Below are 144179 nucleotides of genomic sequence, written 5' to 3'. Positions count from 1 at the left end.
TGGGTGTGACATTGTGCTTTGTTGTTCCATCTCTCCCTCCTTATGAGGATTGATGATGAATTGGGTGATGGCAAATTTTGGACAGAGGGATTGTGGAGACGAATTTGGTATAGGGGAAATATGGGGAAGACGTGACATTAGCGACGAATTTGTAAATGTGTAGATTTTGTAAATATGGGGTAAGGGCAAGGGTAGTGTAGGTGACAGGGGGGGGTGACGTACGGTAGGGATGAGCTTTCTCATTTCGCTCTCCATACGCACTTCACCTTGCATTGCCTTATTGATGTGTACCCTTGTGACCTTACCCCTCGCTCATCTGTCTTTTCCCCCTTTTGTCTCCCACATGAGGACCTGTGCACCACTGGGCGCCGAGGGGAGCGTGCTTGATTCCGCCATTGTGTGCCCGGAACTCCCAGAACCAGCTGTCTGCATCGATGCACCACCTTATGGACCACATGTCTGTGGCCGAGCACCACTGATGAACCCCATGGGTTGGGGCATGGCCCCTCTGCTGGCACCGGCCATGAAGGCCCGAGATCTTGCTGGCGGACCTTGGCCACAGGGCACCGATGCCGCCCACAGGTGAACCACACTAGTCGGCCCCCTGTGGGCAATAAATAAAATAAAAATGGACACGTTTGGGCAAGTTTTATTGCAAATAGGCCGCCAGCAAAGAAAATGACAACCTTTGGAAGACAGCAATAGCCAGCAGAGGGAGCCGAAGAGCAAGAGACCACCAGCAGGGTTAGGGGTTGTTTGGTTATTTTTATTCATGAACAGTGATGACTGTGCACCGATTGGTGCTTGAGGGTGTGTTGGTGCGTTTTGGGTGCTTTCAGGGTGCATTGATGCAGAGCAGACTGTCTCTCCCCCCCAAAAATAACAATCACAGGTCCTGGGTTACGTTTTGTAAATAAAGTAACGTCATTGTAAATAATGCTCCCCACCGTCAATGTATAGTTTGAAGACCATTCCGCAATTCGGTTAGCTGTGGGCTTGAATCTGTTAGGCAGGGTGCAATGGAGCAGCGGGACATATTTATTTATGTTTTAAAACTGTCGCACTCAGGGTCAGGTTAAAAGTAGAGGGAACTACACCTACGTGTCACACTAAGTTAAAGTTATAGGCCCGGGACGTGCCTAAAAGGAGGAGGGTGCAGTGTTGTGGATATGAGGATTGTGTTTTTTTTATTGTGTTTTTTATTATTATTGCTTTATTCTGGACCCTCCTTACTCCAGTTATGTATAAAGGTCAAAGGGCGTCCCATAATTAGGTCATAAACAATCACGTCAGCCAATCATAGATTTCCCCCTTGTTGATAGTTATATCTTTTTTATGTGTATGAGGTTAAGGCCTTGTCTTCCATTAAGATGACACTCCATTGCACCAAGTGAAACAAGATAGATCCCCTTTCATTCCCATTCCCAAAATCTCCATTTCCAGCTACATCCCCTCCAAGTCTCCATTGCCAACCGCACTGGGCAGTTTGCCAGGTTTGTTGCAGCAGTGGGTTGCTGATTTCGCCACAAAGCCGGCATTAAGCATGTGCTCAGCTCGGGGAAGAAGGGCGTGCCCGGCCATCGTCATCAAGGGCGGAGCCAGAGGGCCGTGCCGACCAATCAGGGCCGAGGCGAGCTGACCGATGGGCGTGTCCTGAAGGCCGGCGGCTTGATCGCCTGAGGCGCTATAAAAGCGCATGCGCAAGAAGAAAGGGAGACGTTGTTGAGTTGAGTGGTTGGACCAGATGAGCTTTTACAGAAGCAGATGAGCTTTGACAAGACGAGAGAGATGAGTCCTGAAAAGAGCATGCGACGTCCACACAGCCGCATCAGCAGCAGCCACAGCAGCAACAACAGCAGCTTGGGGCCTGGACGGCAGCTTTGAGCAGGGCCGCGAAGGAACGGCGGCTGCTAAATGCGCCGATCGTGCTGCAGTACCCGTTGGACCTTCCTCTCCCTCCAGCCATCCACCTCCTGCCTTTCCATCCTTTTGTGTACGTGAGTTTGTTCTGTGTGTCTTGTCCCTGGGTTAATTAAGACTGTAGGTAAGCTAGCGTTGCACTGTGTCTCTGAATTCTTCTGTAAAATATTTTCTTATCTTTCCTTCTTCCTTGGTTACTTTTGGTTGTAAATAGTAAATAAATTATATTCGTATTCTTTACCCTTTGTCTTTCTTCTTCTTCACATCCTTCGCTTTAGTCTTTTCCCCATTGAATATCTGTGGCGCGATCCAGCCAACGTTCATGAATCGGGTTAGTCGGGGTAACTGTTCGGCCGCGGTGCCATCCGCTCGGCAAACCAACATCTTATCCGCGGTCCGTAACAATATATATATATATATATATATATATATATATATATATATATATATATATATATTTATATATATATATATATATATATATATATATATATATATATATATATATATATATATATATATATATATTGTTACGGACCCCAGACGTCGGCCTTTCCCGCTTACCAAGGGGGGATTAAGCCCCTCGTTTATTACTGACCGACGCGGTCCCGGGGGTATGACGCCGCGGTCGGTCGACGCTGGGGAGGGTATTAGGCCCAAACCATCCTATGACCTAAATACCAGCACTTCCCGGCACGCGAGGAAATACTCCCCGCTCACGGTCGCAGCATAATGGATTAGTTGCGCCGAGCGAAGTGGACTGCACCGTGAGCCGTTTACCAAGACTGACCCGATTTATATTCGTGGGCCGAATCGCGCCCACGGACCCTCAATATGGAAACCTCTAAAGCGACCGAATGTGAAGAAGCAAAAGGAGTATAGAAGAACAAATATTATTTATTACTACTATTTACAGGACCAAAATAACCAAGGAGAATTGAAAGATAAGAAAATAACCACAGAAGAAGAAGAGGACACAGTGCAATTCTAGCTTACCAATTACAAGCTTAATTAATTACAAGCTTATTTGCTTATCAACAAGGTGGTTGGGGGGTGGGGGAAGGGGGGTTGAAGAGTTTACAAAATGGCCAAAGATGCACTTTCAGCTCAAATATTGGGGTTATAACATCCAAATAATGAAATAAACTATTTGATTCACAACTTAAACAGCATGGCTTAACAAACGTTTATACTTCAACCAGATGATGAATCAATAATTGTTGATGGAGTAAGGGAGGAGCACAGAGGGTAGTGGAGTGGCAGCCGAACCCGAATTCTATCCAGGTTCTTCCTGATGACTCCCATGTTGTATTTGTTTTTTTAATTGAATATGAATGAGGTTTGTTAAATAATTTAATTTGTAAAGCTGACTCAATTATAATTAATTAGTTTATGCAAATGATAGGAGCAGATGGTGTAAACAGAAAAGGTCAGTGATTATTAAATTTATAGAGGAGTTAGTACATGGAAAAGCTTTTCAGGTTGGAGAGTCCTAAATCTCAATTAAGAGTTTAGAACCATCTCCTTGGACACATCTCGGGCATTACGCAGCCCAGCATCCTGCTTTGCTTGCCATGCTCCCTGCCTGTGGCATACCACGCCGCCTTCATTCTTGGATTCCTGACTTGCTCCATTCACCCAAACAACATGGTTTTATCAATGGAACCTCTTCTTCCCTCTCCTGGTGGATTTTGGAATTCACCAAGGCAGTGTTTTTAGCTCGGTCTTGTTCTTAGTCATACTAAAATATGCAATTTGGTGTCTGTCTGACGATTTCTGACCGCGATACATTCGATCGTTACTTATCCAATCGCAACCAAACTTGACAGGGAGAGTAAGGGTCAGACGATGGAGGTTGTAGCGACTTAACACCCCCTCCGCCCCCCACCCCAAGGGCATTTTTGCCGCCAAAGGGGTTGCGTGTTGACTGTTGAGGCATATATCCATGTTAAGATAGCTTTATCGTGGCGTTTTTCCAAGGCATCTTCGAATAACAAAAGTAACAAGAAAGAGCAATCTGATTGCATACCCTCGCCAGAACGTGTTTGTGCGGTTTATTCTGTGTGGTGTTTATTAGCTGCTGTATTTGTGTGGTTTGATGACGACGTAGAATTATGTTCAATACAATATGGCTGCGGAAACACGTGACCAATGACGTCATCAATTTAATTCTCCTACACAATGTTTGTGTAGATCATGCTCAATAAATTTCAAACTGATCGGATCAAGTGTTCTACTCGTTTAATGATGACGCCATAATAAAGGCACCGATTACATCATCATGAATATATGTTGTTCCCCATTGGGAGTACTTGATAAATGAGCCGTGTTTCTATTTTTTCTATGGAGCAGTTTCGAAGATAGAGGAGCAAAGTTGTTTTTTTGTTAGAAAAAGTTATTCAAATAACGCATTTTGGTATGATCTGGCGTTGGTGTAGCACAGGCATGATGGCCCAAAATGCCTCCTCCTGTGTAAAAATTTCCTTCTTATCCTGTGTCCTCCACTCATAATTTAAAAAAACAAAACTAGAACAATGCGACTGTGTCGCCAATATGCCTCCCCATAGTCCCACAATGGGTAGATGCCTTCACTCTGCATATGTATGCGTAGGGGATCACATTTGTGAAGTTTCATGTGATTGGATAAGGTTCTTTTTCTATCCAAGATGGCTGCCAAACCACGTGACCTATGACGTCATCATTTTCAAACCATATGCAACAGTGCTGTTAGATTATATTTGTAAAATTTGCATCGATAGGGTGAGTGGTTTCAGAGATATAATTATTTAATATTCTCCTTCAATCCAATATGGCTGCCAAACCATGTGACCGATGATGTCATAAATTTAATATTCCAATACAAATGGGTCATAGATCATGTGCGTGCAATTTCAGATTTTTAGGATAAGGAAGTCGATGAAAACATTTTTGGCTGGTATACCACTTCACCGATGTCATCATTATCATGGTTTTGTTCGCCATTGGGAATACTTGACAATGTGCCAAGTTAAAAAAAATTCCATTCAGCGGCTTCCGAGAAATAATTTTTTAATTATTCGCTTTTAATCCAAGATGGCTGCCATACCATGTGACCTATGACATCACAATTAACATAAAAAACATTCTGCATGGGTGTCACTCCTACCCTGAAAGTTTCGTCTCAATCGGACATATGGTTGCTGAGAAAAACGAGGTTTAGCCCGTACGGATGGACAACCCGAAAACATAATGCCTCCGGCGACTTTGTCCGCGGAGACATAAAAAAAATATTGTCTGATTCCATCCTATAAATTGGACAACAATTTCACCCTGTGGAAAAGTGGGGATTTCTCAATATCAAATTGCATCGTTCATATATTGTGGCGGGCACAAGGGGCAATAATTCCGCGCACCAGTGGGTGGCGCGAGCGTCCAGGCGGGGAACTAAAATGCATGCCCCGCCTTTCGACCGATCGGCCACGCAAGGCGTGGCCTCGGGACATATATGCGGGCTCTAAGCTCGAGCCCGCCTAGTGCTGAAGTGCGAGCTCTGAATAAAGACTCTTGTTGTATCAATGCTTTGTGGCCTACCTCTCTGGCAATCGAGTCGTGTGTGCGCAGCACCACACTGGTAGCCCCTTGTGTTAGCGATGGCCAAGGTCGCTGAGCCATGGTCGGCACGGCAGCAGCGTCACCTCTCTGCCGTGTCCGAGTACACGACGGACAGCCGTCACGTCGCGGGTAAAGACAACCCGGTGGTGGATTGCCTTTCCTGGTCCGTCGCGCACGCGGTCCACCTCGGGATCGACTATGCCCGGATGGCAGAGGACCAGACCGCCGACCCCGGCGTCCAGGCCTTGCGGACCACCGTCACGGGCCTCCGCGTCACCGAGGTGCCGTTCGACGTCGCGGGCGCGGCCCTCCTGTGCGACGTCTCCCTCGGCCGGCCTCGCCCCATCGTGCCCGCTGGCTGGCAGCGCACGGTTTTCGACGCCATCCACGGCCTGTCCCTCCCGGGCACGAAGGCCTCCCAGGAGCTCGTCACGGCGAAGTTCGTCTGGCATGGCCTCAGGAAGGACGTCCGCGACTGGGCCAGGACGTGCCTCGCATGCCAGCGCGCAAAGGTCCACCGCCACACCCAGGCCCCGTTGGCCCCGTTTACGGTGCCCGAGCGTCGGTTCGACCATGTCCACGTCGACTTGGTGGGACCTCTGCCCCCCTCGCGGGGGTTCACCCACCTCCTCTCCATGGTGGACCACACCACACGATGGCCGGAGGTCGTGCCATTGGCGGCGACGTCTGCGGCTGATGTGGCGCAAGCCTTCATCGCCACTTGGGTTGCCCGGTTCGGTGCCCCCTCGGACATCTCGTCCGACCGCGGCCCCCAGTTCACCTCGGAGCTCTGGGGCGCAGTGGCGCAAGGGCTGAGCGTCTAACTGCACCGCACGACGGCCTACCACCCCCAGGCCAATGGCCTGTGCGAGCGCTTTCATCGCTCGATGAAGGCCGCGCTCCGGGCCAGCCGCCGCGACGGCAGCTGGGTCGACAGGCTCCCCTGGGTCCTGCTGAGCCTCAGGACGGCGCCCAAGGAAGACCTGCACGCGTCCTCGGCGGAGCTGGTGTTCGGGCAACCACTGCGGGTACGGGGCGAATTTATCCCCGACTCCATGGCTCCTTGGTCCGCGGCGCAACAGCGCACCACAGTGCAGGAGACTGCCCGGAGGTTCGCCCCGGCAACCGATGGCACACCACGGTTGCCCGTCCTCCCACGTCGCCCCGGAGCTTCGCACGGCGGAGTACGTCTTCGTCCGGCACGACGCCCACCGGGCACCGCTACGGCCCCCGTACGACGGGCCCTTCCGCGTGCTGGAGACCGGGGACAAAAATTTCACCGTCGCCATCGACGGTGCCCCGGATTGTATCTCAGTGGACCGCCTCAAGCCGGCCCACATCGATCTGGACCACCCCCCGCAAGCAGCTCTGCCTCCGCGTCGAGGCCGCCCCCCGGCGGTGAGAACCCCGGAACCCCCCAGCCCTGCACGCATCGCCAGGGGGCGTTTCGGCCAGGTCATCCGGCTTCCCCACAAGCTCACCCTTCAGGTGCGCAGGAATTCTGGGGGGGGGGGGGGGGGGCGTGTGGCGGGCACAAGGGGCAATAATTCCGCGCACCAGTGGGTGGCTCGAGCGTCCAGGCAGGGAACTAAAATGCATGCCCCGCCTTTCGACCGATCGGCCACGCCCGGGGGCAAGGCGTGGCCTCGGGACATATATGAGGCTCTAAGCTCGAGCCCGCCCGGTGCTGAAGTGCGAGCTCTGAATAAAGACTCTTGTTGTATCAACGCGTTGTGGCCTACCTCTCTGGCAATTGAGTCATGTGTGCGCAGCACCACAATATAGTCTTTCATATATAAGCCTGGTGTTGGGCTAGCGGCTAGGGTGCCAGCTTAGGATACCTAGGATCCTGGGTTCGTAATCCCGGTCGATCGCTGAATTAACACCAGGGGGGTTGACTCAGCCTGATCATCCTTCCAAGGTCGGCTAATTGAGTACCAGTTCACTGGTAATTCCCTGCTTGTCGTAAAAGGCAACAAAAACGGTTGGATGGCAGGAAGGGCATCCGGCCGTAAAACATTGCTTCAAAAAGGGGACCAACAAAAACAACAACAACCACGGTGCCCGAAAAAGGCCAACCCCCGCTTTGCGGGGAAAAATGGGCTCTAAAGGTGTATTTTATATATATATATATATATATATACTCTTTCAAAGCAGTTAATTGTTTTGTGAATGAACCTGAAAATCCTTTAAATTTCTATTTAGATTTGCAAGTTTATGAAACATGAACACATAACTTTTTGAGATATTGTGCGATGTCGTATGTATCGCTTTAGCACTATCACTCAATGGTGAAGAATCACGTAGGAATTAAATAATTATCATATCCGAATCTATATTCAGATTTTCAAAAAAATTGAATTGATTAATCCTCGTCACACACACAACCGGTCCACCAAGTTTTGTCCAAATCCATGTATAATTTTTTGAGATATCCCGCTATGTATTGCTTTTAGCCCGATCACTCAATGGTGAAGAATCCCACAACAAAATTAAATAATTCTCATATCCGAATCCATATTCAGATCTCCACCAGAATTGAATCGATTCATCCTTGTCACACAAAACCGGTCCACCCAGTTTCGTCCAAATCCATGTATATTTTTTTGAGATATCCTGCTATGTATCAGGTTTTAGCCCGATCACTCAATGGTGAAGAAACCCATTAAAAAAAAAATGCTCATATCCGAATCCACAATTCAGATCTTCACCAAAATGGAATCGATTAATCCTTCTGAAACACATAACCGGTCCACCAAGTTTCGTCCAAATACATGTATAACTTTTTGAGATATCCCGCTATGTATCGGTTTTAGCCCTATTTCCCAATGGGGAAGAATCCCACAACAAAATTAAATAATTCTCATATCCGAATCCATATTCAGATCTTCACCAAAATTGAATCGATTCTTCCTTGTCACATGCACAACCGGTCCAAAAAGTTTCGTCCAAATCAGGCCACAACTTTTTGAGATATCCCGCTATGTATCGCTTTTAGCCCGATCACTCAATGATGAAAAATCACTTTTTTAATTCTCTGATCCGGATCCAGATTTGGATCTACAACAAAATCGAATCGATTAGTTATTGTCACCTACACTACCTCTCTGCCAAATTCCGTCCAAATGCATGCACAACTTTTTGAGATATCTTGTTCACAAACAAACAGACAGACAGGAGTGAAAACATAACCTCCATCCACCTTTTGGTAGCGGAGGTAATGAGCAGAAGTGCAAGAATTAATTTAATGATTGACCTAAACTGTGGATCGAACAAACCCCACTAATATCCCCCGGCCACATGAAGTATCAGGAATCCCCATTACATGCAAGATCGTCCATCTCGCAATCAGATACAACACGACGAGTGTCGGAGTCATGCACAATGAATGGTGACCTGTGATTGCTTACAAGTTTTGAGTATTTGTCATGAATGAAGATATTGTTACGGTCCGCGGTTAAGGATGGTATGTTTGCCGAGCGGAGGCACCGCGACCTAACAGTTTCCCCGATTCACCCAAATGTTGGCCGTATCGCGCCACAGATATTCAATGTGGAAAACTCTAAAGCGACCGAATGTAAAGAGGAAGAAGAAGGCGTACAGAAGAGTAACGGGATTTATTATTTACACACACAAGCAAAAGGAGCAGTCACGGTTATGTACAGGGGACATGAAAAAGCAGGTGACACAGTGAAAATTACTAGCTTATCCTATGCAGTCTTAATTGATTCCCCGGGACAAAACAAACAGAACAAACTCACGTACACGAATGGGGAAGTTCCAGGCAGGATTGGCTGGAAGGAGAGGGAGGTCCAACAGGTCCTGCAGCACGATCGGCGCGTTGGGCATCCGCCGTTCCTTCGCGGTCCTGCTCCAAACTGCCGTCCAGGCCCCACGCTGCTGTGGCTGCAGTTTCGGTGGCTCAAGCTGCTGTGGATGCAGTTTCGGTGGCTCAAGCTGCTGTGGATGCAACCGCCACTCTTGTCATGGACCTCTCTTCGTCATGGACCTCTCTTTGTCCTGGACCTCTCTTGTCATGGACCTCTCTACGCAGCTCTCCTTGACGACTCCCTCTTTTCATGGACCTCTCTTCACAGCTCTCTTTGACGACTCCCTCCTTATCACTCTTGCGCCCGCGCTTTTATAACGCCTCCAGCGATTAAGCCGCCGGCCTTCAGGACACGCCCATCGGTGTGCTCACCTCGGCCCTGGTTGGTCGTGTGACCCTCTGGCTCCGCCCTTGATGACGACGGGCGGGCACGCCTTTCTTCCCCAACCCGAGCACATGTTCAATGGCGGCTTTGGAGGGGATGTAATTGCCAAATTGAGGCTTGGCCATGACGAAAGGGGAAATGGAGGTTTTGGGAATGGGAATGAAGGGAATCTATCTATTTCACTTGGTGCAATGGAGTGTCATTTTAATGGAAGACAAGGCCTTACCCTAAAACACATAATAAAGATATAAGCTACTGAACAAGGGTTTTATAATGTCCTTCAATGTGGTGCTTTATGGAATTAACTACCGGAATGCCCTTTGACCTTTACACAACACTGGAGGCAGGGGGGGCCAGACTCAAGCAATAATAACAAGTGAATCCACTTGGATTCCGCCCAGGTTGGCACATGGAAATTATGATGTAGCATAATTATCATCTCGGGTCAAGATTTGAAATTATGCCATGGTTTTTGTAAAATTGCTACTGGTATTCACATTACTAGGGCATGCCCGTACTATATCTATATCTAAAATTATATCCCCCCCCCTCTATTTACATGAAATGGTTTGGTCCAAAGCGAACGGCTTGCGAGTACGGTGACAATCCCCCCCCTCTATTTACATGAAATGGTTTGGTCCAAAGCGAACGGCTTCCGGAGTTTGGTAAAGAAATCGCCATCGCGTGCACAAACGCGCAGGAAAGCGAAAGAATCGCAAATTAGTTTTAATTAGTTTTAAAACATAGTTTAACGCCAACATAGCGGCAACATAGTTTGCCATTTCACGAAATGTATTCACATTATGTACTAGCGAGCGGCCTCGTACCAGCCAAAGGGGTAGCCCATGGTTAGCCTAAATATAGATTTGATGACGTCATGTTTACACATCTGAGCGACAGAAACTGTCTACACTGTTGGAGCTTCACTTTTGGAGCTTCACGTCATGTTTACACATCTGAGCGACAGAAACTGTCTACACTGTTGGAGCTTCACTTTTGGAGAGACAGAAATTCCCAGGCGAACTCTATAACGCACCAGGTTTACAACCTGTGCGTTAATAATAAAGCACACAATAAAAAAAATACAATCCTCATATCTGCAACAATATCATTAGGTTTTTGACACCATTTTTTGAGATTATATTAAAGCAATCATTCCAACAATTCTCATTATTTTGTCTGTAATTCTCCTGCATCTATCTTCCTGCAAAAATGGCGTGAACTCACCTGCAGGAATGGTGGCGCCTTCTTGGGAGTGTTTCCGTTATTAACTCCAAGGTCCTGATCCCCACTCTCAGTCCTATATTCGCTTTGATTAAATCCTCAGAAGTGAAATCCTTTTGACTTGTAGAATATGATGCCCGTCTTGCAGTCCCTTCATCTGGAGTTGGAGAGAGAAGTGACATTTGGATAAGCTGGATGAAATTAGTAGGTTAAAATAAAATTACTTTGGGCATTTTCACAATCATTAGCAATAATTTTACAACACGAAGAACAAACTAAAACGGCACTCGGAAGAGCGTATACCTCCCCGAGGCTGAAAAGTTTGTTTTGTATCCCACTGATAGGCCGGATCTGGATTCGGACCTGAACCAAAATCTAATCGGTTTGTTCTTCTCACCTAAACAACTCGTCCACCAAGTTTCATCCAAATCCATCCATAACTTTTTGAGATATCCTGCTATGTATGGCATTTGGTCCTATCTCCCAATGGTGAAGAATCACTTAAAAAATTAAATAATTATCGTATCCGTATCCACATTCAGATCTTCACCAAAATTGCATCGATTCGTCCTTGTCACACACACAACCTGTCCACCAAGTTTCATCCAAATCCGTCCATAACTTTGAGATATCCTGCTATATATTGTTTTTGGCCCGATCTCCCAACGGTGAAGAATCACTTTTAAAATTCAACTAGCTGGACCCGAATTTTGATCTTCACCAAATTATAATCTATTCTTCTTTGTCGCACACGCAACCGGTCCACCAAGTTTAGTCCAAATCCGTCCACAACCTTTTTTAGATATCTTGTTCACAAACAAACAAACAAACAGGCATGAGTAAAAACATAACCTCCATCCACCTTCGGTCGTAGAGGTAACAATATCAAGGATTCAAGTGAATTTATTGGTCTTACTAAACATGACATGCTCTGAGACCTTCATCATCATCGTCATCCTAATCATTGGATTCAGGGAAGAAGTTGATCCTATTATACCACAGTCTTTTCATCGTAATATTGACCCTTAGTGTGTTCACATGCTTCAGAAGAGCAGACGTATGGAAGGTGGAAGCGCATATTCCACCAGTGTTTGTCTAATTAGACTTAAATTAATTTGTCATCCTTGCTTCAACTAATTCCTGTTGAAGACTGTTACAGTCATTCACCAATCTAATGCTAAAAATCACTTCCTGATTTCTCATCTTCTCTCGCCTTAAATAACATACATGAGTGACCTCTTGTGAAAGTATGTCTTGAGGAAATGACTGTGATCGATCCTGATCAGCCCATGAAGAATCTGATGTACAATAATCACTCCTCCTCCTGGAGTAGAGGGAGTGTAGATTCAAGATCCTCAGCCTATCCGGGGAGAGTAGATCCTTGATTTCTGGAACCATTTTAGTGGCCCTCCTCTGCACTTTCTCAACTTTAACTGCTCTGTCTTCAAATGGAAGTGCCAGAGGATATTTCCATATTCGAGGAGAGGTCTGACCAATGTTGAGAACAAAAGTGGCAATGAAGTCCTGTTCAGGTGACCAACGTCTTCCTTATGATGCGAATTAATTGGGAGCCCCCATGAGAGGGGATTCCTGTATGTTTGTTAACAGCTGCAGTAACATAGACTTGAACTCCCAGGTCTATCTCCTCATTGCCTTTCTGTACTGAAACTCGATTCATACTGTACTCCTTTTTGAGGTGGTTTCTGCCAATGTGGACCACCTTGCATTTATCTTGGTCAAAGGGCAGTTGCTACATGTCTGACCATACAGTTACACAATCCAGGTCCTTTTGTAGTACTATCGGACCCCGCTATTCGCTGTTCTGTGAATTTTAGGGTGATAAAATGCGACTTGTTTCTCGATTCTTCGAAAAGTGTCCCACAAATTCGCGTTTTTTTTCCTTTTCGCAGCCGTGTTCCGCAAATTCGCGGTTTTTCAGGGGCATTGAAACAATGCCACGGCATACATTCGCAGGACTTTATCTCCTATGTTCACGCTGGATGGGATCATCAGGTCATATATGAGCATTATGTTGTCTTTAATGGTGTCCTTTGGTTCATGTTTCCATGAGTTTTTGTGGAACTGGGATATTGAAATTTCTGCACATGTGCCAGTGGATTACTCTACATACCTTGTTGTGCCTTTGGGTGTCAGCTGTTCTGTCATGAGCTTTTTACATCCCGATAGGAGGTGAATCGTACTTTCTGTCGTCCGATTGACTCAGTCCTCCCATCTTTTTAAAGCCACTGGTGTAGTGTCCTTGATCTTTGGCATTTATTATGATTCGTTCACCGTCCCAGTTGAGCTGACTTCTTAGCCATTCCAGTGATCTTTGTTTGTCTTTCCCTAATCTGTCCAACTTTTTTTTTTCTTTTTTTTATCCTTGTTTTTCTCTGCCTTTTTGTCTTTCTCCCAGTTGTCATTATACATCTACTGTTGTGCGTGTGTGTGTAGGATTTTGAAGAGTTCAATAGGAACAAATCCAACAATCGTGTGAACATTATCCTGGATCTTATCATGTAGGAAGGAGCAGAGAGCTTCCGCTCTTTCTGTGAAATATTATTACACGATGAAAGGATGAAGGTCCCGATGTTAAAAAGTATCAACAAACTGAAAAGCGGTGAGAATACAAGTCATCATGTGGCATTTTGTAAACAGAGTGGTATTCATTCAAGTTTCTGTTTTACTACCATTCTCCACCGACATGTGGTGCATGAATCACATCCAGGTGGTTTGTTTGTACGATTAGGAGGATTAATTTGTGGTGCAGTTGATTCAATGGATCTGTTTTTAAGGATAGGCAGTCCATGATATGTGAGGCGTTAGTCAAGAATATTCTAACTGACTGAGCTCAAGATTGCTCAAATACCTTTGGTAATCTTAATTGTGATGCAGTACAATTACATTTCTGTTTTATACAGGCATCGAAGCTCATGGAAAGAATGGTAGGGTGAAAAGGATCAACAGATATACAATTGGGGAAATGGAAAACAGGAAAATAGGCACATGTGAATGCATCACAGCACACAAGGAGGAATTGTATGGAATGTTGTCATAGAGACTCAACTGTTACAGTAAAGGTAGAGGTGGAAGTGGGACATACATTGAGGTTGCAGTTGGCACTTGTTATGAAATCTTCGAGGGAATAATTTGAGATTACAGACTAAGGAAGACAGTTCCATGGGCATAAGGAGAAAATAATGAATGATGAAAAGTACTATTGTGTTTAGGAGGGCAACAAGGAAAAGGCTTCTGAAAGGAATGTGTACTGGACGGATGGGCAAGGGTCGGTGGAGAGGTGAAAGGGCACGAACAGGAAAAATAGAGTCAATCTCTTTAAAAGAAAACAAATGCAGGATCAGAAAACAGGATCAGTTTACAGAGGAGAGCAATATTCTCTGTCTTTCCCTATGCAGGCCTTGAATACCATGATAAGTTTATAAGCGTGGAACGACAAAGGAAAGACAAATCCATCAGGTCCATGAGGAAGATGTCCATGAGGAGGTCGATCAAGGTCAAGGCAGCTGGATTTGGAGGCCAGTTTGGAGATGTCTTCTCAAAATAGGTTGTAGCTAGTTATGAGGTTCTGGAGCTTCAGAGATTGTTCCTCCTCCCTGACGCTGAATACAGAAATACATTTGGGGATTTGCCAGCTGGTCTTGACAGAGAGAAGGTGAGAATACCTGTCTTTGTTTAATTGCAATTTATGTTCTAGATGCTAGATGATGATGAGTTGTTTATTTCATTGAGATTACCTGTGATAGATGCTGTGCAACCTGCCAGATGGAGGAGTGAGGAACAATTTGGCACAGCGTGTAGTCTTTTGCGCATAGTAGTTCAATCACTTTTGGTGACTATGGGTCATTGATCAGAACAGGATGGTACAAGTGCACGACCTGTGGAACAACAGACTCTTGAAGTCGATCATTGAAATCAAAGCCTGTCGAAGTGTGAACTCTGGTTACCATTTGCTCGGAGTTTCAAAATAATTGCAGGATGTTAAACAGAGTAAAAATCATGGCAGAAGTCCATGGGGTAATCCTGGTCATTTATTTGCAATTGAGGTTGTGTTTCTCAGGTGGACAAAGAAATGTCAGCAAGTCTAAGGTGTGATGATTAGGGTGCAAGTCATATTCGTGATCGGAGATCTGAAGGTTTGAGAAGAGACGAGTCATGAAGTTTGCTGCAGTTACTAATTCCATTGCTTTGCTTATAATTGGCAAAAGGCTGACTCGTCTATCATTGAGGGAGTCTGTTTGGATACCATTCTGATGAATATTAATGATTCTAAAGGGTCCCAGAAAGAATCACATAGGAATCTTCTTCTTCCTTTCTTCTCGATAACATTCCCAATAAATTCACAGTTCCAGGGCCCGATTGTTGGGATGACATGATAACTTCAAACTATCTGGTTACTTGTAGATGATACAAAAGCTTATTTTATAAACTGTGTGGAGAAGTTGTTTTATGTACAAAACTCTGAGCTCATGGAAGAGTGACGTGGCAAAGGGGAAAAAGGCAACTTGTCAAGAGTGGAGCAGTGGTGAAACAGGTGGACAAACAGGAAAAGAGGAGAAAGAAAGAGAGAGGCAGGGAGGAAACACTGTAACCTGGAAGCAAAAAGTTTTTATGAGATGGGGTTAACATGGGTCTAAACTCTAAAGGATCATGGGTAGAATGTCAGATGATTGCAGTGTAACACCAGCTTGAAGCCCTGTAGGGAAGAGTGTGATTGAATTGCCTCTCAAATGCAGTTCCACCAAGAGAAGAAAAGAGATGTACAAAGAGTGGTGTACAGTGGGCCTGGACTTCGGGAATTTAACAAGGATGGGGTAACGAGATGAATGTGTGCACCCTGATGGGGTTGGTGTGGGTCGGAGGCCTGTGAGGGTCGCGGGGTCCTAGACAGAAGGAGAGGCGGCTACAAAAAAGGTCATTGACTTGTCTGTGATGTGAGGGTAACGAGCTGTGCGTTTAATCTTCTTCATGAGAAATTTCAATAACGAGAAGAGCTTCAGATTCCACAGAATTCATGGAGGGACAGATATTCATTTATTTCCAATACATTCACATTCTCATTCTTCACAATAATTTTAGCAATCGATCTGCTTCATCCTTTCGTACTGTGTCAACATACTAAAACGTGTGTGTTTGTTTTCCAGACGAGATGAAAAAAGAATTGAGAGTTTGGGGTAAGTCCTCCAGATTTCACTCAAATAGAAGAAACACCTTTAGAGGCCATTTTTCCCTGCAGAGCAGGGGTTAGCCTTTTTGGGGCACCATCGTCCCCTTTTTGAAGCAATGTTTTGCAGCGGATGCCCTTCCTGCCGCCAACCCTGTTAGTCGCCTCTTGCGACACACAGGGAATTACCAGTGAGCTGGTACTCAATTTGCCGACCTCGGAAGGATGACAGGCTGAGTCAACTCTCCTGGCGTTAATTCAGCGATCGACCGGGATTCGAACTCAGGATCCTCGAGTCCCAAGCCGGCACCCTAACCACTATGCCAACACCAGGCTCCAGATTTCACTCAAATGATGATCAGTTTTGTTTTGTTGCACTGAAAAAGGAAGAGAACGTCATTGATGAATACAGTAATATTGATTTAAAAGGAAGTAATTGAAGAATCATCATCAAGTTGCCAAAAGCCTCATTGAAAACCCTCGCAGGTCTCCTGGAGCTCTGCATGGTTGTTGTGGTTCTTGGTGGGGTTCGATTTTTGAAATGTGCACCCATTGGTCAGACAGCTGCCGTACCCCACCCATATTTGTCAGTTGACTCCACCCAACATGGCACCCAGATTAAATAATATGGCCTCCATCTTGGTTTTATGGCAGGCCTAAGACATCAGGCCTGTAGGCTTCTGCTGACTATACACTGTCCGGGTTTGTTGCATCAGATTTACATTGGCTTTGCTTGGGTCGAATGTTATTCACAATGATGGGCCCTGAAAAAGCTAATCGATGCCCAATAGAAAAATTATTAGTTCGGTTTAATAAAGCCTGACAGCACGCACGGTACGCGCCTCCCTAAAATAATAGTGCAACTTAATTTTTGAATCGCCCCATATTGGGGTTAAACAATCCGTGACCGTGTGACGAACCAGCTCGTTAAGGACTATTCTACCACTCTGTCAAGTCAAAATTTAGATGTAGCGGGTGCTGAACAAAGGCAAAATTTTCTGGTCCATTCTCCTGGACTATTACATGTGGTGAAATGTTCTACACCTGACTATGCATGGTCCCTGATCTCTATGGTCGAGGTGGAGCAACTCTATAAGAGTGTTGGTAAAAGATAACCTCATGATTACAATTGTCAGCATGGCATTGACTCATTGAAACAGAACATTTCCCACAAGGCTGTTGGGTTCGGTTCGAGGAGTCCCTTCCGGTTCTGTTGTACAGTCACGTGAAAAAGTAAGTACACCCCATGTAAAGTTTTGACTTTTTCATCATATTTCAACATATGCTATTTGATCTTCATTTCAACAATATTGACAGATAAAGGTGATATAATACAACAAATATCATGAAACATTCACATTTTGTAGTCCATTGTATAATTTAAATAAAAATAAATGCAAATTTCGCATGTGGAAAAAGTAAGTATACCCCTACATTTATCACTACTTCAAATACCTAAAATTAGAATCAGGTGCACCAGCTCAGGTGCAAATGATTAGAACATCGTTAGAGAGGATCTTGGAGGAACCTGTCTTATTTAAACCTCAGACATTTCGTTTGGTTTGCTCTTTTTTGTTGAAGTGTGCGGCGTCACCATGCCTAGATCAAAATAGCTCTCTGAGGCCTTCAGAAAGAAGGTTATATATGCCTACGAGTCTGAGAATGAATTTAAAAAGATCTCCAAACAATTTGAAATCAATCATTCGACTGTCCGGAAGATCATCTACAAGTGGAGAAGATTCCAAACAACTGCCAACTTGTTCAGGCCAGGCCGCCCCAGCAAGTTCAGCCCGAGAGCAGACCGCAAGATGCTGAAAGAAGTCTCGAAGAACCCCAGAATGTCATCACGGGACCTACAGGTAGCTCTTGCCACTGTTGATGTCAAAGTGCACGAGTCTACCATTAGAAAGAGGCTGCACAAAAATGATCTACATGGAAGGTGTGCCAGGAGGAAGCCTTTGCTGTCCAGAAAGAACATCAGGGCAAGACTAAAGTTTGCCAATGAACACCTAGGCAAAGACCAGCACTTCTGGAACAATGTGCTCTGGACAGAGGAGTCAAAGGTAAAGCTATTTGGTCACAGTACCAGAAGATATGTTTGGTGAAAACCAAAGACAGCATTTGACCACAAGAACCTGATACCAACTGTAAAGCATGGTGGTGGAAATATTATGGTTTGGGGCAGCTTTGCTGCATCAGGGCCTGGGCAGCTCACCATCATAGAATCCACTATGAATTCTTCATTGTACCAGAGGGTGCTTTAGGATAATGTGAGGCCATCTGTCGGAGGGTTAGAGCTCAACCGAATGTGGACCTTGCAACATGACAATGACCCTAAACATAGCAGTAAATCCTCCAAGGAATGGCTGAAAAGAAAGAAATGGAGGGTTTTGGAATGGCCAAGTCAAAGCCCGGATCTAAATCCCATCGAGATGTTGTGGGGGGATTTGAAATGAGCTGTGCATGCAAGAAACCCCTCAAACATCGCACAGCTGAAAGAATTCTGCATGCAGGAGTGGGCAAAAATTTCTCCCAGTCGATGTCAGAGTCTGTTAGACAGTTATAAGAAACGCCTACTTGAGGTTGTTTCTGCCAAAGCGGGCAATACCACCTATTAGAGCCAAGGGTGTACTTACTTTTTCCACATGCGAAATTTGCATTTATGTTTATTTATATTATACAATGGACCACAAAATGTAAAGGTTTCATGATATTTGTTATATTAGATCACCTTTATCAATCAATATTGTTGAAATGAAGATCAAATAGCTGTATGTTGAAATATGTTGAAAAAGTCAAAACTTTACATGGGGTATACTTACTTTTTCACGTGACTGTACCTAATTGTGAGTTTTGTGTATGTCCATTTCTCTAAATGTGTTTCACGATGGTTCAACATCTGGGGCGACTAATTCTGATTTCGACATCCAACTAATTCTGACATTGTTTATATTTTCTTTCTGAACAGGGAAAGCTCAAGAAGAATTGAAGGAAGAGTTGTTGAAAAACTTCAGGATAATCAGAGACTACAACGTCACACTAGGAGGGTGTATGAGACTTGAAGATCGGTTTGTGGAACCCGTAATTGTGAAGAGCGAACCAGAAATTGAATCACAAGAGCACGAGATGATGAAACCAAGTAAAGAGTACAATCTGAAAAAGACTAATGAAGATCGAGTCTCCATGGAGGACCTGTTTAAGCAAAACGAGTCTTGGGTTAAGCACGTGACCAAGGTGCTGATGTTTGGTAGTCCTGGAATAGGAAAAAGCATGCTTTGTAAAAAGTTAGTTGTTGATTGGGCAGAAGATGATGAAAAGATCAAAAACAAGTTTGATTTTGTGATTCTTTTGAAATGTAGGAACTTGAACCGGATATCAAATGAAACCACTCTGAAGAAGATTCTCCTGAATGAATATCCATCCCTGAAGGAGGTTGTTGATGATTTGATGGAAAATGCTTCCCGGGTCCTCTTGGTTCTTGATGCTCTGGATGAGATGAAACATCCTCTAGATTTTGACAACGTTTGTAAATCTCCACAAGAAGCAAACAAGGTCGGATCGATCATCGCAGGACTTTTACAGGATGCTCTTCTTCGTCATGGAACTCTACTGGTGACCACAAGACTTGTGGGTCTGCAATGGCTGCAACATGTATGTTATGATCCCAGATCTACTTGTAAGGTTGAGATTGTGGGATTCTCTCATGAGAAAACCGAGGAATTTTTTCAGAAGTTATACGGAAATGAGGATAAAGCAAAGCAGGTTCTACAACATGTATCAGAAAATGAGGTGTTATCATCTCTTTGCTTTAATCCAGTTTTCTGCTGGATCACTGCAACCTGTCTCGGCAGGTACTTTGATTCCCATGAGGGGAGCACACGTGACCCTGTACCCAAAACAATGACTGAACTTTTCTCTCTTTACCTCCACTTGCATTTGGAGCACCATGGAGGGAAATCCATCACCGGCTCACCAGATTTACTTCTTAGTCTCTGCCGTTTGGCATTTCATGGAGTGAAGGAAAGAAAAATTTTGTTCAGTGATGAAGATTTGAAGAGTGACGGCATCACAAGCATCCCTCCAGCATTTCTCTCTGAGGTTTTCCTGAAGACGGAAGTTGAAAGTGTTTGCCATTATGAATTCTTCCACCTGACAGTGCAGGAGTTTTTCGCAGCACTCTTCTTCCTCTTGCCTGAATGTGAAGAGTCTGTGGATGAAGTGTTTGTGAAGTCCAATAACAGAGATGATGATCGGTTTCGGATTGTTCAGCAGTTCCTTTCTGGTTTGTTTGCTGATAAACAGAGAGATACCCTTGGGAGACATTTTGAATTTTCAACAAAACCAAAAGAGGAAATCCATTCCTGGCTCCAAGAACACAAACAGAAAGACCTGAATTGCTTCCACTGTGTGTTCGAGCTCCAGGATGTGGAATTTACCAAAACCATGATGGAGGATGTGAAGCTTGAAAGACTCACACACAACATGACCTCTCCTTTGGACTGCACCGTGGTGGTTTACGCTCTTCAAACCGCAAACAAACCCGTGAATTCGTGGAGGGTCAAACTCGGCTCCACGGATCGCACACAAAGGATGAAGATTCTCGCTCCAGCCTTCCCTCTGTGTAAAAGGCTTGGGTGAGTCATTTTTTTTATTTCTGCCAAACTGTCCCTTCTCCCAATCTCTGTATGAGTTTCACTCTTTAAAACCCACACTTCCATCACTTGATTTGTAAAAAGATTTGTATTTTTTTTTCTCCATCAGTTATCCAAACTTCTTTCCATGTATCCAAACAGCCCAGGTCCATTTAAGTTTTCTTCATTGTGAACAAAATGTTATTGAATTAAGTTTTCTCTTTTCTCCATTGCATGAAGCTGCTGCAAACCACCGTCTGAGACCAACAGCTACAGATTTGATATGGTGGAAGTTATATCCTGTAATTATCAAATGCTCTTTAATTACCCTCGCCAGAGGAGAAGGTATTGCATTAGGGTCTTTTGGATCCTCAGGGCCTTTAAGGGTATTTTGGGTCTTTGGGGGTATTGTGGGTCTTCGAGGTCTTCAGGGTCTTTGGGGGTCTTCAGGGTATTTGGGGGTATTCAGGGTCTTTTGGGTCTTCAGGGGCTTTTGGGTCTTTGGGGTGTTTTGAGTGTTTTGAATGTTTTGGGTCTTCAGGGTATTTTGGGTCGTTAAGGGTAGTTTGGGTCTTCAGGGGTCTTGGTGGTCTTGAGGATCTTGGGGGACTTAACGGGTCATAAAAGGTTTGAGGGGTCTCAGCAATCTAAACGTAATTAAGAGTTCACGGACTGTGTTTTGGGTGTTAATTTTATTTGAAGAAGAAGAAGTCGTTTTGGTTGCATATAAACATAACCATATACGTTTGCTCTATTATAAGATTTTACCCTTTAGACCCTTTACAACCCAGATACCCATTAAGACCACGAAGACCTCTAAAATCCCTTACAGCCCTAACACCCTTAAATATCCCAAAGAATCAGAAGACCCAATAGACCCTGAAGATCCAAGAGACTCTTAGACCCTGAAGACCCAGAGGAACCAAAGGCCAAAATTCCCAGAGGACCCAAAATTTCATGAGGACCCAAAATTTCATGAGGACCCAAAATTTCATGAGGACCCAAAATTTCATGAGGACCCAAAATTTCACGAGGACCCAAAATTTCATGAGGACCCAAAATTTCATGAGGACCCAAAATTTCATGAGGACCCAAAATTTCACGAGGACCCAAAATTTCACGGGGACCCAAAATTTCACGGGGACCCAAAATTTCACGGGGACCCAAAATTTCACGGGGACCCAACATTTCACGGGGACCCAACATTTCACGGGGACCCAACATTTCACGGGGACCCAACATTTCACGGGGACCCAACATTTCACGGGGACCCAACATTTCACGGGGACCCAACATTTCACGGGGACCCAACATTTCACGGGGACCCAACATTTCACGGGACCCAACATTTCACGGGGACCCAACATTTCACGGGGACCCAACATTTCACGGGGACCCAACATTTCACGGGGACCCAACATTTCACGGGGACCCAACATTTCACGGGGACCCAACATTTCACGGGGACCCAACATTTCACGGGGACCCAACATTTCACGGGGACCCAACATTTCACGGGGACCCAACATTTCACGGGGACCCAACATTTCACGGGGACCCAACATTTCACGGGGACCCAACATTTCACGGGGATCCAACATTTCACTGGGGACCCAAAATTCCATTGGGTACCCAAAATTCCATGGGGACCCAAAATTCCATGACCAAAAAGACCCTAAGAACCCAAAAGACCCTGAGGACCCAAAATACATTAATCACACAAGCATGTGCTGGCGAGGGTCTACAATCTCTGAATTTTCTTCATTAACTGGTAATACTGGCTTCAACCAGGTGCTGCTATATGATACATTCATGTAGACAAAATAGGGGTCCTACTCCATCCAACCTTGAACCACCCGGACTATGAATCTTTTTTTTTCAACCCCCTAAAGCCTTCCTGTGCATCCCACGAGAACAGAAAATCAGTTTTCAATTCATTCCTTCCAGCCGTTTAGGAATGACATGAAGTTAAACAACCAAACCAACTTACCTATAGACCGTTTTATTTCATTTTTGTTGTTGTTGAATTCATTATTGAGGCTCATGGAGGACCGAGGACACTGAAGGTATGAGGACTTCATAGAACGAAAATCACAGTAGAAAAGGTGGTGGGAAGGGGTTTGGGGAAGTGAAACGTACCAGCAGCAGGGTTGATGGACAAAATAAAGGGAGACGTTTGCACAAAGATCATGGCTGATAGTGAGACCCAAAAGTTTGAGTGACTGAACTTCAAGAGGATTGTTAATAAGATAGATGGGAGAGGAATCTGCATATCCGAGTTTGCCTGTTAACGTTAGACTCTGACTGGAAATCCTCCGTTGTGCAAAGTCCTTCCTTGGCACACCTGAATTCTTATCCAACTACAAGGCCTTCATCTGCAGCTTAATGGAGTACTGTTCTCCCTTCTGGGCTGGTGCTCCTACCTCCCACCATGCTCATCTTGATGTTGAGGAAACCAATCCCTTCACCCTTTGCTCTTTCCGAATTTCCTCGTATTTTGTACACAAGACTTTTTGTAGGCCTGCGAGGATAGCCTGGAGGTTTGGGCACTGCAATCACCTCTAAACTGATTATCCTGGGTTTGAATCTGCATTGGCACAGCTGCGCCCCCAGCAAATGATGATACCTGCAACCACCTGTTGCATACAAAAGATGAACAATCCTTTTGTGCACATTTGAAATCTGTCTCAATCAACGGGTCCACCTCATTCTCTGCCTTCTCTCTCTCTACAGGTTTAATGGCCAGTCTATTGGTGTTGAAGGTTTGGAGATTCTGATGAAGTCCCTGGTGAGCAAACCAAACCGACTGAAAGAACTCTGGTGAGTACCTGTGTATCATTTAGACGAGTGCCTGTGTATGGATCGTTGGGATGTTTGAACATAAAGGTTTTCCCTTTTTTATAAATGATGTGATTTTAATAATTACTTTGTGTTGAGGTTCTGTGAAGGTCAATGTATCAATGGGATATTATATAACCTTAAATTAATTATACTAGGACGTGCCCGTATGTGGGTGCCCGTTCGGAAAAACATTCCAAACCGCGTGGCAGTAACGACCACAGAACCCCCCCCTCTATTTACATGAAATGGTTTGGTCCATTCACAAAGCCAAAGCGAACGACCACAGAACCCCCCCCCCCCCCCTCTATTTACATGAATGGTTTGGTCCATTCGCAAAGCCAAAGCGAACGGCGAACGGCTAAATCGCCATAGCTCGGTAACTACTTCTCCGATTAATATGAAACCTTGAAAAGGCACATCCTCAGGTCCCCAGCAATATAACTGGCAAGTTTCAAGTATATCGGACCCGTGGTTGTCGAGAAACAGCGGTCACAGACAAACACACACACACACACACACACACACAGACACACACACACACAGAGATTACTGGAATTATAGATAGACTAGGGCATGCCCGTACTATATATATATCTAAAATTATATCCCCCCCCCTCTATTTACATGAAATGGTTTGGTCCAAAGCGAACGGCTTGCGAGTACGGTGACAATCCCCCCCCTCTATTTACATGAAATGGTTTGGTCCAAAGCGAACGGCTTGCGAGTACGGTGACAATCCCCCCCCCCCCCCCCTCTATTTACATGAAATGGTTTGGTCCAAAGCGAACGGCTTGCGGAGTTTGGTAAAGAAATCGCCATAGCGTGCACAAACGCGCAGGAAAGCGAAAGAATCGCAAATTAGTTTTAATTAGTTTTAAAACATAGTTTAACGCCAACATAGTTTGCCAACGGGAAATAAATGAATACGCTCTCAAATGTGCCGTCCGAGGCAGAGTCTGTTCGCCACGTTCGGCACACGTGATAGCTCGCTGCTCTCTGATTGGTTGAATCGTTTTTTGGACATAGCTCGGTAACTACTTGTCCGATTAATATGAAACCTTGAAAAGGCACATCCTCGGGTCCCCAGCAATATACCTGGCAAGTTTAAAGTATATCGGACCCGTGGTTGTCGAGAAACAGCGGTCACAGACATACAGACATACAAACATACAAACATACAAACATACACACAGAGATTACTGGAATTATAGATAGATAAATAAATGTTTCACTTATTGATCCCAATAATTAAGGAAAATCCTCGTGTTTTGTGTTTGTTGTGCTCAAAGGACGAGTCCTTCATACTGAGTACAAAGTCCATAAAATGTTCTCAGTTTCGGTTTCTCAAAGTTGAATAAAACAAATAATTTATCAAATCAACATGGAATCTTTAACATGTCAGAAAGTATCTGTTTTCTTATTCTACTAAAACATGAACCTTCATTGAGAGCTTTCTGTACTGATTATTAAATTAAGTCTTTATCTTCATTATAAATCTCATAATCTTCATCATGTTCCTATTCCACTCCAAGTTTTAGAACTTGTATAAACTATAGACACACTCACCTCCAGTACAGATACATGACATGTCCAAAAGTATACGGACACCCCTTCTAATTAGTGGAATCAGCTGTTTCAGCCACACCTATTGCTGACATGTATATATAATCAAGCACACAGCCATGCAATCTCCATAGACAAACATTGGCAGTAGAATGGGCTGTACTGAAGAGCTCAGTGACTTTCAATTTGGCACAGTCATAGGATGCCACCTTTCCCAACAAGTCAGTTCGTCAAATTTCTGCCCTGCTTGAGCTGCCCCAGTCAACTGGAAGTGCTGTTATTGTGAAGTGGAAACGTCTAGGAGCAACAACAGCTCAGCCGTGAAGTGGTAGGCCACACAAGCTCGCAGAACGGGACCGCCGAGTGCTGAAGTGCATAGTGCATAAAAATCACCTGTCCTCAGTTGAAACACTCACTGCGGAGTTCCAAACTGCCTCTGGAAGCAACGGCAGCACAACAACTGTTTGTCGGGAACTTCATGAAATGGGTTTCCATGGCCGAGCAGTTGCACACAAGCCTAAGGTCACAATGCGCCATGCCAAGCGTCGGCTGGAGTGGTGTAAAGCTCGCCGCCATTGGACTCTGGAACAGTGGAAATGCGTTCTCTGGAATGATGAGTCACGCTTCACCATCTGGCAGTCCAATGGACAAATCTGGGTTTGGCGGATGCCAGGAGAATGCCACCTGCCCAAATTCATATTGCCAACTGTGAAGTTTGGTGGAGGAGGAATAATGGTCTGGGGCTGGTTTTCATGGTTCGTGCTTGGCCCCTTAGTTGCAGTGAAGGGAAATCTTAACACAACAGCATACAATGAAATTCCAGATGATTGTGTGCTTCCAACTTTGTGGCAACAGTTTGGGGAAGGCCCTTTCCTGTTTCAGCGTGACAATGTCCCCGTGCAAAAAGCGAGGTCCATACATAAATGGTTTGTCGAGATCGGTGTGGAAGAACTTGACTGGCCTGCACAGGGCCCTGAGCGCAACCCCATCGAACATCTTTGGGATGAATTGGAACGCCGACTGCGACGATTAGGCCAGGCCTAATCGGCCAACATCAGTGGCCGTCTGTAGTTTATATGTGCGTGCAATTATGCGGTGTAAGTTTCAATCCGATATCTTGAAAAAAATTCTGAGGGTTGTCAATAATAAAATCACAAAAAATATATTCCAATTTCATCATTATATCTCTTTTGAATTATTCATTCTTTTGAAAAAAATATTTTGAATTTTAATCATTACTATCATAGCTCTTTTGTACAAATTTCTGTTTCCACAATCCATGAGACGATACACAACAACAACAACAACAACAACATACCTTTTAAGGCCATTTTTCCTGCTAGAGCAGGGGTTAGCCTTGCGGTCCCCATGACAATCTTCTCCATTTTGCCCTATTTTCTGCATCTGCCCTTGTTAACCCCCTTGCCCGCATTTCTTCTTCCACCATCTTCAGCCAAGTCTTTCTCGGTCTTCCCCGTCCTCTACTTCCTTCTACATTAATTTCCATCACTCTTCTCAACCAGTCACTTTCATCCTTCCTCAACACATGACAAACCATCTCAACCAGTTCCTCTTCACAGCATCAATCACAGGCTCTATTCCCATCATCTTTCGCAATTCATCATTTGTCTTCCTCTCTCTCAACGATACTCCACACATCCACCGAAACATTCGCATTTCCTCCCTTTCCAGCCTTCGTTGCTCCTCTACATTCATGACCCATGTCTCGCTCCCATAAATCATAACACTTCTCACACATGCAGCATACACCTTTCCCTTCAGCTTCAATGGCAATCCCCTCCTCATCAGCATGCCACTCAGTTGCCGAAACTTCTTCCATGCACATCTCACTCCAGCAACCGTTGCCGAGTCTGATCCACCTTCTCCATTCAGCACATCTCCGAGGTAGCAAAATGTTTTCACACCTTCCAGTTTCACGCCATCTCCAAGATCCAACTCAACATTTCCTCCATCTGCAGCTCCCTCTGTGCACACCTTACATTTGAATGTAGCTGCCACACTGGTTAATGACCCTCTCAGACCACTACATTTTTGATGAACCCACTCAGCACACATTGCACATTGAATGGAGTTCACTCCGACACCCTTCCTGCACACAGCACACAGCCACTTCCCAGTTCTTTCCACCTCCCCACATGCTTTACCACTTGCCATTACCTTCGTCTTTTCGATATTCACCTTCAGACCTTTTGTCTCCATACATTCCTTCCACTTGTTCATCTTTTCCTTCAGTCCATCCATACTTTCCGTAATCAACACCAGATCATCTGCATACAACAACTCCCACGGTAAACCCTCCTTTACGTTCTGAGCCAGCACCTCCAACACAGCTACAAATAGTAGTGGACTTAGTACCGACCCCTGATGCACTCCCACCTTCACCTCAAACTCACCACTGTTCCCGTCCTTCGTCCTTACAGCTGTGCATGCTCTTTTGTACATTGCCATCACTACTCTGATCAACCATTCCTCCACTTCTAACTTCCTCAATGCCCATGTCACTACTTCGGGTGGAACCCTATCGAATGCTTTCTCCAGATCAACAAACCCAAGAAACAACTTCTTCCTCTTCTCCATGTACTTCTCCTGCAACTGCCTCACAATAAAAAGCGCGTCTGTCGTTCCTCTTCCTGGCATAAATCCAAACTGCATTTCGTCAATCTTCACTTTCTTCCTTATCCTTCTCTCCAACACACTTTCCAATACCTTCATTCCATGCTCCAATAACTTTATCGCTCGATACGAGCCACAGTCCAGAGGGTCACCTTTCCCCTTGTATAGAGGGACGAGGGTACTCAGTTCCCAATTCACTAGAATGCGGCCTTCTTTCACCACCAGAATCCATGAGACGATACCACATGGAAAAGGAATATATACTATTATCAGTCATGTGACCTTCAACCTGTTGATTTTCAGGTTATTTAATCTTTCTGTAATAAACGACCTTTTAAGAGAACTAGTTTATCTACATCTTTCTACTGATGGTTTGTAGTTTCATTTCTTGGAGTTTTTATCTCTTCACAGGTTGATGGGATGTCAACTGGGTCCCAAGTCTGGGCCTATCCTGAGGGAGCTGAGTAACATCAACAATTTGGAAGTGCTTAAGTGAGTCCTGAAATGTTATTGAGGATTTTGTTGTTCTTCTCTTTCACAACAGATTTGTGAATTGCCATCACAGGGTTTATCAAAAAAAACTCAATTTTTAACATGATTAGAGATTTCATGGAAGGAAAAAAAAATCCAACACTTCCTGTGTTCATACAATTATATAATTGTTTAAGGAGAGGAACTGGGTTATAATCTCATAATTATTTGGTGTTGATCTGATTTATAAACATAACTATTGAAATGGTGAAAGTATTCCCAAAGTAGTCCATGTTGTGATTGGAATGATAACCTCAGGGTTTTTCCCTTTCCCTCCTTTACCATCAGTTTGAGTCGGAATCCCATCGGTGATGAGGGATTGGAGGGGTTGATGGAAGGCTTGAAATCCAAAACAATGTTACGAATCCTCTGGTGAGTTTAAAGCGGATTTGTTTTGGGGAATAAAAACGTGTTGATGTCACAATCTCTGATTCTGGTGAGGTTGAAGTGAGTTTTAAGTGTTGATGTCACAATCACGTGTTGATGTCACAATCTCTGATTCTGGTGAGTTTGAAGTGAGTTTGAAGTGAACCTAATGTTCTCCAGGTGAACCTTCTGTTGAATTTGGTACTTTGCTTGTGTTCAGGAATGGGAATGGAAGGGACAGCCTGTCCTGTACAGGGGATTTTTTTTTTGTTGTATACTTCATCTAGTCTCGTATGACAGCTAACACGTATAACATGAGATAGATATATATATATATATATATATATATATATATATATATATATATATATATATGTAATGGTATCTGTAATCTGGTTCTCCAACCTAATGAGCGGACAGCATGACGTCATCGCCATGCATGTCCGCATTGCCTGCAAAGCTCCAGAGGAACCATCTAGCAGTGCGTCATTACGGATTATAAATCCAGATACTGTCACAAGTGCATGCAAAACTCACAGTTACCGACCTGGTTTCGCCCTTGTTGGGGCTTCATCAGGGCAACGCAGTGAGGCTTTCCATACACTTGTAACTCTGTGAACCTTTCGGTTTTTATATCAGTCACTATGCACTTGTGACAGTATCTGGATTTATAATCCGTAATGACGCACTGCTAGATGGTTCCTCTGGAGCTTTGCAGGCAATGCGGACATGCATGGCGATGACGTCATGCTGTCCGCTCATTAGGTTGGAGAACCAGATTACAGATACCATTATTAGTAACTCCCAACCGCAACCAGGTCGACTCCATATGATGAGTGGATACCAGAGATAACGTTACCGTGTGGCAGGCGGTGCTTATCGCTCCCAGCAAGGTGCAGCAGCAGCTGTATGGGACACCTTGCTGGCGGTTCTCCACTGATGATATGGGGGTCGCATAGTGACTGATATATATATAAATAAATATACAACAACAGGAGAGATCAGGGAGAGTTTTGGGGTGGGATATAAAGGATAAACAAGATGGGCACTGCAGAGGATTTCAGGAAAGAAAACCGAATTTGAAGGAGGTGGATTTGGAGTATAGTAACGGGGGTAGAAAAGATCAAGGTTTTGGATGGGGGAAGAGAAGCGATGGTGATGAACAGTTGTTTTAAAGACCTAGAGGGAGGAGAGGGATTGAAGAGAGTTTGGGAGTTTGTTCCAGAGGTGGGAAAAAGAGGAATGAAAGAGTGAAGGTGAGAAGAGAGTTTTGATTTTGGCAGTTTCACCAGAAGTGGGTTACGGGCAGATATTGTGTGTCCTGTAGGAATATTTGGGGGACAGAGCACAGACAGAGCTGGGGGAGCTAGGCCGGAGAGGAGTCGGTAGAAGAAATAAAGACCATCAAACCTGCCTGTGGTGAGCGAGTGAAAGGCCCTCACAATCGGCTTCATCACGGGAGATTCCAATGATTCTGAAAGCTTTGGTTTATACATCGTGAAGCCAAGCTAGGTGTGAGGCAGGAGCACCAGCTCAGAGGGGAGAGCAGTATTCCATCAAGCTGCAGATGAAATCTTTGTATGTGGAGAGGAGCTCAGAGGTGCCAAGGAAGGACTTCGCACAATGGAGGATGTCGGCGACTGACTTTGGAGGCCAGCTTGGAAATGTGTTTTTCCCAGGAAAGATCATGGCAAAGAGTCAGACCCCAAAGCTTGAGTGACAGAACTTCTTCGAGAGGATTGCTGAGAAAGTAGATTGGAGGGTTTTCCAGATGGTCTTTTGGAGAGACATGGTGAGAGTGTGAGATTTGTCAGGATTGAAAGACATGTTCCACTTGTTTGAACAGTTTGTGATTTTATCCAGGTCTACAGAGTGAAGAGGCTGCTGCCTGCTGATCTGAGGGTTGAGATGTGGAGCGGCAGAGAGTGGAGTCATCAGCAAAAAGATAGAGAGGATTTTCCAGAGAGTCGGAGAGATCATTGATGGAGAGAATTCCATTCAGAGCCACACGTTGACTGCGACCGGAGAGGAAGTCCACAAACCATGTGTGGAGGTTTCCATGGATATACCATAAGGCATAAGAGGAGAGTTTGGTGAGCAGGGCGGGGTGCCAGACAGTATCGAAGGCACAATATATGTCAAGGGAGATGGCTCTGATTTCCTTTTTGGCATTGAGGACCTCCATCTATTTGACAGCATTATTGCATTTTGCTAAATATTTTTGTAGTTTTGCAACCCACAAGACAGTTTTGATTCATGTGTTGTTGTTGTTGTTGTTGTTATTGTTGTATAGCCCCAGACAGCTCTCTCGATCAAGCCCGCGTGCGACACAGAGACAGCCAATTGATCTCGCAGGAACGATCCAGAAATCCCCAACATTCAGGATGGTGTTCCCCTGCCTTCAAAAAGTCAGGGCCATGACAGATTGGTAGAGAGAGAGAAAGAGAAAGAGAAAGAGAAAGAAAAAGAGAAAGAGAAAGAAAGGGTGGAGAGAGGGAGAGAGAAAGAGGGAGGGAGAGCAAGAGAGAAAGAGTGAGAGAAAGACAAGAAGGAAAGGGCTGGTCCATGTGGACTGATCGGCACACTGACCATGCTGTCCTGAAGAATCTGGGCAGCAGGGAAGAATGGGGGAATATTTGGCCCTCGACTCAAGTTGGAGGGGGAGCGGGAAGGGTACAACCCCCGTGAAAAGGCGTCCCCGATAGTTGTCTATTTCTGTGTAAACTGTTTTGGTAACGGAGGATATTGTTTCAGGAAATGTGTTTCGGTGATGAAGAAAAACTGTAATTATCTCTTAACCTTGAACAAAGAACCTACTAATATAACTTATCTAGAACTTTCTACTGATGGTTTCTTTGTTTCACTCCTTGAAGTTTTTTTTTATCTCTTCACAGGTTAATGGTGTGTAGCCTGAGCACTAAGTCTGGGTCGATCCTAAGGGAACTGAATAACATCATCAACTTGGAGGAGCTTCAGTAAGTTCTGCACTGTTATTGAGGTTGTTTTTTTTCTTCTTCTCTTTTACTGGACACGGATTTGTGAATTTCCATCATAAGGTTGATAAATGAACTCCATTTTAAATATAAATAGTGAGAAATGACATCCAGCACTCCTTTTGTTCATATAATTATATAATTGTTCATAGAGATGGACTGGGTTGTAATTCAGGAATTATATAATTGATTTATAGAGAGGTACTGAGTTATAATCCCATAATTATATAATTGATTATAGAGAGGGACTGGGTTATAATACCATAATTATATAATTGTTTATAGAGAGGGACTTGGTTATAATCCCATAATTATGCAATTGGTTATGGAGAGCGACTGTGTTATAATCCCATAATTATATAATTGTTTATAGAGAGGGACTGGGTTATAATCCCATAATTATGCAATTGGTTATGGAGAGGTACTGGGTTATAATCCCATAATTATATAATTGTTTATCGAGAAGGATTGGGTTATAATCCCAAAATTATATAATTGTTCAATTTATTGATATAATTCCATAAATATATAATTGTTTATCGAGAAGGATTGGGTTGTAATCCCAAAATTATATAATTGTTTATCAATTTATTGATATAATTATATAATTTATATGATAAAAATTATATAATTTATTTTGGTTATAATCCCAAAATTATATAAATTATATAATTATATAATTTATGATATAATTGTTTTCCCTCCGCTTCCGGTCTTGCCGGCGAGGTTACGTTTTTTCGCAGCTGTCCATGCTCTCCACGCTATCGAAGTTAAGTAATTGTTCCCATTTGTATTTTCGTCAAAATTGTATTTATTTTATTGTGTGTGTACCTACAGTGGGTCCCGAGGAAAATTATCGGTGTAAATCTTTCACACCTGTAGAGAAAATCGTGTTAATTTGTGTCGTGTCTTTTGAGGCCTTGTACCGTGTCCTACCTTGAGGCTTTGTTTTTCTCTCAGCGGTCCGTCGATTGTGCTCCAATAACTTTCGTTCTCTGTTTTTCCCAGTCTTTTCACCCCCATAGCCTACTTCCTTGTTCAAACTCTCAAATAAAAAAAAATAAAAAAAATAAACACATTTCCTTCTCTGTTCTTATTCGTTGTTCTTATTTGTTTATTCATTGTTCTTATTCGTTCGTTCGTTCTTCGACCACGTGTTTCTCCCCCATTTCCCCAGATAGTTTTCACTGTTAAACTTTTAAATGTTTAAACTTTCCCCTGAAGTACTGTATTCTGTCGTGTATTATAACACCTATTTTTTCTTCTTCTTCTTTAAAAGGTTGCTTTCGACTTGCTCACCAAATCTATTCATCGCAAAAAAAAATTCCATCTCTTACAGTGCCTCTTCCATACATAACCTAAACTCACCTGCACTCCACCCCACCCCCCCCCCCCCACCCCCTCCAGCATCCTTAAACGTATTTTTAACTCAAAGGTCACAAGAAACTCATTTTGCAATAAATGTTCATTTCCCATTAATCGTACACTTTCCAAATATCCACTCTCACCCCTCCCCTCCAAATCTTCCCCATCACCCCTCCCCTCCAAAACTTCCCCATCACCCCTCCCCTCCAAATCTTCCCCATCACCCATCCCTTTCAAATCTTCCCCCTTGCCCCTCCCCTCCAAATCCTCCCCATCACCCATCCCTTTCAAATCTCCCCCCTTGCCCCTTCCCTCCTAAACTCCCCCCACACCCCTCCCCTCCGAGACTCCCCCTCGCCCCTCCCCTGCCAGACTGCCCCCTCACCCCTCCCCTCCAAATCTCCCCCATTTCCCATCCCTTTCAAATACCTCCCCTTGTCCCTTCCCTCCTAAACTCCCCCCTAACCCCTCCCCTCATAAACTCCCCCCTCACCCCTCCCCTTCAAATCTCCCCACGTTAATTCCTTCTCCATTTCCCCCTTCTCACCCCTCCTCCTCAAAGCGTCCTCCCCGCTTCTTCCCCCTTCCAACTCTCATCTCCATCTCCCCCAACCTTCTGCTTCGCTCTTCCCCCTCCTCAAATAAGACCTCATTGTGCCTCACCCAATCACCATCAAACCTTTTGTCCGCCCCATCCTTCCCTTTCTCCGAGCTATTCTGAAATCTCTGACACCTTCAACAGCTCTCCCTACCTCTTCCTCCTCTTCCACATCTTACCCTATCCCTCCTCCCCCCTGTTCTGTATCCGACGCCACCCCCCCCCCCTTCCTCTTCATTAACGGTATGGACCTCAAACATCCGGGGCCTTCGTTCAAACTTAACTGATCTCTCCATACAGGTTGCCTCTGACAAACCAGACGTGATTTTCTTAACAGAAACTTTCCTCCTTCAAGATGTCTCTGATTCCTTAATATCTCTTCCTGGTTACTCCCTCCTCCGGTATGATAGACCTGAGCCTCGTCCTGGAGGTGGGGTTGCTATCTTTATCAAAAACTCTCTTTCTCACTCGCCCTGCACTGCCCTCTCCACCTCACCCCAGGAATACCTCTGGCTATGGCTTCCCCTTCGCTCCCACCTCTTGTTCATATGTGTGCTGTACCGTCCACCAAACAGTGATGACTCCATCTACATCTCGCTGTCTGATAATATGGACCAACTTCTATCTACTCATCCCAACTCTCTCTTCCTCATATGTGGTGATTTCAATTGTCACCATGCCAGTTGGCTGGGTGCGGGTACCTCTCTCACCAGCCATGGCTCCTCAGCAAAGGACTTCTGCGACTCACTGGGACTGACACAATCTGTCAATTTCCCGACCCAGATCTCAGTCAATGGAGCATCTTCTCTTCTGGACTTGGTTATGACTCATATGACGAACTTCCCTAAAAATGTCTGCTGCTCTTCTTCTGCTCCAATCAGCTCATCTGATCATGTGCTTCTTAAAGTGGACATCTCTCTGACCATTCTCAGGGAGCCTCATCAGCGTCGACGAGTCTGGCATTTCAATCAGGCCAACTGGCACGGTCTTCAAGCAGCCATCAATCATATGGACTGGTCTCACATCTCTACCACCTCTGACATCAACTCATCCTGGGAATTCTTCCAAAGTAAATTGCTCTCTCTCATGCACAGATTTAGCCCATTTCGTCTTCAGTTGTCATACCCTTCCTCCCGTCCATGGTAAACAGAATCTTGTGGTGAGGCTGTTGCCCAGAAACAACTTGCCTTCATCTCCTGGAAAGCAAATCCAACAGAAGGAAATCTCATTTCCTTTCACAAAGCCCAAAACAAGCGTGTGTCCACCCTCAGGAGAGCCAGGAAACAATATCTCTCCGTTCTCAAGACCGAACTCTCTTATCTGTCTCCCTCTTCCAAATCCCGGTGGCGTCTGGTCAAATCTGTTTCTGGTGTTTGTTCCCCCTCCATCCCCTCCCTTACCTCAAACGGCAACACAGCTGACTCCGCACGTGAAAAAGCTCAATGCTTCAACTCTGTGTTTGCCTCTAAATCTTGTGTCCCAAACCCATCCCTCTATGTACCCACCGTACCCAGTCGTACCCAGCTGCTCCTGGACTCTGTGTCCTTTCCTCCTGACAAGGTGGAAAAGTTTCTGTCAACCCTCGACTCTGATTCTGCAACTGGACCTGACGGCATCAGCCCACGGGTCCTAAAATCCTGTTCTCCCACTCTTTCACTCCCTCTCTTTGTTCTTTTCACCCTCTCTTTTGCTCAAGGTCATCTGCCATCTTCTTGGAAATCAGCCAATATCACCGCTTTACACAAAAAATGTGGAAAAACAGATCCGAGAAACTACAGACCAATCAGCGTTCTCCCAATTATCAGCAAAGTCATGGAATCCATCATTGCTTCGGATATGCAATCTTTCCTCTTCTCCAACGGTTTTGATCTCTGATCATCAATTTGGTTTCAGACCAGGTCACTCTACTGACCCCCTTGTCACTCTACTGACTTTCTGCCATGATCTTTCCTGGGAAGAACATGCTGCTTCTGCTGTCTCAACAATGGATTGAGGTCCTCGATGCCAAACAGGAAATTAGAGCTGTCTCCCTTGACATATCACGTGCCTTCGATACGGTCTGGCACCCCGCTTTGCTCACCAAACTCTCCTCCTTTGGTATCCATGGAAATCTCTACGCATGGCTTGTGGACTTCCTCTCTAGTTGTCGTCAACGTGTGGCCCTGAATGGGTTTCTCTCATCTCCTCTTCCTGTTCAGGCTGGAGTTCCCCAAGGCAGTGTTCTGGGCCCTGTGCTTTTTCTGGTCTTCATCAATGATCTCTCCGACTCTCTTGAAAATCCTCTCTATCTCTTTGCTGATGACTCCACTCTCTGCCGCTCCATTCCTCATCCCTCAGATCGGCAGTCTGCATCCTCCTCACTCTCTGCAGACCTGGACAAAATCACAGACGGGGCAAACAAGTGGAACATGTCTTTCAATCCTGACAAATCTCACACTCTTACGATGTCTCTCCGAAAAGACCGACTGGACAACCCTCCCATCCACTTTCTGAATAATCTTCTCCAAGAAGTTCTGTCACTCAAGCTTTTGGGTCTCACTTTCTGCCATGATCTTTCCTGGGAAAACCACATTTCAAATCTGGCCTCCAAAGCCAGTCGCCGACTGGGCATCCACTGTCGTGCGAAGTCCATCCTTGGCACACCTGAGCTCCTCACCACATACAAGGCTTTCATCCACAGCTCAATGGAATACTGCTCTCCCCTCCGGGCTGGTGCTCCTGCCTCTCACCTTGCTCGTCTTCACGCTGTTGAAACCAAAGCATTCAACATCATTGGAATCTCCCGTGATGAAGCTACCTCCGAGGGCCTTTCACTTACTCACCGCAGGCACGTTGGTGGTCTTTCTTTCTTCTACCGACTCCTCTCCGGCCTTGCTCCTCCAGCTCTCTCTGGGCTCTGCCCCCCAAATATTCCTTCAGGTCACACAAGATCTGTCTGCAACCCTCTTATGGTTAAACAGCCAAAATCAAGACTCTCTGCTCACCTTCACTCTTTCATTCCTCTTTTCTCCCACCTCTGGAACAAACTCCCTCACTCTCTCCAATCCCACTCCTCCCTCCAGGTCTTTAAAACAGCTGTTCACCACCATCTCTTCTCTTCCCCCATCCAAAACATTGATCTTTTCTACCCCCGCTAATTTAACCCCAAATCCACTTTTTTGAAATACCAACTTCTTTCCTGGAAGTCCTTGGTGTCCTTGTTTTTATACTTCTCGCACCCCCCCCCCCCCAAGCCCTCTCCCTCCCACACATTCCCGATGTCCCTGCTCTCAAATGTTGTGTTTATGTGCTTCCCCTTCTCTCCCCATCTTGTCTACCGCTCCCCTTTTTATATATTTTGTTTGTTTGTCTGTTTGATTCGTTTGTGTGATAAATGTTAGCTCTTTCACGAGCCTCGATTATGCACACAAAAAAAAAATCAAAGAAAAATCGAGATGGACTTGGTTATCATCCCAAAATGATATAATTGTTTATGGAAAGGGACTGGGTTATAATCCCAAAATTATATGATTGTATAGTTGTTTATGGAGAGGGACTGGGTTATAATCCCAAAATTATATAGTTGTTTATGGAGAGGGACTGGGTTATAATCCGATAATTATATAGTTGTTTATGGAGAGGGACTGGGTTATAATCCCAAAATTATATAGTTGTTTATGGAGAGGGACTGGGTTATAATCCCATAATTATATAATTGTTTATGGAGAGGGACTGGGTTATAATCCCATAATTATATGGTGTTGAAGTGATTTATAAACATAACTATTGAAATGGTGAAAGTATTCCCAAAGTTCTTCATGTTGTTAATGGAATGATAACCTCAGGGTTTTCTCTTTCCCTCCTTTACCATCAGTTTGAGTTCGAATCCCATTGGTGATGAGGGATTGGAGGTGTTGATGGGTGTTCTGAAATCCCAACCAAAGTTACAAATCCTCTGGTGAGTGGGAATGGGATTTGTTTTGGGAAATTAAAACATATTGATGTCATCATCCATGATTGTGTACCTGATGTTCTCCAGGTGAACCTTGACCTCCATTAACAACCTTTGGTTGAAGTTTGTGCTTTGTTTGTGTTCAGAGATGGGAATAACTTTGTAATGAAAATCAGATCCACAACTTTGACCTAGTAGTAGGTTTAATGACAATTCGATCTCTGGCAACATCCTGTAAAAATACAATCATGCAATATATCAGGATTATGGAATCATGGGGTTTAAGTTCAGCAATGTCAATCAATGCAAGCCAGCCTGGATCATCTACGTATATGCACCATTCGAGTCTACGTGTCATGGATGAAATGTCGCAGGAATGTTTCGGAGCGATGGCTGTCCGAGTTCTTATAGACGCCTCTCAGTGGTTAGAGAGAGCATAACACCTGGGTTCAACTTAGATACATTTTCATTACATTCTCCCCGCCGTTTGAATTACACTTCCGCTAGGCAGGAATCGAGCACGCAGCAGCAATAGTAGAGCAGCGATCGTCCGTCCATGTCAGTCGGTCCATCCGTAGTGATCGGGGCGACGAATTTCCCTTCCAGTGCGGGTCCGGAAACTACCGGGTACTACATCCCCAGGCCCGGAGTCCCCCGCTTCGGAGTAGCCGCCAGAGTCAGGTGATGAAGGTGGCACCGCAGTGCCCACAGGCTGGGGTGTATTTGGCGGCGAGATGGCCGGCAGATGCTCCATAGGTGGAGCAACGGGAGAGTCCATAGACTCGTAAATTGGTTTGTCGATTTCCCCGCAAGGGGCCAGGTGGCGTACGGAGACTGTGGACTCACGTCCATCTGCCATCAACACGCGGGCATGCTCGGGATTAGCTTGGAGTACTTGCACCTTATCCACTTGTGGATCATACTTGCTCATGCGAACCGCACGTTTGAGATAAGCCGGCCCCGGCTCAGCAAGCCAAGTAGGTAAAGGTCGGATACTACCCGAGCTCCTCGGGTGATGATACATCCGTTCGTGGGGAGTCTGGTTGGTGGCCGTACACAGTAAAGTCCTGATTGAGTTCAGCACCGCAGGTAACGACCAGGCCCATTTATCTAGGCCTTGGCCGAGGGACCTAAGGCTTAGCGTGACAGCTCTCCATATAATACCATTGAAGCGTTCGACCTGTCCATTCGCCTACGGTCTATACGGAGTGGTATCGCTAGAAGCGACATCATGCTGGAGTAAGAAGCTCCTCACCTCCTGGGACAGGAACACCGCACCTCGATCGGTATGCATGTAGGCCGGATTCCCAAACATAGAAAACAAGTTCTGCAGGCACCGGATAACCGTGGCGGCCGTCATATCTGCGTATGTGAAAGCGAAAGGGAATCTCGAGAACTCATCAACGATAGTGAGCACATAACGAGAGTTACTCGATGCTGGTGATGCCGGCAGAGGCCCTTTGAAGTCCATCGCCAATCTCTCCCACGACCTAGTTGGCCAGTGTCCTCATAGGAGGGTTGTAAAAACGCGGTTTGAGTTCAGCACATACAGAACAATTGCGACAGACCTGGCGAATGTCTTCAACCGAGTAGGGCAAGTTACGACTACGCACAAAATGAGCGAAACGCGTCACCCCGGGATGGCACAGAGTGTCGTGCAAAGCGCGCAGATCCTCCAAAGATATGAGGCCCGCACACGTTGCCAGCCGCGATAAGGCGTCGGCAACCAGGTTATCCCTCCCAGGGCAATATTTGATTGTATAGCAGAAATTGGCAAGTTCGATGTGCCAGCGAGTGATTTTCTCATTCTTAATGCGTTGAGCATGCAGAGTGTCATACATAAATGCAACGCTCTGTTGGTCCGTGATAATTTGGAAACATCGTCCTAGCAAATAGGGACGTCAACGCCGAATCAACTCGACGATGGCCTATGCCTCCTTTTCGTCAGACGAATGTCTCCGCTCAGCGGAGGTGAGAGTTTGCGAAAAGAAAGCCCCAGGGCACCCCCCCTGGGAGAGAGTCGCAGCTATCGCATGATCCGATGCATCACTTTCCAAAACAAAAGATTTATTCTCGTCAATCGTCGCCACAGCAGCGCCAACGATGTCGGACTTAAGGCCATGGAAAGCAGCTTTGGCGGCAAGGCTCATGGGGAATGCTTCGCCGTCCACAAGCAGGCGGAGCTTCGCAGAGAAATTTTGTACCCACTTAGAATAATGAGCGAACAGCCCGAGAGCACGCTTCAGCGAAGCATGATCACAGGGTGGGGCCATGTCGAGCAAGGGTCGCAGATGCTCCTTATCCGGAGCAACTGAGCCGTGGGTCACGGTGTACCCCAGAAGATCTATTGTGCGAGCGGAGAAACGACATTTAGCCTCATTCATAGTTAAGCGATACCTCTGCGCGACCTTGAGGAAGCGCTTCAGATTAGCATCATGATGTTCCTGGTCATGCCCGCAAAGCGTGAGATTGTCCAGATATACAAAGACGTCGGTCAAGTTCTCCTTAGCGATGAGGTTGTCCATAGCCCTCTGAAAACAAGTGACCCCGTTCGTGACCCCGAAAGGTAGTTGGGTGAACTGGTATAACCTTTGACTCGATTCAAACGCTGCATAGATGCGGTCGGCCTCGGAGATGGGGATTTGATGATACGCACTACGCAAATCGAGAGTGCTATAGACCGAATACTGGGCCACCTGTCGCACCACGGAGTCCATGCCCGGAAGAGGGTAGGCGTCCAGCTGTGTAAACCGATTAATCGTCTGCGAATAGTCGATTATCATGCGTTTGCGATGCACTTCGCTTCGTACCACTAGAACTTGTGACTGACTAGGTTCTATGATACCTTCCTTTAATAGCTGGGCCGTTTCTTCCGCAATGAATTGCGCGTCAGCTCGTGAGTAGCGTAGCGATTTAACTGCTACAGGTGTGCAGTCCATGGTCATATTGGGGAACAGCGTCAGCGGCTCAATTTCCATCCCTGCAAGAGCACACACAGCAAGCGTATCAGTGCCACCAAATTCCATTTCCAACAGTCCATGTCGCTTGAGAAAATCATGTCCTAGCAAAACGTCTGCACATAATGCTGGTAAGACCATGAGATGCACATCCGGAAACATTCGTCCCTTAATCACAAGCTTCAGTCGACATTCCCCTTTTGTGCTGAGCCTCAGCCCCTGAGAGGCCATAAAGATTCGGCGTCTTGTCCCAAGAATCGGCCATCCATGTTTTTGCACAAGTCGATAATCAACAGAACTATCTGTGGAACCTGTATCGATCAAAGCATTTGCAAAAATTCCCTCGATCATAAGTGGAATTATAGCACGAGCCAGGCCAGGTGGACCTGCAATTATCGAGTCGTCTAGGCGAAGCGCTCGTGCCTTGCGCGTGGATCCAATGCCAGCTAAAGTTTTCCGTGCCATTGAAATCGTTTGTAGGCCGGTCGTGCCGCCTCCAGAGGGCGCACATGCCATGCATGGAGTTCCCGGCTTTCGTGCCATGGCATTAGCTTGTAGATCATACGTGCAGCCTCCGGATGGTGCTCGTGTCACGCGCGGAGTTTCAAAGCCAACATTAGCCGTTCGGGTGGCCGATCCAGGAAGTTGGCAAGGCGTCTGAAGAATGCCGGCCAAGGACGGTCGCACCGCGTACTGTCATGTTTGCGCCACTTGTTTAGTCGGCGCGACGAATCTCACCAAGGTCGAGCTCACAGCCAGGGGCCCTTGGGAATGTGTGACCCTCATCAAAGTCGGGCGAGGCGCCCCGCGCACCGTTCGGTCCGCTGGCTCGGCGATAAGGTCATTCATCGTCGAGCGGCCTCGTTTGCCCTGCGACGTCGATCGGAAAACTTTCGCAAAATGACCAGTCTTTGTGCACAAATGACATGTCGCATCTCTAGCCGGGCAAACAGTCCTGAGATGTCTTCGGTTCCCGCAGAAATAGCATGTAGCGTTACGTCCGGGCTTTGGTCCAGCTGCTGCTGCTGCCGTCAAGCCCAGATCGACATCCTCCTCGGGAGTGGCCGGGGTCTCCGATTCCGGCAGAGATGCCATGGCTGCATCCACATCCTCGGCGGTCGCTCTCTCCGGTCGAGCTTGTCGAGATGTCCCCACAGTGACGTATGGGTGTTCATACGCGTCGGATTGTTCCCGTGCTTGGGTATAGACGTGCGATAGCCGTAGTGCTTCAGCGAGTGTCAAGTCGGCTTCTTCAAGAAGTCTCTCTCTGACGACTGGGGATCTACGTCCTGCGACAAAAGAATTGTGAACAAGATCATCACAAACTTGTTCATGTGTACGTACCGCTGGGGCACTCTCGGTCAGCAGACATCAGAGCTCTTGAGCGAAGTGATCTAAAGTCTCCGTGGGCTGTTGTCGTCGTCGTGCGAGCAGATGCCAGGAATAGATCGCGCTTCGTTTTTTGATGTAAATACGCTTCAGCTCTGCCACGGCAGCATCGAACGTCACACATTGTTCGATTGCCCGATACACATTGTGGTGTACCTTTGTTTGTAGTACGTCTAATTTCGTTTCTTTGGTGACAGCGGCTTCCTGAGCCTTGAATTGGTTATCCAAGGTTTTCAGCCAATGTGTCAGCTCCGCAGCCGCGGCCGCTGCTTGCGGGTCGGCTGCGAAGAGCGGCACCTGGATCATTTTGTGTCCCGACATGTCGCTCTTGTTCGCCTCTTGTTCTCGTTCGGACAGCGAGATGAATTGTCATTAATTGTAATGAAAATCAGATCCACAACTTTGACCTAGTAGTAGGTTTAATGACAATTCGATCTCTGGCAACATCCTGTAAAAATACAATCATGCAATATATCAGGATTATGGAATCATGGGGTTTAAGTTCAGCAATGTCAATCAATGCAAGCAAGCCTGGATCATCTACGTATACGCACCATTCGAGTCTACGTGTCATGGATTAAATGTCGCAGGAATGTTTCGGAGCGATGGCTGTCCGAGTTCTTATAGACGCCTCTCAGTGGTTAGAGAGAGCATAACACCTGGGTTCAACTTCGATTCATTTTCATTACAAACCTTTTGAGTTTCTTAAGTTTTTAAAGTTTTTTTTTTTTTTTCTTTTGAACAAGTTTTTTTGAAAAATAAGTTTTTGAAAATAAGTTAGCACAAGCCCGTTTTGATATTACTAGATGAGATGACATACCGTTCTACACCTGGGTAATTCTGAGTGTGTTGTGAGGGGGTGGGGAGGAGTTGTGGGGGAGTCCATGGGGGGAAGAAAGTGGAGTGGGGAGATACCTGGCGAATGCAGTGCAGAGGGGAAGAGGGAAATTCTGCTATTATTGCTTATGTGATAAATAGATGGTATAGTGCTTTAACCACCAGATTTTCAGAAACCTTCCCTCCTCTTGCCCTACACCATCCTCTCCCTTCCCTTCTCCCTGTCTGCCCTTCCCCTCCTCCTTCCTGTCCAACCCTCTCCCAACCCCTGTAAAGTATCTCGACAAACTACGATCAATTGTCGTACGCGTTTATTCACTCTGCCGTTCAAGGCCCGATTCACAGCAGCGCCATCCGAGCTCTGGCGTAGGGATACAACCCGGTCCCGGTGTAGGGATACAACGGTGAACATTTGCACTGCATACATGACATCCTCCCCTTTAAGTCCAAAATTACCAAGAGCAATACGTGCTATATTTCCAGAATTGACATTTCAAAAGCAACATTTCCAAAACATGTGAAAATATGTGTGCAAACGGTTATGAGAATAATGAAAATACGTGAAAATAGAACATGTGTCAACGTGAAAAAAAAAACATCTTCAAAGATTCAACCGGTCGGGTGCTTTTCTCTCACGCATTGAGCGTCGCGGTGTACCAGTGGATACAGAGTCCGAGGTGATTCCTTTGGGTCGCAGTGTACCAGTGGATACAGAGTCCGAGGTGATTCCTTTGGTCTCCACGAAGGGTGTAGCGTTTGCAGAGGTTTTCGGGGCATCCGAGCCGGCTGGAGCGGCCACGACGATCTCCGGCAGTGGCGGGTCGAACTGTTGTCCTGACTCTGACGATGCTACAGGCTCCATCGACTCACAGTGACGGTAGGTTATGTGGACCTGATGTCGACGAATTTCGCGGCCGTCCTGCAGGCGAATCACACTGGACAGTGGATCTGGCTTCTCGATGATGTCCCTCGATGACGCCGATGTAGCCACGTCGCACGTGCACCAAAATTTCGGGCAAACACTGGATCTCCAATGTTGATACATCGACTGTTGGACGTCTTATCGTGCACCAACTTTTGATTAAGCTGGCTTTGATAAACATTTGATGATATGTCTGGTTTGAGATTGTCAAGTGTCGATCTCAAGTGTCGTTTCATCAATAACTCAGACGGAGCTGCACCGGTTGTTGATTGTGGCGTGATGCGGTATTTGAACAGGAGATGAGACAGCTTTGTTTCCAGGGTTCCCTCCTGAAGTTTCTGCAATCCGGATTTGATGATTCCCACGGATCGTTCGGCCAAGCCATTTGAAGCCTGGTGATGTGGGCTGACAAACTTATGTTTGATGCCATTCCGACGTGTGAACTTGGCAAACTCGGTACTGGAAAAACACGAACCGTTATCACTCACGATCATCCTGGGCAGACCATGAGTGGCGAAACAGTGTCTGAGTCTTTCGATGACAATGGCTGACGTAGTACCACGCGTCACATAGGCATCAATCCATTTTGTGTGCGCGTCCGTAATTATTAGAATCATGCTGCCGTTAATAGGCCCGGCATAATCGAGATGTATGCGATGCCACGGTTCGCTGGGCCATTCCCAGGGATGCAGTGGCGCTTTCGCAGGTGTATTCCGGGTGCTCTGGCAGGGGTAACAATGTCGAACATGATGTTCGATATCAGCATCAAGATTCGGCCACCACACATAGTTTCTGGCAAGTGACTTCATCTTCACAATCCCGGGGTGACAGTCATGGATTTCATCCATGACCCTGGAACGCAGAATTTTCGGGATCACGACACGACATCCCCAGAGTAGGCAACCATTTTCCACGCTGAGTTCGTTTTTACGTGCTTTAAAAGCCGCAAAATCTGGGTCACCCTCAGGTAGCAAATGCCATCCAAGCTGTACAGCCTGGACAGTTCTGGACAGAACAGGGTCTCGTCGAGTATGAGTGCGGATCTGGCCGGAATCGACAGCACAATCTTCCAGATGATCCATCAGTGCGATAATGGATCCTAGTGTAGGCGAATCATCAACGGATTCTGGAAGGGGTAACCGACTCATGGCATCTGCATTTGTGATAGACGAACCGGGCTTATAACAGATGGTGTAGTCATAAGCAGCGAGAAACAGGGACCAGCGGATGATCCTGGGCGGTAGTGTGTCAGATGTCGCCTTAGTTGGACCAAACAGACTGATCAGCGGCTTGTGATCAGTGCGAATCGTGAAATGATGTCCAAGAAGGTACTGGCGAAATTTGCCGACGCCGAAAACGATTCCCAATCCTTCCTTGTCAAGTTGGGAATAGTTTTTCTCTGCCGGGGACAACGTTCTGGATGCAAATGCAACCGGTCTTTCCGTACCATCAGGCATCACGTGTGATAATACACTCCCCACTCCATACCGACAGGCATCGCATGTCAGCACAAGATCCTTCTCTGGATCAAAATGAACGAGAACATTGGACGATTTGAGCAGATCCTTAGAGGTCTGGAATGCTGATTGTTCAGTAGACCCTCAGCTCCAGGAGACTCCTTTCCTCAAAAGCCGATAAAGGGGGCCCAAAACGTCGGTCACATTCGGGATGTAACGACCATAGAACTGAAGCAAACCGAGGTATGACTTCAATTCGGTCACATCTCGTGGAGAAGGAGCATCCTTGATAGCTCGGACTTTCTCATCTGTCGGGTGTAGACCCTCAGCATCAATCGTATGACCCAGGTACGTGACTGATGGCACCATAAACTTGCACTTGTCTCGATGCAAACGTAGGCCGGAGTCCGAAATCTTCTTCAGAACTCTCTCCAGGTTCTGTAGATGTTCCGCGTCCATACGACCAGTAACCAGAATATCATCCTGGTAACAAACGACGTTGCGTTCGGCGGCAAACAAACTGTCCATGACACGCTGATAAATTCCAGGTGCAGATTTCACTCCAAAACTAAGTCGGTGGTACCTGTACAACCCACGATGCGTGTTGATGGTAAGATACTGTTTCGAATTCTCGTCCAAGCAGAGCTGTAGATAGGTGGATTTGAGATCGAGTTTCATAAAAGTCTTGCCTCCCGTGAGACGAGCATAGAGGTCTTCGATCCTCAGGATTGGATATTTATCCAATGAAGAACACCTGTTCACGGTCATTTTATAATCTCCACATATGTGGATGGACTGGTCCGATTTTATGACCGGACGATGGGCGCCGCCCATTCGGCATACTGGATTTGCTCGATGATCCCCAGATTTTCAAGATGATCCAGTTCCTTGTCAATCCGCTCACGCAGGGCGAAAGGGACTGGGCGAGCCCTGCAAAATATAGGATTGGCATCCCGGTCAACCCTGAGTTTAGCCGTATGTCCTTTCAAGGTTCCAAGCTCATCCTTGAAGACATCTGGGTACGTATCCAGCACATTTTTGAGTGTGTATGCTGCGGTAGGAGAAACGTTGGCTGCCCGGAGTTGATGAATGCTTTCCCACTTCAGTCGAATTATGCTCAACCAGTTCCTGCCGAGTAAGGAAGGGCCCTTTCCAGGAATGACGATCAGGGGTAGGTGAAACTCACGGTTATCGTAGCCCACCGGCCACCGTGACGTCACATGTACCGCAGGGAACAATCTTCTCACCTGTATAGGTGGAGAGTCCATAGGTAGTAGGTTTCAGATGGGGTCGGTCAGCATCACTCCACAGGTTTGTGAAAACAGCATGGCTGATGAGCGAGACGGCTGCACCAGTGTCGACCTCCATTTGCAATGGTCGATTGTTGACGACAACATTGGCAAGAAGAGGGTCCCGTCTATGGTGAGAATCAATATGAAGCAGGTCATACGATTCTGAGTTGTCGGAAACAGAGCTCACCTGGTCAAGCTCGGGTTCCTCCGAACCGATAAACTGATGAATCTTGTCAGCAGCTTTTCCTTTTCCCAATTTGCGAGTGATGCAAGCTGGAGCAATATGGCCAGTTTTCGAACAGAAATGGCAAGTGGCATCTTTGAACCGACACGTCTCCGGAGGGTGCTTTCCGTTGCACCAAAAACAGTTGTTGTGGGTTTGAGACTGCACTGGCTTCTGACGAGGAGCCTTGTTCCAACGTTTTGGCTGAACATGATCCAACCGATTCACAGCAGGGCTGGTACCAGATGAGCGAGTGGCACCGATGCTTGTAGCATTGCGTTCAGCACTTTCCATGGAAATGGCGGTGTCTCTGGCATTTTGGAACGTCAGTTTTCTCTCAGCAAGCAGGCGTCTACGAGTGCGGTCATCGGACATGCCAACCACCAGCAAATCACGAAGCATGTCATCGATCGTGTCCCCAAACTCACACAGATGTGACAGTTTTTTGAGGTGTGCAATGAAGTCTGCGATCGACTGACCTTGCTGCTGTCTGCACATGTAAAAATTAAACCGACACAGGATGACTGAAGGAGATTGATTGCAATGTTCCTTCAAAGCGGCCTTGAGCTCTGCATACGTGAGCTCCTGGATTGTCCGAGGCCGAATCAGGTTTTTAACGAGTGTGAACGTCTCACCTCCGCAAACGGACAGGAAGACGGCCTTCATCCGGCCTTCGGTCGCGATGCCGTTCGCCTCGAAGTAGAAAGACAACCGCTCAGAATACGTGTCAAAATCCCCCTCATGAGGGTCGAATTCATCGATATGGCCGAAAGATGTCATGGTCTAGATGTTTATCCTCGTCGCCATGTAAAGTATCTCGACAAACTACGATCAATTGTCGTACGCATTTATTCACTCTGCCGTTCAAGGCCCGATTCACAGCAGCGCCATCCGAGCTCTGGCGTAGGGATACAACCCGGTCCCGGTGTAGGGATACAACGGTGAACATTTGCACTGCATACATGACACCCCCTCCCCATTCCTGTGTCTCCTTCCCCTTCCCCTCCCCTCCCTTACTCCTCCCCCTCCTGTATTCCACCCTCCCCATTACTGTTCCCCCCTCCCCAATTCCTGTTTCCCCTCTCTACATTCCTGTTCCCCCCCTCCCGCCCCCATTTCCCTCCCCTATCCTCCTCCTCCTCCCCCATCATCCCCCGTCCCATTCCTCCCCCGCTCTCCCCTCCCCCTTCCATCCCCCCCTTCCTTTTCCCCCTCTCCTTCCCTACTTGTCCGTCCCTCCCCCTACACCCTCCTACTCTTCCCTTCCCTGCCCTTCTCTGCACCCCCTCTCCTTCTCTCTCTCACCCCTCTCTTCATATTCCTGGCACAAAGCGAGCCTGCATTGTCCATTGTCCGATAACGCCAGGTACTTTTTATAGTTGTTAATATAACTCAAACCTGTTCGTTGAGGTGTTTTACTTATTATTATCTCCACGCTTTTTCAAAAAAAAAAACGGATGATATTGTGAGTGACTCAGTTCGTCTGTCCACCCGTCACGCTATCTCCTCCAAAAAGGTTGGGCAGAAATTCACAAAACTTGGTGGTTTTGATGACCACATGGCACAACGGTACAAGAACAGTGTCATTTTTGGCCTCACCGCATGGAGTGGTGTCAAAAGGTCAAATACCAACAAATGCAATTACTGACACATTTTAAAACCTTTTTTCTATAAAACGTTGTAAATGCAATCACCATTGGGGGACGTATGAAATACATAACAATTTTTTTTTTTTGATCCCCAGTTCATGCCTCAGGGGGTGGGGACGTGGGTCACAGGGGTCAAAACTGGACAACATCTTGACTCAAAATTTGATATTGGGTCTTTCCACTCCGGGTGGAACTTTTTGCTATCTTCTGACTTTGTTTTAGGTGGGAAGTGTGGGGATTCGCGATGGCGCACATTGGACTTCGCTCTAATCTCTCTTTTGTAGAAAACTCCTGTTTCCACAATCCAGGGGATGATGTCACATGGAAAAGGAGTTTACTACTGTTATCGGTCATGTGACCTTCAACCTGTTTATTTGGAAGTTTAATTATCTCTCAACCTGGAATAAAGAGCCTTCTTAATATTACCTGTTTATTGACAACTTTCTTCTGATGGTTCTTTGTTTCACTCCTTGGCGTTTTTATCTCTTCACAGGTTAAGGGGATGTAACCTGAGCACCAAGTCCGGGCCTATCTTGAGGGAACTGAAGAACATCAACAACTTGGTATTTCTTGAGTGAGTCTTGAATTGTTATTGAGTTGTTTTTTTTTTCTTCTCTTTCACTGGACACGGATTTGTGAATTTCCATCACACGGTTTATAAATAAACTCCATTTTTAATGCAATTACCCAGAGATTTCATGAAACCCATATAATTATATAATTGTTTATGGAGAGGAACTGGCTTATAATCCCATAATTATATAGTTGTTTATGGAGAGGGACTGGGTTATAATCCCATAATTGTATAGTTATTTATGGAGAGGGACTGGGTTATAATCCCATAATTGTATAGTTATTTATGGAGAGGGACTGGGTTATAATCCCATAATTATATAGTTGTTTATGGAGAGGGACTGGGTTATTATCCCATAATTATATAGTTGTTTATGGAGAGGGACTGGGTTATAATCCCATAATTGTATAGTTATTTATGGAGAGGGACTGGGTTATAATCCCATAATTATATAGTTGTTTATGGAGAGGGACTGGGTTATTATCCCATAATTATATAGTTGAATATGGAGAGGGACTGGGTTATAATCCCATAATTATAAAGTTGTTTATGGAGAGGGACTGGGTTATAATCCCATAATTATATAGTTGTTTATGGAGAGGGACTGGGATATTATCCCATAATTATATCGTTATTTATGGAGAGGGACTGGGTTATAATCCCATAATTATATAATTGTTTATTGAGAGGGACTGGGTTATAATCCCATAATTATATAATTGTTTATTGAGAGGGACTGGGTTATAATCCTATAATTATATAATTGTGTATTGAGAGGGACTGGGTTATAATCCCATAATTATATGGTGTTGAAGTGATTTATAAACATAACTATTGAAATGGTGAAAGTATTCCCAAAGTTCTCCATGTTGTTAATGGAATGATAACCTCAGGGTGTTCTCTTTCCCTCCTTTACCATCAGTTTGAGTTCGAATCCCATCGGTGATGAAGGATTGGATGGATTGATGGAAGGCTTGAAATCCCAAACAAAGTTGCAAACCCTCGCGTGAGTGGGCATGGGATTTGTTTTGGGAAATCAAAACATAATGACGTCATAATTCCGGCCTGATTGTGTACCTGATGTTCTCCAGGTGAGCCCTGACCTCCATAATTATCCCTTCCTTGAACTTTGTGTTTTGCTTGTGTTCATAGATGGGAATGAAAGGCTTCGCCTGTCTTGTGTAGCGGATCATTGGGGTGAATGAAGCGGGAATGAGGAACGGTTAATGACAAACTACTCGATGAAGGATAAACGGGTACATTCTGAACATTCATTGATACATTCTCTTGTAGTGAACATTAGTAAATGTGAAAAGGGATGAATAATCTGAACTCAGATCAGTTGATCAATGTTTGTTCGTCCTGGTCAATGAGTTAAAGTGAAGAGTGACGTTGTAATGGTGAAGAAGAAGAATACATTATGGTGTACCAGAACCCTCAACATAACGTCTGTGGATCCGTTTGGGTTCAAACCCATCATGGCATGATCCATTTACCCTTAACAGAGTAGAGCTACATTGAAACAATGCCACGGCATACATTCGCAGGACTTTATCTCCTATGTTCACGCTGGATGGGATCATCAGGTCATATATGAGCATTATGTTGTCTTTAATGGTGTCCTTTGGTTCATGTTTCCATGAGTTTTTGTGGAACTGGGATATTGAAATTTCTGCACATGTGCCAGTGGATTACTCTACATACCTTGTTGTGCCTTTGGGTGTCAGCTGTTCTGTCATGAGCTTTTTACATCCCGATAGGAGGTGAATCGTACTTTCTGTCGTCCGATTGACTCAGTCCTCCCATCTTTTTAAAGCCACTGGTGTAGTGTCCTTGATCTTTGGCATTTATTATGATTCGTTCACCGTCCCAGTTGAGCTGACTTCTTAGCCATTCCAGTGATCTTTGTTTGTCTTTCCCTAATCTGTCCAACTTTTTTTTTTCTTTTTTTTATCCTTGTTTTTCTCTGCCTTTTTGTCTTTCTCCCAGTTGTCATTATACATCTACTGTTGTGCGTGTGTGTGTAGGATTTTGAAGAGTTCAATAGGAACAAATCCAACAATCGTGTGAACATTATCCTGGATCTTATCATGTAGGAAGGAGCAGAGAGCTTCCGCTCTTTCTGTGAAATATTATTACACGATGAAAGGATGAAGGTCCCGATGTTAAAAAGTATCAACAAACTGAAAAGAGGTGAGAATACAAGTCATCATGTGGCATTTTGTAAACAGAGTGGTATTCATTCAAGTTTCTGTTTTACTACCATTCTCCACCGACATGTGGTGCATGAATCACATCCAGGTGGTTTGTTTGTACGATTAGGAGGATTAATTTGTGGTGCAGTTGATTCAATGGATCTGTTTTTAAGGATAGGCAGTCCATGATATGTGAGGCGTTAGTCAAGAATATTCTAACTGACTGAGCTCAAGATTGCTCAAATACCTTTGGTAATCTTAATTGTGATGCAGTACAATTACATTTCTGTTTTATACAGGCATCGAAGCTCATGGAAAGAATGGTAGGGTGAAAAGGATCAACAGATATACAATTGGGGAAATGGAAAACAGGAAAATAGGCACATGTGAATGCATCACAGCACACAAGGAGGAATTGTATGGAATGTTGTCATAGAGACTCAACTGTTACAGTAAAGGTAGAGGTGGAAGTGGGACATACATTGAGGTTGCAGTTGGCACTTGTTATGAAATCTTCGAGGGAATAATTTGAGATTACAGACTAAGGAAGACAGTTCCATGGGCATAAGGAGAAAATAATGAATGATGAAAAGTACTATTGTGTTTAGGAGGGCAACAAGGAAAAGGCTTCTGAAAGGAATGTGTACTGGACGGATGGGCAAGGGTCGGTGGAGAGGTGAAAGGGCACGAACAGGAAAAATAGAGTCAATCTCTTTAAAAGAAAACAAATGCAGGATCAGAAAACAGGATCAGTTTACAGAGGAGAGCAATATTCTCTGTCTTTCCCTATGCAGGCCTTGAATACCATGATAAGTTTATAAGCGTGGAACGACAAAGGAAAGACAAATCCATCAGGTCCATGAGGAAGATGTCCATGAGGAGGTCGATCAAGGTCAAGGCAGCTGGATTTGGAGGCCAGTTTGGAGATGTCTTCTCAAAATAGGTTGTAGCTAGTTATGAGGTTCTGGAGCTTCAGAGATTGTTCCTCCTCCCTGACGCTGAATACAGAAATACATTTGGGGATTTGCCAGCTGGTCTTGACAGAGAGAAGGTGAGAATACCTGTCTTTGTTTAATTGCAATTTATGTTCTAGATGCTAGATGATGATGAGTTGTTTATTTCATTGAGATTACCTGTGATAGATGCTGTGCAACCTGCCAGATGGAGGAGTGAGGAACAATTTGGCACAGCGTGTAGTCTTTTGCGCATAGTAGTTCAATCACTTTTGGTGACTATGGGTCATTGATCAGAACAGGATGGTACAAGTGCACGACCTGTGGAACAACAGACTCTTGAAGTCGATCATTGAAATCAAAGCCTGTCGAAGTGTGAACTCTGGTTACCATTTGCTCGGAGTTTCAAAATAATTGCAGGATGTTAAACAGAGTAAAAATCATGGCAGAAGTCCATGGGGTAATCCTGGTCATTTATTTGCAATTGAGGTTGTGTTTCTCAGGTGGACAAAGAAATGTCAGCAAGTCTAAGGTGTGATGATTAGGGTGCAAGTCATATTCGTGATCGGAGATCTGAAGGTTTGAGAAGAGACGAGTCATGAAGTTTGCTGCAGTTACTAATTCCATTGCTTTGCTTATAATTGGCAAAAGGCTGACTCGTCTATCATTGACGGAGTCTGTTTGGATACCATTCTGATGAATATTAATGATTCTAAAGGGTCCCAGAAAGAATCACATAGGAATCTTCTTCTTCCTTTCTTCTCGATAACATTCCCAATAAATTCACAGTTCCAGGGCCCGATTGTTGGGATGACATGATAACTTCAAACTATCTGGTTACTTGTAGATGATACAAAAGCTTATTTTATAAACTGTGTGGAGAAGTTGTTTTATGTACAAAACTCTGAGCTCATGGAAGAGTGACGTGGCAAAGGGGAAAAAGGCAACTTGTCAAGAGTGGAGCAGTGGTGAAACAGGTGGACAAACAGGAAAAGAGGAGAAAGAAAGAGAGAGGCAGGGAGGAAACACTGTAACCTGGAAGCAAAAAGTTTTTATGAGATGGGGTTAACATGGGTCTAAACTCTAAAGGATCATGGGTAGAATGTCAGATGATTGCAGTGTAACACCAGCTTGAAGCCCTGTAGGGAAGAGTGTGATTGAATTGCCTCTCAAATGCAGTTCCACCAAGAGAAGAAAAGAGATGTACAAAGAGTGGTGTACAGTGGGCCTGGACTTCGGGAATTTAACAAGGATGGGGTAACGAGATGAATGTGTGCACCCTGATGGGGTTGGTGTGGGTCGGAGGCCTGTGAGGGTCGCGGGGTCCTAGACAGAAGGAGAGGCGGCTACAAAAAAGGTCATTGACTTGTCTGTGATGTGAGGGTAACGAGCTGTGCATTTAATCTTCTTCATGAGAAATTTCAATAACGAGAAGAGCTTCAGATTCCACAGAATTCATGGAGGGACAGATATTCATTTATTTCCAATACATTCACATTCTCATTCTTCACAATAATTTTAGCAATCGATCTGCTTCATCCTTTCGTACTGTGTCAACATACTAAAACGTGTGTGTTTGTTTTCCAGACGAGATGAAAAAAGAATTGAGAGTTTGGGGTAAGTCCTCCAGATTTCACTCAAATAGAAGAAACACCTTTAGAGGCCATTTTTCCCTGCAGAGCAGGGGTTAGCCTTTTTGGGGCACCATCGTCCCCTTTTTGAAGCAATGTTTTGCAGCGGATGCCCTTCCTGCCGCCAACCCTGTTAGTCGCCTCTTGCGACACACAGGGAATTACCAGTGAACTGGTACTCAATTTGCCGACCTCGGAAGGATGACAGGCTGAGTCAACTCTCCTGGCGTTAATTCAGCGATCGACCGGGATTCGAACTCAGGATCCTCGAGTCCCAAGCCGGCACCCTAACCACTATGCCAACACCAGGCTCCAGATTTCACTCAAATGATGATCAGTTTTGTTTTGTTGCACTGAAAAAGGAAGAGAACGTCATTGATGAATACAGTAATATTGATTTAAAAGGAAGTAATTGAAGAATCATCATCAAGTTGCCAAAAGCCTCATTGAAAACCCTCGCAGGTCTCCTGGAGCTCTGCATGGTTGTTGTGGTTCTTGGTGGGGTTCGATTTTTGAAATGTGCACCCATTGGTCAGACAGCTGCCGTACCCCACCCATATTTGTCAGTTGACTCCACCCAACATGGCACCCAGATTAAATAATATGGCCTCCATCTTGGTTTTATGGCAGGCCTAAGACATCAGGCCTGTAGGCTTCTGCTGACTATACACTGTCCGGGTTTGTTGCATCAGATTTACATTGGCTTTGCTTGGGTCGAATGTTATTCACAATGATGGGCCCTGAAAAAGCTAATCGATGCCCAATAGAAAAATTATTAGTTCGGTTTAATAAAGCCTGACAGCACGCACGGTACGCGCCTCCCTAAAATAATAGTGCAACTTAATTTTTGAATCGCCCCATATTGGGGTTAAACAATCCGTGACCGTGTGACGAACCAGCTCGTTAAGGACTATTCTACCACTCTGTCAAGTCAAAATTTAGATGTAGCGGGTGCTGAACAAAGGCAAAATTTTCTGGTCCATTCTCCTGGACTATTACATGTGGTGAAATGTTCTACACCTGACTATGCATGGTCCCTGATCTCTATGGTCGAGGTGGAGCAACTCTATAAGAGTGTTGGTAAAAGATAACCTCATGATTACAATTGTCAGCATGGCATTGACTCATTGAAACAGAACATTTCCCACAAGGCTGTTGGGTTCGGTTCGAGGAGTCCCTTCCGGTTCTGTTGTACAGTCACGTGAAAAAGTAAGTACACCCCATGTAAAGTTTTGACTTTTTCATCATATTTCAACATATGCTATTTGATCTTCATTTCAACAATATTGACAGATAAAGGTGATATAATACAACAAATATCATGAAACATTCACATTTTGTAGTCCATTGTATAATTTAAATAAAAATAAATGCAAATTTCGCATGTGGAAAAAGTAAGTATACCCCTACATTTATCACTACTTCAAATACCTAAAATTAGAATCAGGTGCACCAGCTCAGGTGCAAATGATTAGAACATCGTTAGAGAGGATCTTGGAGGAACCTGTCTTATTTAAACCTCAGACATTTCGTTTGGTTTGCTCTTTTTTGTTGAAGTGTGCGGCGTCACCATGCCTAGATCAAAATAGCTCTCTGAGGCCTTCAGAAAGAAGGTTATATATGCCTACGAGTCTGAGAATGAATTTAAAAAGATCTCCAAACAATTTGAAATCAATCATTCGACTGTCCGGAAGATCATCTACAAGTGGAGAAGATTCCAAACAACTGCCAACTTGTTCAGGCCAGGCCGCCCCAGCAAGTTCAGCCCGAGAGCAGACCGCAAGATGCTGAAAGAAGTCTCGAAGAACCCCAGAATGTCATCACGGGACCTACAGGTAGCTCTTGCCACTGTTGATGTCAAAGTGCACGAGTCTACCATTAGAAAGAGGCTGCACAAAAATGATCTACATGGAAGGTGTGCCAGGAGGAAGCCTTTGCTGTCCAGAAAGAACATCAGGGCAAGACTAAAGTTTGCCAATGAACACCTAGGCAAAGACCAGCACTTCTGGAACAATGTGCTCTGGACAGAGGAGTCAAAGGTAGAGCTATTTGGCCACAGTACCAGAAGATATGTTTGGTGAAAACCAAAGACAGCATTTGACCACAAGAACCTGATACCAACTGTAAAGCATGGTGGTGGAAATATTATGGTTTGGGGCAGCTTTGCTGCATCAGGGCCTGGGCAGCTCACCATCATAGAATCCACTATGAATTCTTCATTGTACCAGAGGGTGCTTTAGGATAATGTGAGGCCATCTGTCGGAGGGTTAGAGCTCAACCGAATGTGGACCTTGCAACATGACAATGACCCTAAACATAGCAGTAAATCCTCCAAGGAATGGCTGAAAAGAAAGAAATGGAGGGTTTTGGAATGGCCAAGTCAAAGCCCGGATCTAAATCCCATCGAGATGTTGTGGGGGGATTTGAAATGAGCTGTGCATGCAAGAAACCCCTCAAACATCGCACAGCTGAAAGAATTCTGCATGCAGGAGTGGGCAAAAATTTCTCCCAGTCGATGTCAGAGTCTGTTAGACAGTTATAAGAAACGCCTACTTGAGGTTGTTTCTGCCAAAGCGGGCAATACCACCTATTAGAGCCAAGGGTGTACTTACTTTTTCCACATGCGAAATTTGCATTTATGTTTATTTATATTATACAATGGACCACAAAATGTAAAGGTTTCATGATATTTGTTATATTAGATCACCTTTATCAATCAATATTGTTGAAATGAAGATCAAATAGCTGTATGTTGAAATATGTTGAAAAAGTCAAAACTTTACATGGGGTATACTTACTTTTTCACGTGACTGTACCTAATTGTGAGTTTTGTGTATGTCCATTTCTCTAAATGTGTTTCACGATGGTTCAACATCTGGGGCGACTAATTCTGATTTCGACATCCAACTAATTCTGACATTGTTTATATTTTCTTTCTGAACAGGGAAAGCTCAAGAAGAATTGAAGGAAGAGTTGTTGAAAAACTTCAGGATAATCAGAGACTACAACGTCACACTAGGAGGGTGTATGAGACTTGAAGATCGGTTTGTGGAACCCGTAATTGTGAAGAGCGAACCAGAAATTGAATCACAAGAGCACGAGATGATGAAACCAAGTAGAGAGTACAATCTGAAAAAGACTAATGAAGATCGAGTCTCCATGGAGGACCTGTTTAAGCAAAACGAGTCTTGGGTTAAGCACGTGACCAAGGTGCTGATGTTTGGTAGTCCTGGAATAGGAAAAAGCATGCTTTGTAAAAAGTTAGTTGTTGATTGGGCAGAAGATGATGAAAAGATCAAAAACAAGTTTGATTTTGTGATTCTTTTGAAATGTAGGAACTTGAACCGGATATCAAATGAAACCACTCTGAAGAAGATTCTCCTGAATGAATATCCATCCCTGAAGGAGGTTGTTGATGATTTGATGGAAAATGCTTCCCGGGTCCTCTTGGTTCTTGATGCTCTGGATGAGATGAAACATCCTCTAGATTTTGACAACGTTTGTAAATCTCCACAAGAAGCAAACAAGGTCGGATCGATCATCGCAGGACTTTTACAGGATGCTCTTCTTCGTCATGGAACTCTACTGGTGACCACAAGACTTGTGGGTCTGCAATGGCTGCAACATGTATGTTATGATCCCAGATCTACTTGTAAGGTTGAGATTGTGGGATTCTCTCATGAGAAAACCGAGGAATTTTTTCAGAAGTTATACGGAAATGAGGATAAAGCAAAGCAGGTTCTACAACATGTATCAGAAAATGAGGTGTTATCATCTCTTTGCTTTAATCCAGTTTTCTGCTGGATCACTGCAACCTGTCTCGGCAGGTACTTTGATTCCCATGAGGGGAGCACACGTGACCCTGTACCCAAAACAATGACTGAACTTTTCTCTCTTTACCTCCACTTGCATTTGGAGCACCATGGAGGGAAATCCATCACCGGCTCACCAGATTTACTTCTTAGTCTCTGCCGTTTGGCATTTCATGGAGTGAAGGAAAGAAAAATTTTGTTCAGTGATGAAGATTTGAAGAGTGACGGCATCACAAGCATCCCTCCAGCATTTCTCTCTGAGGTTTTCCTGAAGACGGAAGTTGAAAGTGTTTGCCATTATGAATTCTTCCACCTGACAGTGCAGGAGTTTTTCGCAGCACTCTTCTTCCTCTTGCCTGAATGTGAAGAGTCTGTGGATGAAGTGTTTGTGAAGTCCAATAACAGAGATGATGATCGGTTTCGGATTGTTCAGCAGTTCCTTTCTGGTTTGTTTGCTGATAAACAGAGAGATACCCTTGGGAGACATTTTGAATTTTCAACAAAACCAAAAGAGGAAATCCATTCCTGGCTCCAAGAACACAAACAGAAAGACCTGAATTGCTTCCACTGTGTGTTCGAGCTCCAGGATGTGGAATTTACCAAAACCATGATGGAGGATGTGAAGCTTGAAAGACTCACACACAACATGACCTCTCCTTTGGACTGCACCGTGGTGGTTTACGCTCTTCAAACCGCAAACAAACCCGTGAATTCGTGGAGGGTCAAACTCGGCTCCACGGATCGCACACAAAGGATGAAGATTCTCGCTCCAGCCTTCCCTCTGTGTGAAAGGCTTGGGTGAGTCATTTTTTTTATTTCTGCCAAACTGTCCCTTCTCCCAATCTCTGTATGAGTTTCACTCTTTAAAACCCACACTTCCATCACTTGATTTGTAAAAAGATTTGTATTTTTTTTTCTCCATCAGTTATCCAAACTTCTTTCCATGTATCCAAACAGCCCAGGTCCATTTAAGTTTTCTTCATTGTGAACAAAATGTTATTGAATTAAGTTTTCTCTTTTCTCCATTGCATGAAGCTGCTGCAAACCACCGTCTGAGACCAACAGCTACAGATTTGATATGGTGGAAGTTATATCCTGTAATTATCAAATGCTCTTTAATTACCCTCGCCAGAGGAGAAGGTATTGCATTAGGGTCTTTTGGATCCTCAGGGCCTTTAAGGGTATTTTGGGTCTTTGGGGGTATTGTGGGTCTTCGAGGTCTTCAGGGTCTTTGGGGGTCTTCAGGGTATTTGGGGGTATTCAGGGTCTTTTGGGTCTTCAGGGGCTTTTGGGTCTTTGGGGTGTTTTGAGTGTTTTGAATGTTTTGGGTCTTCAGGGTATTTTGGGTCGTTAAGGGTAGTTTGGGTCTTCAGGGGTCTTGGTGGTCTTGAGGATCTTGGGGGACTTAACGGGTCATAAAAGGTTTGAGGGGTCTCAGCAATCTAAACGTAATTAAGAGTTCACGGACTGTGTTTTGGGTGTTAATTTTATTTGAAGAAGAAGAAGTCGTTTTGGTTGCATATAAACATAACCATATACGTTTGCTCTATTATAAGATTTTACCCTTTAGACCCTTTACAACCCAGATACCCATTAAGACCACGAAGACCTCTAAAATCCCTTACAGCCCTAACACCCTTAAATATCCCAAAGAATCAGAAGACCCAATAGACCCTGAAGATCCAAGAGACTCTTAGACCCTGAAGACCCAGAGGAACCAAAGGCCAAAATTCCCAGAGGACCCAAAATTTCATGAGGACCCAAAATTTCATGAGGACCCAAAATTTCATGAGGACCCAAAATTTCATGAGGACCCAAAATTTCACGAGGACCCAAAATTTCATGAGGACCCAAAATTTCATGAGGACCCAAAATTTCATGAGGACCCAAAATTTCACGAGGACCCAAAATTTCACGGGGACCCAAAATTTCACGGGGACCCAAAATTTCACGGGGACCCAAAATTTCACGGGGACCCAACATTTCACGGGGACCCAACATTTCACGGGGACCCAACATTTCACGGGGACCCAACATTTCACGGGGACCCAACATTTCACGGGGACCCAACATTTCACGGGGACCCAACATTTCACGGGGACCCAACATTTCACGGGACCCAACATTTCACGGGGACCCAACATTTCACGGGGACCCAACATTTCACGGGGACCCAACATTTCACGGGGACCCAACATTTCACGGGGACCCAACATTTCACGGGGACCCAACATTTCACGGGGACCCAACATTTCACGGGGACCCAACATTTCACGGGGACCCAACATTTCACGGGGACCCAACATTTCACGGGGACCCAACATTTCACGGGGACCCAACATTTCACGGGGACCCAACATTTCACGGGGATCCAACATTTCACTGGGGACCCAAAATTCCATTGGGTACCCAAAATTCCATGGGGACCCAAAATTCCATGACCAAAAAGACCCTAAGAACCCAAAAGACCCTGAGGACCCAAAATACATTAATCACACAAGCACGTGCTGGCGAGGGTCTACAATCTCTGAATTTTCTTCATTAACTGGTAATACTGGCTTCAACCAGGTGCTGCTATATGATACATTCATGTAGACAAAATAGGGGTCCTACTCCATCCAACCTTGAACCACCCGGACTATGAATCTTTTTTTTTCAACCCCCTAAAGCCTTCCTGTGCATCCCACGAGAACAGAAAATCAGTTTTCAATTCATTCCTTCCAGCCGTTTAGGAATGACATGAAGTTAAACAACCAAACCAACTTACCTATAGACCGTTTTATTTCATTTTTGTTGTTGTTGAATTCATTATTGAGGCTCATGGAGGACCGAGGACACTGAAGGTATGAGGACTTCATAGAACGAAAATCACAGTAGAAAAGGTGGTGGGAAGGGGTTTGGGGAAGTGAAACGTACCAGCAGCAGGGTTGATGGACAAAATAAAGGGAGACGTTTGCACAAAGATCATGGCTGATAGTGAGACCCAAAAGTTTGAGTGACTGAACTTCAAGAGGATTGTTAATAAGATAGATGGGAGAGGAATCTGCATATCCGAGTTTGCCTGTTAACGTTAGACTCTGACTGGAAATCCTCCGTTGTGCAAAGTCCTTCCTTGGCACACCTGAATTCTTATCCAACTACAAGGCCTTCATCTGCAGCTTAATGGAGTACTGTTCTCCCTTCTGGGCTGGTGCTCCTACCTCCCACCATGCTCATCTTGATGTTGAGGAAACCAATCCCTTCACCCTTTGCTCTTTCCGAATTTCCTCGTATTTTGTACACAAGACTTTTTGTAGGCCTGCGAGGATAGCCTGGAGGTTTGGGCACTGCAATCACCTCTAAACTGATTATCCTGGGTTTGAATCTGCATTGGCACAGCTGCGCCCCCAGCAAATGATGATACCTGCAACCACCTGTTGCATACAAAAGATGAACAATCCTTTTGTGCACATTTGAAATCTGTCTCAATCAACGGGTCCACCTCATTCTCTGCCTTCTCTCTCTCTACAGGTTTAATGGCCAGTCTATTGGTGTTGAAGGTTTGGAGATTCTGATGAAGTCCCTGGTGAGCAAACCAAACCGACTGAAAGAACTCTGGTGAGTACCTGTGTATCATTTAGACGAGTGCCTGTGTATGGATCGTTGGGATGTTTGAACATAAAGGTTTTCCCTTTTTTATAAATGATGTGATTTTAATAATTACTTTGTGTTGAGGTTCTGTGAAGGTCAATGTATCAATGGGATATTATATAACCTTAAATTAATTATACTAGGACGTGCCCGTATGTGGGTGCCCGTTCGGAAAAACATTCCAAACCGCGTGGCAGTAACGACCACAGAACCCCCCCCTCTATTTACATGAAATGGTTTGGTCCATTCACAAAGCCAAAGCGAACGACCACAGAACCCCCCCCCCCCCCTCTATTTACATGAATGGTTTGGTCCATTCGCAAAGCCAAAGCGAACGGCGAACGGCTAAATCGCCATAGCTCGGTAACTACTTCTCCGATTAATATGAAACCTTGAAAAGGCACATCCTCAGGTCCCCAGCAATATAACTGGCAAGTTTCAAGTATATCGGACCCGTGGTTGTCGAGAAACAGCGGTCACAGACAAACACACACACACACACACACACACACAGACACACACACACACAGAGATTACTGGAATTATAGATAGACTAGGGCATGCCCGTACTATATATATATCTAAAATTATATCCCCCCCCCTCTATTTACATGAAATGGTTTGGTCCAAAGCGAACGGCTTGCGAGTACGGTGACAATCCCCCCCCTCTATTTACATGAAATGGTTTGGTCCAAAGCGAACGGCTTGCGAGTACGGTGACAATCCCCCCCCCCCCCCTCTATTTACATGAAATGGTTTGGTCCAAAGCGAACGGCTTGCGGAGTTTGGTAAAGAAATCGCCATAGCGTGCACAAACGCGCAGGAAAGCGAAAGAATCGCAAATTAGTTTTAATTAGTTTTAAAACATAGTTTAACGCCAACATAGTTTGCCAACGGGAAATAAATGAATACGCTCTCAAATGTGCCGTCCGAGGCAGAGTCTGTTCGCCACGTTCGGCACACGTGATAGCTCGCTGCTCTCTGATTGGTTGAATCGTTTTTTGGACATAGCTCGGTAACTACTTGTCCGATTAATATGAAACCTTGAAAAGGCACATCCTCGGGTCCCCAGCAATATACCTGGCAAGTTTAAAGTATATCGGACCCGTGGTTGTCGAGAAACAGCGGTCACAGACATACAGACATACAAACATACAAACATACAAACATACACACAGAGATTACTGGAATTATAGATAGATAAATAAATGTTTCACTTATTGATCCCAATAATTAAGGAAAATCCTCGTGTTTTGTGTTTGTTGTGCTCAAAGGACGAGTCCTTCATACTGAGTACAAAGTCCATAAAATGTTCTCAGTTTCGGTTTCTCAAAGTTGAATAAAACAAATAATTTATCAAATCAACATGGAATCTTTAACATGTCAGAAAGTATCTGTTTTCTTATTCTACTAAAACATGAACCTTCATTGAGAGCTTTCTGTACTGATTATTAAATTAAGTCTTTATCTTCATTATAAATCTCATAATCTTCATCATGTTCCTATTCCACTCCAAGTTTTAGAACTTGTATAAACTATAGACACACTCACCTCCAGTACAGATACATGACATGTCCAAAAGTATACGGACACCCCTTCTAATTAGTGGAATCAGCTGTTTCAGCCACACCTATTGCTGACATGTATATATAATCAAGCACACAGCCATGCAATCTCCATAGACAAACATTGGCAGTAGAATGGGCTGTACTGAAGAGCTCAGTGACTTTCAATTTGGCACAGTCATAGGATGCCACCTTTCCCAACAAGTCAGTTCGTCAAATTTCTGCCCTGCTTGAGCTGCCCCAGTCAACTGGAAGTGCTGTTATTGTGAAGTGGAAACGTCTAGGAGCAACAACAGCTCAGCCGTGAAGTGGTAGGCCACACAAGCTCGCAGAACGGGACCGCCGAGTGCTGAAGTGCATAGTGCATAAAAATCACCTGTCCTCAGTTGAAACACTCACTGCGGAGTTCCAAACTGCCTCTGGAAGCAACGGCAGCACAACAACTGTTTGTCGGGAACTTCATGAAATGGGTTTCCATGGCCGAGCAGTTGCACACAAGCCTAAGGTCACAATGCGCCATGCCAAGCGTCGGCTGGAGTGGTGTAAAGCTCGCCGCCATTGGACTCTGGAACAGTGGAAATGCGTTCTCTGGAATGATGAGTCACGCTTCACCATCTGGCAGTCCAATGGACAAATCTGGGTTTGGCGGATGCCAGGAGAATGCCACCTGCCCAAATTCATATTGCCAACTGTGAAGTTTGGTGGAGGAGGAATAATGGTCTGGGGCTGGTTTTCATGGTTCGTGCTTGGCCCCTTAGTTGCAGTGAAGGGAAATCTTAACACAACAGCATACAATGAAATTCCAGATGATTGTGTGCTTCCAACTTTGTGGCAACAGTTTGGGGAAGGCCCTTTCCTGTTTCAGCGTGACAATGTCCCCGTGCAAAAAGCGAGGTCCATACATAAATGGTTTGTCGAGATCGGTGTGGAAGAACTTGACTGGCCTGCACAGGGCCCTGAGCGCAACCCCATCGAACATCTTTGGGATGAATTGGAACGCCGACTGCGACGATTAGGCCAGGCCTAATCGGCCAACATCAGTGGCCGTCTGTAGTTTATATGTGCGTGCAATTATGCGGTGTAAGTTTCAATCCGATATCTTGAAAAAAATTCTGAGGGTTGTCAATAATAAAATCACAAAAACTATATTCCAATTTCATCATTATATCTCTTTTGAATTATTCATTCTTTTGAAAAAAATATTTTGAATTTTAATCATTACTATCATAGCTCTTTTGTACAAATTTCTGTTTCCACAATCCATGAGACGATACACAACAACAACAACAACAACAACATACCTTTTAAGGCCATTTTTCCTGCTAGAGCAGGGGTTAGCCTTGCGGTCCCCATGACAATCTTCTCCATTTTGCCCTATTTTCTGCATCTGCCCTTGTTAACCCCCTTGCCCGCATTTCTTCTTCCACCATCTTCAGCCAAGTCTTTCTCGGTCTTCCCCGTCCTCTACTTCCTTCTACATTAATTTCCATCACTCTTCTCAACCAGTCACTTTCATCCTTCCTCAACACATGACAAACCATCTCAACCAGTTCCTCTTCACAGCATCAATCACAGGCTCTATTCCCATCATCTTTCGCAATTCATCATTTGTCTTCCTCTCTCTCAACGATACTCCACACATCCACCGAAACATTCGCATTTCCTCCCTTTCCAGCCTTCGTTGCTCCTCTACATTCATGACCCATGTCTCGCTCCCATAAATCATAACACTTCTCACACATGCAGCATACACCTTTCCCTTCAGCTTCAATGGCAATCCCCTCCTCATCAGCATGCCACTCAGTTGCCGAAACTTCTTCCATGCACATCTCACTCCAGCAACCGTTGCCGAGTCTGATCCACCTTCTCCATTCAGCACATCTCCGAGGTAGCAAAATGTTTTCACACCTTCCAGTTTCACGCCATCTCCAAGATCCAACTCAACATTTCCTCCATCTGCAGCTCCCTCTGTGCACACCTTACATTTGAATGTAGCTGCCACACTGGTTAATGACCCTCTCAGACCACTACATTTTTGATGAACCCACTCAGCACACATTGCACATTGAATGGAGTTCACTCCGACACCCTTCCTGCACACAGCACACAGCCACTTCCCAGTTCTTTCCACCTCCCCACATGCTTTACCACTTGCCATTACCTTCGTCTTTTCGATATTCACCTTCAGACCTTTTGTCTCCATACATTCCTTCCACTTGTTCATCTTTTCCTTCAGTCCATCCATACTTTCCGTAATCAACACCAGATCATCTGCATACAACAACTCCCACGGTAAACCCTCCTTTACGTTCTGAGCCAGCACCTCCAACACAGCTACAAATAGTAGTGGACTTAGTACCGACCCCTGATGCACTCCCACCTTCACCTCAAACTCACCACTGTTCCCGTCCTTCGTCCTTACAGCTGTGCATGCTCTTTTGTACATTGCCATCACTACTCTGATCAACCATTCCTCCACTTCTAACTTCCTCAATGCCCATGTCACTACTTCGGGTGGAACCCTATCGAATGCTTTCTCCAGATCAACAAACCCAAGAAACAACTTCTTCCTCTTCTCCATGTACTTCTCCTGCAACTGCCTTACAATAAAAAGCGCGTCTGTCGTTCCTCTTCCTGGCATAAATCCAAACTGCATTTCGTCAATCTTCACTTTCTTCCTTATCCTTCTCTCCAACACACTTTCCAATACCTTCATTCCATGCTCCAATAACTTTATCGCTCGATACGAGCCACAGTCCAGAGGGTCACCTTTCCCCTTGTATAGAGGGACGAGGGTACTCAGTTCCCAATTCACTAGAATGCGGCCTTCTTTCACCACCAGAATCCATGAGACGATACCACATGGAAAAGGAATATATACTATTATCAGTCATGTGACCTTCAACCTGTTGATTTTCAGGTTATTTAATCTTTCTGTAATAAACGACCTTTTAAGAGAACTAGTTTATCTACATCTTTCTACTGATGGTTTGTAGTTTCATTTCTTGGAGTTTTTATCTCTTCACAGGTTGATGGGATGTCAACTGGGTCCCAAGTCTGGGCCTATCCTGAGGGAGCTGAGTAACATCAACAATTTGGAAGTGCTTAAGTGAGTCCTGAAATGTTATTGAGGATTTTGTTGTTCTTCTCTTTCACAACAGATTTGTGAATTGCCATCACAGGGTTTATCAAAAAAAACTCAATTTTTAACATGATTAGAGATTTCATGGAAGGAAAAAAAAATCCAACACTTCCTGTGTTCATACAATTATATAATTGTTTAAGGAGAGGAACTGGGTTATAATCTCATAATTATTTGGTGTTGATCTGATTTATAAACATAACTATTGAAATGGTGAAAGTATTCCCAAAGTAGTCCATGTTGTGATTGGAATGATAACCTCAGGGTTTTTCCCTTTCCCTCCTTTACCATCAGTTTGAGTCGGAATCCCATCGGTGATGAGGGATTGGAGGGGTTGATGGAAGGCTTGAAATCCAAAACAATGTTACGAATCCTCTGGTGAGTTTAAAGCGGATTTGTTTTGGGGAATAAAAACGTGTTGATGTCACAATCTCTGATTCTGGTGAGGTTGAAGTGAGTTTTAAGTGTTGATGTCACAATCACGTGTTGATGTCACAATCTCTGATTCTGGTGAGTTTGAAGTGAGTTTGAAGTGAACCTAATGTTCTCCAGGTGAACCTTCTGTTGAATTTGGTACTTTGCTTGTGTTCAGGAATGGGAATGGAAGGGACAGCCTGTCCTGTACAGGGGATTTTTTTTTTGTTGTATACTTCATCTAGTCTCGTATGACAGCTAACACGTATAACATGAGATAGATATATATATATATATATATATATATATATATATATATATATGTAATGGTATCTGTAATCTGGTTCTCCAACCTAATGAGCGGACAGCATGACGTCATCGCCATGCATGTCCGCATTGCCTGCAAAGCTCCAGAGGAACCATCTAGCAGTGCGTCATTACGGATTATAAATCCAGATACTGTCACAAGTGCATGCAAAACTCACAGTTACCGACCTGGTTTCGCCCTTGTTGGGGCTTCATCAGGGCAACGCAGTGAGGCTTTCCATACACTTGTAACTCTGTGAACCTTTCGGTTTTTATATCAGTCACTATGCACTTGTGACAGTATCTGGATTTATAATCCGTAATGACGCACTGCTAGATGGTTCCTCTGGAGCTTTGCAGGCAATGCGGACATGCATGGCGATGACGTCATGCTGTCCGCTCATTAGGTTGGAGAACCAGATTACAGATACCATTATTAGTAACTCCCAACCGCAACCAGGTCGACTCCATATGATGAGTGGATACCAGAGATAACGTTACCGTGTGGCAGGCGGTGCTTATCGCTCCCAGCAAGGTGCAGCAGCAGCTGTATGGGACACCTTGCTGGCGGTTCTCCACTGATGATATGGGGGTCGCATAGTGACTGATATATATATAAATAAATATACAACAACAGGAGAGATCAGGGAGAGTTTTGGGGTGGGATATAAAGGATAAACAAGATGGGCACTGCAGAGGATTTCAGGAAAGAAAACCGAATTTGAAGGAGGTGGATTTGGAGTATAGTAACGGGGGTAGAAAAGATCAAGGTTTTGGATGGGGGAAGAGAAGCGATGGTGATGAACAGTTGTTTTAAAGACCTAGAGGGAGGAGAGGGATTGAAGAGAGTTTGGGAGTTTGTTCCAGAGGTGGGAAAAAGAGGAATGAAAGAGTGAAGGTGAGAAGAGAGTTTTGATTTTGGCAGTTTCACCAGAAGTGGGTTACGGGCAGATATTGTGTGTCCTGTAGGAATATTTGGGGGACAGAGCACAGACAGAGCTGGGGGAGCTAGGCCGGAGAGGAGTCGGTAGAAGAAATAAAGACCATCAAACCTGCCTGTGGTGAGCGAGTGAAAGGCCCTCACAATCGGCTTCATCACGGGAGATTCCAATGATTCTGAAAGCTTTGGTTTATACATCGTGAAGCCAAGCTAGGTGTGAGGCAGGAGCACCAGCTCAGAGGGGAGAGCAGTATTCCATCAAGCTGCAGATGAAATCTTTGTATGTGGAGAGGAGCTCAGAGGTGCCAAGGAAGGACTTCGCACAATGGAGGATGTCGGCGACTGACTTTGGAGGCCAGCTTGGAAATGTGTTTTTCCCAGGAAAGATCATGGCAAAGAGTCAGACCCCAAAGCTTGAGTGACAGAACTTCTTCGAGAGGATTGCTGAGAAAGTAGATTGGAGGGTTTTCCAGATGGTCTTTTGGAGAGACATGGTGAGAGTGTGAGATTTGTCAGGATTGAAAGACATGTTCCACTTGTTTGAACAGTTTGTGATTTTATCCAGGTCTACAGAGTGAAGAGGCTGCTGCCTGCTGATCTGAGGGTTGAGATGTGGAGCGGCAGAGAGTGGAGTCATCAGCAAAAAGATAGAGAGGATTTTCCAGAGAGTCGGAGAGATCATTGATGGAGAGAATTCCATTCAGAGCCACACGTTGACTGCGACCGGAGAGGAAGTCCACAAACCATGTGTGGAGGTTTCCATGGATATACCATAAGGCATAAGAGGAGAGTTTGGTGAGCAGGGCGGGGTGCCAGACAGTATCGAAGGCACAATATATGTCAAGGGAGATGGCTCTGATTTCCTTTTTGGCATTGAGGACCTCCATCTATTTGACAGCATTATTGCATTTTGCTAAATATTTTTGTAGTTTTGCAACCCACAAGACAGTTTTGATTCATGTGTTGTTGTTGTTGTTGTTGTTGTTATTGTTGTATAGCCCCAGACAGCTCTCTCGATCAAGCCCGCGTGCGACACAGAGACAGCCAATTGATCTCGCAGGAACGATCCAGAAATCCCCAACATTCAGGATGGTGTTCCCCTGCCTTCAAAAAGTCAGGGCCATGACAGATTGGTAGAGAGAGAGAAAGAGAAAGAGAAAGAGAAAGAAAAAGAGAAAGAGAAAGAAAGGGTGGAGAGAGGGAGAGAGAAAGAGGGAGGGAGAGCAAGAGAGAAAGAGTGAGAGAAAGACAAGAAGGAAAGGGCTGGTCCATGTGGACTGATCGGCACACTGACCATGCTGTCCTGAAGAATCTGGGCAGCAGGGAAGAATGGGGGAATATTTGGCCCTCGACTCAAGTTGGAGGGGGAGCGGGAAGGGTACAACCCCCGTGAAAAGGCGTCCCCGATAGTTGTCTATTTCTGTGTAAACTGTTTTGGTAACGGAGGATATTGTTTCAGGAAATGTGTTTCGGTGATGAAGAAAAACTGTAATTATCTCTTAACCTTGAACAAAGAACCTACTAATATAACTTATCTAGAACTTTCTACTGATGGTTTCTTTGTTTCACTCCTTGAAGTTTTTTTTTATCTCTTCACAGGTTAATGGTGTGTAGCCTGAGCACTAAGTCTGGGTCGATCCTAAGGGAACTGAATAACATCATCAACTTGGAGGAGCTTCAGTAAGTTCTGCACTGTTATTGAGGTTGTTTTTTTTCTTCTTCTCTTTTACTGGACACGGATTTGTGAATTTCCATCATAAGGTTGATAAATGAACTCCATTTTAAATATAAATAGTGAGAAATGACATCCAGCACTCCTTTTGTTCATATAATTATATAATTGTTCATAGAGATGGACTGGGTTGTAATTCAGGAATTATATAATTGATTTATAGAGAGGTACTGAGTTATAATCCCATAATTATATAATTGATTATAGAGAGGGACTGGGTTATAATACCATAATTATATAATTGTTTATAGAGAGGGACTTGGTTATAATCCCATAATTATGCAATTGGTTATGGAGAGCGACTGTGTTATAATCCCATAATTATATAATTGTTTATAGAGAGGGACTGGGTTATAATCCCATAATTATGCAATTGGTTATGGAGAGGTACTGGGTTATAATCCCATAATTATATAATTGTTTATCGAGAAGGATTGGGTTATAATCCCAAAATTATATAATTGTTCAATTTATTGATATAATTCCATAAATATATAATTGTTTATCGAGAAGGATTGGGTTGTAATCCCAAAATTATATAATTGTTTATCAATTTATTGATATAATTATATAATTTATATGATAAAAATTATATAATTTATTTTGGTTATAATCCCAAAATTATATAAATTATATAATTATATAATTTATGATATAATTGTTTTCCCTCCGCTTCCGGTCTTGCCGGCGAGGTTACGTTTTTTCGCAGCTGTCCATGCTCTCCACGCTATCGAAGTTAAGTAATTGTTCCCATTTGTATTTTCGTCAAAATTGTATTTATTTTATTGTGTGTGTACCTACAGTGGGTCCCGAGGAAAATTATCGGTGTAAATCTTTCACACCTGTAGAGAAAATCGTGTTAATTTGTGTCGTGTCTTTTGAGGCCTTGTACCGTGTCCTACCTTGAGGCTTTGTTTTTCTCTCAGCGGTCCGTCGATTGTGCTCCAATAACTTTCGTTCTCTGTTTTTCCCAGTCTTTTCACCCCCATAGCCTACTTCCTTGTTCAAACTCTCAAATAAAAAAAAATAAAAAAAATAAACACATTTCCTTCTCTGTTCTTATTCGTTGTTCTTATTTGTTTATTCATTGTTCTTATTCGTTCGTTCGTTCTTCGACCACGTGTTTCTCCCCCATTTCCCCAGATAGTTTTCACTGTTAAACTTTTAAATGTTTAAACTTTCCCCTGAAGTACTGTATTCTGTCGTGTATTATAACACCTATTTTTTCTTCTTCTTCTTTAAAAGGTTGCTTTCGACTTGCTCACCAAATCTATTCATCCCAAAAAAAAATTCCATCTCTTACAGTGCCTCTTCCATACATAACCTAAACTCACCTGCACTCCACCCCACCCCCCCCCCCCACCCCCTCCAGCATCCTTAAACGTATTTTTAACTCAAAGGTCACAAGAAACTCATTTTGCAATAAATGTTCATTTCCCATTAATCGTACACTTTCCAAATATCCACTCTCACCCCTCCCCTCCAAATCTTCCCCATCACCCCTCCCCTCCAAAACTTCCCCATCACCCCTCCCCTCCAAATCTTCCCCATCACCCATCCCTTTCAAATCTTCCCCCTTGCCCCTCCCCTCCAAATCCTCCCCATCACCCATCCCTTTCAAATCTCCCCCCTTGCCCCTTCCCTCCTAAACTCCCCCCACACCCCTCCCCTCCGAGACTCCCCCTCGCCCCTCCCCTGCCAGACTGCCCCCTCACCCCTCCCCTCCAAATCTCCCCCATTTCCCATCCCTTTCAAATACCTCCCCTTGTCCCTTCCCTCCTAAACTCCCCCCTAACCCCTCCCCTCATAAACTCCCCCCTCACCCCTCCCCTTCAAATCTCCCCACGTTAATTCCTTCTCCATTTCCCCCTTCTCACCCCTCCTCCTCAAAGCGTCCTCCCCGCTTCTTCCCCCTTCCAACTCTCATCTCCATCTCCCCCAACCTTCTGCTTCGCTCTTCCCCCTCCTCAAATAAGACCTCATTGTGCCTCACCCAATCACCATCAAACCTTTTGTCCGCCCCATCCTTCCCTTTCTCCGAGCTATTCTGAAATCTCTGACACCTTCAACAGCTCTCCCTACCTCTTCCTCCTCTTCCACATCTTACCCTATCCCTCCTCCCCCCTGTTCTGTATCCGACGCCACCCCCCCCCCCCTTCCTCTTCATTAACGGTATGGACCTCAAACATCCGGGGCCTTCGTTCAAACTTAACTGATCTCTCCATACAGGTTGCCTCTGACAAACCAGACGTGATTTTCTTAACAGAAACTTTCCTCCTTCAAGATGTCTCTGATTCCTTAATATCTCTTCCTGGTTACTCCCTCCTCCGGTATGATAGACCTGAGCCTCGTCCTGGAGGTGGGGTTGCTATCTTTATCAAAAACTCTCTTTCTCACTCGCCCTGCACTGCCCTCTCCACCTCACCCCAGGAATACCTCTGGCTATGGCTTCCCCTTCGCTCCCACCTCTTGTTCATATGTGTGCTGTACCGTCCACCAAACAGTGATGACTCCATCTACATCTCGCTGTCTGATAATATGGACCAACTTCTATCTACTCATCCCAACTCTCTCTTCCTCATATGTGGTGATTTCAATTGTCACCATGCCAGTTGGCTGGGTGCGGGTACCTCTCTCACCAGCCATGGCTCCTCAGCAAAGGACTTCTGCGACTCACTGGGACTGACACAATCTGTCAATTTCCCGACCCAGATCTCAGTCAATGGAGCATCTTCTCTTCTGGACTTGGTTATGACTCATATGACGAACTTCCCTAAAAATGTCTGCTGCTCTTCTTCTGCTCCAATCAGCTCATCTGATCATGTGCTTCTTAAAGTGGACATCTCTCTGACCATTCTCAGGGAGCCTCATCAGCGTCGACGAGTCTGGCATTTCAATCAGGCCAACTGGCACGGTCTTCAAGCAGCCATCAATCATATGGACTGGTCTCACATCTCTACCACCTCTGACATCAACTCATCCTGGGAATTCTTCCAAAGTAAATTGCTCTCTCTCATGCACAGATTTAGCCCATTTCGTCTTCAGTTGTCATACCCTTCCTCCCGTCCATGGTAAACAGAATCTTGTGGTGAGGCTGTTGCCCAGAAACAACTTGCCTTCATCTCCTGGAAAGCAAATCCAACAGAAGGAAATCTCATTTCCTTTCACAAAGCCCAAAACAAGCGTGTGTCCACCCTCAGGAGAGCCAGGAAACAATATCTCTCCGTTCTCAAGACCGAACTCTCTTATCTGTCTCCCTCTTCCAAATCCCGGTGGCGTCTGGTCAAATCTGTTTCTGGTGTTTGTTCCCCCTCCATCCCCTCCCTTACCTCAAACGGCAACACAGCTGACTCCGCACGTGAAAAAGCTCAATGCTTCAACTCTGTGTTTGCCTCTAAATCTTGTGTCCCAAACCCATCCCTCTATGTACCCACCGTACCCAGTCGTACCCAGCTGCTCCTGGACTCTGTGTCCTTTCCTCCTGACAAGGTGGAAAAGTTTCTGTCAACCCTCGACTCTGATTCTGCAACTGGACCTGACGGCATCAGCCCACGGGTCCTAAAATCCTGTTCTCCCACTCTTTCACTCCCTCTCTTTGTTCTTTTCACCCTCTCTTTTGCTCAAGGTCATCTGCCATCTTCTTGGAAATCAGCCAATATCACCGCTTTACACAAAAAATGTGGAAAAACAGATCCGAGAAACTACAGACCAATCAGCGTTCTCCCAATTATCAGCAAAGTCATGGAATCCATCATTGCTTCGGATATGCAATCTTTCCTCTTCTCCAACGGTTTTGATCTCTGATCATCAATTTGGTTTCAGACCAGGTCACTCTACTGACCCCCTTGTCACTCTACTGACTTTCTGCCATGATCTTTCCTGGGAAGAACATGCTGCTTCTGCTGTCTCAACAATGGATTGAGGTCCTCGATGCCAAACAGGAAATTAGAGCTGTCTCCCTTGACATATCACGTGCCTTCGATACGGTCTGGCACCCCGCTTTGCTCACCAAACTCTCCTCCTTTGGTATCCATGGAAATCTCTACGCATGGCTTGTGGACTTCCTCTCTAGTTGTCGTCAACGTGTGGCCCTGAATGGGTTTCTCTCATCTCCTCTTCCTGTTCAGGCTGGAGTTCCCCAAGGCAGTGTTCTGGGCCCTGTGCTTTTTCTGGTCTTCATCAATGATCTCTCCGACTCTCTTGAAAATCCTCTCTATCTCTTTGCTGATGACTCCACTCTCTGCCGCTCCATTCCTCATCCCTCAGATCGGCAGTCTGCATCCTCCTCACTCTCTGCAGACCTGGACAAAATCACAGACGGGGCAAACAAGTGGAACATGTCTTTCAATCCTGACAAATCTCACACTCTTACGATGTCTCTCCGAAAAGACCGACTGGACAACCCTCCCATCCACTTTCTGAATAATCTTCTCCAAGAAGTTCTGTCACTCAAGCTTTTGGGTCTCACTTTCTGCCATGATCTTTCCTGGGAAAACCACATTTCAAATCTGGCCTCCAAAGCCAGTCGCCGACTGGGCATCCACTGTCGTGCGAAGTCCATCCTTGGCACACCTGAGCTCCTCACCACATACAAGGCTTTCATCCACAGCTCAATGGAATACTGCTCTCCCCTCCGGGCTGGTGCTCCTGCCTCTCACCTTGCTCGTCTTCACGCTGTTGAAACCAAAGCATTCAACATCATTGGAATCTCCCGTGATGAAGCTACCTCCGAGGGCCTTTCACTTACTCACCGCAGGCACGTTGGTGGTCTTTCTTTCTTCTACCGACTCCTCTCCGGCCTTGCTCCTCCAGCTCTCTCTGGGCTCTGCCCCCCAAATATTCCTTCAGGTCACACAAGATCTGTCTGCAACCCTCTTATGGTTAAACAGCCAAAATCAAGACTCTCTGCTCACCTTCACTCTTTCATTCCTCTTTTCTCCCACCTCTGGAACAAACTCCCTCACTCTCTCCAATCCCACTCCTCCCTCCAGGTCTTTAAAACAGCTGTTCACCACCATCTCTTCTCTTCCCCCATCCAAAACATTGATCTTTTCTACCCCCGCTAATTTAACCCCAAATCCACTTTTTTGAAATACCAACTTCTTTCCTGGAAGTCCTTGGTGTCCTTGTTTTTATACTTCTCGCACCCCCCCCCCCCCCCCCAAGCCCTCTCCCTCCCACACATTCCCGATGTCCCTGCTCTCAAATGTTGTGTTTATGTGCTTCCCCTTCTCTCCCCATCTTGTCTACCGCTCCCCTTTTTATATATTTTGTTTGTTTGTCTGTTTGATTCGTTTGTGTGATAAATGTTAGCTCTTTCACGAGCCTCGATTATGCACACAAAAAAAAAATCAAAGAAAAATCGAGATGGACTTGGTTATCATCCCAAAATGATATAATTGTTTATGGAAAGGGACTGGGTTATAATCCCAAAATTATATGATTGTATAGTTGTTTATGGAGAGGGACTGGGTTATAATCCCAAAATTATATAGTTGTTTATGGAGAGGGACTGGGTTATAATCCGATAATTATATAGTTGTTTATGGAGAGGGACTGGGTTATAATCCCAAAATTATATAGTTGTTTATGGAGAGGGACTGGGTTATAATCCCATAATTATATAATTGTTTATGGAGAGGGACTGGGTTATAATCCCATAATTATATGGTGTTGAAGTGATTTATAAACATAACTATTGAAATGGTGAAAGTATTCCCAAAGTTCTTCATGTTGTTAATGGAATGATAACCTCAGGGTTTTCTCTTTCCCTCCTTTACCATCAGTTTGAGTTCGAATCCCATTGGTGATGAGGGATTGGAGGTGTTGATGGGTGTTCTGAAATCCCAACCAAAGTTACAAATCCTCTGGTGAGTGGGAATGGGATTTGTTTTGGGAAATTAAAACATATTGATGTCATCATCCATGATTGTGTACCTGATGTTCTCCAGGTGAACCTTGACCTCCATTAACAACCTTTGGTTGAAGTTTGTGCTTTGTTTGTGTTCAGAGATGGGAATAACTTTGTAATGAAAATCAGATCCACAACTTTGACCTAGTAGTAGGTTTAATGACAATTCGATCTCTGGCAACATCCTGTAAAAATACAATCATGCAATATATCAGGATTATGGAATCATGGGGTTTAAGTTCAGCAATGTCAATCAATGCAAGCCAGCCTGGATCATCTACGTATATGTACCATTCGAGTCTACGTGTCATGGATGAAATGTCGCAGGAATGTTTCGGAGCGATGGCTGTCCGAGTTCTTATAGACGCCTCTCAGTGGTTAGAGAGAGCATAACACCTGGGTTCAACTTAGATACATTTTCATTACATTCTCCCCGCCGTTTGAATTACACTTCCGCTAGGCAGGAATCGAGCACGCAGCAGCAATAGTAGAGCAGCGATCGTCCGTCCATGTCAGTCGGTCCATCCGTAGTGATCGGGGCGACGAATTTCCCTTCCAGTGCGGGTCCGGAAACTACCGGGTACTACATCCCCAGGCCCGGAGTCCCCCGCTTCGGAGTAGCCGCCAGAGTCAGGTGATGAAGGTGGCACCGCAGTGCCCACAGGCTGGGGTGTATTTGGCGGCGAGATGGCCGGCAGATGCTCCATAGGTGGAGCAACGGGAGAGTCCATAGACTCGTAAATTGGTTTGTCGATTTCCCCGCAAGGGGCCAGGTGGCGTACGGAGACTGTGGACTCACGTCCATCTGCCATCAACACGCGGGCATGCTCGGGATTAGCTTGGAGTACTTGCACCTTATCCACTTGTGGATCATACTTGCTCATGCGAACCGCACGTTTGAGATAAGCCGGCCCCGGCTCAGCAAGCCAAGTAGGTAAAGGTCGGATACTACCCGAGCTCCTCGGGTGATGATACATCCGTTCGTGGGGAGTCTGGTTGGTGGCCGTACACAGTAAAGTCCTGATTGAGTTCAGCACCGCAGGTAACGACCAGGCCCATTTATCTAGGCCTTGGCCGAGGGACCTAAGGCTTAGCGTGACAGCTCTCCATATAATACCATTGAAGCGTTCGACCTGTCCATTCGCCTATGGTCTATACGGAGTGGTATCGCTAGAAGCGACATCATGCTGGAGTAAGAAGCTCCTCACCTCCTGGGACAGGAACACCGCACCTCGATCGGTATGCATGTAGGCCGGATTCCCAAACATAGAAAACAAGTTCTGCAGGCACCGGATAACCGTGGCGGCCGTCATATCTGCGTATGTGAAAGCGAAAGGGAATCTCGAGAACTCATCAACGATAGTGAGCACATAACAAGAGTTACTCGATGCTGGTGATGCCGGCAGAGGCCCTTTGAAGTCCATCGCCAATCTCTCCCACGACCTAGTTGGCCAGTGTCCTCATAGGAGGGTTGTAAAAACGCGGTTTGAGTTCAGCACATACAGAACAATTGCGACAGACCTGGCGAATGTCTTCAACCGAGTAGGGCAAGTTACGACTACGCACAAAATGAGCGAAACGCGTCACCCCGGGATGGCACAGAGTGTCGTGCAAAGCGCGCAGATCCTCCAAAGATATGAGGCCCGCACACGTTGCCAGCCGCGATAAGGCGTCGGCAACCAGGTTATCCCTCCCAGGGCAATATTTGATTGTATAGCAGAAATTGGCAAGTTCGATGTGCCAGCGAGTGATTTTCTCATTCTTAATGCGTTGAGCATGCAGAGTGTCATACATAAATGCAACGCTCTGTTGGTCCGTGATAATTTGGAAACATCGTCCTAGCAAATAGGGACGTCAACGCCGAATCAACTCGACGATGGCCTATGCCTCCTTTTCGTCAGACGAATGTCTCCGCTCAGCGGAGGTGAGAGTTTGCGAAAAGAAAGCCCCAGGGCACCCCCCCTGGGAGAGAGTCGCAGCTATCGCATGATCCGATGCATCACTTTCCAAAACAAAAGATTTATTCTCGTCAATCGTCGCCACAGCAGCGCCAACGATGTCGGACTTAAGGCCATGGAAAGCAGCCTTGGCGGCAAGGCTCATGGGGAATGCTTCGCCGTCCACAAGCAGGCGGAGCTTCGCAGAGAAATTTTGTACCCACTTAGAATAATGAGCGAACAGCCCGAGAGCACGCTTCAGCGAAGCATGATCACAGGGTGGGGCCATGTCGAGCAAGGGTCGCAGATGCTCCTTATCCGGAGCAACTGAGCCGTGGGTCACGGTGTACCCCAGAAGATCTATTGTGCGAGCGGAGAAACGACATTTAGCCTCATTCATAGTTAAGCGATACCTCTGCGCGACCTTGAGGAAGCGCTTCAGATTAGCATCATGATGTTCCTGGTCATGCCCGCAAAGCGTGAGATTGTCCAGATATACAAAGACGTCGGTCAAGTTCTCCTTAGCGATGAGGTTGTCCATAGCCCTCTGAAAACAAGTGACCCCGTTCGTGACCCCGAAAGGTAGTTGGGTGAACTGGTATAACCTTTGACTCGATTCAAACGCTGCATAGATGCGGTCGGCCTCGGAGATGGGGATTTGATGATACGCACTACGCAAATCGAGAGTGCTATAGACCGAATACTGGGCCACCTGTCGCACCACGGAGTCCATGCCCGGAAGAGGGTAGGCGTCCAGCTGTGTAAACCGATTAATCGTCTGCGAATAGTCGATTATCATGCGTTTGCGATGCACTTCGCTTCGTACCACTAGAACTTGTGACTGACTAGGTTCTATGATACCTTCCTTTAATAGCTGGGCCGTTTCTTCCGCAATGAATTGCGCGTCAGCTCGTGAGTAGCGTAGCGATTTAACTGCTACAGGTGTGCAGTCCATGGTCATATTGGGGAACAGCGTCAGCGGCTCAATTTCCATCCCTGCAAGAGCACACACAGCAAGCGTATCAGTGCCACCAAATTCCATTTCCAACAGTCCATGTCGCTTGAGAAAATCATGTCCTAGCAAAACGTCTGCACATAATGCTGGTAAGACCATGAGATGCACATCCGGAAACATTCGTCCCTTAATCACAAGCTTCAGTCGACATTCCCCTTTTGTGCTGAGCCTCAGCCCCTGAGAGGCCATAAAGATTCGGCGTCTTGTCCCAAGAATCGGCCATCCATGTTTTTGCACAAGTCGATAATCAACAGAACTATCTGTGGAACCTGTATCGATCAAAGCATTTGCAAAAATTCCCTCGATCATAAGTGGAATTATAGCACGAGCCAGGCCAGGTGGACCTGCAATTATCGAGTCGTCTAGGCGAAGCGCTCGTGCCTTGCGCGTGGATCCAATGCCAGCTAAAGTTTTCCGTGCCATTGAAATCGTTTGTAGGCCGGTCGTGCCGCCTCCAGAGGGCGCACATGCCATGCATGGAGTTCCCGGCTTTCGTGCCATGGCATTAGCTTGTAGATCATACGTGCAGCCTCCGGATGGTGCTCGTGTCACGCGCGGAGTTTCAAAGCCAACATTAGCCGTTCGGGTGGCCGATCCAGGAAGTTGGCAAGGCGTCTGAAGAATGCCGGCCAAGGACGGTCGCACCGCGTACTGTCATGTTTGCGCCACTTGTTTAGTCGGCGCGACGAATCTCACCAAGGTCGAGCTCACAGCCAGGGGCCCTTGGGAATGTGTGACCCTCATCAAAGTCGGGCGAGGCGCCCCGCGCACCGTTCGGTCCGCTGGCTCGGCGATAAGGTCATTCATCGTCGAGCGGCCTCGTTTGCCCTGCGACGTCGATCGGAAAACTTTCGCAAAATGACCAGTCTTTGTGCACAAATGACATGTCGCATCTCTAGCCGGGCAAACAGTCCTGAGATGTCTTCGGTTCCCGCAGAAATAGCATGTAGCGTTACGTCCGGGCTTTGGTCCAGCTGCTGCTGCTGCCGTCAAGCCCAGATCGACATCCTCCTCGGGAGTGGCCGGGGTCTCCGATTCCGGCAGAGATGCCATGGCTGCATCCACATCCTCGGCGGTCGCTCTCTCCGGTCGAGCTTGTCGAGATGTCCCCACAGTGACGTATGGGTGTTCATACGCGTCGGATTGTTCCCGTGCTTGGGTATAGACGTGCGATAGCCGTAGTGCTTCAGCGAGTGTCAAGTCGGCTTCTTCAAGAAGTCTCTCTCTGACGACTGGGGATCTACGTCCTGCGACAAAAGAATTGTGAACAAGATCATCACAAACTTGTTCATGTGTACGTACCGCTGGGGCACTCTCGGTCAGCAGACATCAGAGCTCTTGAGCGAAGTGATCTAAAGTCTCCGTGGGCTGTTGTCGTCGTCGTGCGAGCAGATGCCAGGAATAGATCGCGCTTCGTTTTTTGATGTAAATACGCTTCAGCTCTGCCACGGCAGCATCGAACGTCACACATTGTTCGATTGCCCGATACACATTGTGGTGTACCTTTGTTTGTAGTACGTCTAATTTCGTTTCTTTGGTGACAGCGGCTTCCTGAGCCTTGAATTGGTTATCCAAGGTTTTCAGCCAATGTGTCAGCTCCGCAGCCGCGGCCGCTGCTTGCGGGTCGGCTGCGAAGAGCGGCACCTGGATCATTTTGTGTCCCGACATGTCGCTCTTGTTCGCCTCTTGTTCTCGTTCGGACAGCGAGATGAATTGTCATTAATTGTAATGAAAATCAGATCCACAACTTTGACCTAGTAGTAGGTTTAATGACAATTCGATCTCTGGCAACATCCTGTAAAAATACAATCATGCAATATATCAGGATTATGGAATCATGGGGTTTAAGTTCAGCAATGTCAATCAATGCAAGCAAGCCTGGATCATCTACGTATACGCACCATTCGAGTCTACGTGTCATGGATTAAATGTCGCAGGAATGTTTCGGAGCGATGGCTGTCCGAGTTCTTATAGACGCCTCTCAGTGGTTAGAGAGAGCATAACACCTGGGTTCAACTTCGATTCATTTTCATTACAAACCTTTTGAGTTTCTTAAGTTTTTAAAGTTTTTTTTTTTTTTTCTTTTGAACAAGTTTTTTTGAAAAATAAGTTTTTGAAAATAAGTTAGCACAAGCCCGTTTTGATATTACTAGATGAGATGACATACCGTTCTACACCTGGGTAATTCTGAGTGTGTTGTGAGGGGGTGGGGAGGAGTTGTGGGGGAGTCCATGGGGGGAAGAAAGTGGAGTGGGGAGATACCTGGCGAATGCAGTGCAGAGGGGAAGAGGGAAATTCTGCTATTATTGCTTATGTGATAAATAGATGGTATAGTGCTTTAACCACCAGATTTTCAGAAACCTTCCCTCCTCTTGCCCTACACCATCCTCTCCCTTCCCTTCTCCCTGTCTGCCCTTCCCCTCCTCCTTCCTGTCCAACCCTCTCCCAACCCCTGTAAAGTATCTCGACAAACTACGATCAATTGTCGTACGCGTTTATTCACTCTGCCGTTCAAGGCCCGATTCACAGCAGCGCCATCCGAGCTCTGGCGTAGGGATACAACCCGGTCCCGGTGTAGGGATACAACGGTGAACATTTGCACTGCATACATGACATCCTCCCCTTTAAGTCCAAAATTACCAAGAGCAATACGTGCTATATTTCCAGAATTGACATTTCAAAAGCAACATTTCCAAAACATGTGAAAATATGTGTGCAAACGGTTATGAGAATAATGAAAATACGTGAAAATAGAACATGTGTCAACGTGAAAAAAAAAACATCTTCAAAGATTCAACCGGTCGGGTGCTTTTCTCTCACGCATTGAGCGTCGCGGTGTACCAGTGGATACAGAGTCCGAGGTGATTCCTTTGGGTCGCAGTGTACCAGTGGATACAGAGTCCGAGGTGATTCCTTTGGTCTCCACGAAGGGTGTAGCGTTTGCAGAGGTTTTCGGGGCATCCGAGCCGGCTGGAGCGGCCACGACGATCTCCGGCAGTGGCGGGTCGAACTGTTGTCCTGACTCTGACGATGCTACAGGCTCCATCGACTCACAGTGACGGTAGGTTATGTGGACCTGATGTCGACGAATTTCGCGGCCGTCCTGCAGGCGAATCACACTGGACAGTGGATCTGGCTTCTCGATGATGTCCCTCGATGACGCCGATGTAGCCACGTCGCACGTGCACCAAAATTTCGGGCAAACACTGGATCTCCAATGTTGATACATCGACTGTTGGACGTCTTATCGTGCACCAACTTTTGATTAAGCTGGCTTTGATAAACATTTGATGATATGTCTGGTTTGAGATTGTCAAGTGTCGATCTCAAGTGTCGTTTCATCAATAACTCAGACGGAGCTGCACCGGTTGTTGATTGTGGCGTGATGCGGTATTTGAACAGGAGATGAGACAGCTTTGTTTCCAGGGTTCCCTCCTGAAGTTTCTGCAATCCGGATTTGATGATTCCCACGGATCGTTCGGCCAAGCCATTTGAAGCCTGGTGATGTGGGCTGACAAACTTATGTTTGATGCCATTCCGACGTGTGAACTTGGCAAACTCGGTACTGGAAAAACACGAACCGTTATCACTCACGATCATCCTGGGCAGACCATGAGTGGCGAAACAGTGTCTGAGTCTTTCGATGACAATGGCTGACGTAGTACCACGCGTCACATAGGCATCAATCCATTTTGTGTGCGCGTCCGTAATTATTAGAATCATGCTGCCGTTAATAGGCCCGGCATAATCGAGATGTATGCGATGCCACGGTTCGCTGGGCCATTCCCAGGGATGCAGTGGCGCTTTCGCAGGTGTATTCCGGGTGCTCTGGCAGGGGTAACAATGTCGAACATGATGTTCGATATCAGCATCAAGATTCGGCCACCACACATAGTTTCTGGCAAGTGACTTCATCTTCACAATCCCGGGGTGACAGTCATGGATTTCATCCATGACCCTGGAACGCAGAATTTTCGGGATCACGACACGACATCCCCAGAGTAGGCAACCATTTTCCACGCTGAGTTCGTTTTTACGTGCTTTAAAAGCCGCAAAATCTGGGTCACCCTCAGGTAGCAAATGCCATCCAAGCTGTACAGCCTGGACAGTTCTGGACAGAACAGGGTCTCGTCGAGTATGAGTGCGGATCTGGCCGGAATCGACAGCACAATCTTCCAGATGATCCATCAGTGCGATAATGGATCCTAGTGTAGGCGAATCATCAACGGATTCTGGAAGGGGTAACCGACTCATGGCATCTGCATTTGTGATAGACGAACCGGGCTTATAACAGATGGTGTAGTCATAAGCAGCGAGAAACAGGGACCAGCGGATGATCCTGGGCGGTAGTGTGTCAGATGTCGCCTTAGTTGGACCAAACAGACTGATCAGCGGCTTGTGATCAGTGCGAATCGTGAAATGATGTCCAAGAAGGTACTGGCGAAATTTGCCGACGCCGAAAACGATTCCCAATCCTTCCTTGTCAAGTTGGGAATAGTTTTTCTCTGCCGGGGACAACGTTCTGGATGCAAATGCAACCGGTCTTTCCGTACCATCAGGCATCACGTGTGATAATACACTCCCCACTCCATACCGACAGGCATCGCATGTCAGCACAAGATCCTTCTCTGGATCAAAATGAACGAGAACATTGGACGATTTGAGCAGATCCTTAGAGGTCTGGAATGCTGATTGTTCAGTAGACCCTCAGCTCCAGGAGACTCCTTTCCTCAAAAGCCGATAAAGGGGGCCCAAAACGTCGGTCACATTCGGGATGTAACGACCATAGAACTGAAGCAAACCGAGGTATGACTTCAATTCGGTCACATCTCGTGGAGAAGGAGCATCCTTGATAGCTCGGACTTTCTCATCTGTCGGGTGTAGACCCTCAGCATCAATCGTATGACCCAGGTACGTGACTGATGGCACCATAAACTTGCACTTGTCTCGATGCAAACGTAGGCCGGAGTCCGAAATCTTCTTCAGAACTCTCTCCAGGTTCTGTAGATGTTCCGCGTCCATACGACCAGTAACCAGAATATCATCCTGGTAACAAACGACGTTGCGTTCGGCGGCAAACAAACTGTCCATGACACGCTGATAAATTCCAGGTGCAGATTTCACTCCAAAACTAAGTCGGTGGTACCTGTACAACCCACGATGCGTGTTGATGGTAAGATACTGTTTCGAATTCTCGTCCAAGCAGAGCTGTAGATAGGTGGATTTGAGATCGAGTTTCATAAAAGTCTTGCCTCCCGTGAGACGAGCATAGAGGTCTTCGATCCTCAGGATTGGATATTTATCCAATGAAGAACACCTGTTCACGGTCATTTTATAATCTCCACATATGTGGATGGACTGGTCCGATTTTATGACCGGACGATGGGCGCCGCCCATTCGGCATACTGGATTTGCTCGATGATCCCCAGATTTTCAAGATGATCCAGTTCCTTGTCAATCCGCTCACGCAGGGCGAAAGGGACTGGGCGAGCCCTGCAAAATATAGGATTGGCATCCCGGTCAACCCTGAGTTTAGCCGTATGTCCTTTCAAGGTTCCAAGCTCATCCTTGAAGACATCTGGGTACGTATCCAGCACATTTTTGAGTGTGTATGCTGCGGTAGGAGAAACGTTGGCTGCCCGGAGTTGATGAATGCTTTCCCACTTCAGTCGAATTATGCTCAACCAGTTCCTGCCGAGTAAGGAAGGGCCCTTTCCAGGAATGACGATCAGGGGTAGGTGAAACTCACGGTTATCGTAGCCCACCGGCCACCGTGACGTCACATGTACCGCAGGGAACAATCTTCTCACCTGTATAGGTGGAGAGTCCATAGGTAGTAGGTTTCAGATGGGGTCGGTCAGCATCACTCCACAGGTTTGTGAAAACAGCATGGCTGATGAGCGAGACGGCTGCACCAGTGTCGACCTCCATTTGCAATGGTCGATTGTTGACGACAACATTGGCAAGAAGAGGGTCCCGTCTATGGTGAGAATCAATATGAAGCAGGTCATACGATTCTGAGTTGTCGGAAACAGAGCTCACCTGGTCAAGCTCGGGTTCCTCCGAACCGATAAACTGATGAATCTTGTCAGCAGCTTTTCCTTTTCCCAATTTGCGAGTGATGCAAGATGGAGCAATATGGCCAGTTTTCGAACAGAAATGGCAAGTGGCATCTTTGAACCGACACGTCTCCGGAGGGTGCTTTCCGTTGCACCAAAAACAGTTGTTGTGGGTTTGAGACTGCACTGGCTTCTGACGAGGAGCCTTGTTCCAACGTTTTGGCTGAACATGATCCAACCGATTCACAGCAGGGCTGGTACCAGATGAGCGAGTGGCACCGATGCTTGTAGCATTGCGTTCAGCACTTTCCATGGAAATGGCGGTGTCTCTGGCATTTTGGAACGTCAGTTTTCTCTCAGCAAGCAGGCGTCTACGAGTGCGGTCATCGGACATGCCAACCACCAGCAAATCACGAAGCATGTCATCGATCGTGTCCCCAAACTCACACAGATGTGACAGTTTTTTGAGGTGTGCAATGAAGTCTGCGATCGACTGACCTTGCTGCTGTCTGCACATGTAAAAATTAAACCGACACAGGATGACTGAAGGAGATTGATTGCAATGTTCCTTCAAAGCGGCCTTGAGCTCTGCATACGTGAGCTCCTGGATTGTCCGAGGCCGAATCAGGTTTTTAACGAGTGTGAACGTCTCACCTCCGCAAACGGACAGGAAGACGGCCTTCATCCGGCCTTCGGTCGCGATGCCGTTCGCCTCGAAGTAGAAAGACAACCGCTCAGAATACGTGTCAAAATCCCCCTCATGAGGGTCGAATTCATCGATATGGCCGAAAGATGTCATGGTCTAGATGTTTATCCTCGTCGCCATGTAAAGTATCTCGACAAACTACGATCAATTGTCGTACGCATTTATTCACTCTGCCGTTCAAGGCCCGATTCACAGCAGCGCCATCCGAGCTCTGGCGTAGGGATACAACCCGGTCCCGGTGTAGGGATACAACGGTGAACATTTGCACTGCATACATGACACCCCCTCCCCATTCCTGTGTCTCCTTCCCCTTCCCCTCCCCTCCCTTACTCCTCCCCCTCCTGTATTCCACCCTCCCCATTACTGTTCCCCCCTCCCCAATTCCTGTTTCCCCTCTCTACATTCCTGTTCCCCCCCTCCCGCCCCCATTTCCCTCCCCTATCCTCCTCCTCCTCCCCCATCATCCCCCGTCCCATTCCTCCCCCGCTCTCCCCTCCCCCTTCCATCCCCCCCTTCCTTTTCCCCCTCTCCTTCCCTACTTGTCCGTCCCTCCCCCTACACCCTCCTACTCTTCCCTTCCCTGCCCTTCTCTGCACCCCCTCTCCTTCTCTCTCTCACCCCTCTCTTCATATTCCTGGCACAAAGCGAGCCTGCATTGTCCATTGTCCGATAACGCCAGGTACTTTTTATAGTTGTTAATATAACTCAAACCTGTTCGTTGAGGTGTTTTACTTATTATTATCTCCACGCTTTTTCAAAAAAAAAAACGGATGATATTGTGAGTGACTCAGTTCGTCTGTCCACCCGTCACGCTATCTCCTCCAAAAAGGTTGGGCAGAAATTCACAAAACTTGGTGGTTTTGATGACCACATGGCACAACGGTACAAGAACAGTGTCATTTTTGGCCTCACCGCATGGAGTGGTGTCAAAAGGTCAAATACCAACAAATGCAATTACTGACACATTTTAAAACCTTTTTTCTATAAAACGTTGTAAATGCAATCACCATTGGGGGACGTATGAAATACATAACAATTTTTTTTTTTTGATCCCCAGTTCATGCCTCAGGGGGTGGGGACGTGGGTCACAGGGGTCAAAACTGGACAACATCTTGACTCAAAATTTGATATTGGGTCTTTCCACTCCGGGTGGAACTTTTTGCTATCTTCTGACTTTGTTTTAGGTGGGAAGTGTGGGGATTCGCGATGGCGCACATTGGACTTCGCTCTAATCTCTCTTTTGTAGAAAACTCCTGTTTCCACAATCCAGGGGATGATGTCACATGGAAAAGGAGTTTACTACTGTTATCGGTCATGTGACCTTCAACCTGTTTATTTGGAAGTTTAATTATCTCTCAACCTGGAATAAAGAGCCTTCTTAATATTACCTGTTTATTGACAACTTTCTTCTGATGGTTCTTTGTTTCACTCCTTGGCGTTTTTATCTCTTCACAGGTTAAGGGGATGTAACCTGAGCACCAAGTCCGGGCCTATCTTGAGGGAACTGAAGAACATCAACAACTTGGTATTTCTTGAGTGAGTCTTGAATTGTTATTGAGTTGTTTTTTTTTTCTTCTCTTTCACTGGACACGGATTTGTGAATTTCCATCACACGGTTTATAAATAAACTCCATTTTTAATGCAATTACCCAGAGATTTCATGAAACCCATATAATTATATAATTGTTTATGGAGAGGAACTGGCTTATAATCCCATAATTATATAGTTGTTTATGGAGAGGGACTGGGTTATAATCCCATAATTGTATAGTTATTTATGGAGAGGGACTGGGTTATAATCCCATAATTGTATAGTTATTTATGGAGAGGGACTGGGTTATAATCCCATAATTATATAGTTGTTTATGGAGAGGGACTGGGTTATTATCCCATAATTATATAGTTGTTTATGGAGAGGGACTGGGTTATAATCCCATAATTGTATAGTTATTTATGGAGAGGGACTGGGTTATAATCCCATAATTATATAGTTGTTTATGGAGAGGGACTGGGTTATTATCCCATAATTATATAGTTGAATATGGAGAGGGACTGGGTTATAATCCCATAATTATAAAGTTGTTTATGGAGAGGGACTGGGTTATAATCCCATAATTATATAGTTGTTTATGGAGAGGGACTGGGATATTATCCCATAATTATATCGTTATTTATGGAGAGGGACTGGGTTATAATCCCATAATTATATAATTGTTTATTGAGAGGGACTGGGTTATAATCCCATAATTATATAATTGTTTATTGAGAGGGACTGGGTTATAATCCTATAATTATATAATTGTGTATTGAGAGGGACTGGGTTATAATCCCATAATTATATGGTGTTGAAGTGATTTATAAACATAACTATTGAAATGGTGAAAGTATTCCCAAAGTTCTCCATGTTGTTAATGGAATGATAACCTCAGGGTGTTCTCTTTCCCTCCTTTACCATCAGTTTGAGTTCGAATCCCATCGGTGATGAAGGATTGGATGGATTGATGGAAGGCTTGAAATCCCAAACAAAGTTGCAAACCCTCGCGTGAGTGGGCATGGGATTTGTTTTGGGAAATCAAAACATAATGACGTCATAATTCCGGCCTGATTGTGTACCTGATGTTCTCCAGGTGAGCCCTGACCTCCATAATTATCCCTTCCTTGAACTTTGTGTTTTGCTTGTGTTCATAGATGGGAATGAAAGGCTTCGCCTGTCTTGTGTAGCGGATCATTGGGGTGAATGAAGCGGGAATGAGGAACGGTTAATGACAAACTACTCGATGAAGGATAAACGGGTACATTCTGAACATTCATTGATACATTCTCTTGTAGTGAACATTAGTAAATGTGAAAAGGGATGAATAATCTGAACTCAGATCAGTTGATCAATGTTTGTTCGTCCTGGTCAATGAGTTAAAGTGAAGAGTGACGTTGTAATGGTGAAGAAGAAGAATACATTATGGTGTACCAGAACCCTCAACATAACGTCTGTGGATCCGTTTGGGTTCAAACCCATCATGGCATGATCCATTTACCCCGTTTGAACACCGATATTCGACCTATGGTGTCAAATTGAGGTGATCATGCCACGTGGTGCACATGATGCACCTGCAGAGAGGGGACAGGTTGGTGCAAGCCGAAGGTTTGGGGAAAATTGATCTTCGTTAGAAAACCAATAAACCAACTGATGAGTCACTTTGGACCGTCATGTCTGTGTCACACCCTCAATGTTTTATAAATAATCGTATCACGACCATTCCGAACAGATTCATTAAAATGTTCGTACGTATTAAATTTCTCATTATTCATTAATTTTATAATTCGCCATTCGTTTTTTAAACATCCATTTGTTCCCCCTGTTTGTAAGGGGGTTCAGATATTATTTAAAATCTCGTTATCTATGCTTGGATATTGTTTCATGAGAAACTAAAAGTGTATTTCATGTATCTACCATACACACCACAATGTCGGCTTGTGTGTTTGTACAGATGTCTGTCCTCTTCATGAGGGTTGGTTTTAAAGGGCAATCTTTTAACATGAATGTGTGTTCACTATGGTCTACTTTTGAGGATAAAAGAAACTCAAAAAACATTTTCCAGAAAAGAGTAATCTCTTCTATTGGAGGTGTAGACGGTGTCTTGCAAACCGAGCCTCAAGGGTGGTGTACAGAAGCGTTTTTTAAAAATAACAATAAATACAATGTGCAGGGAGGTGAAATTTGCTGCACATGATGTGCAATGTATGTAGAGTAAACCGAGTGTTCATTTACATCCATATGTTGTCGAATAAATAAAGAAGATATAAGCACACCTGACACTAGGCCGAGGCTTCAGACTTTGGCATGCTCACGAGGCTGCACCGTCGAATAAACTGTTCCAACCCGTGATTCTTGATGGGCTTTTTACTCGTCATATGATAAACGACGATCCTTAACATGAGAGGACATGCTTCATGATGCACCCCTCTTCCATGCTGGTAGTTATTAAACTTGGTATCATTTCAATACATCCCCCCACCCCTCCCTCACTTCCACATCTCCTGTGTTCACTTCAACCCCCAACCACTGTTCTGGCACGGCAGTGAAAGGTAATTCGTTTAATTTGATTAAACATGAAGAGGAAACTGAAGATCTGAATTCACCGCAAACTTCTGTTTTCATCCCCAAACTTTTGCACTCTTCCTCTCCCCCCTATTAAATGTAACTTCAACCTGTACCATGAGATGTTTTGTTTATGTCTGTTTCCACGATCCAGGAGACAATGTCTCATGGAAAGGGACTTTCTATTGTTATCAGTCATGTGACCTTCAACCTGTTCATTTTCAGGTTATTTTATCCTTTAACCTGGAACAAAGAACCTTCTAATATAACTCGTTTATTTACAACTTTATGCTGACGGTTTTTTGTTTCACCCCTAGTTTTATCTCCTCACAGGTTATATGGATGTAACTTGAGTACCAAGTCTGGGCCTGTTCTGAGGGACCTGAAGAACATCCTCAACTTGGAGAAACTTGAGTGAGTTTTGAACTGTTACTGTGAAATGAGGCGAATAGGGACATCAAGGTGAATAGGGACACAAACTGAAAAAAAGTTCGGAAGCTTTTTTCGCTGAAAATTGATAACCATACTGATTTGTTGATATTTGGGTTGAAAGTGTTATCTTGTTTTTTTTTTAAAGCAACTTATAGTTCCTATTAACCCCATATATGGGATAAATAGGAATAAATAGGATTTTTATGGCTGTCCCTATTCACCCCGTTTTACGGGTGAATAGGGACAGTTACTAATACCTCCGAACCCCGAGAGGAGTCACGGCAGAAAGATGTGTTATTCTGTATGTCAAAGATCAATGGTGAAACCACACCAATTGTTACCAACGAACAAGTATTGTATTAAGATCACACAAGAATAACAGTACAACAACCACAGTAATCAATTGTACAACCAATATATATTTCCTATAATGGTACCATCAGGTTTGTACACTATAACTCACTGTGCTCCAAGTGAGCGAAAAGAAGAACATTCCCCAATGTCTCTATTCCGGCATCAAGCCAAAGTCGATCCGCTCCAGTAATCATCAGAATGATGTCTAATCGAGACCAGAATCCCATTCGGATGACAGTCAGTCCCACTGCCAAAGCTGTGCAAAGGCGCCCTCAAGGTGACTGGGAAATCACACCCTCGGGTATGGACGTTCCACGGCTCCCGATCGGCGAACCGCAGATTTCCCACTCAAAAGCCACGTTACAATCGTTACATACACACACCAGATTAACGTCTGGAGGCAGTGACAATGGTTAAAGCGAGGCGAAAAACCTTGAGCGATGCGCAAATCCTGCGCGAGGTAAAAATGGCCGATTTCTGTTCTTGTGGCATAACGGCATTCCGATGATTCTCTCCGGAATCAACCGCAAAACCTGTCACGCAGGTTTATCTGTCACAGTGATGACAACTCTGTCGCAGGAATCCCTTTCCCGGGAAACCCAAAGTTCACACGTGACCCGCTCGCCAACGTTCGCTCAGGACCTTGAAGCAGCTCGGCTTCTTGTCCGACTCACTAGCTCCACCTTCTCTTCCTCTTCGTCGTCGTCCGGTTCCGGTTTCATTTAAAACATTAACTTTTTACCTTTTGAAAATAGTAATCTCTATTTACCTTAAACGACAACAATAATAGTATGTACATGGAATCAAAAATGTTTACAGTGGATGAAAACCACAACAACGGAAGTGACGAATCTGTAACATAAGGGTGATGTTGGAATATCTTGATATATTCACTCTGTGGGAAAATAATTTAACCACTGTGGGAGAGCAATTTAACCATGGTGGGAAACAATTTGACCACTGTTGAAGTCAATTTAACCATCGTGGGAAAAAATGTCTCATGGAAAGGAAAGTTGTACTATTATCGGTCACGTGACCTTCAACGTGTTAGCCCATCCTCCATGTAGCGGGAGACGAGGTTTGCAATGACTTTTGTGTGTGTCTGTCTGGGCCGTAACTTTTTTTTTAGCCATGTGAACCTTGTTATAAAATTCTCAACAAAGCTTTATTATGATGATATGGAGAAGGCAAATTAATAATTTTGTCCAAAGGTCAAAGGTCAAAGGTCAACATCACATAAAATCGTAAATTTTCATGCAATTGACCTGAAATTTTAAGAATTTGCACATTGGATTACTGAATTGGTTCACCAATCAAAAGCTAGAAGCTGATTTTTTTTTTTTAGATCAAAAGGTCAAAGGTCAAGGTTGCATAAAAGCATAAATTTTTATTTGATTAACTTCAAATTTGAGCAGGGTTTCCATGTTGATTCACTGAAGCATATTGCTTTTGAGGTCAAAAGGTCAAGATCGCCTAAAATCGTCAATGTTTTGTATTTTATTAGCTGTTTTCATCATATATAGCATACACAAGAAGTCTGAATACAAAGCAGAGACGGGCAGGCGTTGCATTTTCAGATGCTTTCTAGTTCTGAAAAGGTTATTTGAAGTTATTTAAAAACAATTTAACAATTTAACCACCGTGGGAAAACAAAAACAATTTTAAATAATTTAATCACTGGTTAAAAAATTTTAAGCACCATGAGAAAACAATTTAACTACTTTGGGAAGCCAATTGAACCACCGTGGGAAGCCAATTGAACCACCGTGGGAAAACAATTTAACCACTGTCTGAAGCAAGTAAAATCTGACTTTTCAAGCGTTATCCCTCTCCAGAGTAAAAGAGGGGTGAATGTCTGAAACGTCAGTTTCTCTTTTCTTCTCTCCCGGAGTTAGCATACTTCAATCAACGTTCTGCTGATTCATCCATTTTGATTACAACATCATTCTGATAAGTAAATAGAAACTTATCATTCATTTCATTCATTCACCGTTTTGTTTATTTGTTTAATTTTAACCCCTTCTCTTCTTCAGTGTGCGTGGAAATGATCCAAGCCTCGATAATTTCATAAACAAGTGAAAATGGTTCTATCGCGGTGAGTGTGAAGGGGAGCGGGTAGTGTATGTTTTGTGTAATTAAAATAAGTAGGGTGAGAATGAGCAATGTCTCGTCAATGTAATGAAAGTAGATTGCAAAGGGTGGGGGAAAGGAGAGGAGGGGGGGGATAAAATAATTTTGATTTGTTTTGGTGTGGGGGGATCTTTTTCATATGTATGCAGCACAAGGCTGTGATGTGGCGTCATTGGCTGAGGGAATGGCTGTGCTGGTGATGCAATGCCCTCTGTTGTTTATGGCAGGAATTTGGAATTTGGCCATGGTGCTCGCTTCCTCTTCACGAAGGACACCATGGGATCTTTATCGTCCACCAATGAATGCTGGCAGACTGGACGCCCATATAATGTCCATCTGGGGGAATCGCAACAACAGTAGAGAACAGGAACATCGGGAGATCTGTGGAAGAGAGAGAGAGGGTTGGGGCGGGGTACATGGGATAAACAAGATGGACACTACAATGACTTTCAGGAAAGAAAATGGATTTTAAGGAGTTGGGTTGAGGGTGGATTAATGGAGGTAAAGAAATGGTTTTGGATAACACTGCAATTAAATTTTTGCATGAAACGACATGAAAACATGTTCGCAATAACACCTGGATTCCGGCTAGATTGCCTTCCCTCTCTCTCGCCTTCCCCTCCATCTGTTTCCAGAAACCCTCCATGTTAGCGTTGTGCATGTAGTGAGGTGTTTCCCATTTTGCATGTGAATTGTGCTGCTATAACATGCATAACCCTTGCAATCATGACTGGAAAGCGTCCGTGGAGTAGCAAGGTTGGTAGCGCGAGCGAAAGACAGAGGAAGGCCATCACTGTTGAAGTAAAATTGGATGTAAAATAGGACAATAAGTTGAGGATTGAGGCAGCACTCCCCCTAACCTCTGTCTCTTATGTATAATGGGAAATTTTTAGTTTTAATTTACAGGTTTTTTATTTACAGCACTTGCACAACACCTGCTCTCAGGCTGAAGGCGAGGAGCTTAGCGATTGACGATGACATTGGGGACTTCAGGACCAGCCCATAATGGACCTACAGTGTCATGGCACACCATATGCTGTCGGTTTGACGACACACACACATCTACTAACATGTACCCGATGACATGGCTGAAAAGACGATTCACTTCCAATCCCACATCATCAAGCTTCGCCGGTGACAAGAAATATTATTATTATTATTATTATTTTTTGGGGGATGAAAAAGAAGGGTGCGGTTAATACACGGTCGCAGTTAATACACTGGAAAATATGGTAATCCGGATAAAGCAGCAAGATTTGTGTAGATTTTAAGGATTTTTTTTTTTAATCTTTGGGGTAAAAACAATTTGTTTATACCGTATATTTTAATTCCCCAGTGATGTTATACATTGCTTCAACTTCAATCGCTGATACATGTTGGAGGATCTTAGGAATATCTGGAAGATTAAATAAAACCACAACGAGTACCAAGGTCCATAAGTAATGTGGTTTCATAATTCATGATTTATACATTGTCCCATAACTAGTGATTTATACATTGTCCCATAACTCTTCATGTAAACATTAGACCATAACTCATGATATATACAGCTTGTGCACAAAGAAACACCAATTTAAAGTCACTTAATAGGGTGTTGGTTCACCACGTGTGGCCAGTACGGCCTGTATGCGCTGTGGCATAGAGTCCACCAGCGTCTGGAATTCTGCAGGAGGGATGCGGCACCATTCTTTCACGATAAAGTCAATCAACTCACACCACTTTAATGGAGATGGAAAACGCTATCTCATGTGTCATTCCAGAATATCCAATAAATGCTTCATTGGATTCAGATCTGGTGACAGAGAAGGCCATGACATATGGATGACATCAGTCAGTTGGGAAACCAATTGAACCACCGTGGGAAGCCAATTGAACCACCATGGGAAAACAATTTAACCACTGTCTGAAGCAAGTAAAATCTAAATTTTCAAGCGTTAACCTTTCCTCCAGTTAAAAGAGGGGTGAATGTCTGAAACGTCAGTGTCCTGTTCATCAAACCATTGGGCGACCACATGTGATGTGTAGATGGGGGCATTGTCATCCTGTAAGATATCGCTCCCGATAGGAAAGAAATGCTGCAATATGGAGTGATCTGCAATAAGATGATCACTCGGAACCATTAAGTAGCGATTGGCATTGACCTTGCATTCTAACAGAATTACTACATCCAAACAATGCCAGGAAAATGTGCCCCACAACATTAAAGAACCACCAGTACCCTTCAATGTTGAAACCAAGCACTCAGGATTCTCGAGTTCCTTAGGTTGGCGCCACACGTGCACTCGTCCATTTGTCGAGAACATGGTGAAGGATGATTCATCTGACCATATCACATTTCTTCACTGCTTGTTAGTTGATTGCTTGTGCTCTTTGTACCACTGGGCTCGCAAAACGTGCACTGCCAAGTGTGATGAGTGGTTTGTGCTGTGCAACCCGACAATGGTATCCCGCTCTGTGTAGTTCTCGGTGGACCGTTTTTGATGAAACTGGCTGCTTGCATCCCAGGTTGAAATTTACCGTCAATTGATATGCAGTTGCTCACCTGCTTTGCCTTGAACTTCAAATTAATGCAGGGATATCACAATCCTGGAGTATTCGCTTCTGCCCCTTTGCTTTTTTTTTGCTTTTTTTTTTTTTTTGTATACAAGATCGAGGCTCGTGAAAGAGCTAACATTAATCACACAAAAAGACAAACCGACACACAAAACACAAAAAACAAGGGGAGCGGCAGACAAGATAGGGAGAGAGGGGGAAGGACACAAACACAACATTTGAGAGCAGGGACATCGGGAGGACTTGGGGGGGAGGTTGGAGAGGCATAAAACATATGAACACTGCAAGGACTCTGGGGTGAATTACCGGGGGTAGAAAAGATCAAGGTTTTCGATGGGGGAAGATAAGAGATGGTGGTGAACAGCTGTTTTAAAGACCTGGAGGGAGGAGTGGGATTGAAGTGAGTGGGGGAGTTTGTTCCAGAGGCGGGAGAAAAGGGGAATGAAAGAGTGAAGGTGAGCAGAGAGCCTAGACTTTGGCAGTTTAACCATAAGAGGGTTGCAGGCAGATCTTGTGCGACCTGAAGGAATATTGGGGGGACAGAGCACAGAGAGAGCTGGGGGAGCAAGGCCAGAGAGGAGTCGGTAGAAGACAGAAAGACTACCAACCTGCCTGCGGTGAGTGAGTGAAAGGCCCTCGGAGTTGACTACATCGCAGGAGATTCCAATGATTCTGAAAGCTTTGGCCTCAACAGCGTGAAGCCGAGCAAGGTGTGAGGCAAGAGCACCAGCCCAGAGGGGGGAACAGTATTCCATTGAGCTGCGGATGAAAGCCTTGTATGTGGTGAGGAGCTCAGGTGTGCCAAAGAAGGACTTCGCACGACAGAGGATGCCCAGTCGGCGACTGGCTTTGGAGGCCAGCTTGGAAATGTGGTTTTCCCAAGAAAGATCATGGCAGATAGTGAGACCCAAAAGCTTGAGCGACAGAACTTCTTGGAGAGGATTGTTGAGAAATTAGATGAGGGTTGTCCAGTCGGTCCTTTCGGAGAGACTTTGTAAGAGTGTGAGATTTGTCAGGATTGAAAGACATGTTCCACTTGTTTGACCAGTCTGTGATTTTGTCCAGGTCTGCAGAAAGTGAGGAGGCTGCAGACTGCCGATCTGAGGGATGAGGAATGGAGCGGCAGATAGTGGAGTCATCAGCAAAGAGATAGAGAGGATTTTCCAGAGAGTCGGAGAGGTCATTGATGAAGACCAGAAATAGCACAGGGCCCAGAACACTACCTTGGGGAACTCCAGCCAGAACAGGAAGGGAAGATGAGAGAAATCCATTCAGGGCCACACGTTGCCTACGACCAGAGAGGAAATCCGCAAGCCATGAGTGGAGATTTCCCTGAATACCATAGGAGGTGAGTTTGGTGAGCAGACCTGGGTGCCAGACCGTATCGAAGGCACGTGATATGTCAAGTGAGACAGCTCTGATTTCCTGTTTGGCATTGAGGACCTCCATCCATTGTTGAGACAGCAGAAGCAACATGTCCAGAGTAGAATGACCTGGTCTGAATCCAAATTGATGATCAGAGATCAAGCCATTGGAGAAGAGGAAGGATTTGATATCTGAAGCAATGATGGATTCCATGACTTTGCTGATAATTGGGAGCAGGCTGATTGGTCTGTAGTTGCAAGGATCTGTTTTTGCACCTTTTTTGTGTAAAGCGGTAATGTTTGCTGATTTCCAAGATGCTGGCAGATGACCTTGAGCAAAAGAGAGGGTGAAAAGAACAGAGAGAGGGTGAGATAGAGCGGCAGAGCAGGATTTTAGGACCCGAGGGCTGATGCCATCTGGTCCACTTGCAGAATCAGAGTCGAGGTTTGATAAAAACTTCTCCACCTTGTCAGGAGAGAAGGACACAGAGTCCAGGAGCAGTTGGGTTCGACTGGGAAAGGTGGGAACAGAGAGAGATGGGTTTTTGACACAAGATTTTGAGGCAAACACAGAGTTGAGGCATTCGGCTTTGTCACGTGCGGTGTCAACTGTGTAGCCATTTGAGGTAAGGGAGGGGATGGAGGGGGAACAAACACCAGAAACGGATTTGACCAGATGCCACCAGGATTTGGAGGAAGGAGACAGGTTTGAGAGTTCAATCTTGAGTGTGGAGAGATAGTGCTTTCTGGCACTGCTGAGGGTAGAAACACACTTGTTTCGAGCTTGGTGGAAGGAACTGAGATTGCCTTCAGTTGGATTTGCCTTCCAAGACGCAAAGGCAAGTTGTTTCAGGGCAACTGCCTCACCACAAGATTCAGTGTACCATGCACGGGAGGAAGGGTAAGACAACTGAAGACGAGATGGGATAAATCTGTGCATGAGAGAGAGCAGTTTGCTTTGGAAGAATTCCCAGGAAGAATTGATGTCAGAGGCATTAGAGATGGGACACCAGTCCAGTTGATTGATGGCTGCTTGCAGACCGTGCCAGTCGGCCTGAGTGAAATGCCAGACTCGTCGGCGCTGAGGAGGCTCTCTGAGAATGGCCAGTGAGATGTCCACTTTAACAAGCACATGATCAGAAGAACCGATTGGAGCAGAAGAAGAGCAGCAGACATTTGCAGGGAAGTTAGTCATAACCAAGTCCAGAAGAGAAGATACTCCATTGACTGAGATCCGGGTCGGGAAATTGACAGATTGTGTCAGTCCCAATGAATCGCAGAAGTCCTTTGCTGAGGTGCCATGGCTGGTGAGAGATGAACCCACACCCGGCCAGCTGGCATGATGACAGTTGAAGTCGCCACATATGAGGAAGAGAGAGTTTGGATGAGTTGATAGAAGTTGGTCCATGTTGTCCGACAGAGAAATGTAAATGGAGTCATCACTGTTTGGAGGGTGGTAGAGAACACATATGAACAAAAGGTGGGAGCGGAGAGGAAGCCGTAGCCAGAGGTACTCCTGTGGGTGGGGTGGAGAGAGGGCAGTGCAGGGAGAGTGAGGAAGAGAGTTTTTGATAAAGATAGCCACCCCACCACCAGGACGAGGATCAGGTCTATCGCACCGGAGGAGGGAGTAACCAGGAAGAGATATTAAGGAATCAGAGACATCTTGAAGGAGGAAAGTTTCTGTTGAGCAGCTCAAGTCTGGATTTTCAGAAGCAACCTGAATGGAGAGATCAATCAGGTTTGAGCGAAGGCCCCGGATGTTTGAGGTCCATACCGTTAGTGAGGAGAGAGGGGGAGCATCGGGTGCAGGACAGGGGAGGGGAGGGGTAGGGTCAGATGAAGGGTGAGAGAGGGATGTAGGAAGAGCAGTTGATAGTGTGTCAGAGATTACAGAAGAGTTACAAGAAAGGGAAGGATGAGGAGGACGAAAGGTTTGATGGTGATGGAATGAGGCACAGTGAGAGTTTGTTTGAGGGGGGCAAAGGAAATTAGAAGGTTGGGGGAGGTGGAGGTATGACATAGGAGGGAGAGGAAGTGGGGAGGAGGCAGCTTTGAGAAGGAGGTGGGAGGAGGGAGAATTTGGGAGGGATGGTTGGGGGGGAGATTTGAAGGGGAGGGGCAAGGGGGGAGTTTAGAAAGTGGATGATTAATGAAAGATGAACATATATAACAAATTGGGTTTGTTGTGATTTTCAAGTTAGCGATTCGTTTAAGAACGATGGAGGAGGGATGGAATGAATGAGAATTTAGAGCATGGAGTGATTTGGAATCATAAGAGATTGAATATTTTTTTGAAATGGAATGAGTTGAAGAGGAAATTGAAAGGAGCCTTTTAAATAAGAAGAAAAACAGCGTGTTGTAATAAACCACTGAATAAAACACTGAAAGGGATAGTTGAAACATATTTTAACAGAACTGTGAAGAACAATCTTATATTCACAAAAATACCAATGGGGAGAGGACGCCTAGAGCGATGACCACGAGTCACTTGAACAGGGCAAAAGGTGGAAGGCAAGGGGAAAATGGGGGCGGGGCGAGACAGCGCACGTGGGCAGAGGCAAAAGCACACGAGGAGAAAGGGGAAAAATTATTATTTTTTTTTTTTTGTTTGTTTTGGGGGGGGGTGGGGGTTACAACGTTAGACAAATAGTAGATGTTTGGTGAAGCTTGGTGGAGAAGGGGAAATCAAAAAAGCTAGCAAAACAGCGAAGGAACAACCTTCGACTGGGGAAGCCTGAGGCTGCTCGCGACGCGGCAAACAAACGATTAATTTATGAAAGATAATCACCGAGAAACTTCCAAGGGGGACACTATAAGTTCACACACCGAACGATAAATACAGTTTCGACAAAATACAATTGTGAACAGACTTAACTTTGAAAAACGTGGAGACCGTGTGGACCGTCGAAAACCCCTGCCACCGTCTCCAAGATCTCTCGAGATCTCCAGATGCTTATGTCTTTCCTTTGAAGTTCCATGCCGACGTTACCTTAGAGACCGTTGCTCGTGAAACGTCCGCAAGTTGAGCTGTCTTTCTCACTTAAGGTCCTGTCAAACATGGCCCAACAATCACCCCTCTTTCAAAGTCAATGAGGTCTCTTCTTGCAGCCATGCTTTCCATAATTATAGGCAATCAGGTCTGTGCAGCATCGTTATACATGACCCGAAGCATGCTGGGATGTTATTTGCTTAATGAAGACGTGGACCCACACCTGTGTGGAAGCCATTGATTTCAATATACTTGGTATCCCTCATTTACCCATTTACTTGGTATCGCTCATTATTTCTATTTTTTCTTGTCTACTACCTGTACATTGTACCATAACTCATCAAGTAACCATGGTACCATACCTCATCATGTAACAATTGTACCATAACTCATGATGTATATATTATATCCCAACTCATCAAGTAACCATGGCACCACACCTCATCATGTAACAATTATACAATCAGATTTGGATAATTTGGTTGTTCTCTTGGGTTTCCCAAGTTCGAGTTTAAGTAAGGTTTACATCATAGTAATATACATATACTAGTGGGGTCACCCATGGGAATCCCACGGGTATGGACGTGTGTGACATTTGGACATCTTGATTTACATGCTGCACATTAAATTTTACAAAATGGTTAAAATGGTGTAATGAACACAATTTATTTATTTCACATAATATGTGACCCCTCACTCCTCTCCATCCTCACGCCTCTCCAATGCCACTCCTCCTCACACTCCTCTCCAATACCTCCTCACACTCCTCTCCAATACCGCCTCACACTCCTCTCCAATACCTCCTCACACTCCTCTCCAATACCTCCTTACACTCCTCTCCAATACCTCCTCGCACTCCTCTCCAATACCTCCTCGCACTCCTCTCCAATACCTCCTCACACTCCTCTCCAATACCTCCTCAAACTCCTCTCCAATACCTCCTCCCACTCCTCTCCAATACCTCCTCAAATTCCTCTCCAATACCTCCTCACACTCCTCTCCAATACCTCCTCGCACTCCTCTCCAATACCTCCTCACACTCCTCTCCAATACCTCCTCACACTCCTCTCCAATACCTCCTCACACTCCTCTCCAATACCTCCTCGCACTCCTCTCCAATACCTCCTCACACTCCTCTACAACCCCTCACACTCCTCTACAACCCCTCACACTCCTCACCAACCCTCACACTCCTCACCAACCCTCACACTCCTCTACAACCCCTCACACTCCTCTCCAAGTCCTCACACTCCCCTCCAATACCTCCTCACACTCCTCTCCAACTCCTCACACTCCTCTCCAAGCCCTCACACTCCTCTCCAATACCTCCTCACAATCCTCTCCAATACCTCCTCACACTCCTCTCCAATACCTCCTCACACTCCTCTCCGCTCCAATCGGCCCTCACTCTCCGCTCCAATCGCTCCTCACTCTCCGCTCCAATCGGCGCTCACTCTCCGCTCCAATCGGCCCTCACTCTCCAACTCCTTGCCCTTCACTCTCCAACCCCTAGCTCCTCGCTCTCCAACCCCTATCTCCTCGCTCTCCAACCCCTCGCGCCTCGCTCTCCAACCCCATGCTCCTCGCTCTCCAACCCCTCGCACCTCACTCTCCAACCCCTCGCTCCTCACTCTCCAACCCCTAGCACCTCGCTCTCCAACCCCTCGCTCCTCTCCAATCGTCCTCATCGTTGTTGCAGCAGCATTCTGTGCGGTTCTCCCGTCTCGTGCGGGCTCTGTGCGGTTCTTGCTACATACTGTTCAAGTCTGCATTGACGTTCGTCGACGGACTCGTTCGCCCGTCTCATTCGTTTTCTTGCTACATCCTGTTCAAGTCTGCGTTCTTCATCGACCGTCGCATTCATTTTGGAAATGGAAGTTTCCACGCAACGCATGAATTGTCACGATCCTCAAGAGGAAGTGTCTCGTAATTGTCCCCCGTCGCACAGCGGAGTAAAAGGGGGACTATGGTTTTCCCCTCCGTCTGTGTGTCCATCCGTCCGTGCGTGCGTGCGTGCGTGCATGCGGGCGTGCGTGCGTGCGTAAGCGAAGGACCGCATTTGAATGTGGTGTGTGGATGCAACCCACGTCAAAATCCAAGATGGCCGCCGCCATGTATGTCTGATGCCATGTATGTCTGAACCTTGTGAGCTGAATATCTTGAAAAATAAGCGAAGTACCAACTTCTAATCTGCTGTGTGGGTGTATCTCGGCATCAGGAAGAACGCTTTTGAAAATTGGGTCGCCACGTCAAAATCCAAGATGGCCGCCGCCATGTATGTCTGAACCTTGTGAGATGAATATCTTGAAAAATAAGCGAAGTACCAACTTCTAATTTGGTGTGTGGGTGTATCTCGGCATAAAGAAGAAAGCTATTGGAAATTGGGTCGCCAAGTCAAAATCCAAGATGGTCGCCACCATATATATGTCTGAACATTGTGAGCGAAATATCTCGAAAAATAAGCGAAGTACCAACTTCTAATCTGGTGTGTGGGTGTATCTAGGCACAAGGAAGAAAGCTGTTTAAAATTGGGGCGCCACGTCAAAATCCAAGATGATCGCCGCCATGTATGTCTGAACCTTGTGAGATGAATATCTTGAAAAATAAGCGAAGTACCAACTTCTAATTTGGTGTGTGGGTGTATCTCGGCATAAGGAAGAACGCTATTGAAAATTGGGTCGCCACGTCAAAATCCAAGATGGCCGCCACCATATATATGTCTGAACCTTGTGAGCGAAATATCTTGAAAAATAAGCGAAGTACCAACTTCTAATCTGGTGTGTAGGTGTATCTAGGCATAAGGAGGAAAGCTATTGAAAATTGGGTCGCCACGTCAAAATCCAAGATGGCCGCCACCATATATATGTCTGAACCTTGTGAGCGAAATATCTTGCAAAATAAGCGAAGTACCAACTTCTAATCTGTTGTATGGGTGTATCTAGGCACAAGGAAGAATGCTATTGAAAATTGGTTCGCCACGTCAAAATCCAAGATGGCCGCCGCCATGTATGTCTGAACATTGTGAGCGGAATATCTTGAAAAATAAGCGAAGTACCAACTTCTAATCTGGTGTGTGGGTGTATCTACGCATAAGGGAGAAGGCTATTGAAAATTGGGTCGCCATGTCAAAATCCAACATGGCCGCCTTGCGTCTTCCACTTTGTCAACTCGCATCACTTCACCGATGGGGGACCTAGGCGTAACGCTTGTTATCAAATGACAAATGGCAAGTAAATTACATTGTGAAAATTAAAGATTTCAACCAAACCTATTTAAAGTGTATGCACACATAACTAATAATAAAAAAAAACAAGAAATATCTCTCGGCAATTTCCTGAAACATATTTTACTTCCGGATAATAATGTTGAATGAAATAAGAAAGAACGAAGATATATATGTCGTTTTTGTGCCGACTCGTAAAAGGTTAAAGTAATATATCTAAATGGAAAAGAAAAAGCGAATTTTTAATATATGTTGACATTTTCCCCGAATGTTATTTTGGGCGCTGTATTTTCGTGTATCATCGTGGCGCGATTTTTATAAATATATCTCGGCAATTTCCCGTGTGTGCGTGAATGCTCTCAATTATTTCTGACACCGAGTCTAAAACCATCGATAAAATTTAAATCAGATGGTGAATTCGAGATAAAATTGTGAGGGTGACTCTCAATGAATGGGCTTTAGTTTACAGGCCTTTGAGAAATCATTTCGTTCTATAAACGGAAACTTTCTTGGGATTCTCTTCCCGTTTTTTTTCAACCGAGTCTAACACTATGTTAGCAACTGTTAAAAATGAAATGATATATCGAATTAGGATTGAAATAAACCTGTGTGAGAGAGAAAGACAGCATGGGCCTAACTAAACAGGCCTCAAAGCCATTCAAGGTAATAAAATGGTGGATATTTGTTTACATGAAGCCTCTCCAAGAATGGGTGGAGCTATGGGTGGAGCTACGCTGCAAACGGACTAAGCCACACCCCCGGACAGATGGACAGAATCACCTACGCCTATTATATATACATATATATTGCATACAAAGTCAAGGCTCATGTAAAAGCTAAACCTTTACTTGTGTGTGTTTACTCTTTTATAATGTTGTATATTATCTAATTTGGTGTATTTTACAGTAAATGATGTGCAATTTCATTACCATATCGTGATGACCTGTTTGCAGTGTGCATTTCAATGGATTAATCATTCAGGAGATTCAAGTGCTTGAGAGAATCTATATTATATTCTCCGTGGGTGATTCTGTGAGTCTGTCTGAGGGTGTGGCTAAACCCGGTCTAGGAAGAGCTTCAAAAACAAATATCCACCATGTTGTTTACTCGCATAGCATTGAGGCCTCTTTTGTTTGGCTCGCGGTCTCTTACTCTCTCACACAGTTTTATTTAAACTCTAATTCGAGATCTCATTTCATTTTTCACAGTCGCTAACATGGTTTTAGACTCGGTTGCAAAAAACGAATACAATTCGATTAAAGTTGCCGTTTATAGAACAAAATGTATTTTCAAAGGCCTGTAACATAAAGGCCGTTCATTGAGTCACCCTCATGGCTTTATCTCGACGAATTCACCATCACAGTCGCTGGGATGGTTCAAGTCTCAGTTTCAGCTAAAGTTGAGAAAATCGGCGACATATATTCCAACAGCCGTTTTGAATGTGTGGACTGTTATGTGGGCACGGGGAAGGAGAGGGCAGAATGGGAGAGAGGAATGAGAGAATGAAAGAAGAGAGGGAAGGAGAGGAAAAGGAGAGGAGAGAACGTTCCCAGGACTTCGTTATTTTTATTATTACTTAGTAAAAGTACAGCGACTGCATACTGAAGCTCGGGATCGAACCGAAGTCGATTTATATTTTTCCATATCCCCGAGGTGTTTTTTCCATATCCCCGATACTCACTTTGTTTTAAGTGAGTCAACTCTTTACCAACCATAGAATTAAACAATACAGCACTTCAAAAATGTACATAATAATGTAAACCAACTACGGAATACAATATTTATTAATAACGTTTGGTTTTAATCTATTTTTACTTTGAAAAGCCAAAAGTTAACGAAACATTCAAGTTTAAAAATGAAGAAGAATCATGGGCTCCATAGGCCTACGATCGGCCTGTGATGTGCATTTTAATACTGAATCAACACGTCTTCGATCATTAATTACTTTTTGAAGAAACAAAGGTACATTTTGATTACAACTCAAGCAAAGGAAACCAGGTAATGCCTGTTTCGTTCGGAGCGATTATACTCCGCCCAAAGAAAATGCGTTTCATCGCTACAGGAAATAAAATCGTGAAATCTTTAATAAAAATGTTTTTTGTTTTCGCACGAGTTTCCGTGTGTGTGTGTGTGTGTGTGTGTGTGTGTGTGTGTGTGTGTGTGTGAGAGACCCACTCCCCCATGGCGTGTGTGTGTGTGTGTGTGTGTGTGTGTGTGTGTGTGAGAGACCCACTCCCCCATGGCGTGTGTGTGTGTGTGAGACCCACTCCCCTATTGTGTGTGTGTGTGTGTGCGCGTGTGTGTACCCCACTCCCCCCCACCCCCCTGTGTGTGTGACCCACCTCCCCCCCCCCCCGTGTGTGTAATAACCCCCACTCCCCCCTCACCCCCCGTGTGTGTAATAACCCCCACTCCCCCCCCCCCCCTGTGTGTGTGAGACCCACTCGCTCCCCCCCCCCCCCCGCCGTGTGTGTGTGTGACCCACTCCCCCCCCCCCACCCCGTGTGTGTGTGTGTGTGTGACCCACTCCCCTTCGTGTGTGTGTGACCCACTCCCCCGTTTGTGTGTGACCCACTCCCCGGTGCAGTGTGCGTGATGGGGGCAGGGAGGGAGAGGATTTGAGCTCTTGAAGTCACATTTTACATGAGATGTAATGACACATTTTAAGCTGTATTTCCCTTGTGCACGCACATGCATTCACATGTTATCAGAAGTAAATAAATTGTGTAGATTACATCATTTGTGGATCTGATAAATTGCCAGTAACCATTTTGTAAAACTGAATGTGCAGCATCGAAATGAAAATGTCCAAATGTCACACACGTCCATGCACGTGGGATTCCCATGGGTGCCCCCACCAGTGAATAATGTTTCTGATTTAGTGTCGATAAAAAAAACAACCTATTTCTCTACTCGAATGGTTCATTCTTCATGTACAAGGAAATCACATAGAATGACGTTTGGTCCAGAAGCATGACCACATTCTGTCACTCACACATTGTGTTTATTTATGCGAGAGGGGAGGGGAATGATATACGACATATACATCTTTGGGGGGGGGAGGGGGGTATGGGGGTGGGTGGGTGGCTTTGACAGACCCCTCAATTTTGGGGTAGGGGGGGATGAGAAGGAGAAATAATTTACCCGTGCAAAAAGTGCTTTAACCTCAGTGTTGCCCAGGTAAAAAAAGGAAATTGTTATACCCTCTCAACTCAGTGTTGTCCAAGTAAAAAGTAAATTGTAATACCCTCTGCCACCATCACCAGGTGGCGCTACACGGAACACATTTACATGATGAAAATTACGCCCTCTCCTGGTCCCCCACATCCCCGAATGAAGCTGCGGCCACATAGCCTATGTTACCCCCCAGACAAAGTTGTATTTGTATTTGTACGCCGAGTAAAGTATATAAGTGTTTGTAGCTGGAGTACCCAGCGTTGCTCAAGCGAAAAAGAAACATTAACATGTTTGAAACGAGAGAAAATATAATGTAAAAGCAATTGCATCCAAATCAGAATCCATCACAAATGTCAAATCATAATTTCACCTTTTCGTTCAATATATGCTGGTGAATGTGCCATTCATCACGTTTCTGAGTTAAGTGTGATACCGATCAGGAAGAAGAAGAAGCCTTACTACTAACTTCGTACACTTCCGGAATCGTTTTATTTATTTGTGTTCAAATGTCTGGTGATTGTTTTGTATTTATTTATGCGAAAGTGTACTTGTATATAACTGTCATTAATTAAAAAATGGTTAGGCACTATCGATCGATTTTTTAAAATTTATTAATTTTTTAAATTTTTTTTTTTTTTTTAATCGAAAAAAACGAACCTTTTTTCAATTTTTTTAAAAATCTAAAACACTCCCAGGCACTCACTGATGAACCTCTAAAAGTTTGATGAAGATCCGTTCAGCCATCTCAGAAAAATGGCAACACACACAGACAGACCAACAGCTCTCTTATATGGCAGATTAAAATCTACTTGAGGCTCAAAGGGGAACAAGGACATTGGCTCCGAATGGATGGTCATGAGGGTCAGAACCGAAATTCAGATATAGTTCCTCTATGTTTTGTAAATTGTCTGATAAGTGCTTTGCAACTAATGGTAAAGAACATTGAGGTGCAGTGTACCATGTGAAGCCTTACTACGAACCCCCAAACTACTAACCCCACCCCCCCCCCCCAAAAAAAAAAAAAAAAAAAAAAAACAAACAAAAAAAAAAAACCAAAAACATTTATTTTCCTTTCTCCACGTGTACTGTTGTCTCATCCTGTATTTTCTGTCCAGGTGTGCTGTTCGCCCCGGCCCCATTATCTCCTTGCCATCCACCGTTTGCCATGTTCACGTGACTCGTGGTGGTCCCTCTCGGCTCTCCCCCCGTTGGTATTTTGTGCATAGAAGATTGTTCACAGTTCTGTTTAAATATTATTTAAATATGTTTAACCTTTCCCCTTCTGTGTTTTATTCAGTGGTATATTACAACACGCTGTTTTTCTTCCTATTTAAAAGGCTTTTCTCAATTTCCTCTCCAACTCATTCCACTTCAAAAAAAAGAAATTCAATATCTTATACGTCTCCCTCACTACATGGTCTAAATTCACATTCATTCCATCCCTCCTCCATCGTTCTGAATCGGATTGCTAACTTAAAAATCACAACAAACCCAATTTGTTATCAATGTTCGTCTTTCATTAATCATCCACTTTCTAAACTCCCCTCTTGCCCCTCCCATCCAAATCCCCCTCATCCAAATCCCCCCCCTTGCACCTACACTCCTAAACTCCCCCCTTGCCCCTCCACTCCTGAACTCCCCCCTTGCCCTTCCCCTCCTAAACTCCCCCCTTGCCCCTCCCCTCCAAATCCCCCCTTGCCCCTCCACTCCTGAACTCCCCCCTTGCCCTTCCCCTCCTAAACTCCCCCCTTGCGCCTCCCCTCCAAATCCCCCCCTTGCCCCTACACTCCTAAACTCCCCCCTTGCCCCTCCACTTCTAAACTTTCCCCTTGCCCCTTCCCTCCAAAACTCCCCCCTTGCGCCTCCCCTCCTAAACTCCCCCCTCACTCCTCCCCTTCAAAACTCCCCCCCAACCCCTCCCATTCAATTCTCCCCCCAAACCATTCCTCTCCAATTCTCCCTCCTCCCCCCTCCTCCTCCAAGCTGCCTCCTCCCCACTTCGTCTCCCTTCTATCTCATAACTCCACCCCCCCCCAAACCTTCTACTTTCCTCTGCCCCCCCCCCCTCATACAACCCCTCACTGTGCCTCATCCCTTCACCATCAAACCTTTCATCCTCCTCATCCTTCCCTTTCTTGGAACTCTTCTGCAATATCTGACACACTATCAACTGCTCTTCCTACCTCCCCCTCTCATCCTTCATCTTACCCTACTCCTCCCCTCCCCTGTCCTGTACCTGATGCTCCTCCTCTCTCTTCATTAACGGTATGGACCTCAAACATCCGGGGCCTTCGCTCAAACCTGACTGATCTCTCCATACAGGTTGCTTCTGACAATCTAGACTTGATCTGCTTAACAGAGACTTTCCTCCCTCAAGATGTCTCTGATTCCTTAATATCTCTTCCTGGTTACTCCCTCCTCCGGTATGATAGACCTGAGCCTCGGCCTGGTGGTGGGGTGGCTATCTTTATCAAAAACTCTCTTCCTCACTCTCCTTGCACTGCCCTCTTTCCTCCTCACCCCCAGGAGTACCTCTGGCTACGGCTTCCTCTCCACTCCCACCTTTTGTTCATATGTGTTCTGTACCGTCCCCCAAACAGTGATGACCCCATCTACATTTCACTGTCTGACAACATGGACCAACTTCTATCCACTCATCCCAACTCTCTCTTCCTCATATGTGGTGACTTCAACTGTCATCATGCCACCTGGTTGGGTGTGGGTTCCTCTCTCACCAGTCATGGCACCTCAGCAAAGGACTTCTGTGACTCACTGGGATTGACACAATCTGTCAATTTCCCGACCCGGATCTCAGCCAATGGAGTATCTTCTCTTCTAGACTTGGTTATGACAAACTTCCCTGCTAATGTCTGCTGCTCTTCTTCTGCTCCAATCGGTTCTTCTGATCATGTGCTTGTCAAAGTGGACATCTCTCTGGCCATTCTCAGAGAGCCTCCTCAGCGTCGACGAGTCTGGCATTTCACTCAGGCCGACTGGGACGGTCTTCAAGCAACCATCAATCGTCTGGATTGGTCTCCCATCTCCACTGCCTCTGACATCAATTCTTCCTGGGAATTCTTCCAAAGCAAACTGATCTCTCTCATGCACAGATTTATCCCATCTCGCCTTCAGTTGTCTTACCCTTCCTCCCGTCCATGGTACACTGAAACTTGTGGTGAGGCAGTTGCCCTGAAACAACTTGCCTTTGCCTCTTGGAAGGCTAATCCAACTGAAGGCAATCTCAGTTCCTTCCACCAAGCTCGGAACAAGTGTGTGTCTACCCTCAGGAGTGCCAGGAAGCACTATCTCTCCTCACTCAAGAATGAACTCTCAAACCTGTCTCCTTCCTCCAAATCCTGGTGGCGTCTGGTCAAATCCGTTTCTGGTGTTTGTTCCCCCTCCATCCCCTCCCTTACCTCAAATGGCCACACAGTTGACATCGCACGTGACAAAGCCGAATGCCTCAACTCTGTGTTTGCCTCAAAATCCTTAGTCCCAAACCCATATCTCTCTGTTCCCACCTTTCCCAGTCGAACCCAACTGCTCCTGAACTCTGTGTCCTTCTCTCCTGACAAGGTGGAGGAGTTTTTGTCAAACCTCGACTCTGATTCTGCAACTGGACCAGACGGCATCAGCCCACGGGTCCTAAAATCCTGCTCTGCCGCTCTATCTCACCCTCTCTCTGTTCTTTTCACCCTATCTTTTGCTCAAGGTCATCTGCCAGCATCCTGGAAATCAGCTAACATTACCGCTTTACACAAAAAAGGTGCAAAAACAGATCCTTGCAACTGCAGACCAATCAGCCTGCTCCCAATTATCAGCAAAGTCATGGAATCCATCATTGCTTCGGATATGAAATCTTTCCTCTTCTCCAATGGCTTGATCTCTGATCATCAATTTGGTTTCAGACCAGGTCACTCTACTCTGGACATGCTGCTTCTGCTGTCTCAACAATGGACGGAGGTCCTCAATGCCAAACAGGAAATCAGAGCTGTCTCCCTTGACATATCACGTGCCTTCGATACGGTCTGGCACCCAGCTCTGCTCACCAAACTCTCCTCCTATGGTATCCATGGAAATCTCCATGCATGGCTTGCGGACTTCCTCTCTGGTCGTAGTCAACGTGTGGCCCTGAATGGGTTTCTCTCATCTCCCCTTCCTGTTCAGGCTGGAGTTCCCCAAGGCAGTGTGCTGGGCCCTGTGCTTTTTCTGGTCTTTATCAATGATCTCTCCGACTCTCTGGAAAATCCTTTCTATCTCTTTGCTGATGACTCCACTCTCTGCCGCTCCATACCTCTTCCCTCAGATCGGCAGTCTGCAGCCTCCTCACTCTCTGAAGACCTGGACAAAATCACAGACTGGTCAAACAAGTGGAACATGTCTTTCAATCCTGACAAATCTCACTCTCTTACTATGTCTCTCCGAAAAGATCGACTGGACAACCCTCCCATCTACTTTCTCAACAATCCTCTCCAAGAAGTTCTGTCGCTCAAGCTTTTGGGTCTCACTATCTGCCATGATCTTTCTTGGGAAAACCACATTTCCAAGCTGGCCTCCAAAGCCAGTCGCCGACTGGGCATCCTCCGTCGTGCGAAGTCCTTTCCTCGGCACACCTGAGCTCCTCACCACATACAAGGCTTTCATCCGCAGCTCAATGGAATACTGTTCTCCCCTATGGGCTGGTGCTCCTGCCTCACACTTGGCTCGGCTTCACGCTGTTGAATCCAAAGCTTTCAAAATCATTGGAATCTCCCGCGATGAAGCTATCTCTGAGGGCCTTTCACTCACTCACCGCAGGCAGGTAGGTGGTCTTTCTGTCTTCTACCGACTCCTCTCCGGCCTTGCTCCCCCAACTCTCTCTGTGCTCTGTCCCCCAAATATTCCTACAGGTCGCACAAGATCTGCCAGCAACCCTCTGATGGTTAAACTGCCGAAATCTCGGCTCTCTGCTCACCTTCACTCTTTCATTCCTCTTTTCTCCCGCGTCTGGAACAAACTCCCATACTCCCTTCAATCCCACTCCTCCCTCCAGGTCTTTAAAACAGCTGTTCACCACCATCTCTTATCTTCCCCCATCCAAAACCTTGATCTTTTTTACCCCCACTAAATCACCCCAGATCCACCTTGTTTGAAATTCCAACTTCTTTCCTGGAAGTCCTGGCAGTGTCCATATGTTTATACCTCTCCCACCCCCCCCCCCCTTCACATGCCTCCCCCCCAAAGCCCTCTCCCTCCCACAGATCTCTCGATGTCTCCATGTCTCTCGGTCCCTGCTCTCAAATGTTGTGTTTGTGTCCTTCCCCCTCTCTCCCCATCTTGTCTACCGCTCCCGATGTTATTTGTTTGATGTGTCTGTTTGTCTTTCTGTGTGATTAATGTTCGCTCTTTCACGAGCCTCGATCTTGTATACAAAAAAAAAAAAAAAAAAAAAAAAAAGTGTGACGCTGGTTTGTGACTTCCTCCCTCCAACTCATCAAAGCTAAGTTTCCCAGATCCGTCATGTTTTATTGATAATACGAGTAAAAAGCCCGTAAAAAATGACGGGTTGGAACAGTTTATTTTATTTGACGGTGCAGCCTCGTGAACGTGCAATGTCTGAAGCCTCGGCCTAGCGTCAGGTGTGCTTCTATCTCCTTTAGTTATTAGACTTCATATGGATGTAAATGAACACTCGTTTTACTCTGCGCGCTCATTGCACATCACGTGCAGCGAATTTCACCTCCCTGCGCCTTTTATTTATTTATTTATTTTTTTTAAACGCTTTTCTCGACCGCATTTGAGGCTCGGTTTGCTCGTCACTGTCTACAATTCAAAAAGAAGAGACATAATTACTCTTTTATGGAAAATGTTTTTCGAGTTTGTTTTATCTTCAAAAATACATCGTGTAGTGAACACACATTCGTGTTAAAAGATTGGACTTTAAACCCGACTCAAATTGAAGGTGGATGGACATTTGTAGAAACACACAAACAGACAGTGTTTTATATGATTGTAGATGTAGATGTTTGTCTCTTTGTTACTGTTTGTGCTTTGGTCTAATATTCTGTACCAAACTGGACCCAGTTGTTAAATTGTCAAACTCGTGTCCCTGGTAAAATTGTCTTCGGTTCAGTTTGCTTCTTGTCTGTTTTAACTCTACGTTGTTCTTTTTCTCTACTTCTCTTCCACCTATTGTCATTTTTGATCCCTGATATTGATCCTTTCCCCTCCTCGCTCCAAAAAATACAAACTACAAAAAAACTCTTCACCTCACAAAAGGAATGTGATTTTTTTCCAGTGATTGTTTGCATGATCTGCAGACAAATACCTGTCTGCAAGGCACGAAACAGTTCTTACTATCGTTCTTTGAGGTATAGCACTGCACTTCCCCTCGTCGGCTTATCTGCAGTCATTTTAAGTAATGATCCCAATATAGTGGAGCAAGGGAGAATCTTGGAGCGTGTCACACAACAGAGGGATCTGGGGATGGTAATTGATAAGGGGGTAAGCAAACATCTCCAGGTGTATTTTTTTTTCCTTTCACCCAAACACATCCCTGAAAACACCAACAACAAAAAAACCGAACTCTATCTCCCATGTTACCGAACTCTTCCCCTTCATTCAAATTCTTTAAAAAAAACATTTATTTTCATTCATGCATTCATTCATTCATTATTAAATGTATTCATTATTAATTCATTATTTATTATTAATTATTAAATTATTAAATTCATTTCTTATTCATTAAACATTCTTCAAAAAACCGAACTCTTCCCCCTTCGTTCTCTATCCCTTCTCCTTTTGAGTAACCAGAAAATTGAATCTTAATTGAATAAAACGTTTCTTCCTTTAAAAGTTTTTAATAACAATGAAAAAGAAAATGCTTTAAAATGCATTTTTAAATGTCTTGTTCCCCTTCCGACTCATTCAAGGATAATACATGCATTATTCTTCTTCTTCTTCGATTGTAATGCATGGGTCGTGGAAGTATGATGAAGGCGATTTGTTCCACAGTCTCAATAAGTATATATAATAATTCAATTCAAATAAAGGCTTAAAGAAGTTTGAAGGCATACAAATAAAAAAAATTCCGGGTTTTACAGCCATTTTCCCAGTCGCTATGACACCATCCTATGTCCCTCTCTAACACGGAACATTAGTTATTTGTACTGTCATATGTGTCTATTATGACGTCATTAAAAACAGGAAGTGTCCTGTTTGGAATGATTTTCAATTTGGTTTGAGTGACAGGAAGGCAGAGTAAATTATTTTTTTCTCGCTTCTCTGCGCATGCGCGATCGGGACGGATTCAAATCCCAAGTACGTTCAAACGAAAGACTGTGTGTGTATATAGAGGTAGAACACCTACCTTTAACCTGTCTAGCCAAGATTCGATTCCCGACCAGACTATAAACTGTCCGATTGGTTTTTCGCAGGGCGGGCGTTGCATCACAGATTATGACCCTCAGATGAATGTTAAGCTGGGTGTCCCATCTGGTAACATTATTTGTTTAGTTTGTGTCTTTATTGAAGAGTTGACGAAATAAGATACAGGGTCAGGTACAGATACAGGAATTGGGTCAGGATCTTCTTCTTTCCTATGCAGTTGAAGGCCGGGGGCATTATCATTAGCTGGGGCTGCACCTGTGCCACCAATGCTGGGGCCGAATAAACATCCGAGGCTATTGAAGTATGATAGAGAGAGAGAGAGAAAGAAAGAAAGAAAGAAAGAAAGAATGAAAGAAGGAAGGAAGGTAGGTTCCAGAACTAGAACGGCACTCAGTAGAGAACATACCTCCACCTGGTTGGCCATATCACTCAATGGTGAAGAATCACTTAAAAATTCGGCTAGGTTTTAGCGATGGAGGTTGATGTCATGTTACTCGTTAGTCCGGCCATGGACAATAATGTCATGAGCAATGCCTCCTGCGCCCTGGCAGTGCTCCAGTATCTCATCCATTTTATGTTGGAATGCGTCCTGGCTCATGTTGAGACCGAATGGCAGCCTGAGGAAGCGATAACGGCCGAAAGGGCTGTTGAAGCACGTGAGCATGCTGGATTCATCGTCCGACTCGATCGACCAGTATCCATGCCACATCCAACTTGGAGAATACAGATGAATTGTGGGAATTTGGTGTAATTCCCTCCAGCGTTGGGGTATTATAGTGGGGCCTTTTGGTGGCCTTGTTGAGGTCCTTCGGGTCTCAACATATTCGAAGCTGACCATTAGGTTTCCTTGTGTAGGTAGACTTGGCTAGATACCCAATCAGAAGGTTCAAACACTTTAGTGATGACGCCCAATGTTTTCCATCTCGTCGAGCTCGCGTTTCACTTCGTCCCGCATGTGTATGGGACAGCGGCTAGAGGAGGTACGGAATTATCAGTGGTGATGTGTTTTGTCTTTACCTAGCAATGTTTCTTGGACTTACTTGTGCCTGGTGCCGATGTATTAGCTGTTCAATTGGATTAGACAGTCTTCCAGCTCTTTCGTGGTGTCAAATCTGCACTTTTGAGCCTGTAGCCGTAATCTCGTCATGAATTCATCGATGGATTCAGCAGGTTCCTGTTTATACTTCTGTAGGTGGAAATTATTGAGTTGAAAATTGGTCCTCGGCTCCAGATGTGTTGTGAACTTCTCCCTTATTTTCTTGGGTTGTTGCGATCATCATCGGACAGGTCCCCCGAATTGTACATGTGGAGGCCTTGCTGTCCTACCCACAGTAGGATGTATGTTACTTGTTCTTCTGGGCTCATTCCAGCGAGAGATCCCCTGAGTACGAGTTCAGCATACTGCTTAAAAGCGGCGAATGCAGAGGGCAGGTCTGGGGCCCACCAGTCCATTCTAGGTGGTTCAATGGCGGCCGGACATGTTAGCCATGCTGGTCATGGGAGAATGTGCATATGTCGGCAAAAAGAAATCGTTCGAAGAACGTGTCGGAAATGGCGTCTTCCCCGAAGCACGCGAGTCGCGAGGGTTAGGGCACCGTCAACGAAAATGTGCTCTTATCCTGTCGGGTTGGTTTAAAAGTTGAACACCACTGCCACCATGTGATAGATAGATCGGGACCGAGCGAGGTGAAGTAATAACCACGGGAAGAGCACGTATACAAATAACCACGAGCCAGGTACAGTTGGTTGCAAGAGGAGCTGTATTGAACAGTGCACCGGAAGAGGAAGTACCCCAAAAATCATGCGTATAAGAAACTTAACAAAAGATCAGAATTATATGAATAAATAATATACGAGTTATTGTTGCCCAGGATTATTGGTAATAGCAAACACCCATTAATAATTCAGTGCTTGCCAGACCACGTGAGCGATGGCATCACAAATTTATATTCTCCAATATAATTGTTGCATAGACCACGCTCAATAAATTTCAAACTGATCGATGAAGCATCATACATATCGATTGATGACGTCATAATGAAGGCACCCATGACATAATCATAAACATCTTATTCCCCATGCGGAGTACTTGACAATGCGCCATGTTTAAATTTTTTCCATGGAGTGGTTTCAGAGATATAGAGGTGCAAAGCTTTTCCAAAATGGCATCTGTACCACATGACATATGACGTCATAATTAACATTAATATAATCTACAGGAGGAGGCACTCCTATGGTGAAAATTTAATGTCCATCAGACCAACAATTGCAGAGAAAAAGATTCGTACTGATCCGATAAAGCGTTATACTTGTCGAATGATGACGTCATAATGAAGGCACTGATGACATCATCATTGACATCTTATTGCACATGGGGCGTACTTCACAATGAGCCACGTTGAAATTTTTCCATTGAGTTGTTTCGGAGATATGGAGGTGTAACGTTTTACAAAGATGGCGTCTGTACCACGTGACCTATGACGTCATAATTATGAATTTAAAAATTCTACAGAAGGAGGCGTTTCTATAGTAACATTTCGTGTGAATCGAACCAATAATTGCAGAGAAAATGAATTATATAAATGCAGACATGCCACACGTACGTGCGCACCCCAATGCCGAACCCAGGTTTCGCTTCGCGAGCGCTGGGTAAATTAATCGTGATTGTGATCATAATCACCAGGTTTATAAATCATAATCAAGATCACAACGGGCAGAACCGCACGGTGTTACGATTAAGACGACGATCAAGAGGACGACCAAGGATGCCCAAAGCGGCTCGAAAGGAGGGTTTTATGTCCTTGGGGATATTGAACACGTACAGTAGCCCATCTTTCCCTACACACCTCAACTCTCCCTCATCGCAATCCAACAACAGCGCAAACTGTTCGGAATCTACCGACACGTGCACGGCTATCCCTTTTTTGCCGTCACGTGCGATATAATCCTCTTTATCTATTTTCTCGATACACCACGACTTGCCGTTTCCACCCAACATTGATTCATATGTTTTGCTATTCCGTATCATCGATTCTAAACAGATTCCGAATATGCACGAAGTGCACGAACTCACATCGACCTCCCAGTAGTGACTACCTGTGGAATACATTTCATGAGAGACAACTTGAAACCAATGGGAAAACCGGGTGCCAGTGTTTTTCTGGGGCGCGTTTCTCTTTGATGGCTTCATGAGTGTCACCGTCAGCCCATCTTCGGAGATCTTCAGCAGTGGATGTGCGGTGTTGGGGTCCATTCTCGGGGGGGGGGCTGCACCTGCGGATACGGACAGACGGCACCGTGGATTTTGTTAGACAAATGGAAGGAAACGAACACAATCATCCCTTTGTACAAACTTCATTAATCACATTTTACTACAAAACTATCGCTTAGATATCATATCTACACATCAAGTATTTATCAGGAAATTAAACGTGTAAATTATGTGAACATGTGCAAGTTTTAATAATCTTTACCCGAGCCACACCTTGATAACCGCGGCCTGGTTGGATCGTCTAGACTAGAGCAGGGGATAATTACCCACAACGGGTTAATTTTGGATATCAAGGGGTATTAATGGAAGCCCGCCCAAAGTAAAATATAAGAACTAGAAATCTTCTGAAAATGCAAAGCCCGTCCACGTCTGTCGGTATGGAGACGTCTTCTTCTTCTTCTCCAGTACGCTCAAAATAACGGAAACAGCCAAAAAAAAATAAAAAAAATTTGATTTATGTAGCATTGACCTTTGACCTTTTGATCTAAAAAAAACAATCGTCTTGTAGCTTTTGATTAGTGAGCCAATTCAGTGACGTGCTATGCAAATTCTTTAAATTTCAGATCAATCATGTTGTAAAAACCAAAGTTACAACATTGTCTCAGATCGTGAGTTTAATTCTGAATCGATCTCGAGCAATACCTGTAAAGAAAACCAGCAAACATCATATCAATATTCAGCATTCATCGGAATCAGTAATGGGTTTGCAAACGAGCACAAGCAACCCTTGAACAAAGTGGTTATACGTACCATCTATTTATGCACCTACATAACATACAATAAATGTCACAGGAATGATCGTAGCGCTGAATGTCCGAGTTCTTATAACTGCCACGCAGTGGACAGAAGTCGCATGACACCTGGGTTCAGACTTAGACACAATTTCACGACAAATCAGATGAAAATTGGCAATTTCATGCAACCTTGACCTTTGACCAAATTATTAATTTGTCTTATCCATGTTCTCAAAATAAAGTTTTGTTAAAAAATCGATGACAAAAGCTCAAATGGTAAAAAGTTACAGCCCGGCTAAACACACACACACACACACACACACACACACACACACACACACACACACACACACACACGCACGCACACACACACACACACACACACACCATTGCAAAACCCCATCGGAGGCGCCACGGCAATGCCGCGCTGTAGCATATTTAATTATTTGGCAAGGGGGCGGTGTACTTTGAATGTATCTGTACTTGTTTGTTTGTTTTCTTGCTTGCTTGTTTTTTTGTTTGTCCGGGCGATATCTCAGCCATCCTTTGAGCTAGGAAGCTGAAATTTCGGCACAGTCGTGAGCAAGTCCTTTGTCAAAAACGCTATTTTTTGTTTTTTGAATAAGCAATTAATTAAGGAGTTATTTAATTATTAGCGATTAATTAAGTACTTATTTAATTCATTAAATTTCATTTCTCTTCTGACCACAATTTTCATTTCTCTTCTGTTCACACAAACGTCGCCCGCATTTGAACATGACAGTGACCAAGTGATGTGGCTATCAAGGATATTTTTGATTTATTGATTAATCACTTCATCGATTCATTATTTATTGATTAATCGATGAATTATTTATTGATTAATCAATTAATTATTTAATTTTTTATTAACGACTTGTTTGATTAAATTTCTAAAAGATACATCTTCGGATGAAGCACTAGTGGTTTCGTTATGCTATTAGCCAATTGATTAAGAAAATATTTGGTGATAATCTTTTATTGATTTTAATTATACAATTAATCAATCAATTAGTGTACACCTCTCCCTCCGAATGGAGCCTCTATGAGCTCCACTGCGGTATTGCCGGGCACCGGAGGCGTCCCGGCAATGCCGCGCTGTGGGATATTTAATTATTTGGCATGCGGGTGGTGTACTTTGAATGTATCTGTACTTGTTGTACACCGCAACTTTCCTATGCCATCTCCGGGCATTGCAAATCGTCATTACTGGGCACCGAAGGGGGCTCGGCAGTGACGCACGCTGAAAGGGAGTACTCAGTTTTCACTCTGTTGTACACCGCACCTTTCCTATGCCATCTCCAGGCATTGCAAATCGTCATTGCTGGGCACCGAAGGGGGCTTGGCAGTGACGCACGCTGAAAGGGAGTACTCAGTTTTCACTCTGGTTGTTGTACACCGCACCTTTCCTATGCCATCTCCAGGCATTGCAAATCGTCATTACTGGGCACCGAAGGGGGCTCGGCAGTGACGCACGCTGAAAGGGAGTACTCAGTTTTCACTCTGTTGTACACCGCACCTTTCCTATGCCATCTCCAGGCATTGCACATCGTCATTGCTGGGCACCGAAGGGGGCTCGGCAGTGACGCACGCTGAAAGGGAGTACTCAGTTTTCACTCTGTTGTACACCGCACCTTTCCTATGCCATCTCCAGGCATTGCAAATCGTCATTGATGGGCACCGAAGGGGGCTCGGCAGTGACGCACGCTGAAAGGGAGTACTCAGTTTTCACTCTGTTGTACACCGCACCTTTCCTATGCCATCTCCAGGCATTGCAAATCGTCATTGCTGGGCACCGAAGGGGGCTCGGCAGTGACGTGCGCTGAAAGAGAGTACTCAGTTTTCACTCTGGTTGTTTGTTTGTTTGTTGTACACCGCTCCTTTCCTATGCCATCTCCAGGCATTGCAAATCGTCATTGCCGGGCACCAAAGGGGGCTCGGCAGTGACGCACGCTGAAAGAGAGTACTCAGTTTTCACTCTGGTTTCTTGTACACCGCTCCTTTCCTATGCCATCTCCAGGCATTGCAAATCGTCATTGCCAGGCACCAAAGGGGGTTCGGCAGTGACGCACGCTGAAAGAGAGTACTCAGTTTTCACTCTGGTTTCTTTCTTTCTTGTTTGTTTGTTTTCTTTCTTGGTTGTCCGGGCGATATCTCAGCCATCCTTTGAGCTAGGAAGCTGAAATTTTGGCACAATAGTGAGAAAGTGCTTTGTCAAAAACGGTATTTTTTTTTTTGATTAATCAATAAATTGAGGAGTTATTTAATTATTAGCGATTAATTAAGTACTTATTTAATTAATTAAATTTCCTTTCTCTTCTGACCATTAACTCAGGCACCTTTTGAGTTAGGAAGCTGACATTTGGACATGCCAATGACCAGGTGATTTGGCTGCAAAGGATATTTTTGATTTATTAATTAATCAATTAATCGATTAATTATTTAATTATTCGATTAATGACAAAAAATTTTTTTTTTTTAAAGTTACAGATTCTGATGAAATAGTGGTAGTTTATGTGTTCTCTGACCAAATAGATTAATAATTTAATTTTTTTATGATTATTATTTATTTATTTTCATTATCAATCATTTATTTATTTTCTTTCTCATTTGGCCAATATCTCAGGCACCTTTTGAGCTGGGAAGCTAATATTTGGACATGAGTGACCAAGTGATGTGGCTATCAAGGATATTTTTGATTTATTGATGAATCAATTAATCGATTAATTATTTAATTAAAATTTTTTTTTTTTTAAGTTACACATTCTGATGAAATGATGGTGGTTTGTGTGTTCTGTGACCGAATTGATGAGTAATTTAATTTCTTAATGATTATTATTTATTTATTTTCATTATTAATCATTTATTTATTTTCTTTCTCATTCGGCCAATTTCTCAGGCACCTTTTGAGCTGGGAAGCTAATATTTGGACATGAGTGACCAAGTGATGTGGCTATCAAGGATATTGTTGATTTATTGAGTAATCAATTAATCAATTAATCGATTCATTATTTAACTATTGGATTAATTACTAAAAAACAAAAAAAACAAATCAGTTACAGATTCTGATGAAATGGTGGTGGTTTATGTGTTCTGTGACCGAATTGATTAATAATTGAATTTTTTAATGATCATTATTTATTATTTTCATTATTAATCATTTATTTATTTTCTTTCTCATTTGGCCAATATCTCAGGCACCTTTTGAGCTGGGAAGCTAATATTTGGACATGACAGTGACCAAGTGATGTGGCGATCAAGGATATTTTTGGTATATTGATTAATCATTTAATCGCTTCATTATTTATTGATTAATCGATTAATTATTTATTGAGTAATCAATTAATTAATTATTTTTTTATTATTGACTTGTTTAATTAAATTTCTAAAAGCTACATCTTCGGATGAAGCACTAGTGGTTTAGTTATGCTATTAGCCAATTGATTAAGAAAATATTTTGTGATAATCTTTTATTGATTTTAATTATACAATTAATCAATCAATTAGCGTACACCTCTCCCACCCAATGCAGCCTCAATGAGCTGCACTGCGGTATTGCCGGGCGCCGGAGGCGTCCCGGCAATGCCGCGCTGTGGGATATTTAATTATTTGGCATGGGGGCGGTGTACTTTGAATGTATGTGTACTTGTTTGTTTTCTTTCTTGTTTGTTTTCTTGTTTGTTTGTTTGTCCGGACGATATCTCAGCCATCCTTTGAGCTAGGAAGCTGAAATTTCGGCACACTAATGAGCAAGTCCTTTATCAAAAAGGTATTTTTTTGTTTTTTGAATAATCAAATAATTACGAAGTTATTTAATTATTAGCGATTAATTAAGTACTTATTTAATTAATCAAATTTCCTTTCTCTTCTGACCATTAACTCAGGCACCTTTTGAGTTCGGAAGCTGATATTTGGACATGCCAATGACCAGGTGATTTGGCTGCAAAGGCTATGTTTGATTTATTAATTAATCAATTAATCAATTAATCGATTAATGATTTAATTATTCGATTAATGACTAAAACTTTTTTTTTTTTAAGTTACAGATTCTGATGAAATGGTGGAGGTTTATGTGTTCTATGACCGAATTGATTAATAATTTAATTTTTTAATGATTATTATTTATTTATTTTCATTATTAATTGTACACCGCACCTTTCCTATGCCATCTCCAGGCATTGCGAAACGTCCTTGCCGGGCACCGAAGGGGGCTCGGCAGTGACGCACGCTGAAAGGGAGTACTCAGTTTTCACTTTCGTTGTTGTACACCGCACCTTTCCTTTGCCATCTCCAGGCATTGCAAATCGTCATTGCTGGGCACCGAAGGAGGCTCGACAGTGACGCACGCTGAAAGGGAGTACTCAGTTTTCACTCTGTTTGTTTGTTTGTTTTCTTGTTTGTTTGTTTTTCCGGGCGATATCTCAGCCATCCTTTGAGCTGGGAAGCTGAAATTTCGGCACAATAGTGAGCAAGTCCTTTCTCAAAAACCGTATTTTTTGTTTTTTGATTAATCAATTAATTGAGGACTTATTTAATTATTAGCGATTAATTAAGTGCTTATTTAATTAATTAAATTTCCTTTCTATTCTGACCATTAACTCAGGAACCTTTTGAGTTAGGAAGCTGATATTTGGACATGCCAATAACCAGTAGGCCATGGGGCATAGGGCTAAAATGTGCTCAATTTGACAATTTCGTGCAACAACGCAGGGGATTACTTAAAATTGCTATAGATGGGTTGGGGATGTGCTCCTGAACAAGAAACACCATGTCCCCAGACACCAGGGGTGCTCATTAATTTTAAACGCGCACTTGATGAAAATGCAAGTAAATATATATTCATCAACTATACGTTACTGCATTTTCTTTTATTTCTGGATAGTTTGAGGAGTAAAATGAAAAAAATTGATTGTGATATTGTTTCTAGACCTCCTTTTCACTAAAATACACCAATAAACATGATATTTTTGTATCTAGATAGTCATAGCGATAAGTTGAAAATGAATCCAATCTGAAAATATGGTCCGCCGCAGCTGAAACACATGTTGTGCCGCAAATAAATCATTTTTATTTTACTTTTTTTAAATTAACTTCTCACTTCTACCTTCTATGATCAGTTCAGTTGAAAAGGAACCTCTGCCTTTACTTTATCTTCTGTTAGGTCGTCAGAAGTAGGTGGCCATGGTGGTGGTGAAGATGGCTTATTGGAGACAGCAGCCTTTATGATAAGTGCAGCGCTATACAGCATGCGTAAGTCGTCATTTGTGGGTGGTACTTTGGATTCTGAAACAGTTGGTATACTCTCCTCTTCATTATCTGTGCTGTCATCTGTTAAACTCCCTGCTGTATCGTCTACCAAGTCCTCGGCCAAATCTTCTGCTGATAGACACTCACTAAACACAATGTCACTCATGTTTCTACTTTTGGCTTTGATGAAGACTAACTGTGGAAAGCTTTTCTGTAGTCGCGTCTTCAGATGCCATGTTCGATATGGTGCATCGATGCCGCTGACATCTTTAATGGCGCGGATAAATATCTTATTGAGTTTACTCAATGTAAGAATTTCTTTGCCTATAATTAGACGCTTTCTGATGGTGTTTTGGCTGAATTTGTCAAAAGCATCAATATAGCCATTTTGAACTGGGGTCAATGGCTTGCCAGGTTTACTCAAAAATCTTGTGTAGTTCTTGTAGCAGCCATGATGGTACTGAAGCTCCCTGGCAACCAAGTCCTCCCCTTCTATTTGATGCAGCATTTGTACATCCTCTTTTGCTTTTGCAGCCTTTAGAAGTTGACCTCCACTGATGAGTTCACATTTTACTAGCCTTACCATTGACCTCTTTCCTGAGATGTGACTGCGCTTGTATTGGTTGCTATGGCAGAAAATGCACTCTTCAGGAAACATATGTCGCCTGCTCCAATCTCTTTGGCTGCTGTTTGCATCTGAGGAACGCAACATTCTCTTTCTGCTGGGCTCTCCACTGCTTTCACTAACTACAACTGGACCATCGTCAAGTTCGTTCATGTCTGTCCCGGCATCTGCATTAAACAGAAGGAAGAAACAAATTTTGAGTGATTAGAATTTAACTTTTTTTCAACAAATATGAAACATGTATTTATTTTCTTCCTACCTACCAACCATTGAATTATTGTCTAAACATAAATATAGACAATTGTTTTCATTTTTTTTCTTCCAGTTACTTGTATACCCAATTTTTTCTGACAATATATTTAAAAAAAAATATAATACAACAATTATATTTTTGTTTGGCCTTTAGGATATCATGGGATGGAACATGCAATTTGATGCAACAATAAAAACTTGTGCCATCTCACGTTGGTATTTGCCCCAAATAAAGCCGGCAGCATCATCCATGCATTGACAAAATAGCGGTCACACTCAAAGTAACTGTGCAAGTAAACATTTGCACCGTAAAAGTATACATGCACACTGTGCACAAAAAATTGTCGATAGCTCCGCCATCTTCCAGGATTTTTTGAGAAACTGTTTAGAACAAAGTCCACATGTTATTTTTTTTAATTGTCGATAGCTCCGACGTCTTCAAGGATTTCTCGGGAACTGTTAAAAACAAAGTGGGGTTTTTTTTCCGCCACCAAGACGGCAAAGTGTTTTTTCATATCTAATGTATTTCATTGATATTCAGTTGTTGTTTTTCTACTCAGATCAGTGAGTAAATTTTCTTTTTTGCCTCAATAGTAGGTGACGTTTTTTTTCTTCAAAAAACTTCCATGTCCCTTGCCCCCCCCCCAAGAATCTATTGGTGCATCCCTTGTTATACATTTGTACACACTTTGCTAGTAAAAATATTAATGACCATGACCACCGTGCAAAAAAACAACAAGAAAACAAAAATACAAAATAAAAATAAACTCAACATGTGTTTATTGTTTATAATTATAGAGTTTAAAATTTTGCAAACATCTGTCTTTTTTAGTAACAAATATCAAATCATGGTTTTTTAAACAACTTCTCTGACAAGGTAAACATACTTTTTATTACCATCATTTACAGGACAGTAAGAAGTACCTACCGTACAATTTAGTAAAAATGTGTAGTCTACATGTACAAAATTATTTCTTAATTCTTTGTGGATCCTAAAAACTGTAATGAGGTGTGACATGAGCCTGATGACATAAACCACAATATCCCCACATATCATGATACTATTACTAAAGTAAAAGAGCATGCTTGCAATAGTACGATTTGTATTATAAATTGTAGTCTTGAAATAGATAAACAAAATCATAAAATGTACATTTCATCATGCATGACTTGCTGAGTCTGCTGTACATTTGTCAATTGAATTTGAAGATACTACTCTTCTAAGGCCAACTCCAAATCTTCCGGAACTTGTTACTAACTTGCTTGAATCAAGCATGATGATTTATTTGATCATGATATATGGCAATGTAATGTGAATTCTATCATCACGATCAGATTCTATCATCATGATCATGTCTATGTTTGCAGAACAATTGAAACTTTTGGCTAAACTTAAAGCTTACTAAAAAAATTACTACATAATCATATTAACTTACCATGAGATGTAGATGTTTCGGTCTTTTTCTCCTTCAGCCTGTTCACTTTACTGATGTCACAAAAGCGACGTGAACAATCATAATGGTAGCCAATGTTGGGATTTTCTGGTTTGGCTTCAATGCAGGATTGTGTATCGGCAAAATCAAGCCCCAGCTTTACCGCACAGTCGGCCAGTAAATCGCGTTCTTTACAGTCATAGAGCAACCATTTACTCGCAAATTCAACAAAGCGTGCCCAGTTTTTATCATTGAATTGAATGAAATTGCTTTTAGTTTTATGGACAACATGCATCACGCAAAATTTGGACGAAAATTGAACAGGTTTTCCTGTCACTGCCGAAGCAAAGGGCGTCGCCATCTTGGTTTGTCAGCTACCGAACGGAGCTTAGTATGAGCTGCGTGATTGGCCAATTACGGCACCTGACGTATCTGGAGCGCTCATTCGCTGAATTTATCACGTGAACAACCTTGTCCGCGAATTTTAAACATGATTTTTTTATAGAAATTCTTTCTTTATTTGTATTTTAATGTGCAGGTATATTTATTGGGGACATTATTATATCGAATGGAACGAATATTTTGCTGATTTTCATGAATAAATCAAGTAATCCCCATTCCTGTTGCATGAAAAAGTGGATTTTAATGGTATGCCCCATGGCCTACAGGTGATTTGGCTGCAAAGCCTATTTTTGATTTATTAATTAATTAATTAATCAATTAATCGATTAATTATTTAATTATTTGATTAATGACAAAAAATTTTTTTTTTTTTAACTTACAGATTCTGATGAAATGGTGGTGGTTTATGTGTTCTCTGACCGAATTGATTAATAATTTAATTTTTTTATGATTATTATTTATTTATTTTCATTATTAATCATTTATTTGTCTTCTTTCTCATTTGGCCAATATCTCAGGCACCTTTTGAGCTCAGAAGCTAATATTTGGACATGAGTGACCAAGTGATGTGGCTATCAAGGATATTGTTGATTTATTGATTAATCAATTAATCAATGTATCGATTAATTATTTAATTATTCGATTAATTACTAAAAAAAATATAAAAAATTCAGTTACAGATTCTGATGAAATGGTGGTGGTTTATGTGTTCTCTGACCGAATTGATAAATAATTAAATGTTTTAATGATTATTATTTATTTATTTTTATTATTAATTCTTTATTTATTTTCTTTCTTATTTGGCCAATATCTCAGGCACCTTTTGAGCTGGGAAGCTAATATTTGGACATGACAGTTTTTTTTTTTGGTTTTTTTTTTGTATACAAGATCGAGGCTCGTGAAAGAGCTAACATTATTCACACAAAAAGACAAACCGACACACAAAACACAAAAAAACAAGGGGAGCGGTAGACAAGATGGGGAGAGAAGGGGACAGTGACCAAGTGATGTCGCTATCAAGGATATTTTTGATTTATTGATTAATCATTTAATCGATTAATTATTTATTGAGTAATCAATTAATTAATTATTTTTTTATTAATGACTTGTTTATTTAAATTTCTAAAAGCTACATCTTCGGATGAAGCACTAGTGGTTTAGTTATGCTATTAGCCAATTGATTAAGAAAATATTTTGTGATAATCTTTTATTGATTTTAATTATACAATTAATCAATCAATTAGCGTACACATCTCCCACCCAATGCAGCCTCAATGAGCTGCACTGCGGTATTGCCGGGCGCCGGAGGCATCCCGGCAATGCCGCGCTGTGGGATATTTAATTATTTGGCATGGGGGCGGTGTACTTTGAATGTATGTGTACTTGTTTGTTTTCGTTCTTGTTTGTTTTCTTGTTTGTTTGTTTGTCCGGACGATATCTCAGCCATCCTTTGAGCTAGGAAGCTGAAATTTCGGCACACTAGTGAGCAAGTCCTTTCTCAAAAAACGTATTTTTTGTTTTTTGAATAATCAAATAATTACGGAGTTATTTAATTATTAGCGATTAATGAAGTACTTATTTAATTAATCAAATTTCCTTTCTCTTCTGACCATTAACTCAGGCACCTTTTGAGTTAGGAAGCTGATATTTGGACATGCCAATGACCAGGTGATTTGGCTGCAAAGGCTATGTTTGATTTATTAATTAATCAATTAATCAATTAATCGATTAATGATTTAATTATTCGATTAATGACTAAAACTTTTTTTTTTTAAAGTTACAGATTCTGATGAAATGGTGGAGGTTTATGTGTTCTATGACCGAATTGATTAATAATTTAATTTTTTAATGATTATTATTTATTTATTTGCATTATTAATTGTACACCGCACCTTTCCTATGCCATCTCCAGGCATTGCGAAATGTCCTTGCCGGGCACCGAAGGGGGCTCGGCAGTGACGTACGCTGAAAGGGAGTACTCAGTTTTCACTTTCGTTGTTGTACACCGCACCTTTCCTTTGCCATCTCCAGGCATTGCAAATCGTCATTGCTGGGCACCGAAGGAGGCTCGACAGTGACGCACGCTGAAAGGGAGTACTCAGTTTTCACTCTGTTTGTTTGTTTGTTTTCTTGTTTGTTTGTTTTTCCGGGCGATATCTCAGCCATCCTTTGAGCTGGGAAGCTGAAATTTCTGCACAATAGTGAGCAAGTCCTTTCTCAAAAACCGTATTTTTTGTTTTTTGATTAATCAATTAATTGAGGACTTATTTAATTATTAGCGATTAATTAAGTGCTTATTTAATGAATTAAATTTCCTTTCTATTCTGACCATTAACTCAGGAACCTTTTGAGTTAGGAAGCTGATATTTGGACATGCCAATAACCAGGTGATTTGGCTGCAAAGGCTATTTGTGATTTATTCATTAATCAATTAATCAATTAATTATTTAATTATTCGATTAATGACGGTATCCTCAATGCCAAACAGGAAATTAGAGCTGTCTCCCTCGACATATCACGTGCCTTCGATACAGTCTGGCACCCCGCTCTGCTCACCAAACTCTCCTCCTTTGGTATCCATGGAAATCTCCACGCATGGCTGGCAGACTTCCTCTCTAGTCGTCGTCAACGTGTGGCCCTGAATGGGTTTCTCTCATCTCCTCTTCCTGTTCAGGCTGGAGTTCCCCAAGGCAGTGTTCTGGGCCCTGGGCTTTTTCTGGTCTTCATCAATGATCTCTCTGACTCTCTTGAAAATCCTCTCTATCTCTTTGCTGATGACTCCACTCTCTGCCGCTCCATTACTCATCCCTCAGATCGGCAGTCTGCAGCCTCCTCACTCTCTGCAGACCTGGACAAAATCACAGACTGGGCAAACAAGTGGAACATGTCTTTCAATCCTGACAAATCTCACACTCTTACGATGTCTCTCCGAAAAGACCGACTGGACAACCCTCCCATCTACTTTCTGAATAATCCTCTCCAAGAAGTTCTGTCACTCAAGCTTTTGGGTCTCACTATCTGCCATGATCTTTCCTGGGAAAACCACATTTCCAAGCTGGCCTCCAAAGCCAGTCGCCGACTGGGCATCCTCCGTCGTGCGAAGTCCTTCCTTGGCACACCTGAGCTCCTCACCACATACAAGGCTTTCATCCGCAGCTCAATGGAGTACTGCTCTCCCCTCTGGGCTGGTGCTCCTGCCTCACACCTAGCTCGTCTTCATGCTGTTGAAACCAAAGCGTTCAGAATCATTGGAATCTCCCGCGATGACGCTATCTCCGAGGGCCTTTCACTTCATCACCGCAGGTAGGTTGGTGGTCTTTCCGTCTTCTACCGACTCCTCTCCGGCCTTGCTCCCCCAGCTCTCTCTGGGCTCTGTCCCCCAAATATTCCTGCAGGTCGCAAAGGATCTGCCTGCAACCCTCTTATGGTTAAACTGCCAAAATCAAGACTCTCTGCTCACCTTCACTCCTTCATTCCTCTTTTCTCCCGCCTCTGGAACAAACTCCCTCACTCTCTTCAATCCAACTCCTCCCTCCAGGTCTTTAAAACGGCTGTTCACCACCATCTCCTATCTTCCCCAATCCAAAACCTTGATCTTTTCTACCCCCGCTAATTTCACCCAATAGCCACTTTTTTGAGGTGACTTTTGACTTCTTTCCTGGAAGTCCTTGGTGGCCTTACGTTTTGTACCTATCCTGCCTCCCCCCAGGCCCTCTCCCTCCAAAAACATCTCCTGATGTCCCTGCTCTCAAATGTTGTGTTTGTGTGCTTCCTCCCCTTCTCTCCTCATCTTGTCGACCACTCCCCTTTTTATATACTTTGTTTGTTTGATTTGTTTGTTTGATAAATGTTAGCTCTTTCACGAGCCTCGACTCTGTACACAAAAAATAAGAAAAAAAGAAAGAAAAAAAAGAGACTAAAATTTTTTTTTTTTAAGTTACAGATTCTGATGAAATGGTGGTGGTTTATGTGTTCTCTGACCGAATTGACTAATAATTTAATTTTTTAATGATTATTATTTATTTATTTTCATTATTAATCATTTATTTATTTTCTCTTCTCATTTGACCAATATCTCAGGCACCTTTTGAGCTCGGAAGCTAATATTTGGACATGAGTGACCAAGTGATGTGGCTATCAAGGATATTTTTGATTTATTGATTTATCAATTAATCAATTCATCGATTAATTATTTAATTATTCGATGAATTACTAAAAAAAATAAAATAAAAAAATTACAGATTCTGATGAAATGGTGGTGATTTATGTGTTATGTGACCGAATTGATTAATGATTTAATTTTTTCATGATTATTATTTATTTATTTTCATTATTAATCATTTATTTATTTTCTTTCTCATTTGGCCAATATCTCAGGCACCTTTTGAGCTGGGAAGCTAATATTTGGACATGACAGTGTGATTCGGCACAATTATGATTGAGGACATCATCACATGATAGTGATGTGGCTGTCAAGGATATTTTTGATTTATTGATTAATCATTTAATCGATTAATTATTTATTGATTAATCGATTAATTATTTATTGATTAATCAATTAATTATTTAATTCTTTATTAATGAGTTATTTAATTAAATTTCTAAAAGATACATCTTCGGATGAAGCACGAGTGGTTTAGTTGTGCCATTAGCCAATTGATTAAGAAAATATTTTGTGATAATCTTTTATTGATTTTAATTATACAATTAATCAATCAATTCGTGTGCACCTCTCCTTCCCAATGCAGCCTCTATGAGCTACGCTGCGGTATTGCCGCGCTGTAGGATATTTAATTATTTGGCATGGGGGCAGTGTGCTTTGAATGTATCTGTACTTGTTGTTTATCATTTTGTGGAGTTTTCCCTGTTGCTTGAACATCCTTGATATAACTCACAGACCGGTGTTTTTGTTTGTGTGTTTGTTTGTTTGTCATGCTACTCCAGCAGTTCTGTCTCGATTACATCCAGACTATCTACATAGTAGGATCAGCATGTCCCAATTAGTGCATAGTAGTGTTTTTATCTTTGCCAGTGGTCTTGGGGGCGGGCGAGGGGTGCGCCAATTCTCAATGCAAATGTGTATTATGTAGCGCCGCCTCCAGGTGGGAGAGGGTATTACAAGTCCACGCCCTTTCCAGTATATGCAGTACTCCTGCCCCCAAGTTTTTTTTTGTTTTTGTTTTTTTCAGTGTTAGTTTTGTTCAGTTGTAAGTTTTCAGTGTTTCAGTGTAAGTGTAAGTTTTCAGTGTAAGTTCTCCAGTGTAAGTGAGGTGTTTTGAATTGTAAACAGTTGCCATGTTTTTGCTTCATGCACACAACCCGGGTTATTTTGTTTTTATTTTCAGAAGCGATTGAGGCAGCTGTTAGTTGCCTATACACCACCCAAATAAAGGTATAAGAGCGTGTTGCATGCTTCGAACAAGGTCGCCCATAGGGTGGGTACTCTGATAGTGAAAGAGAATTTTCCAAATGAACATCGAGATGAGGAACTCGTGCTTGAGTTGTTTTGTGTTCTTTTGATTCATAATTAAATAAGGTTCATGCGAAAAGCAAACCACCATTCTGGTGCTTCTCAAGCATGGGCTGTATCACAAGGATTTTGTGACTGTAATATTGAGATGTGAGATCTAATATAGATTTCATCATCACCTGAGGTGTTAGCTAACTCGTGAGGGAACCCACGTGGAACAGAGCGATGATGTTAACATGATATGGGACAAGAGATTAATGAATGGAATAAAAATGAAAAACATGAGGTGCGCATGGGAAAGCAGAGTACGTATTTGGAAATATCACGATAATCAAAGACAGACATGAAGACGAGTTTTATTTAATCAATCCTCATTTCCACAATCATTACAACACTCAACGATCCCACCCTCATCACTTACCGTTCGCATGGCCGAGGGCCAGGCCATCAAATACAGCACCCAGTCCTATGCAAATTCGGGAACAAACAAATCATCAAATAATTCATTTCAATGATTTTATCCTTGTTAAACGAATTAACTTTGTGTTGATAAACAATTTATAATTCACCATCAATATAATTTATGATATAAGAAGTGAGCTACATTCTCTAGTTGTGCATTGTGAAGATTTGTTATGAAATGACCTGCTTGGTGACCTTGTCTGAGGATAGGTATTGCATCCTGTGTGCTGACATTAGTTGTTGGACGTTAAAGAATCGGTAAGCTATCGCCGGCCCCATGGCCAGGTCCAAATTCCTGCCCTAACCAGCAGATGCCATTGTATCAGGGGCACAGCAGCACCCTCAGCCAATGATGCCACTCCGTAGCCTTTAGCGATCTTCAGCTCATGAGATGCTTCAATAAACCATGGAGAAGGCAGAGGGCGCAAGAGCAGAAACGAGGTGGAAGAAGACAGAGAGAGGGGGTTGGCTGATCAGGTCTCGTTGTTGGGGTGTTTTTGTGTGGAAGAATTCCACGGACTGAAAGAATAACATTTGTGTTTTTCTTGCACTCCATTGTAGTTAATTTTTTAAATCTCGAACACCACATTTCAAAACTGTTAAACTTCCTCCTTTCTTTTTCACTGTACATGACACATTGACGCATTAAATTTGGAAATATTACACCAGAGTATTTCATTTAGACCTTTCATTTTTTTTTTTTTTTTTTTTTTTTTTTTTTTGTATACAATATCGAGGCTCGTGAAAGAGCGAACATTAATCACATGAACACACAGAAAGACAAACCGACACATAAAACATATAACATAGGGAGCGGTAGACAAGATGGGGAGAGAGGGGGAAGGACACAAACACAACATTTGAGAGCAGGGACCGAGAGACATGGAGACATCGAGAGATCTGAGAGAGGGCGAGGGCTTTGGGGGGGGGGGGCGTGGGAAGGGGGCAGTGGGAGAGGTATAAAACATATGGACACTGCCAGGACTTCCAGGAAAGAAGTTGTAATTTCAAACAAGGTGGATCTGGGGTGAATTAGCGGGGGTAGAAAAGATCAAGGTTTTGGATGGGGGAAGATAAGAGATGGTGGTGAACAGCTGTTTTAAAGACCTGGAGGGAGGAGTGGGATTGAAGGGAGTGAGGGAGTTTGTTCCAGAGGCGGGAGAAAAGAGGAATGAAAGAGTGAAGGTGAGCGGAGAGCCGAGATTTCGGCAGTTTAACCATCAGAGGGTTGCTGGCAGATCTTGTGCGACCTGTAGGAATATTTGGGGGACAGAGCACAGAGAGAGCTGGGGGTGCAAGGCCGGAGAGGAGTCGGTAGAAGACAGAAAGACCACCTACCTGCCTGCGGTGAGTGAGTGAAAGGCCCTCAGAGATAGCTTCATCGCGGGAGATTCCAATAATTCTGAAAGCTTTGGTTTCAACAGCGTGAAGCCGAGCTAGGTGTGAGGCAGGAGCACCGGCCCATAGGGGAGAACAGTATTCCATTGAGCTGCGGATGAAAGCCTTGTATGTGGTGAGGAGCTCAGGTGTGCCGAGGAAGGACTTCGCACGACGGAGGATGCCCAGTCGGCGACTGGCTTTGGAGGCCAGCTTGGAAATGTGGTTTTCCCAAGAAAGATCATGGCAGATAGTGAGACCCAAAATCTTGAGCGACAGAACTTCTTGGAGAGGATTGTTGAGAAAGTAGATGGGTGGGTTGTCCAGTCGATCTTTTCGGAGAGACATAGTAAGAGTGTGAGATTTGTCAGGATTGAAAGACATGTTCCACTTGTTTGACCAGTCTGTGATTTTGTCCAGGTCTTCAGAGAGTGAGGAGGCAGCAGACTGCCGATCTGAGGGAAGAGGAATGGAGCGGCAGAGAGTGGAGTCATCAGCAAAGAGATAGAGAGGATTTTCGAGAGAGTCAGAGAGATCATTGATGAAGACCAGAAAAAGCACGGGGCCCAGAACACTGCCTTGGGGAACTCCAGCCTGAACAGGAAGAGGAGATGAGAGAAACCCATTCAGGGCCACACGTTGACGACGACTAGAGAGGAAGTCCGCCAGCCATGCGTGGAGATTTCCATGGATACCAAAGGAGGAGAGTTTGGTGAGCAGAGCGGGGTGCCAGACCGTGTCGAAGGCACGTGATATGTCGAGGGAGACAGCTCTAATTTCCTGTTTGGCATTGAGGACCTCCATCCATTGTTGAGACAGCAGAAGCAGCATGTCCAGAGTAGAGTGACCTGGTCTGAAACCAAATTGATGATCAGAGATCAAGCCATTGGAGAAGAGGAAAGATTTCATATCAGAAGCAATGATGGATTCCATGACTTTGCTGATAATTGGGAGAAGGCTGATTGGTCTGTAGTTGCTAGGATCTGTTTTTGCACCTTTTTTGTGCAAAGCGGTGATGTTGGCTGATTTCCAAGCAGATGGCAGTTGACCTTGAGCAAAAGAGAGGGTGAAGAGAACAGAGAGAGGGTGAGATAGAGCAGCAGAGCAGGATTTTAGGACCCGTGGGCTGATGCCGTCGGGTCCAGTTGCAGAATCAGAGTCGAGGGTTGACAGAAACTTTTCCACCTTGTCAGGAGGAAAGGACACGGAGTCCAGGAGCAGCAGGGTACGACTGGGTATGGTGGGTACAGAGATGGATGGGTTTGGGACACAAGATTTAGAGGCAAACACAGAGTTGAGGCATTCAGCTTTTTCACGTGCGGAGTCAGCTGTGTAGCCGTTTGAGGTAAGGGAGGGGATGGAGGGGGAACAAACACCAGAAACGGATTTGACCAGACGCCACCAGGATTTGGAAGAGGGAGACAGATAAGAGAGTTCGGTCTTGAGAACGGAGAGATATTGTTTCCTGGCTCTCCTGAGGGTGGACACACACTTGTTTCGGGCTTTGTGAAAGGAAATGAGATTTCCTTCCGTTGGATTTGCTTTCCAGGAGACGAAGGCAAGTTGTTTCTGGGCAACAGCCTCACCACAAGATTCCGTGTACCATGGACGGGAGGAAGGGTATGACAACTGAAGACGAGATGGGATAAATCTGTGCATGAGAGAGAGCAATTTACTTTGGAAGAATTCCCAGGATGAGTTGATGTCAGAGGTGGTAGAGATGGGAGACCAGTCCAGATGATTGATGGCTGCTTGAAGACCGTGCCAGTTGGCCTGAGTGAAATGCCAGACTCGTCGACGCTGAGCAGGCTCCCTGAGGATGGTCAGAGAGATGTCCACTTTAACAAGGACATGATCAGATGATCCGATCGGAGCAGAAGAAGAGCAGCAGACATTTTCAGGGAAGTTAGTCATAACCAAGTCCAGAAGAGAAGATGTTCCGTTGACTGAGATCCGGGTCGGGAAATTGACAGATTGTGTCAGTCCCAGTGAGTCGCAGAAGTCCTTTGCTGAGGAGCCATGGCTGGTGAGAGAGGTACCCACACCCAGCCAACTGGCATGATGACAGTTGAAATCACCACATATGAGGAAGAGAGAGTTGGGATGAGTAGATAGAAGTTGGTCCATATCATCAGACAGCGAGATGTAGATGGAGTCATCACTGTTTGGTGGACGGTACAACACACATATGAACAAGAGGTGGGAGCGAAGGGGAAGCCGTAGCCAGAGGTATTCCTGGGGGTGAGGTGGAGAGAGTGCAGTGCAGGGCGAGTGAGGAAGAGAGTTTTTGATAAAGATAGCAACCCCGCCTCCAGGACGAGGCTCAGGTCTATCATACCGGAGGAGGGAGTAGCCCGGGAGAGATACTATGGAATCAGAGACATCATAAAGGAGGAAAGTTTCTGTTAAGCAGATCACGTCTGGTTTGACAGAAGCAACCTGTATGGAGAGATCAGTTAAGTTTGAACGAAGGCCCCGGATGTTTGAGGTCCATACCGTTAATGAAGAGGAAGGGGGAGCATCAGATACAGAACAGGGGGGAGGAGGGGTAGGGTAAGATGTGGAAGAGGTGGAAGAGGTAGGGAGAGCTGTTGAAGGTGTGTCAGAGATTTCAGAATAGCTCGGAGAAAGGGAAGGATGGGGCGGACAAAAGGTTTGATGGTGATTGGGTGAGCCACAATGAGGTGTTATTTGAGGAGGGGGAAGAGCGAGGCAGAAGGTTGGGGGAGATGGAGGTGAGAGTTTGAAGGGGGAAGAAGCGGGGAGGATGCTTTGAGGAGGGGGAGTGAGCGGGGGGAAATTGAGAAGCAATGAGGGTGGGGAGATTTGAAGGGGAGGGGTGAGGGGGGAGTTTGGGAGGGAAGGGACAAGGGGAGGGATTTGAAAGGGATGGGATATGGGGGAGATTTGGAGGGGAGGGGTGAGGCAGGAGTCTAGGAGGGGAGGGGCGAGGGGGCGTCTTGGCGGGGAGGGGTGAGGGAGTAGTTTAGGAGGGAGGGGGCAAGGGGGGAGATTTGAAAGGGATGGGTGATGGGGAAGATTTGGAGGGGAGGGGTGATGGGGAAGATTTGGAGGGGAGGGGTTATGGGGAAGATTTGGAGGGGAGGGGTGAGATTGGATTTTTGAAAGTGTACGATTTATGGGAGACGAACATTTATTGCAAAATGAGTTTCTTGTGACCTTCGAGTTAAAAATACGTTTAAGGACGCTGGATGGAGGATGGAGTGCAGGAGAGTTTAGGGAATGTAGAACAAAGGCACTATGGGAGATGGATATTTTTTTTGGGATGAATTGATTTGGTGAGCAAGTCGAAAGCAGCCTTTTAAAGAAGAAGAAGAAAAAGGTGTTATAAAATATGACGGAATACATAACTTGAGGGGAAAGTGTAAACATTGAAGGTTAATGAGTGAAAACTATCTGGGGAAATGGGGGAGAAACACGTGGTCGAAGAACGAACGAACGAATAAGAATGAATAAACGAATGAGAACAGAGAAGGAAATGTTTTTTGTTTTTTTTTTTTTTTTTTTTTGAGTTGAGATTTACACAAGGAAGTAGGCTATGGGTGAAAAGACTGGGAATACAGAGAACGAAAGTTATTGGATCACAAACGACGGACCACTGAGAGAAAAACAAAGCCTCAAGGTCGTACAGTGCACACTGTACAAGGCCTTGCTCACGACACGGCAAACAGACGATCAATTTATGAAAGATAAACACCGAGAAACAACCAAAGTTGCACACAATAACTTCACACACCGAAAGATAAATACAGTTTCGACAAAATACAATTGTGAACAGACTTAACTTCGAAAAACGTGGAGACCGTGTGGAGCTTCGAAAATCCCTGCCGCCGTCTCCAAGATCTCGCGAGAGATGTTAATTTCGTAAATAATGCACAAACTCCACCAAACCTGGGGAGTGGGTAAACTGCTACTAAATAAATATATTATTACCCTGCGCTCGCGAAGCGAAAAGCGGAGTTAAGCATTCAGGTCGCATACGTGTGCCGTGTGCCGTACGTGTGACGTGTGCCGTGTGCCGTACGGGTGCTGTGTGCCGTGTGCCGCACGTGTCTGCATTTTAAAAATTCATTTTCTCGGCAACCGTTGGTCCGATTGGCATGAAATTTTCACCATAGGAGCGCCTCCTCCTGTAGAATATTTTAATGATTATTATGATGTCATCGGTCATGTGGTGCAGGCGCCATCTTGGAAAAACCGAAAAATGTTGCACCTCTATATCTCCAAAACCGCTGCATGGAAAAATTTAAACATGGCTCATTGTGAAGAACTCCATTTGTGGAATAGGTGTTGTTAACGATGACATCATTGGTGCCATAATTATGACGTCATAATAAGACAGGGAGAACGCTTAGTCTGATCAGTTTGAAATGTATTGAGCATGATCTATGCAACAATTATATTAGAGAATATAAATGTATGATGTCATTGCTCACGTGGTCTGGCAGCCATATTGGATCAAAGAAAAAAAATGTTCAAAAACAGAAGAGTTGGCTCACACCAAGTTGGATTGCGCAGGGTAAGTATTCTATGAATACCCTCTAGTTACCCTGCGCTCGCGAAGCAAAAAGCAGGGTTTGGCATTCGGGTGCATCCGTGCGTGCGGCGTATGTGTCTGCATTTTTAAAATTCATTTCTCGGCAACCGTTGGTCCGATTGATGCGAAATTTTACCATAGGAGTGCCTCCGCCTGTATAATTTTTTATTCATAATTATGACGTCATAGGTCACGTGGTATGGACGCCATCTTGGAAAAACTTTACACCTCTATATCTCCCAAACTGCTCAATGGAAAGAATTGAAACATGGCTCATTGTCAACTACTTTCCATGGTAGATAAGATATGTTGATGATGATGTCAATGGTGCCTTCATTATGACGTCATAATTCGACAAGTACAAGCCCTTGATCTGAACGGTATGAAAAAAAAAATCCTCTGCAACTGCTTGTCCGATGGACAGAAAATTTTCAGAATATGAGCGGATCCTCCTGTATAATTGTTTTTAATGATAATTATGACGTTATACGTCACGTGGTACAGGCGCCATCTTGGAAAAGCCTAAAAACGTTACACCTCTATATCTCCAAAACCACTTCATGGAAAAAATTGAAAGCTGGCTCATGGTAAAGAACTCCATATTGGGAATAGGTGTTGTTAACGATGATGTCATTGGTGTCGTAATTATGACGTCATAATTCGACGATTTTTTAAAAGTTTGTGATGAGTTTAAAGAAAATCAAAATATTTTTGTGGATTCCGATATTTTCTTTACATATATGTCAAATTTGAATTGGTGAGATATTTTATCTAAGCGCTGGATTAGTACTTGGAGTGCGAGGGGGGCGTCTTGGAAACTCCTGGGGTTTGGGGTCTAAGAAACTCTGTGGTACCATTAAAAATTGGGGCACTAATTGCAGAAACAAAACCTACAACAGCAATAAACCTTCCCCTATCCCATAGAAGGGGTGTTTAAAATGTAAAGAATATTGTGTTTTACAACTCATTTGATTTTAGCAAATGAAAGACCAAGAACCATGGAATGGGAGTTACTCGTTTGAACTCCGCAGAATGTCTGGAGAAATCTGGAGCTCCAGCTATTTAGACTTATTGATCTGGATATATGCTGAAGGAATTATTGATCTTCATCTGGAGATCTTGTAAATGAGTAAATAAAATAAATGTTGGCTTACACATGCAAGCATGGAAACGGCTGCCGATAACAACGATGACTCCGGCCAAAGATATAGTAGGGTTTTAAAAAATTGCAAACAGATGACAAAAGTGAGATCGTTTTTACCATCTATATCGGAGGCGGCCATTTCTTCAGGAACAGAGATGTGGAACCTGCTGGTCAGGAAGACAGGAGAGAAGCAATTACTATCTTTACTTGGAAAAAAACAAAACAACCTAAAAAACAATATGGAAAACAAAACGAATATCATACCTTGCAATACCATTTCAAAACTTCTCATGAAATATGATGAAATTGTCATTATTTTTCCAACACATCTCATGGGGCAGATTTTTGTTCATTTATCTTGTCTTTATTTATTTTGTGTCTGAGTACATTGTTTTTAAATATATAAATCGCAAGTTAAATTCCATGTTAATTGTACACTGTCTCTTTGTACAAAGGAAGTACAAGGAACTTCGACACAGGAGACTAGTTAATCCACCATACCTGGGGTTCATCCACACCCGATCAATTCAAATTATCAGTTTATTCATTCTCCTTGATATTAACCCCATGTTACCTTTTACTCAATTTCATATAAATGGGGGAAGAGGATGGGGGTGGGAGAGCTGTACACTGGGGGCAGGCACAGGGACATCACTATGTTGTTTATTTATTTCTCTTTCAGGATGAGTATTTGAGGGTGAGGAACAAAAATGTACAGAATTTTTACTTATTGAAGAGATGAATTCATAGACATCACAATCACGACACAACATGCCATTGTTTTACCGGTAAATGTTTCCCTCATGTTTAAACCAGATTTATGTTAAACCTGCTCGATGATCTATGGATACGAAGGAAACTACTTTTCTATATCCACAATCATTTCCAACAAATGTATCCTTTAAACTGAACCATCACTTATCCAGCATTTATCCTTCGATACAAACCCACAGATATTGATGAACCCTTGTTGGTCGAAAACAAATTGATTCCAAAATCGAGCAACAGAACCCACAATTAACTCTTGTGATGAAGATTTTCACTCGAAGATGAAAAGATCGCAACGTTACAGAAGACGAGGCAGGTAATTTATTCAGTTTCGTGACGTCACCACAGGAATGCAAACACGTCATCTGTGAACAGTTCAACTTGTCAAAGCCAATGATAACCTTTTGCTATGATATTTACTTGTTTTATTTTGAAACTTGTTGCTCGGATTAGGGTTTGTCAGACCGGTTGGTTTGTTTGAACGTGGGTGGATAACGATGGAACGAACTCGATATGAATCAATGTAAATATTGAAATGAGGTTTAAATTTCTTGGTGAAACCAGATCTCTTTTTGGATTGCATTTCACTAAAGGATAGTAACAAGTTGCCAAATTTCACCTGTGAGGGTGAAACATAAACAGTCCTGTTGCGAGATTAGCATTCAGTTTTTCATTTTTAATTAATTTATGAATAAATTCCATAAAATGAATTCCAGTTTGACATTATGGCCCATTATGGGAAGATCAGATACAAAAAAAATGTCAATTTAATCCATTTTAAATTCAGGCTGAACAAGAAAATGTGAAAAAAGTCAAGGGGTGTGAATACTTTCTGAAGGTACTGTAAATATACACATACACGATACGTGTACATACATACATACGTACGTACGTACATACATTTGGTGTATTTCGTACTATTGTTCCGTGGCTAAAGGTTAAGACCGACCATTGTTCAAGCTGCACCATCACTTGGAGGCACAGAATGACAACATTCCCCAAAGTGCAAACCACACCTGGATAACAGTGCCAGTATTAAATTTAAAAATTGGGCGCAGTGTTAATTTACTCAATGTGTAAATTATGTGAATTTATGTGAATGTGAACGTGAAAGTGTTAATTTACATCTATATTATGTCTCATAAATAAAGAAGATGTAAGCACACCTGACAGTAGGCCGAGGCTTCAGACTTTGCACACTCACGAGACTGTACCCTCGAATAAACTTTTCCAACCCGTCACCTTTGACGGGCTTTTTACTGGTAGGCCAATAATATAAAAATAGGGGAAATACCCCTGGTGCTCACCTGGTAGAATAAACAGTATACTGCACTGACTAAAGGTATTTTAAACCAATTTCAATGCTTGCTAGAAGACAGGGCATCGTGTAGAATCATGTTTAATGTATACCAGGACAGCATGTATACCAGATACTCACATAATCATAAGACTTTAAACAAATAAACAATAAAATACCTATTTTGGGGGGCAATCCCTTCCCCTCCCCAACCCCGTATACCTCCTCAGACCTCAATTTTTATAATACCTTGAACAAACTTTGGTGGTGAAGGTTGTGCTGAAGTTTCATTGAAATAGTGTGTGTAGTTTCAGAGTTTCATTTTGGGGTTTAAACCTGGATCCACTTTGACCCCCCGTCGTCCCCGTTAGACCCCAATTTTTTTAATGCCGAGAACAAACTTCAGACACAACACAAGAAATATCATTTGTTTCGAGGAAGAAGTTTCAAGCGTTGACGGACGGACGGACGGACAACGCGCCATCGCATAAGCTCCCCTGAACTTCGTTCCAGGTGTGCTAATAACAGTAATTGCACCACACAGCATTTACATAGTGTCATGAGATCTGCCAATTAATGCATTGATGGTTCGAACCAGAAACCTCCCAAACTCAGAAAGGACACTCTAACCCTTCCACCCAGTTTCCACACATATTAAACCAAATACATCATGTATAACATGTAAACATATATTACTCACAACATACTTAAAGTACACACGTCATGCATGGTATTCAAGGAGGAAATTCATTCCTATACAAACTGGAAAACCGAATTTGACGCGGATGCCGCAATGGATTTGTATCCGCCCGAGTTACAGGTCAACCCACTGTTCCACTAAAGGTCACATGACAGAGAGCGCGAGATCGGAAAAAGAGATAAGGAGAAGAGAGAAAACAACAAATGATTCCAACTGGACTTATGATCCGGAAACTGGTTTTCAAAAAACCCGTGACCTCTAACCTGTTGAACTGAAAATGTAATCGGTTCATCTTTGTATCGCAGGCCACAACTGCAGCAAGTTTGGCTGAAATCCCTTCTGTGGTTCACAAGTTATTGGAGTAAAAAGATTTCAATTAAACCCCGGTCAAAAATCCTAAACAAACAAATTGAAACCAGTATGACATTTCTGTGGGTTTCTATCAGTTTCTACAGGAACCAGATTCGGTTAAAACCAACAGGAACCATGAGATGCAACTGGTCTGAAACCCATATAAACCAATAGGAACCATGAGATGCAGCTCGTCTGAAACCCATATAAACCAATAGGAACCATGAGATGCAACTGGTCTGAAACCCATATAAACCAATAGGAACCATGAGATGCAGCTGGTCTGAAACCCAAATAAACCAAGAGGAACCATGAGATGCAACTGGTCTGAAACCCAGATAAACCAAGAGGAACCATGAGATGCAACTGGTCTGAAACCCATATAAACCAATAGGAACCATGTGATGCAGCTGGTCTGAAACCCATATAAACCAATAGGAACCATGTGATGCAGCTGGTCTGAAACCCATATAAACCAATAGGAACCATGAGATGCAACTGGTCTGAAACCCAGATAAACCAAGAGGAACCATGAGATGCAACTGGTCTGAAACCCATATAAACCAATAGGAACCATGAGATGCAACTGGTCTGAAACCCATATAAACCAATAGGAACCATGAGATGCAGCTGGTCTGAAACCCAAATAAACCAAGAGGAACCATGAGATGCAACTGGTCTGAAACCCAGATAAACCAAGAGGAACCATGAGATGCAACTGGTCTGAAACCCATATAAACCAATAGGAACCATGTGATGCAGCTGGTCTGAAACCCATATAAACCAATAGGAACCATGTGATGCAGCTGGTCTGAAACCCATATAAACCAATAGGAACCATGAGATGCAGCTGGTCTGAAACCCAGATAAAGCAAGAAGAACCATGAGATGCAGCTGGTCTGAAACCCATATAACCCAATAGGAACCATGAGATGCAGCTGGTCTGAAACCCATATAAACCAATAGGAACCATGAGATGCAGCTGGTCTGAAAACCATATAAACCAATAGGAACCATCAGATGCAGCTGGTCTGAAACCCATATAAACCAATAGGAACCATTAGATGCAGCTGGTCTGAAACCCATATTAACCAATAGGAACCATGAGATGCAGCTGGTCTGAAACCCATATAAACCAATAGGAACCATGAGATGCAACTGGTCTGAAACCCATATAAACCAATAGGAACCATGAGATGCAACTGGTCTGAAACCCATATAAACCAACAGGAACCAAGAGATGCAGCTGGTCTGAAACCCATATAAACCAATAGGAACCAGGAGATACAACTGGTCTCAAACCCATATAAACCAATAGGAACCATGAGATGCAGCTGGTCTCAAACCCATATAAACCAACAGGAATCAGGAGATACAACTGGTCTAAAACCAATAAAAACCAATAGGAACCATGAGATGCAGCTGGTCTGAAACCCATAAGAACCAATAGGAACCATGAGATGCAGCTGGTCTGAAACCCATAAGAACCAATAGGAACCCTGAGATGCAGCTGGTCTGAAACCCATATAAACCAATAGCAACCATGAGATGCAGCTGGTCTGAAACCCATAAGAACCAAGAGGAACCATGAGATGCAGCTGGTCTGAAACCCATATAAGCCCATAGGAACCATGAGATGCAGCTGGTCTAAAACCCATATAAACCAATAGGAACCATGAGATGCAGCTGGTCTGAAACCCATATAAAACAATAGGAACCAGGAGTTGCAGCTGGTCTGAAACCCATATAAACCAATAGGAACCATGAGATGCAGCTGGTCTGAAACCCATATAAACCAATAGGAACCATGTGATGCAGCTGGTCTAAAACCCATATAAACCAATAGGAACCATGAGATGCAGCTGGTCTGAAACCCATATAAACCAATAGGAATCAGGAGTTGCAGCTAGTCTGAAACCCATATAAACCAATAGGAACCCTGAGATGCAGCTGGTCTGAAACCCATATAAACCAATAGGAACCATGTGATGCAGCTGGTCTGAAACCCATATAAACCAATAGGAACCATGAGATGCAGCTGGTCTGAAACCCATATAAACCAATAGGAACCATGAGTTGCAGCTGGTCTGAAACCCATATAAACTAATAGGAACCATGAGATGCAGCTGTTCTGAAACCCATATAAACCAATAGGAACCATGAGATGCAGCTGGTCGGAAACCCATATAAACTAATAGGAACCATGAGATGCAGCTGGTCTGAAACAAATATAAACCAACAGGAACCATGAGATGCAGCTGGTCGGAAACCCATAGAAACCAATAGGAACCAAAAGATGCAGCTGGACTGAAACCCATATAAACCAATAGGAACCATGAGATGCAGCTGGTCTGAAACCCATATAAACCAATTGGAACCATGAGATGCAGCTGGTCTGAAACCCATATAAACCAATAGGAACCATGAGATGCAGCTGGTCTGAAACCCATATAAACCAATAGGAACCATGAGATGCAGCTGGTCTGAAAACCATATAAACCAATCGGAACCATGAGATGCAGCTGGTCTGAAACCCATATAAATCAATAGGAACCATGAGATGCAGCTGGTCTGAAATCCATATAAACCAATAGGAACCATGAGATGCAGCTGGTCTGAAACCCATATAAACCAATAGGAACCAGGAGTTGCAGCTGGTCTGAAACCCATATAAACCAATAGGAACCATGAGATGCAGCTGGTCTGAAACCCATATAAACCAATAGGAACCATGTGATGCAGCTGGTCTAAAACCCATATAAACCAATAGGAACCATGAGATGCAGCTGGTCTGAAACCCATATAAACCAATAGGAACCAGGAGTTGCAGCTGGTCTGAAACCCATATAAACCAATAGGAACCATGAGATGCAGCTGGTCTGAAACCCATATAAACCAATAGGAACCATGTGATGCAGCTGGTCTGAAACCCATATAAACCAATAGGAACCATGAGATGCAGCTGGTCTGAAACCCATATAAACCAATAGGAACCATGAGTTGCAGCTGGTCTGAAACCCATATAAACTAATAGGAACCATGAGATGCAGCTGTTCTGAAACCCATATAAACCAATAGGAACCATGAGATGCAGCTGGTCGGAAACCCATATAAACTAATAGGAACCATGAGATGCAGCTGGTCTGAAACAAATCTAAACCAACAGGAACCATGAGATGCAGCTGGTCGGAAACCCATAGAAACCAATAGGAACCAAAAGATGCAGCTGGACTGAAACCCATATAAACCAATAGGAACCATGAGATGCAGCTGGTCTGAAACCCATATAAACCAATAGGAACCATGAGATGCAGCTGGTCTGAAACCCATATAAACCAATAGGAACCATGAGATGCAGCTGGTCTGAAACCCATATAAACCAATAGGAACCATGAGATGCAGCTGGTCTGAAAACCATATAAACCAATCGGAACCATGAGATGCAGCTGGTCTGAAACCCATATAAATCAATAGGAACCATGAGATGCAGCTGGTCTGAAATCCATATAAACCAATAGGAACCATGAGATGCAGCTGGTCTGAAACCCA

General features: G+C 44.2%; 2 protein-coding genes and 1 long non-coding RNA gene across 5 annotated transcripts; 2 read left to right on the top strand and 1 right to left on the bottom strand.

Moving 5' to 3' along the window:
* The first annotated feature begins 22886 nt into the window (after positions 1–22886).
* On the top strand, positions 22887–50374 carry LOC144889848 (ribonuclease inhibitor-like). Its single transcript, XM_078771059.1, has 8 exons — positions 22887–23582; positions 28212–28292; positions 28620–28703; positions 31592–31672; positions 37507–37590; positions 48804–48884; positions 49807–49890; positions 50037–50374. Exons 1-8 carry the CDS (start codon positions 23539–23541, stop codon positions 50044–50046), a joined length of 549 nt encoding a protein of 182 aa, XP_078627185.1. The 5' UTR covers positions 22887–23538; the 3' UTR covers positions 50047–50374.
* Positions 50375–50912: 538 nt separating this feature from the next.
* Positions 50913–93283, top strand: LOC144889567 (NACHT, LRR and PYD domains-containing protein 3-like). 3 transcript variants are annotated; one of them, XM_078770275.1, is made up of 13 exons: positions 50913–51077; positions 53620–53649; positions 56608–58273; positions 60986–61072; positions 65699–65779; positions 66107–66190; positions 69072–69152; positions 74991–75074; positions 86288–86368; positions 87291–87374; positions 89262–89342; positions 91748–91809; positions 92766–93283. In XM_078770275.1, the coding sequence occupies exons 1-12, from the start codon at positions 51035–51037 to the stop codon at positions 91791–91793; spliced, it is 2448 nt and encodes an 815-aa protein (XP_078626401.1). In that variant the 5' UTR covers positions 50913–51034; the 3' UTR covers positions 91794–91809; positions 92766–93283. The 3 variants fall into 3 exon arrangements, with proteins under 3 accessions (XP_078626401.1, XP_078626402.1, XP_078626403.1); XM_078770276.1 differs by lacking the exons at positions 50913–51077; positions 53620–53649; positions 92766–93283 and adding an exon at positions 92072–92212 and having other exon boundaries at positions 55733–58273; XM_078770277.1 differs by lacking the exons at positions 50913–51077; positions 53620–53649; positions 89262–89342; positions 91748–91809; positions 92766–93283 and adding an exon at positions 87521–88712 and having other exon boundaries at positions 55733–58273.
* LOC137416258 (uncharacterized) lies at positions 89695–130439 on the bottom strand. The gene is made up of 2 exons (XR_013621877.1): positions 130395–130439; positions 89695–92225 (listed from the first exon to the last, which is right to left on the bottom strand). It is a non-coding gene; the product is annotated as an uncharacterized LOC137416258 (long non-coding RNA).
* Positions 130440–144179: the final 13740 nt, after the last annotated feature.

Source organism: Myxine glutinosa, chromosome 1 (genome assembly GCF_964187855.1).
Source record: "Myxine glutinosa chromosome 1, kmMyxGlut1.1, whole genome shotgun sequence".
NCBI classification, from domain to species: Eukaryota; Metazoa; Chordata; class Myxini; order Myxiniformes; family Myxinidae; genus Myxine; species Myxine glutinosa.
Note: the sequence above shows the minus strand (reverse complement) of the source record. Positions and strands in the feature narration are given on the sequence as shown.

Bases quoted from the DNA above. Each gene is read 5' to 3' on its own strand.
- LOC144889567 (XM_078770275.1), top strand. From the start codon at position 51,035: ATGAAGGTCCCGATGTTAAAAAGTATCAACAAACTGAAAAGAG. The intron at 61,073-65,698 runs GTGAGTACCTGT...ATCTCTTCACAG, and splicing joins AACCGACTGAAAGAACTCTG to GTTGATGGGATGTCAACTGG. The intron at 66,191-69,071 runs GTGAGTTTAAAG...ATCTCTTCACAG, and splicing joins ACAATGTTACGAATCCTCTG to GTTAATGGTGTGTAGCCTGA.
- LOC144889848 (XM_078771059.1), top strand. From the start codon at position 23,539: ATGAAGTCCCTGGTGAGCAAACCAAACCGACTGAAAGAACTCTG. The intron at 31,673-37,506 runs GTAAGTTCTGCA...CTTTACCATCAG, and splicing joins ATCAACTTGGAGGAGCTTCA to TTTGAGTTCGAATCCCATTG. The intron at 48,885-49,806 runs GTGAGTCTTGAA...CTTTACCATCAG, and splicing joins AACAACTTGGTATTTCTTGA to TTTGAGTTCGAATCCCATCG.